The 113,790-nt window shown below is 36.1% G+C and overlaps 7 protein-coding genes and 1 long non-coding RNA gene across 15 annotated transcripts in view; 3 read left to right on the forward strand and 5 right to left on the reverse strand.

Annotated features, from left to right (window-relative positions):
- Positions 1–1,425, forward strand: part of rad21l1 (RAD21 cohesin complex component like 1) — a 16,175-nt gene extending 14,750 nt beyond the window's left edge. For 2 of the 3 annotated variants that reach the window (XM_058785604.1, XM_058785603.1), the window contains one exon: positions 674–1,425. In XM_058785604.1, coding sequence (XP_058641587.1) covers positions 674–862 — 189 coding nt within the window. In that variant the 3' untranslated portion in view covers positions 863–1,425. The remainder of the gene's footprint in view (positions 1–673) is intronic. The other variant, XM_058785606.1, reaches the window with a different exon arrangement.
- Positions 1,426–3,828: 2,403 nt separating this feature from the next.
- LOC131546247 (syntaphilin) lies at positions 3,829–16,292 on the forward strand. Of its 2 annotated transcripts, XM_058785690.1 has the most exons (5): positions 3,830–3,988; positions 10,414–10,516; positions 10,706–10,834; positions 11,928–12,077; positions 13,212–16,292. In XM_058785690.1, exons 2-5 carry the CDS (start codon positions 10,473–10,475, stop codon positions 14,512–14,514), a joined length of 1,626 nt encoding a protein of 541 aa, XP_058641673.1. In that variant the 5' UTR covers positions 3,830–3,988; positions 10,414–10,472; the 3' UTR covers positions 14,515–16,292. The 2 variants fall into 2 exon arrangements, with proteins under 2 accessions (XP_058641674.1, XP_058641673.1); XM_058785691.1 differs by lacking the exon at positions 11,928–12,077 and having other exon boundaries at positions 3,829–3,988.
- A 154-nt stretch (positions 16,293–16,446) lies between these two features.
- Positions 16,447–18,731, reverse strand: fkbp1aa (FKBP prolyl isomerase 1Aa). Its single transcript, XM_058785692.1, has 5 exons — positions 18,619–18,731; positions 18,373–18,420; positions 17,544–17,656; positions 17,086–17,260; positions 16,447–16,792 (listed from the first exon to the last, which is right to left on the reverse strand). The coding sequence occupies exons 1-4, from the start codon at positions 18,653–18,655 to the stop codon at positions 17,132–17,134; spliced, it is 327 nt and encodes a 108-aa protein (XP_058641675.1). The 5' UTR covers positions 18,656–18,731; the 3' UTR covers positions 16,447–16,792; positions 17,086–17,131.
- A 2,391-nt stretch (positions 18,732–21,122) lies between these two features.
- LOC131545477 (uncharacterized) lies at positions 21,123–50,147 on the forward strand. The gene is made up of 3 exons (XR_009272438.1): positions 21,123–21,195; positions 34,281–34,382; positions 50,026–50,147. It is a non-coding gene; the product is annotated as an uncharacterized LOC131545477 (long non-coding RNA).
- Positions 21,845–40,624, reverse strand: mfsd2al2 (major facilitator superfamily domain containing 2a-like 2). The gene is given in 16 exon segments (XM_058784317.1): positions 21,845–22,117; positions 22,315–22,488; positions 32,385–32,497; positions 32,688–32,771; positions 33,023–33,049; positions 34,011–34,073; positions 34,299–34,420; positions 35,598–35,688; positions 36,218–36,363; positions 38,694–38,772; positions 38,984–39,038; positions 39,040–39,084; positions 39,516–39,645; positions 40,233–40,267; positions 40,269–40,306; positions 40,431–40,624. Coding segments are annotated over 16 exon segments (1,476 nt in total). The 5' UTR covers positions 40,524–40,624; the 3' UTR covers positions 21,845–21,936.
- fam110a (family with sequence similarity 110 member A) lies at positions 41,460–46,803 on the reverse strand. Of its 2 annotated transcripts, XM_058784319.1 has the most exons (4): positions 46,765–46,803; positions 46,579–46,631; positions 46,397–46,440; positions 41,460–43,595 (listed from the first exon to the last, which is right to left on the reverse strand). In XM_058784319.1, exon 4 carries the CDS (start codon positions 43,463–43,465, stop codon positions 42,197–42,199), a length of 1,269 nt encoding a protein of 422 aa, XP_058640302.1. In that variant the 5' UTR covers positions 43,466–43,595; positions 46,397–46,440; positions 46,579–46,631; positions 46,765–46,803; the 3' UTR covers positions 41,460–42,196. The 2 variants fall into 2 exon arrangements, with proteins under 2 accessions (XP_058640302.1, XP_058640301.1); XM_058784318.1 differs by lacking the exon at positions 46,765–46,803 and having other exon boundaries at positions 46,579–46,753.
- Positions 47,387–95,561, reverse strand: prickle3 (prickle homolog 3). The gene is made up of 11 exons (XM_058784316.1): positions 95,305–95,561; positions 88,386–88,468; positions 66,186–66,369; positions 64,729–64,842; positions 63,788–63,925; positions 61,918–62,121; positions 60,814–61,000; positions 58,311–58,637; positions 53,888–54,166; positions 53,424–53,801; positions 47,387–50,383 (listed from the first exon to the last, which is right to left on the reverse strand). Exons 1-11 carry the CDS (start codon positions 95,344–95,346, stop codon positions 49,947–49,949), a joined length of 2,373 nt encoding a protein of 790 aa, XP_058640299.1. The 5' UTR covers positions 95,347–95,561; the 3' UTR covers positions 47,387–49,946.
- Positions 95,562–97,245: 1,684 nt separating this feature from the next.
- plp2b (proteolipid protein 2b) lies at positions 97,246–111,722 on the reverse strand. 4 transcript variants are annotated; one of them, XR_009272514.1, is made up of 6 exons: positions 111,335–111,721; positions 101,471–101,626; positions 101,280–101,378; positions 101,044–101,140; positions 100,707–100,779; positions 97,246–98,819 (listed from the first exon to the last, which is right to left on the reverse strand). XR_009272514.1 is itself a non-coding variant. In XM_058785065.1 (5 exons), the coding sequence occupies exons 1-5, from the start codon at positions 111,428–111,430 to the stop codon at positions 98,806–98,808; spliced, it is 462 nt and encodes a 153-aa protein (XP_058641048.1). In that variant the 5' UTR covers positions 111,431–111,710; the 3' UTR covers positions 97,246–98,805. The 4 variants fall into 4 exon arrangements, 2 of the variants coding, with proteins under 2 accessions (XP_058641048.1, XP_058641049.1); XR_009272515.1 differs by lacking the exon at positions 97,246–98,819 and adding an exon at positions 99,972–100,235 and having other exon boundaries at positions 111,335–111,722; XM_058785065.1 differs by lacking the exon at positions 100,707–100,779 and having other exon boundaries at positions 111,335–111,710.
- Between the last annotated feature and the right edge of the window lie 2,068 nt (positions 111,723–113,790).

Here is a 113,790-nt window from a genome sequence, read left to right on the forward strand (position 1 = left end):
AATGACATTAAAAATCTAAGTAATCACTTTGGTAATCTAAAATACTTTTCGGATGTAACTGTAATCTGATTACCACCCATTTAAAATGTAACTATAATGAAATACAGGTACTCATATTTTGTATTTTAAATACGTAACGACGTTACATGTATTTCGTTACTCCCCAGCCCTGCTTGTGGGTTTTGGGTGCACCAGTCTGCCTGGACAGTCATAATTACAAGATACCGGGTCGATACAGAGACAACTGAACTACTGTGGAAGAGATTTGCAGAAGTTTGACAGGATAGTGTTATTAATCTTTGAGTTTTTAGGATACATATCGCCATAAAGTAGATGTCTACAAACACAATTGAATATTTTGCTTTATTTTCTGATTGATCTCTTTTATGTTTTGTTGGCTAAAACCAAAGCAAACTGTGATTGGTCACATTTCATGTCAGCCAGACAGATTGAAGTGGGTGAAACTGTCAAAAACACAGTCAAATCATGTTATTCAATCATTATTTCTCAGTTTTTAAACTTGGATATCTCAAATATTTTTGAATAACAATGTTTAAGTTTCAGTATAAAAAGAGTCAAGAAACGATTTATGCTTTAGACTTGTTTTCTGGACACCTTTTGTTTGTTTTTTGTTTTTTTAACTAATTTGCACTAACTTCTTGTTTCTTTTCAGAGACAAGACTCATCCCCCAATGCCGTGTACAGTCTTCACGCTTTATGTGAGAGCAGCAGTCGTTCATACGTGGCAGCCATATTTTTCTGCCTGCTGGTCTTGAGGAAACAACAAATCCTCAATCTGCACCAGAGCGCCCCATACAGTGACGTCATTGCCACACCTGGGCCTCTCTTTTCTTCCCTTTAGAACAGGCAGCACTGGAGGGAAACCTTTAGAGACGTTACAGCTCATTAAAGGACTTTGCTGTTTCATGCATGTTCTTGTTTGGGAGCAAACTTGATGGATTTCTGTAAAAATTTAGACAATGTGTTATAAATTCCTATGGAGACCTCCTAAAAATGTGTCTAAGCTATGAAATGTGTCTGTATAGTGTTATACTGTTTCTAAAAAGCAAATATATATGTAGTACTCAGATCTCTTTGAGCTGGGCTATAGATGAAAAGTACCGTAGAGCAGCTCACAACACAGTGAATGGTCTGCATGTCAAATGATCATTCATATGATTGTTTCAGTTTAACCAATTTTATGAACTAAATGAACTAAATCCTTGTTCATTACTTGAACAGTGAGTTGGCATGGATTGAAATACTCAAGCCTGAATTGGTATTTGTCTTTATGTCCTACAGTTTAATGTAATAATTGTTATGTTCCAAAAACAGTTCTGCTCTGTTATTATGATCTGTATGTTCTTTTTACCCAATTCTTGAGACCATTAAATGTACAAGTCAAATAAATATTGCAAAACTTAAAAAATAATAATAATTTATTTTGTTCTTCCAAAATTTACTTTCATAAACTCTAAAGGAAAAGTTTAGCAGGATGCAGGGCTTAAAGTTCGTAAACAGCTCAGAGTAATCATGACATCTCCATAAGAACGATATGATTGCCAGAACAAATTTACAGAGCTTTTTTGAAAAGGTCCTGTTCACATATGATCTCTTAATGGTAATTTTTCCGGTAATTTACCAGTAAAGACTGTGTGTGTGAAAGGAGCTAAACTCTTCCTCTGTATGCTGTGAGAATTGCTTAAAGTTCATCTGGGAAAACAATGTGCATTATCTCACTAGATTTGTAACGTAAATCATTTAGAAACCTTTGCCAACACAGGAGAATAGGTCAACCTATGTCTAAATATGCCAAGTTGTTCAAAATAAAAGTTTCTGCATGTGATCATTAGTTACAGCCATAGATTAGTTAAAATATTTCAAAATAAAACTGTATTTTTACTTTTTGTAATTAAAAGACAAATATTTTGTCATTGAAAATTTCTTACAAATAGCATTAAAATTGTCTCATTCTCTTCACCAATTATCTGTGTTTTGTCTCATCTCGTGATCTAAGTATATTGCCACACCCCTAGCTAGCTCATAATTTTCCAAGTGTATGATATAGCTATAGTTTCAATAAGGAAAGCAATAACTTTGCCATAGTATCCTTTCAAATGTTTAAGTTGCAACAGTCATTGCATGCTTTGCATGTGCTTACCGCTCCACGATCCTGCCGTGTTTTAATCCACTACAGTCCGCTAAAAATCCCGCACACGAGCAAGCAGACGGACACGGCTCCGGTTCCGATCGATCCGAGCCTCCGAGAAAACCTGAAACACACACACACACACACACACACACACACACATATGTTGGTATTGGTGGTTTAAAGGGACTCTCCATAGGCGTAATGGTTTTTATACTGTACAAACTGTATTTTCAAACTGTAGCTACACCTAAACTTACCCCTTACAGAAAACTGCGCATCTTAAGATTTTCAAAAACACACACATATGCACGTACACATACATACGTTGTTTTCTTTTGTGTATTCTGACATCTCAAAGTGTTCAGTGGCCTCTTGTTCAATGAACATTGATAGCCTACTTGCTCCAGTAAAATCAGTGGTTCAAGCAATTTCCACACACTCCCATTAATGAACAGCAACGGGTCAAATATAATCATGAAAATCTGATTGCATTTTGGAGGAAGCTGTCTTAAAGCAGTCGCCACTGAGGTGAACCATTGCTTTAAAAGCTCAGAGTGCTGAAAAGAGATTCAGTAATCTGTGCTCATCATTTGCAGTGTTGGGCAGTAACTAGTTACTAGTCATTTAGTTACTGTAATAATATTACTTTTTGCAGTAACTAGCAGTGTAACGAATTATTAATAAGATTTCAGTAATAATATTACAGTTACTTTCCATAAAACAGCTTAGTTACATGATGCCTCAACCCCCGCTGCTTTCAAATCTAACAATCAAATAATTCCTAGATTTATTTTCATAATTTTCATGACTCGCTCATGCATGTCTCCAGTGCAGCAGGCAAGCTTGGAATATGGAAAAGCTTACATTCAGCAGATAGAAATATTGCATTATATTGATTTTGTCAGGAAAAAAGATCTGTTGTGTAAGTTGTGGCTTTACTTTGCTCTGGCGTTGCATCCCTCTGATAAGCAAGTGGTACATTATATTAATATAATTAAAAATAGTTTTGGAAAATTAAACAGTTTCTTACAAACTCATGTGATTTGATAAAATACATAACGAAATTTAATCGCATATGGGTAACGGAAAAATTACTTCACGCTACACATGACAATTAATGAGATGAATACAACACTTCTACTTGAATGCAACTAATAACAACTTCTGTGGGGCGTGAAGAAAAAGTAATTTAACTAGTAGTGTAACTAATTACTGTTGCCAGAAAGTAATAAGTAAAGTAGCAATATTACTTTTGAAAGGAGTAACTAGTAATGAGTAATATATTACATTCTTTGAGTAACTAGCTAAACACTGATCATTTGTAAACAGTACAAAAACATCACCCTTGACATCTGCGGCTCTAATGCCAACAATTACTATTTTGCCTCTCTATCTCAAAATATTTATCATTTTAATGTATTTTTTATGTATTTTTGTACTTCCATTGATTCCTGCTCCTTGTGTTGTGTTGTTGTTCTTCTTCTTCTTGTCACTTCACTGTTGCTGTTAGTGTTGTGAGTATAATAATATTTATGTTGATTATTTGTATTATTTATAGTGGATGTGCCTTATGTTGCTGGGTGTTCCCTGTCTTGTTGTGTACAATTTGCAATTTAAAAAAAAATTAATATTTTGAACATTTGGTGTCTGTCCCTTTAAGAAACGCCGTCGCAGCGTCACGCAAATGCGTCGTTTCTGCTCTCATCAGCAGCAGCATCCGTCCATCAGCGAAATGACGGCGCGCGCATCACTGGCCCGAGCGCAGGGCAGCGCCAACATCCATGAACAAACTTCACTGGGATCCTGCACAACAGCGTCGACGGAAGAGCAGAGGATGTAAGTGACATTCATCCCGGTTCACTCTTCTCTGTCATGAATTCTCTCGACTCACAGCTGTTTCAGAAACTATGACAGGTGCTTAATGTTCATCCTCATCCTCATCATAACGATCATGTGTAACTGCGTCTCTCAGCATCCTACAGTTTCTATGGACTATGCGTATTATGTCATTTAGTTTTATGCTGAACAAAGTCACCGACGCACTGTTGCAGCGCCGCGCTTCAGTCTCAGACAGGCGAATACGGTTCTGCTGATATCAGATGCTGTTACATAAGACGGCTCGTGCCCTTTACTACACAGGGACGATTTACCTGCAACATATGGGGGGTGGTGACGTCATGGCCCGCTCCCATCATGGGTCGTGTAACCGTGGAAGTTGTGCATCTATAAAAAGATCTGATTTTTGTAAACAAAAAATGTAGTCTTGTGCTATTACTGCAGTACAATCCTGCGAGGCAGAAATTAACCAGGGATATGTCCCAGATATTTAAAATGTGGGGGCAAAAATAATTATTTAATATTAAAATATGCATTTATTCAAATTCCAGAAATGTTGGGATGTTTTTTAAATCTGAATAAAATGAAAACTAAAAGAATTTCAAATCACATGAGCCAATATTTTATTCACAATAGAACATAACAAATGTTTAAACGGAGAAATCTTACAATTTTATGCACAAAATGAGCTCATTTCAAATTTGATGCCTGCTACAGGTCTCAAAATAGTTGGGATGGGGGCATGTTTACCATGGTGTAGCATCTCCTGTTCTTTTCGAAACGGTTTGAAGACGTCTGGGCATTGAAGTTATGAGTTTCTGGAGTTTTAATGTTGGAATTTGGTCCCATTCTTGCCTGATATAGGTTTCCATCTGCTGAAGAGGTCGTGGTCGTCTTTGACGTATTTTTCGTTTAATGATGTGCCAAATGTTCTCTATAGGTGAAAGATCTGGACCCGTATTCATGACAAATCTTAGCGCTAAGAGTTGCTCCTAGTAACAAAATTCTAAGAAAATTCTTAGAAATGTGGGTGTTTCCTCTTAAAATTAAAGAAAAGATCCTAGTAAAGAAAAAAGTCATTCAAAAAGCATCTTAACCCTTAAAAGAGGTCTTAAGGTCCAAAATTGTTAGGAGTACGGACGAGGACTTTTAAGAGGCTTAAGAGTTTCTTTAGCAGTGGAGAAAATGGACGAAACATTAAGAGGGAGAAGAAATGTGTTGCACATAATGCATAACAGTGAGTTAATAAGACGCTACACATTAGATGGTACAGGGATCATGTTTGTGACCGATCTTCTTAGAGACACGCTAACATCTCCGACATGCCATAGCGCCAGAAATGGACGTAATCGCTGCATTAACTGCATTAACATATTTGGCAACTGGAAAAATGCAACTATGCAGCAGCGATGATTTGGGTGAAGGCTGATAATAAACCCTAATCTTAAAAGCGCTCTTTTATTTCCTTCTTGGACAACCAACCAATCACAGTCTTCAAAAGACTTTGTCATAGCTATCAACGGGGTCAGCCCCGCCTCCTCACTGAGATAAAAGTTTTTGTCTTTTCCTCGCTCAGAGTTGCTCTCAGATTGGTCCTGAATCACTTTTAAGCTAAGACTCCTAGTTAGAAATTTTAAGCTAAATTAGGAGCTCTCTGAGTGGATTCCTAGAATCTTTAAGAATACGGGCCCTGGACTGCAGGCAGGCCAATTCAGCACCCAGACTCTTCTACTAAGAAGCCATGCTGTTGTAATAGCTGCAGTATGTGGTTTTGCACAAGCAGCAACCTCCCGCTCCCTCTCTTGAAACCAACACAGAAGTGACTAAAACTGCAATTCATTGCCAGGCCGCTAGAGACTGGTTCCAGAAGGGAATCAGTCCCATAGACTCCCCATGTTAAAATGCCCAACTTTACAGCAGAAAAATATATATTTACAGCCTGGTACAAAAATTGTTTTTGGTCTATATAGCTAATTTTGCCCTTTGTGATAACTGAGGGGGGTGAATTTTTTTATAACTCACCTGTTTAAATTATATTAAGCTTTAAAGTTCTGCATAATTAAGGGCGTGGCCACTTGAGTGACAGGTGGACTGCCGCTCTGCTCCAGAGTGTGAAACTCGCTAGAGTGTGAAACTTAGAAAAATTAAAGATTTAAAGATTTTTATTTGTACAGAAAAAAATATTATAGGTAGGACACTGATAATCTGGCAATTAGATGTTTTAATGAAAATGATTGGCAATTACATAAGTTTTCGCGATCTATCTAACTCATTTTCAACCAAAAACGAAGTTATGGTGTTTTGTCTTTGCACGGCAGCACTGCTGTCACTATAGAGGGGCGTGGTTTCAGCTCAGCTACACCCACGTCCCGCCTTTTTGCCCATTTTCGATTATCTGGGAGTGACGCGCTGCCAAGATGGTGGCGGTCGGCTCTGCCCACTTTAGGCTTCAAAAATGCTCTTCAGAAACCTACGAGTGACATCACGAACACTACGTCCATTTTTTTTTACAGTCTATGTGGTTTTGCATTGTCCTGCTGAAATACACAAGGCTTTCCCTGAAATAGACGTCGTCTGGAGGGGAGCATATGTTGCTCTAAAACCTTTATATACCTTTCAGCATTCATAGTGCCTTCCAAAACATGCAAGCTGCCCATACTTATCCACCCCCATACCATCAGAGATGCTGGCTTTTGAACTGAACGCTGATGACACACTGGAAGGTCTCCCTCCTCTTTAGCCCGGAGGACACGTCGTCCGAGATTTCCAACAAGAATGTCAAATTTGGACTCGTCTGACCAGAGAACACTTTTCCACTTTGAAACAGTCCATTTGAAATGAGCCTTGGCCCACAGGACACGACGGCGCTTCTGGACCATGTTCACATATGGCTTCCTTTTTGCATGATAGAGCTTTAGTTGGCATCTGCAGATGGCACAGCGGATTGTGTTTACTGACAGTGGTTTCTGGAAGTATTCCTGGGCCCATTTAGTAATGCCAATGACAGAATCATGCCGATGAGTGATGCAGTGTCGTCTGAGGGCCCGAAGACCACGGGCATCCAACAAAGGTCTTGAGTCTTGTCCCTTACGCACAGAGATTTCTCCAGTTTCTCTGAGTCTTTTGATGATGTTATGCACTGTAGATGATGAGATTTGACGTTGAGGAACGTTGTTTTTAAAGTATTCCTCAATCTTTTTACGCACTCTTTCACAGATTGGAGAGCCTGCGCCCATCTTTACTTCTGAGAGACTCTGCCTCTCTAAGACATCCCTTTTATAGCTAATCATGTTACAGACCTGATGTCAATTAACTTAATTAGTTGCTAGATGTTCTCCCAGCTGAATCTTTTCAAAATGTCTTGCTTTTTCAACCCTTTGTTGCCCCCGTGCCAACTTTTTTGAAATGAGCTCATTTAGTGGATAATAATGATTTTAATTTCACATAAAATGTTTGGTAACACTTTACCTACTAATGCATTACTAACATTAACAATGAGCAAGAGATATTTTATTGTATTTATTAATCTTTGTTAACATTAGTTAACATTAGTTAATAAAAATACAACTGTTCATTGTTAGTTCATGTTAGCTCAGGTCCATTAAATAATATTAACAGATACAACATTTGATTTTAATAATGCATTAGAAAAAGTTGAAAATAACATGAACTAAGATTAATAACTGCTTTAGCAGTATTTTTCATTGTTAGTTAACTAATGTAGTTAACACATTAAATTTGAAAAATGTAAAATGTGTCTATTTTACATTTTTCAAATTTAATGTGCATTTACATTACACCATATTATCATTAAAACAATTTAAGTTCAAATGCAAATTGTACATGAATTTATATTTGAGATGTTCCAAAGAACATCTGTCTTTATGATCAGCATCTAGAAGTAGTGCCGAAATATTTCATATTTCTTTGAGTTTACAGCAATTAAATGTAGATTTATTTTCAAAATTCTGAAATGTCCTCTTCATTTCCAGGTTCATAACATAAATGGTTCATCCATAGTAACATAAGAAGCGCTGCAATACATTGTTCCGAGATACAATACATTGTTCAGAGAAATACAGGCTAGAACAGAGATGAAAGTGAGCAACGAGGAGAGAATATCTTTTTAAGATGAAAAAATGTGTCTTAAAAGTTGCAATGATTTTGACTGTTCAGGCCAGCTTTGGAACACAAGGTTTCCTAGACTCAATGCTTATATAACACCAGCAGCTCCAGATATTGTGTGTGTCTCTGTTCATGTTACTTGTGGCGCAGACATTCTGTGATGTCCTGATCTGAACCCTGTTGTCTGACAGATGCTTTCGGGGGCTAAATATACAGCCAACTCTAATATCAATCATATACACTTTGCTTATTTATTGTGGAAGCAATGTTTGTTTGTTTTTACTGATGACAGTGCAGACTCAAATCAGAACTGGGTCATGCTCAAAAAAACCTTTTTTGAGGAGATTCTTAGACAGTTAGAATTGAATATGCTGAACACTTTCATTAAATATGCATTATAAACTAGAAAAATATAAATCCTGCACACGATCCACAAGTTTGCATAATAACAAAAATATTTAAATGTTTCGGTCAATTGACCTTCCTCGGGCTTACAAAATATGCAAAGTGCAAGCAGATTTGAGAACAAGATCTAGAGTGCAATCAGCTGTAGTAATAATAATCACCATGCATCCAATTAGAAAAAAATTATAATAATGCATTAAATATGCATTAAAATAATGTAGCAGCACATGAATCGATAGTTCACACTAGCTTTAGTGTTACGTCAATCACACCCACACACTCTTGTCACTCATGTCTCCATTTCATGGAGACAATCCATGTTTCTGTGAGTGTGTGAATAGCTCAGTTCAAAGTGTGAAAGAATCCATCAGCTGTACTGTATGTGTGTGTGTGTGTGTCTTTGTCTAGTTCATTTTGTTTATTGTTCTGAATGCTCGGTTTACATAAGCATTTATTTTCTTGTGCGTCATGTGGCATCCAGAATGAAATGCTCTCTGTTGGATTCTGTTCAGCATCTGATATTCTAATATTGTCTGACATGTGTCTTTTTTTATTTAGTATTTTAATGGGATGCAAGGTTACCATTTATTCTCCAAATAAACACACTTGTGTTTGTGGCTATCAAATGGCCAACCAGCAAATTATACTCACTCACCCTTGTGTTATTGTAAACTCTCATGACTTTTTTCCATCGAACACAAAAGGATTTTACTGGAATCTTCACGCTGCTCTTGAATGGGGACTAATGTGGTCAGGTTCCAAAAGTGATTAAAAGCACCATAAAAGTGATCCATGCACTATACTCCAACTCTTCTGAAGTCATGGCTTTGCTCAGTTTTAGTCTGTTCTTCACACAAAGCTATCATAAGACTTCAGAATGTCACATGACTTGGAATGTAGCACACAAATCATATGGACTACTTTTAAGATACTTTATTTTTTATTTTTTTCATTGTCTTTTAAGCTTTGCTGCCCATGTTCTTTACTTACATTGTTTGAAAAATAACAGTGTGAACATTCTTCTTTTGGGTAAATGAAAAATACCTAAACAATGCATATTCATATACACTGACCTGAATATACCTCTTCTATGCTGCACATATTTTTAGTTTATCAGTTGCAGTATTTTTTAATGAGGGGAACAAAGTTAACTGTCCTGATATGATAAGGAAATAAAACCTACAAGAAAACTTCATTCGTCAGTACTAGTCTGTCGTAATTTTTATTGTGTCTTAGAAAAATATACAATACAATTTAACAGTTTGAGTTTGATCAAAAGTGACAGTAAAGACATAAAATGTTACAAAAGATTTGTTTTAAATAAATGCTGTTCTTTTGAACTTTCTCTTCATCCAAGAATCTTGAAAAAAAAAACAGTTTCTGTAAAAAATACAAACTGTATTCAACATGTAATGATAAAGGTTTTTTGAGCAGTAAATCAACACATTTCTAAAGGACCATGTGACACTGAAGACTGGAGTAATGATGCTAAAAATTCAGCTTTGCATCACAGAAATAAATTGCATTTTAAAATATATAAAAATTGTAAACTTGAAAATAATATTTCACAATATTCCTTTTTTTTTTTACTGTATTTTTGATCCGATAAATGGTGATAAATTCTTGGTGAACATGAGACATTTAAAAATCTTACCAACCCCAAACTTTTGAACAACATACTGTATTTAAAAATTCTGATTCACTGCTTATTTGTATTTAAAAAACTTTTTTACATTAATCAAATTCATGTGGTGCAGCCAACATGCAGAAACACGCAGACCCTTTTGTGTTCTATTAAACAAGGTCCCTTTCCCTTTAAGTACCAACCAAGAGATTAATATTGTGTCATTCAAATATGCTTTTTTTTCTGACTATATTTCGTATGTGTGTCTTAGAGAGATCTGATCTGAGGAATCCTTGTAATTGTGCCGTTACAAGGTGTGAGTCCTCACCCATGTCCCTCTCAGTGAACCGAAGGCCATCTGCTGGTTCCCGCAGGTAATGCCGCCCTTCTCCTTTAACATACACAATCAGACACACTGAAGGTTTCTAATTATTATAATGTGATTTATTCATTCAGTGCCAGTTCCTTTAAAACACATCCAGTTTTCCAGTGTAAAAGTTTCACTGTGACATCCTGTTTGATAAGGACGTCAGCGCTCAGCTGTCACTGTGTGTGTGTCACAGAAGGCCTGCTGCCCCAAGCAGCACTCGACACTCGCATGGAGACTCGTCTGTCCGTAGCAGTTACTCAACAGCGTCCTGCAAGTGCACAGAGAGCAATACTGTACCACGCTCCAACCCAGCCACACCACGGTGAGCGACACACACACTCAAAGGTAGATTAGATTTGTCTTCCATCAGGGTCGCGTTCCAGATTTTGTATGGTGGCAGAAAGTACAGTACATAAATAGAATTAATGGAACAGACATGACACTATATGAATTTGAAAGTCTGGTTACTTTCTGTGAAGCTGCTTTGCAATAATGTGTATTGTGAAAAGCAATATACAAATAAACATGAAACATACTTGTGTCCTAATTGGATATTCAAAAGTTCTGAAATACAGAAATACTGAGATGGTTATGTGTATTGGAAGAGTTCCCACAAAAATATAAAATGATATTATTCACAAAGCCTGATGTTGTTCCAAAGCTGTTTTTCTTTCTCTGTGGTTCACAATGGGATATATTTTGTAAGAATGTGAATGGGGAGTAGGGCTATCATAAAAAGCACCATAGAAGTAGTTCATAGTATTATTAGTATCATTATTTATTTAAGTCTGCTATAAAAAAAAAGTCATACAAAAGCTGTTTTTCACTAAAAATCTTCCCTTTTGCTGTAGATCTCAATTGTATTTGTGTGATTGAATCAATGTAATTTTATCTGTAATTTTTGTGAGTGGTGTTGAATGCAAATGTCATTTATTGCCTGGCAAAAAAAAACAGAAAAAACCTGACCACATGTTCAGTGTTGCATTGTTGTCTTTGATAATTAATTTGTAGACCTGCCAGCTTCTGAAGTGTCAGACACTGATGTGGAAGTTGGCAGTCACTCACACGTGGAGCTATTTCAGCTTCATAGTTATTTTGTTATGTTGAGATCACAACAAAACAAGAAAGAAAAAAATGATAATGCATTGCCACGTAGGGCTTCTGTAATTTTCCCTTCAGCAGAAATATAGAATCTGTCGCTTTTTGTGCAAATGAGATGGGTAGACATCCCTGTTGCATAAATTTACACCATGGGTGTTGCACCAGTTGCCAGTCCTAATATTTGCACTTGGGCCTGTTATTTAGCTAGTTTTATTTTAACGTGCTAAATATGTTGTAATTATATGAGATAAATTGCAGTTATATATTATTATATTTATATACAAATATTATATATGTCTTGCTCTCTGACCCAGACGGCAGGCAAAATATGCAACCTGTAGTGAGAATCATGGGATCCGTCCGCCTGCTCCTGAGCAGTATCTCACCCCACTGCAGCAGAAGGAAGTGTGTATTCGCCACTTACGAGCTCGGCTGAAAGAAAACGTGGAGAAGCTTCAGGACCAGTCAGTAATGATTCTATCTCTCAACATCCTGTCAGTGGAGATTTATAGCTTTAGGACATCCTGAGTATTATACATGCGGATATATATAGCAGAACCAACCCTGCATCTGAATATACCTACTTCGCTACTATGTGTTATGTGGAACGATCATTTCATAAAGCGCAAAAGAAACTACGAGCATGCAGTGTCATCAGTTATATCATGAAGTTATCAAAAAGGCGAATAAAGCTGCCTTAAAACTGCATGCATTTGTTATATATGAGTCATATTTAAGAACTCCCTCATCTAACACCTGATTCAACTCAACCCCCATTAAAGTGGGTCAGAAAAGGTAAAGGGTTGTGAGAAAAACGATGCGTGTCAGATCCCCGTCACATTCAGCAGCGGCAGCTCTTAAAGTAATAGCAGACAAATAAGCTAATAACCAGCAGCTGTGATGTCTGTTAATCAAAAAAAAAAAAGAGGAAATCAATCACTTTTGTAGCTTTAAGGATTCATCTCTATTTAATTTACAATTTAAGGGTTTGATAACTTTATTCAATTTCTGTATATTTTCTACTTGCTGTAGGGTACAGGTAAATATGACATTTATTATAATAGGTTTATGTGGAGATTGATTTAAGTTCACTTGAATAATAAATGTTAATATTGATAGCTCTCAATTATACTGTAAAGTTGAATGGCTATAGTCAATGGTTAAATATTAGGGGGGGAAAATCATAGAGGCATCAGTATTATTGTTATCAGTGATACTGGTCTTCATTCATTAAAAAGATGTCGTTAAACAAATATTTAAAATATACTGTTTTTATGTTGTTTCTACATTGATTTGAAGATTAAATGTGACATTATTGCAATATAAAACTATACTTAATTTTAAACTTTAATGTTAGGTGGGATTTACAGCGATTATTTTCAGGAAAAAAAATGCGCGATTAAAATTAATTAAAGTTGATTTTTTTAATCGATTGACAGCACTAGTCTGAATTCATTACCACACACATTCATACCATATAGAACAAACTTTTTAATGGATGTGAAGTTCAAATGAAATGTAGTACCTATTACATAGTATGCTATTTTCGGACACAGCACTAGATTTATTGCTATACCTTTTTTTGTTTACCACGGCAGAGACTCTGAGATCGAGGAGTTACGGATGCAGCTGACTCGGATGCAGGAGGATTGGATCGAGGAGGAATGTCATCGCATAGAGGCCCAGCTGGCACTAAAAGAGGCCCGGAAGGAGATCCGGCAGCTTCAGCAGGCTGTGGAAACCGTTAGGTCCAATCTGGGGCCCCATGAGGCAGATCAACAGGACTGTAAGTCTGAAGGTCTGGGGGTCGGTAGGATAGGCCCACGATTTGGGGCATCCAGGTCTTGTGGATGCTCTCCGGCCCACACCATGAGTCGCAGCGCCACCTTCACCAGGCTGAGCAGTGACACGTCACCTGGCGCTACAGATCGCAACGGAAACGTACGTTCTGATCGCTACATTCCTGCCAACAGAGGGGCGATGACGTTACCAAGAGGGGACGGACGCACTCATCTACTTCTGGAAGCAGCTCTACTGTCCGAGCAAGTTCCTCACACGACACTATGCTCCACTTTGTCGCGATCCTCCACCTGCGAGAGATTGTGCAGTGGCGAGACGGTGTTGCCCGTTAGCCGATCCTGCCATGCTATTAACAACAACTGCAGCTGTGCTCCACATGCCTACCTCCCACACCACCATTTGTTTTTGCACCTCCCACAGGAGGAAGCACCACCTCCTCCTACGCCTCCTCCACCACCGCCACCACCAACAGCGCCCCCTTGTGCATCGGAGGTCAGTGACAGACCAGGGTACCGGTCACAGGCCTGCAGCCCCACCATAACCTGGATCTCCGAAGAGGGCGCAGGTGAGGAATTGAGCGTAATCACTTCGGCAACTTGCGCACCAGATGTTACTCTAGCTGAGCCGCAGGTGTTTTCGCCATCCTCTGCAACTACTTCCCCTGCTCAGATGTCATACGTCACAGAAACTTTGCCGCTAGACAACACAGTTGAATTTACATCATCAACAACGACGCCGACAGTGTTGACGAAGCCACAGGTTCAACAACCTTGTCCCAGAGTGTCACCACCTCTCGAGCCGCCACCACTGGAAGCAGCGGTAGTAAGGGTCAGTGGTGAAGATGGAGCGGGGGAGGACACAGAATCAGCTCCCCCTCAGAGGAGCCACTGGAGCCGTTATTTCCTGATTGACCTCTTAGCGGTGACCGTTCCTGTAGTTCCCACACTGGCGTGGCTTTGCCGGGGAACGCGCAATGAAGGCATGCCAGTGTACAACATGGGCTCCCTGTTGCGCGGCTGCTGTGCCGTTGCACTGCACTCTCTAAGACGGGTTGGCCGTGGCCGCGGTCCCTCGGGAACAGGAAGAGCAACACCTATCTGATAACTTTAGCATTACCGTACCATCAAAGACTTTTAACTGGATCTTGAGTGGAGTCTTTGTCCTTGATCTCCCAGTAGGTACTTTGTTTTGAACCAAGGAGGCCTCAATCCGTCATACCAATGCTTGTTTGGGACAAAGATCGAGGGAATGTGGCCCTAATTTGCACAGACACTCACAAGTTTCAAGGCTGTTGCTCATTTCCACCATTTGTTTTTCTTTTCCTTCTGGTTCTCTTATCTGCTTTATTTCCTCCCATTTCTGGCCGAAACTCAGCAGGCAGTACACAGTCATAAATAGCTGCAAACAAGAGTCCAAGCTGAGCAGAGAAGTCACAGTGTACAGAAATTTAGGCCTTAAGATTAAAAAAATTAATAAATATTAAACGCCTTGAAATTTCATTCTTATGTAAACTGTTCTATTTAACTGAATTCATTCTGCTATTGTTTCCTGAGTGAGGCCAGTTCACAACAAAATTTTGCATGCGACTTTAGGTAGGTTACATAGACATTGCTGAAAATTGTTCTTCATGAGAAGAGGAAATTTCAGGTCCATAGCTCAAACAAATTAGCAAGGCTAGGCTTTCAAATTTTAAACCTTTACATACCTGTTTCAAAGCAACCATTGTGCGAATCTTATTTCACAAGAAACATAACTTTTCACAATTATAGACAAAATTGCATTTGTTTAAAAGGGGAAAATAATATTAAATGGTAACTGCATAAGAATCAATAGGCACCCTGCAACTTTGATGTTTGGATCTCTAAAAAAAACCTTGCTTCTGTCATTACTTAAATAGAACTAAAACACTGATCCGATAACATGAAAATGCGGAGTGTTTTACGGATCAATATTCTGATGTCATTCTGCACTTTTCTACTAAAGTTTAGCGTTAGTTGTTTTATCAGTTATATACGTGCATTAATAATATGAGCAAAAAGAAACTGCTTTACTGTGCTTTTTTTGCTCATTACTGTAGAAAATAATTTTCAAAAATGCCAGATTTCATTGATAAAGCAATGGAAGGTGATGGCTTAAAATGAATTTACTAATCTGTCCTTTGGGTGGTGGATTTTTCTGCTCTTTTAAACTGTCTCAGGTGGAACTCAGGTGAACAGAACTAGAGAGGATGTAAACTTAGCGGAATCCAATGTCAAAACATTAATTCATTAAAAAAACAAAGGTTTATATAGAAGAACAATAGTTGTGAAAATATAGGTTTACCGTCACAATAGGCTTGTTTTTAATCTAAGGGTGTTTTGATGACCATCACTTCACAAAACAAATGGGTCTTTAACTGTTGCATGCAGATTTCAGTAAACTCTATTAGGGAAATACTTGCAATTAATTCATGCGTTTGTTAAGCAAAGGTTCTTTGAAGTAGCACAAAAGAAAAAAACTGGATAATCATGGAGTTCCAGTAGATTATTGTAAGGGCTTAGATTGCATGTTAGCACAATAATTCCTTGTAGTTAATTACCAGTAAACTTAAAGATTCTGTTTCAAATAGACATTCACATGAACAACTCATCCTAATTTGAAGAGTCTCATTGAAAAAAAAAATGATTGTGTGTTTAGACAGCGCCCATCAACATTCAGCCATAATTGTAAATTTGGATTATTTGATTAAGCCGCCCCTTGAAAATAAAAGTGTTCAATTAAAATGACAAAGCTTCTGTTGTGCTAACGACTGTTTTTTATTTATTTTTTTACACCCTGTGCTCACTTAAAAGCAAAACACTGATACAAAACAATTACAGGTAATCAGAACATAATTGATGTTTAATAATTAGTTATGCAGAATGGGATTTAGACCAATGAGATTTCACTGTGGGTGGGGCCACAAAATATACCACCATTCATCGTCGTATCTGTCATGATTATAATGACACACACACCATTTCAGTTTCTCAATCAACACAGAGACCAGCTTGATCTTTTTATAAACAATTTATTTTCAAGTAGTTTTGTTTTATACTTAACCAGATTTCCCCACCAGAGTACTTATTACCAGCTCAGCCACAACCCTGTTGCTGTGATCGCGTTTACAACACAGAAAACAAATATAAAACGAGAGAAGGGAATGGGAAAAAAAAGAAACTTGTGTCTTAATGAACATCCAATAATTGAGAGGATACCAGTGATTGTGTCAAGGAGAAAAGAAATAAAAAGGCAACAAAATATACAAATGCAAAACAGAGCTAAGCTAAGTGGTATCGCTATTAACACTAGCCCCTTTTGAGGATCACGTGCATGGAGCAATGTTCCTTAAAAGGTTGACCTGGAAGAAAACAAAAGAGAGAGGTTTGTTAAACAACTAAACAGTGTTCCTCAAAGGCCATAAATACGATTACGAGGGTTTAATCTAAGATCCTGTTAAATAAACTCTACAGGACGTCTAAGACCAAGACAAGAATAATCTCCTTTAAAGATTATCTGTTAGTTATTAAAGTGATCTGTGCAACTGGAAGAACTATCTACAATGATAAAATAAGTATTTTTTCAGGTGTCATACAGTCATAAAATGTACAAATCAACTCGGAAAAAGAAACATGTGAAAAACTTTGCACCTACCCTGAAAGAATGAATAGGGAATAACCTGAGTCCAATTGTGGGGGCTTTACTCCAAGCCCATCAGCTCCACATCAAATACGAGGGTTGCGTTGGCAGGAATGATGCCCGGGTGCCCCTTGCTCCCATAAGCAAAGTCCGGAGTGCAAGTCAGCTTGGCACGCTGCCCGACACTCATCTGTCACAAGGGGAAAGGTCATTTTACCAAATGAAGTACAGTAAGAAACAATGAATGGAGGTTCAAAGAAGTGACACCACTTGGCTATAGAACCACAATAGACAGCTTGTGTGCATTTGTACATTGAAGCGAAAGGGGAAATTTTCCAATTAGGCCGAGACCTAGTTTATGAACAGACGGTGTGCCTTTAGATAACCGCACAATGTAGGTCGGGCAGATTTATTATTGCAAATCAACCCCATTTTTCAGAGGATATTGAAAAGAATATGTTTTATAACATTACCTGGGCTACCCCCTCATCCCAACCACGAATCACTTCCTGTTTGCCAATTTTGAATTTGAAAGGCTTTCCTCGGTCCCGGGAGGAGTCAAACTTGCGTCCATCTGTCAGAGAGCCTGAGAAAAACAGGAATTAACAACACACAGATGAACGAAGCTGCGTCAACCAGCACATTACCGAGAAAACTAACATGTTTCATTCATTCATAAGCGTCAAATATTAAAACGGCCTTCCGTGACTGCACATCACAATAATTTGGATTCATCAAAACACTTTGGTAGGAAAACATAATGAGCGCCCAGACCGCTTGAATGTAAATATTTACGCATTATGGATGCCGGATGTTCGAATCAAACAGGTTTGGCGGTCGAGGGTAACGTACGTTCAAACCGAAGCATTATGAGAATCACGCCCACGGATTATTCGAATTGCAACATTTTAACTGTAGAACATTCGAATCTAAACATTCTGAGCATCATAAGCGCGGTAAAAACGTTCATACGCGCTTTGAATCTCCAAAATAACGATTAGTTTGGTGAGGCTGCCCGCTAACGTATATTTTTTCACCTCATCATTAACGACAGCGATACAATCACCGTACGTCCGCAAAAAAAGGCCACAGTTTCCAAATCCTGTGGTTTTAGACGCATTTATTATTTTTAAGCACAATGAAAGATCAAAAATGTAGCAAATATCAAGGGTAGATCAGATTTAAAGCCTCGATGAGCCGATCGCGGATGCGAAAGCGTCTATTGTGTCAATGCGGCTAATCAGCTAATGCTGGCTAACACCCTTCATGCGATTCATAAACACGATCACTTCTCAAACTTACCCACGTAGTGCACGACACACGTCTGTCCTTTTTTAGGGAAAGTACTTCCTAAAATTCAAAACAAGAAGAGAAAAATATTAAAAATGAACGGCAAATCCTGTGGGAAGATGTTAGTGTTTAGCTAGCAGGCTAACGCCCGAAACAGACAAGATGTGCCGATTTAAAATGCGGCTGATTTGATATATATATATATATAAGTATTGCGGTTTGTGAAATGTCGATGCGTCCATCTGTGGTGCATTTTACCATCTCCAGGAGTAATAGTTTCAACCTCGACTCCCATCCTGGCTGCTTGTTTTGACTCCTGACGCTCTGCACACAGAATGCGCTTCAGTAATTCAGTAATTGTGATTGAGGGCAGAAACCCCCTGTCTGCGCCACACTCGCGCTCGCAGCGCCCCCAGCGGACACACAGCGCTCTGCCTCTGAGCGGCCGTCCACCGCAAACCGTCTCAACTGTAAGAACAGTACAGTACGCTAACTAGGTATTAGCCATCGTGTTATAAATAGAATATTTGTATGTTGCATGATTGCTTTAATGCACCTGTTTTGTACTATGCACTGTAAAAATCATATCATAAATCACATCATATTTTGTACATTGTTAGTTATTTGCACTCACTGACTGGTATATCATCTGCATCTTAAAGTCACTTTAACATAGATTATATGATATTGAATCTAATCTAATTCAAAGTAGTGGCATGTAATTGTTTAAACCATTTTATATGAAATGGATACAGCAGCGCTTTATGACTCATACCTTGATCCACATCAGTGGAATGAAATTAAAATAAATTTACAGCTGTAAGTGTTTTTTTTTTTCAGTTTTCAATAATACTTTATTTCACAAGTGTACGCAAGAGAACTAATATTTAATCCAACTGCAATTAGACATAGGCCCAGTTTCACAGACAGGGTTTAGACTAAAACAGGATTAGGCCATTGTTCAATTAGGACATTTAAGTCGTTTTTATAAACATGCCTTAGAAAAAAACATTACTGGTGTGCATCTAAAGACAAAACAAAGGCACTGATATGTTTTAAGATCAGTCAGTGCAAGTTTCGGTAACTCTTTAGAATACTGTTCCTACTTACTGCATAACTAATAAGGAATTATTGAAGAACTAACAGGTAATTAACACCTAATTATCTACTGTTAACTACTAAGGAAGTATGTAATACAATTTTATGATTGTGTTAAGTAACAGTTAGCTAATCAGTAACTAATGTATTCTGTCATACCTCCTGAAGAACTATTAATTATCTACTTAAGATTCAAGAAAAATAACTATGAAGTAACTACTAATGAACAGTTATACACAATTACATTGAGATGTGACTATTGCATATAAATGTTATTAGCAGTAGTAGTAGTAGAATGAAAATGCAATACATTTTATAGAGGTTTTTGCCTGTGTAGTGAATTGTTTTGTGAGTGTGTTTTGTAAGAATGCAGCTTCCGATAGAAACCCCACCATCACTCCAGTGCCTTGAGATAACTTACCTTAGTTTTTATATTTTATTTACAGTACTGTATGTGTGCCTCCTCAGCATATACCACATTACCATTAGTTCAGTTCCTGTATGTAAGGCAAGAACTGAGTGAAAGTGAAAATACAGGTAACCAATTAGTAATTAAAAAAGAATTATCAAATAATTCTGCAGGACTTATTTCGAACCTGAAACAGTAGGCCTATTCTAAAGTGAAAATATTGGGAACCCATACTTGTCCTTTTACTCAAGTAATTTTGAAAATGAATAGGCCTACTTATAATTTCCCTAATATAAGGAGTAATATTTTATTGTGGTATCTGTACTTTTACTCAAGTACTTGAGTTGTGGGCCACAGTGACTATCTGCGTATAACTGTTCATTAGTAGTTATCTCATAGTTATTTTTCTTGAACCTTAACTAGTAGATAATTAATAGTTCTTCAGGAGGTATGACAGAATACAATACTGATTAGCTAACTGTTACTTAACACAGTCATAAAATTGTATTACATACTGATTAGTTAACACATCTTCCTTAGTAGTTAACAGTAGTGAGTTAAGTGTTAATGAATAATTACCTGCTGTTAGTTCTTCAGTAGTTCCTTATTAGTTATGCAGTAAGTAAGAAGCAGTATTCTAAAGTGTTACCCAAGTTTCTTTCAGTTGAAACAGCTCAGACTTACATTTTAGTCTAGGACTAGGCTTAAGCCTTGTTTGTGAAACTGGGGGTTACTAGTGTAAAATGATCACTTCTGTTCTTCTCAGTGTATCCGACTCTGCTCACAGTGCTACAAACCATGCCCCTATACGCAACACCCCGTGTTGTGCCGAATTCTGACCCCCACGAGATTATTACCCCCTTGTATTGGTAGTTTTAGGGTTAGTTCTTAGGGTTAGGGTTAGGTGTGGGGGAGGGGTTAGGATTAAGCAATCAGGTAACGATTTCAACGAGGGGGGTAATAATTTGAAAATGGGAACACCCACTCATTATCACGTTACACCCACTGCCGCCTAGTGACAAGGCATATGAATCATATTCCATATCACAGACAGTTTGGTTTCCCTACAGTTTTAAAGCATTTTAATTATGATGTTATACAGTAGCTGTGTTTGCGTGTTTCAAAAAATAAAAAAAATAAATAAATAAAAACTACATTAGAGGTGAGACATTTTGAATGACTCCTTTTTCAAGTTACATCGACTCTCCTTATGAGTGAGTCATTGAATCAATTTACTCAACCGATTCTTTCAAACGCTGAATAACGCAATTATTCTGTTTCTCGAAGAGCAGCTTGCTTCTGCTTTGCCTTTGTTTGCAACAGATGAAGTAAGTGGCAGTTTTGTGTCTGCAGTTACTCTATTAACGTGATGTTTATTTTATCAGCATTGTCGTGTTTTCCCACTCCATTATGCATGAAGCGAATCACAGCTGTGCTCATTGATATTCAGAAGCACGCTTGTTTGCATATTACTTTCAGTTTTTTATTTATATTTACAAAATTGTTAAAACAGTATCAAAAAATTCTAAAACAAAGTTTTATTTAGGGAGTTAATGGTGCAGACATGTTTGCTTGTGAAGTGCTTCACGCATTGAATGCACACTCTCCAGTTTTAAACATCTACACCCATGTAACTTTTGACCTCTCATCTGGAATGTCTTGACGCTTTAGTGCATGTTCATGTGTTTTACTCAACCTTGATTCATGACGTTTCACACTTGATTTATATTGTTGTGATGATGTTGGGTAAGTTCTTGATTTATGAAATTGGATTGCTGACTTGGAACTTGACATCCTGGTGTGTGAATCAGCACTTGTGTTGCAGTGTTTTTGAGAAGCTTGACAGGCAGATTTTTTTGTATTAAGATGAGAGATTATTCTAGTCTTTGATCTGAAAATGAAACTCTGACTGGAGTCATAGATTTTTTGAGTTATGGGAACATTTTGCTCTTCTAATCTGCTAAGTGCGGCACTGTTAGACCTAAAAAGGCAAAAGAAAATACAGAATACATTATTAATAACATTCATAAATCATATAAGATTTAGACATTGGCTGACACTCGTATACCTTACCTTGTGTTTCTGAGAGCTTGTTGAATCTGCTTCCGTCGTACTTCATTAATTGGGTACAGATAGAAAAACACTAAACCCACCAGCAAAAAGGCGATTGGGATGGGGGCCAAAAGCAATTGCAAGGCCAAGACAACTCAATCTGCATGACTACATGCACCTGCTTTATATCGTGTGAAGCTTCAACCAAACACATTGCTCAGTGTAAATATGTCAAGGTAAACATTTCAGACTTCCACAAAAAGGCTGAACTATTGCAAACATGAGCTCGGTTTTGTTTTGGCCAAACCTTCTCGCCTGACAGTATTTAAAAACTTGCAGGACACAGAGCTTGAACAATCGTGTTCCAATATTTTTTAAAACTGACCGACTGCCACTGTAAATCAGGCATATTTAGAGAGAGCGAGTGCTGACTCACAGTGGAGATGCCAGCTGACAGACCTCCTCCAAGCTTGTTGCAAAACCTTGAGCAGGAAAAAAACAGGGGCTCCAGGCCTCTGCAGAACGGGTTCTGAACAGTGAACTCATCCACTACATCTGGCAGCATTGATCTGAGCAAAACAAGACATTTTAGGTATTTAAACCAAATTTTTACATTTTGTGAAGAAATGTGAACGATGCTTCCCTATGTGCAAAAATGTGCAACCACCATGCTAGGGAGTAGGCTATGTGGTTGTAAAGATGTTCTGAGTGGTTTTTATATTGCTGTTGATTTGATTTCTAGGGTGTTGCTTACTGGCCCAATTTCAAACCTCTACTTTTGTGTAAATCAGTTAGATTTTGTCACCCATTTTATCATTTAGTAGGCAAAGTTGTGTTTGCTTATACAAGTAATATCACACCTGTCTCTAATAAGATTTAATGTGTAATTGCCCAGTTTGCACAAGTGATTCAGGATTAGTTATTTGCAGAAGTTTAATCAATAATTATAGCTAAATAAGAGCATGGGTTTCTCTAGGCCATTTTTAGGGGGCCTTTAGTGATAGACTGTTATAATATCTGCATCTGTGCAATTCTCTGTCATAAATACAGTTTACAAAATGTCATGGGGGAGCAGTGTTCACCCCTCATCACACCACAGTTGTTTCCTCCAGCGAAAATCTAGCCCTTAAAGGGTTACTCCACCCCAAAATGAAAATTTTGTCATTAATCACTTACCCCCATGTTTTTCCAAACCCATAAAAGCTTTGTTCATCTTCAGATCACAATTTAAGATATTTAAACCGGGAGGCTTGTGACTGTCCCATTGACTGCCAAACAATTAACATGTGGGAAAGTGATTAATGACAAAATTTTCATTTTGGGGTGGAGTAACCCTTTAACACATAGGAATGCTTTATAGAAAAGCTTTATATACTTTATAAAATGATCATTTTGCTATTTTCATTTGAAAATGTAACTTTCAATATAAAACATATTACAGTGCATGTGGCAAAGAGGTTTGTACTCTTGAGCTAAAGAAAGAGGTTTGTACAAGAAATGCAAATAGAATAGTGTTTGTACAGTAAATGGGTGTGTGTGATCAGGAAGACTTGTATTTGGCTTATTCAGTACTCAAATAATATACCTATGCATATTATACAATACAGTGGAATACTGTAATAAGTTAAGTATACCACCCTACCCTATTAGTCAAACATTAAGTTATCTATTTACTTACTTTGGTTGTGGTATACTAGTTTGTGTCTATGGGGGGTATTTTCATTACTCTTTACTTCAAAAACTAAGTCTAAAAAGGGTAATATTTTATGTATTTGAGGTCTGAGATGTCGTCCAGGATAATACCGGTATAATTTTTTACATGATAAAAAAGTGTCATATAGCGATATCAATGATACAGCGACTTGATGTGTATTTACTAGGGACGCACCGATTAAATACACTGCAGAACCTTATGTTTTCTACTACACGCATGAATTGCATTCAAACAGCGCTGCAGGAGCTAGCAGCGCTGTCTCGTTAGCCAGGGTTCAAACCGCGCGGGAAATCTGCGCTGAAACTGTATTACTAGTCAGTTGCTCAGTAACACTTTTATGATTTTTTTTTTTTTACAAGGCACGTGACAATGTGATACGTGCATTTTCCCAAATTAGTAATGAGAATAATTTATAAATCTGCTGCTGTCAACAAAAAGAAGCACTGAGGACCTCCTGCGGGTTTCTGTCAAAATAAAAGCTACATCAACATTCATAAATGTTATTATTGTAATATTACTGTTGTTCTGTTTAATAAAATTAAAAAGTAAGACGATAATAATGATAATAATTACAACATCTTTATTAATAGGTTACATTTATTATAACTTTCACACATAGTGTTCAAATTGGGATCTGTAATATTTTCTAATGTTTTAGAAGAATTCCCTTCTGCTCGGCAAGCCTGCATTTATTTGCGAGCCTGATTCAAGAAGGGGGTCTGAAAAATGACTTCAAAATATTATTTTACTAACTTATTAATTTTAAGTTAAATTGTACTTTGTTGGTATAATGTCTGCTAGAATGTTAAAAAATGATCAGTGTTAAATAAGTATTTTTAAATTGTTTTGCATTAGTGTACAATGTTTAAAAATAATAATTTATTCCATGTAGTGTCCATTTCATTCATTTCATATTTAATATTGGAGGCATCCAAGTTATTTGACATATTTGAACATTAAAAAAAAAAAAAAGAAAGAAAGAAACGTAATAGTTATTTTACCTGGTAATTGGTTACTTTTATAATGATGTAACTCATTTACTAACTCAGTTACTATTTGTGAGAAGTAACTAGTAACTATAACTAATTACTTTTTTAAAGTAACTTGCCCAACACTGGTCACTACTATTGGACTGTAATGCTGCTTCTGCCACCTTATGACAATAGATTTACACTTTGAATTAGGTAGTCTGTCGTCAATGACAGTAGCTCATTGGAAAAAGATGGAAAATGGCCTTCATTGTGTTTGCACTAATAAATGCTGATGCCTGCCAGCTGCAATCACCAATAAAACGTTGTTCCATATTTTTTTGTATATCGTCATAAATAACATTATCGCAAATATTCTTGAAATATCGTGATATAATTTTGAGGTTATATCGCCCACCCCTAGTCAAGTCAAGTCAAGTCACCTTTATTTATATAGCGCTTTTACAATACAGATTGTGTCAAAGCACTTAACAGTATCAAATTGGAGGATAGAGAGTCAGTAATGTATAATGATAAGATTAAACACTCAATTTTCAGTTAAAGGCATTTCATTATTGAATTCAGAGATGTCATTGTCTAGCTCAGTTTAGTTTAAATAGTATCTGTGCAATCAAATCGGCGATAATCGCTAGAAATGAAGTGTCCCCAACTGAGCAAGCCAGAGGCGACAGCGGCAAGGAACCAAAACTCCTCTGTGACAGAATGGAGAAAAACCTTGGGAGAAACCAGGCTCAGTCGGGGGGCCAGTTCTCCTCTGACCAGACGAAACCCGCAGTTCAAAAGTTTATATTTCTATTTTAATTTTGTTGCAATTTCTAACAATAGTAGTATTATGTAGTTAGGTATTTTATTATATTTTAGTTATTTTGTTATTTTTGGTTGATATATCTGGGGATATATCTCTGGGGTCATCTGGGTGTCCTGGTCTCCGCTGATGATCAGGGCTGTAGACATCATCTCTTGGTGCTGATCCACCATCTGATTGGATACGGACTGAGAAACAGAATAGGAAAGAAACAGACAAATATTAGCGTAGATGCCATTCAATTTACGATGTAACGAGTACATCGTGTGTTATGGGGAGTGTTCCCGGTTCCGGTTGATCTAATTAATGCAGCCTAACAATCCTTTAACGGATTTGAATAATAGAAGCGTATTAATGTGTTATGTGTAAGCCAGGCTAAAGAGATGGGTCTTTAATCTAGATTTAAACTGACAGAGTGTGTCTGCCTCCCGAACAGTGTTAGGTAGACTGTTCCAGAGTTTGGGTGCTAAATAGGAATAGGATCTGCCGCCCGCAGTCGATTTTAATTTTCTAGGTATTATCAAACGGCCAGAGTTTTGAGAACGCAGCAGACGTGGAGGACTATAATGTGATAAGAGCTCGCTCAAGTACTGAGGAGCTAAACCATTCAGGGCTTTATAAGTAATTAACAAGATTTTAAAATCTGTCCGATGCTTGATAGGGAGCCAGTGCAGTGTTGACAGAACCGGGCTAATATGGTCATATTTCCTGGTTCTAGTAAGGACTCTAGCTGCTGCATTTTGGACTAACTGTAGTTTGTTGATCAAGCGTGCAGAACAACCACCCAATAAAGCATTACAATAGTCTAACCTTGAGGTCATAACCGCATGAATTAACATTTCTGCATTTGACGTTGAGAGCATTGGTCGCAATTTAGATATGCTTTTGAGATGAAAAAATGCAGTTTTACAGATGCTAGAAACATGGCTTTCAAATGACAGATTGCTATCGAACAGCACACCTAGGTTCCTGACTGATGAAGAAGAATTGACAGAGCAGCCATCAAGTGTTAGATAATGTTCTAGGTTACATGTGGGGTTTTTAGGTCCGATAATTAACACCTCTGTTATTTCAGAATTTAGCAGTAAAAATTACTTGTCATCCAGTTTTTATATCGACTATGCATTCCGTTAGTTTCTCAATTTGGTGTGTTTCACCGGGCGCGAAGAAATATAGAGCTGAGTATCATCAGCATAACAGTGAAAGCTAACACCATGTCTCCTGATAATATCTCCCAAGGGTAACATATAGAGCGTGAAAAGTAACGGCCCTAGTACTGAGCCTTGAGGTACTCCATACTGCACTTGTGATCGATATGATACCTCTTCATTCACTGCTACGAACTGATGGCGGTCAGATAAGTACGATTTGAACCATGCTAAGGCACTTCCACTAATGCCAACAAAGTTTTGTAGTCTATTCAAAAGAATGTTGTGGTCGATAGTGTCGAACGCAGCGCTAAGATCCAGTAGAACTAATAAAGAGATACAACCACGATCAGATGATAGAAGCAGGTCATTTGTAACTCTAATGAGAGCAGTCTCAGTACTATGATACGATCTAAATATTGACTGGAATTCCTCACAGATATCATTTTTCTCTAGGAAGGAATATAATTGTGAGGATACTACCTTTTCTAGTATCTTTGACAGAAAAGGGAGATTTGAGATCGGTCTGTAATTAACTAGATCTTTGGGGTCAAGTTGTGGTTTTTAATGAGAGGCTTAATAACAGCCAATTTGAAGGTTTTGGGGACATATCCTAATGACAATGATGAATTAATAATAGCCAAAAGAGGATCTATGACTTCTGGAAGCAGCTCTTTTAGTAGTTTAGATGGAATCGGGTCTAACATACATGTTGTTGGTTTAGATGATTTAACAAGTTTATACAATTCTTCCTCTCCCACAGTAGAGAATGAATGAAATTGTTCCTCAGGGGGTCTATAGTGCGCTATCTCATGCGATACTGTAGCTGACGGCTGCAGGGATACAATTTTATCTCTGATAGTATCGATCTTGGAAGTGAAGTAGTTCATAAAGTCATTACTGCTATGCTCTTGGGAAATGCCAACACCTGTTGATGCTTGATTTTTCGTTAATTTAGTTACTGTATTGAATAAATAACGGGGGTTATGTTTGTTTTCTTCTAGAAGAGACGAAAAGTAATCAGATCTAGCAGTTTTAATGCTTTTCTGTAGGATAGGGTACTTTCCGCCAAGCTAAACGAAATACCTCTAATTTAGTTTTCCTCCAGCTGCGCTCCATTTTCCGGCTGCTCTCTTTAGGGTGCGAGTGTGCTCATTATACCACGGTGTTGGACTCTTATCCTTAATCTTCCTTAAGCGTAAAGGAGCAACCGCATCTAAAGTGCTAGAAAAGAGAGAGTCCATAGTTTCTGTTACATCATCAAGTTGTTCTGAGCTATTGGATATGCTGAGGAACTGAGATAAGTCAGGAAGATTATTTATAAAGCAGTCTTTTGTGGTAGAGGTAATGGTTCTACCATATTTGTAACAAGGAGTTGGCTTTACAGCTTTAGCTATATGGAATATACAGGAGACTAGATAATGATCTGAGATATCATCGCTCTGCTGCAAAATTTCAACGCCACTGACATCAATTCCATGTGACAGTATTAAATCTAGAGTATGATTTCGACAATGAGTAGGTCCTGACACATGTTGTTTAACACCAATTGAGTTTAGAATGTCTATAAATGCTGATCCCAACGAATCTCTGTCATTATCAACATGGATATTAAAATCACCAACGATTAGGACTTTATCTGCAGCCAGCACTAACTCCGATAGAAGATCAGAAAATTCTTTAATAAAGTCTGTATGGTGCCCTGGTGGCCTGTATACACTGTAAAAAATGATTGTGATTTTAACAGTAAAAAACTGTAAAATACCACAGTAATAACCTGTTAAATGATTAAGAGTAAGTTTCCTTACTATATACAGTGAATAACTGTAATAGATCTAACCTTTGTTTTCGAGAAAGTAGCCTCAGAGTCGACACTCATAGACTGTGTCTGAAACAACTCCCTACACCCTCATTCACTAGTCCTACATTACTGCACTATATAGTCCACTAGACAGAGTGATTGAGAACATATGAGTGAATTCAGACACTGATGAACACCTGCTGTTAACAAACACAATCACTGAAGGAAAGAACAAGAAACAAAACTACAACTGACATACAGCCACAGCCTTAAATGAAATCAACTGAAATAAAACAGCAGAGGATGATTAAACAACTCCACAAACAGCATTACCAGCTCCACTTGTTACTAACCAGTTTGACTTCATTTCTGTCATATATCTATGAATTAACAGAGGTTTATATTTTATTTCAAATGTTTTGTTTGACCTCACCATCTTGGTGATCGGTGTTTGCTTTAGTTATGCTCTTGACCCTTGACTCTTTAAAATTAGTTTTTTTTTGGCTGTTGTAACTGTGTTTGTAGAGCACATTTATTATGACAAGAAAAGCCAAGAGAAATTGTAATTAAGTAGTTTTGGTTAAAACTTAAACGCGGTGGTCATCGTCAGTTAGTGTCAAGCAATATGGGTGATTTGTAATTATTTTCACATTGTTTATGGTAGTAATATTACTCTACAAATTAAGCTGACAAACCATGAAAAAATTTAAAACCTTTATTCACAAAACCTTCAGAGTTACAGCACCATTTAGAAACACAGACATCAGGAATCAGCACATGAACCTCAACAATGGTGACTATTAATAATAAAAAAAACAATTCATGCAGCAAAGCAAGCTGGGTGCCAGTACAAAACTCCCAGCATGCACTGCAGCATGAATAAATTATGCAGCTGAATGTTCTTAATATTTTCTTTATTTGCTTTTATTTTGGTGTTGTTTTTGTTGTTACTTTTCAGTAGACTGATTTGTGATGTTCAGAGTTGAACCGTTTTTTAAAATTTTTTATATCATTTTTGATTGTCACCAATTTTGAGATTCATATGCCGATTGCTGATGTCTGTGTGTGTTTAAGTTCTGCCGTAGTTCAGTACATTCATTTGTGCATATTCTGGTTAGAGCTGTTTCACAACATTTGATTGCTGTAGTATCAGTGGAGCAATTAACATATTACATGTTTAATAAGAGACTTAACACGGGATAATCAATTAATTAAACTAGATCATGTTGGTGTTGACATCACAAAAATCAGTCTCCAGATGATGATAGATTTGTTTGGTGTTTTGCTTTAAAACTGTGCTTAATAAACACAGCTAATTAAAAGCAAGCAAACAAAAACCAATGTTAGGGAGTCACGATTCAAGATCCCAACTAAAGCACCCATTGATCGCCAATATGGTGACTTCAAATGAAAGTACAACAACTAAAATCTCAATAAGAGCTTTTGTACACATATGACATAAATAAAGTAAAAGTGGTTAGTAATAAGATGCTGGTGTGGAGTTGTTTAATCACCTCTTCTGAAATCTTGAGAGATTTCATGTGTTTTATTTCAGTTGATTTCATCTTGGCTTTAGCTGTAAGTTTTGTTTCTCTGCTCTTGTTTCTCATTCCTTCAATGATTCTACTTGTTAACAGCAGGTGTTCATCAATAAAGCTCAATCCTAATTTAATTAGTCACTTAATTCTCTCATTAATTCATCACTGCTTCAGTGTTACTTCAACACTCTGTAGTGTGGACACATAGAAGTGCTCTTTAAAACTGAGGATTTTGCTGTGGGATTAAAGGGGTTAAATGTGTGAGATGACAAAACATACTGTGAAACGTAATTTTAACAGAAATATACCATGAATTTAATTTACGGAAGCAAACTGAAAAAAACAGTAGATTACTGGCAACCACAGCTGCCGGTATTTCACCGTAAAATCAAGACAAAAAACAGCAAAATACTGTAAAACCTAACAGTCAACTTCCTGTTGTGTTTTGTGGGTCACCATTGTGCTGGAGAGTAGAGCCTGTGTTTAAGTCAAGGACGGACAGAGAGACACTGATGTTATGCTGCATGTTGCTTTATTTAAAGGCAGTAACTGTGTAGTTACTGATGTAATGAGAACGTTTTTGCTAGTTTTGATCATGTATGTGTGCTTCTGTTATTTGCAAGAGATTTGAATTGATGACTTTGCATAAATCAGTAAGATTTTCTTCATGGACTTAAACAAAATAGTTCTCAATACTCTTATACTCACATTACATAAACATTATAAATATTAGTCTATAAACAAATGGCAGTTGGATAATTTAAGCGTAGTCGGTTTCTGCAAATAAAATGAGTTAACTAAAAGGTTTGTGTATTAACATTGTATCAGTTAATGAGATACGGTTTTTCACTGTAAATTTAAACAGTTCTGTAAATCCTAAAATTTAGCTACCGTATTTTTCACGGTAAAATTCTGGCAACCACAGCTGCCGGTATTTTTCCGTAAATTTAACAGATTTTTTTTTACAGTGTACAGTAGCCAGTACAAACATCACAGGGGATTTATCATTAACACTTGTTTCTTTGGATAACGTTATATGAAGCACCATTACTTCGAACGAATTATACTTGAAACCCAACCTCTGAGAGATACTGAAAATATTTCTATAAATTGTAGCAACACCTCCCCCTTTACCTTTTGGACGCGGTTCATGTTTGTAACAGTAATCTTGGGGTGTAAACTCGTGTAAAGTAATGTAATCATCTTGTTTTAGCCAGGTTTCTGTCAGACAAAGCACATCTAGTTTATGGTCAGTGAAAATATCATTTACAAAAAGTGCTTTTGAAGAAAGGGATCTAATATTCAATAAGCCAAGCTTTATCATGTGTTTATCTGTATTATATCGGTTTTTTATTTGTTGAACATCAATTAAATTGTTACTATTACTTTGGTTTGGATGTTTTCTGTATTTTGTAGTTTGGGAGCAGACACAGTCTCTATAGAGTGATATCTAGGTGAAAAGTTTCTATGTGCTGAGAATTAACTGACTTCTGGTGACGTGAGGCGGCTAGTAGACGGTCGGTTTAGCCAGTCTGTCTGCTTCCTGACCTGGGCTCCAGTTAGTCAAGTACGAACTCTAAGACTATGTGCCATATTTCTAGAGAGAAGAGCGGCACCACCCCAGGAGGGATGAACACCATCTCTTTTCAACAGGTCAGGTCTACCCCAAAAATTCTTCCAATTGTCTATAAAGCCTATGTTATTCTATTGTGTGTGTGTGTGTGTGTGTGAAAATGACAGTTTTGGACGTATAAGGTAATACAAAAATATTTTTAAAATACCTTAAAGTAACCACAAATGAGCATGTAAAGCAAATATCTTTAAAAGAAATTATGTGTGGAGCATGTCCCCGATCCACGCAATGCTCTCACCGTTTTCCCCCCTTACCTGTTTGCATCTCTGTTACTTACTTAATTACCCACCCTCGTTGGGGGCTGAGCCCCCTAAAATGAAAATCCTAGAATCGCCCTTGAATAAGAGTGTCCAAGATGAAGAAAAGGACAAATCTTTAAAAAAAACTTGTTTAAAAGACATGTATATTCTTTGTATCTACACGGGTATTATATGGTTTTCAAAAGTCTGATTTCAAAAAATCATATATTTTTGGGAGGCTACACCACATGACATTTCACGACCTGAACTAACCATGTCATAAAAATTTGTTAGATTTTTTTTTTTTTTTTGGTGCACAATTGTACAACCCTGACATTTCTACTCCTAAGAAATACCACTAAATATATGAGCTCTCCATCAGAAAGTAATTTGACTGATAATGTAAAAAAAACAACTGCACAGTTTCCCTTCAAAATATAAATATTACCAAAAGTGATGGCAATGTTTTGCATAAAACTTGATGTGAAGATTTACTGATGGATCACCAAGTGCTAAACTCTCGATGCTGGAGAATGCTGGCCTGATTAGCAGAGATGAACAGCGGAAGCGGACAGATCTAGGTCTTACTGTTACTCACCATGGTAACAAGAACAGTGCCGCTAAACTAGATCCAGCCAAAACACACATAACCATGTACACCGGAAAGTTCTCTGGCATGGAACCTAGGACCACTAGAGCTGGAATGAGGAGCTATACGGAGAAACACATGAAAGAACATATTGATCACTTTGAAAATGTGAAGGTGTTTTACAGTGGGAACAAAATTGATGGCTCAAGTTTGAATCACCCTTCCAGCTACTAGCCCAGATCTATAACCACTAGAGTACATCACCAGAATCATTGTGTCTGGCCTCTTCACCATTGAACAAAGGGAACTTACAGGTAGACCTATAAAAAGTGCAGTTTTCTTGCCCAGCCTCACCAGCGTCATCTGCCACATTGGCACTGATATGGTAGCGGACACCTGTACACACATCAGGACATCCAAGGAATTAAACCATGCTAAAACATCTGTTCATCAGTGTAACTGATTCTGGTTTTGGCAAAATAAAGATACTAATTATAAAATAGACAATTCTAGTCCTGGATGTTGGTCTATGAAGTTCAATAAAGTGGTGCAAAAAGACATTATATAGTAGCATACAGTATGTTACTGTGCAGTACTGTTTTGAGTTTGATTATAAAACTACAGCATTTTTATGTCTATAGACTTACCAGTATAGCTAACATGAGATACTGGAACTGGGGCCTGTACCATGATGGCAGATGAACAAATTCAGAGTTATAGGATAAGTTTTGACTTGATAAATGCAAACCACTCCAATCTGGCTTTGTTGGTACCATGAAGCTGATCATCAACTTTCTCTGTCAACTCAGAGAGTTAATGGAGCACGTGCACATGAATGTGTGACATCAGTGGCGAACAGCCAATCACAACACGGATCAAGTGTGATTCACTTCTCGCGAGAGAGTCAGCGAGATACAAAACTCTTTTGTTAAAGGTTAAGAGATTAAAGAATATGAGGAATTTAAACGCATTTCCACTGAATTACTTGTCCATGAAAGAGGACAAATAAAGGAAATTATCTTGCTCTATCAGTGCAGTCACAAGTGAAACTTGTAAAGTTAGTTTATATAGTTGATAATATATAACGATAGAGACTCAAACATGTAAGGTCACATGTAGCCATTTTTAAAGTGTTATCTATTGATTCTACCACTTATTTATATTACATATGATCTGTATATATTAATATTCATTTAAAATAAATGCTTTATAATAATTGTTAAACTAAAAGTGCTTGTGTAATGGAGTAATAATAATATAAATCATATTAAAATGATATAAATCATATGTAAATTGTAATTATCATATAAAGCCAGACAATTTTGTTGTTGTTGTTGTTGTTGTTTTAAGGTACTTCATAGTGACCTTTAATTTGTAGGAAGAGAAACTGGGGGAGTGACTTTTGTTTGTGTCAGACGTGTGTCACTTTGCTCACATCCGATTGGTCCAATTTCAGTTTGCGATCTCTAACTCAGAACATAACCTACCCCGGTGCAGGTTAGCTGTGGAATGTAAGTTACTATGGTAAAGAACGCAGCTAAAAGCCAAGCCACTTTCATGGTACCTAAAACCCAGGATTGGTGCAAACTAAACTGAAACTTACCTGGCTAGCCAGCTAATCCGGCTTCATGGTACAGGCCCCTGAGCTCCTAAGCCAGCAACGTGAGTGCAAAACAGTGTGAAGTTCCCCAAAGACATCTGGAAATGAACCCAAAAAGGTTTCAGCAATTTCAGCAAGCACTAATGCACTCTCATATAAAAAATGAAATGATTTGCTGTATTAATCCCTAGCTTTCAAATACAACATGATGATTTTATATAGAATCTTTAATATTTACCACAATTTGTGATTGCATGTCAACGTAGTCTTTTTGGTCTAGTTTTAACTTTACACATACTTTACAGGTAAACCAGCGATCCGACCTGAAAAGCTAAAGTGGAGAAGAGGAAGCCGAGGACCAGACGCTGGTATGACACATGGCCAATCAGCTTCTTCACAGCATTCAGGTATGTAGTGTGCATGTGACTCTAACCACTGAGAGGCCCTACGGGAGCCAGAGAGAGAAACAACAATACATCTGCACAAAGCTATGAAATTTGACACTGAACTGGTGAAGAGTTAAGAGCTAGTTTGGTGGGATTTTATTCGTAAACAATGAATTCACTGTGGTTCAAAGACATATTGTTTCACTGCCTGATAAACGCCCCAAAATGTAGCCTACAGTAAAGTTATTATCAAGGGTCGTTAAGAGTGGTCAATAGTATATTCAGGGAATCTAGCAAAACAAAACACAAAAAGACTTTATTAGTAGTTCACTACAGTTCAAGCCTATAATGTTAAATGTTGTTAAGAGTCCTCATTAAAGCATCATACTCAATAACCAGGGAATCTAAAAACATACATACAAACAAAAACAAACAAACAACAACAATAACAAATAAGTTTTATGTGAATCAATTCACTACAATTTCAAAGCCATATCGTTGTTAAGAGTCCTCAGTAAAGCCTCATGCTCAATGGTACATTCAGGGAATCTGGCAAGACAAAACAAACAAAACAAAACAAAACAAAACAAACAAAAACAAGGTTTTATTTGTTAATCAATTCACTGCAGTTCAAAGCCGTATTGTTGTTAAATGTTCTTAAGAGTCATCAATAAAGCCTCTTGTTCAATGATATATTCATGAAATCTAACAAAACAAAACATAAAAGGTTTTATGTGTAAACAAGCTTCACTACAGTCCAAGCTCATATTTTTAGCTGATAAACATGTTCAAAATGTAGCCTTCCATCAAAATATCATTAAATATTGTTAAGAGTCCTTAATAAAGCCTCATGCTCAATAATGCACTCTGAGAATCTGGCCAAAAAAAAAAAAAGAGTAAACAATTCAAGCTCATAATGTTTCACTGATAAACATGTCTAAAATGTAACCTACCATAAAGTTGTTATTAAATATAGAGCTCAATAATATATTCAGCAAAACTGACAGAAAAAAACTAAACAAAAATTAAGATTTTATTAGCAAACAGTGAATTCACTACAGTTCAAGCCCATATTGTTTTGCTGATAAACATGCAAAATGTAGCCTACCATAAAGTTATTATTAAATGTTCATAAGAGTTCTCAACAAACCCTCATGCTCAATAATATATTCAGAGAATCAGACAAAACAAAACATTCTTTGAACTCTGAATTCTTTGAGCAAAAATGCGCTGCACCTCTTTGCTCTTTGACCCCCAGGAACAGCACCACACAGCAAACAAAGAAGAGAGCGCTCATGACCAGTGCTGATATCATAAAGGCACTTCTCTGAAGGGAAACAGACATATATATGCACAGTAAGTGTATATGCAAACAGTCTCAGATTGCAAATGATAGGGGCTTCAATAGACCTCTCTAAAGAAAGTGTGAGGGGTCTACGGCATACTAAACGGTCTACATATTAGGAACTTTTCAACTGTGTTTCCAAACAGTGTCTTAGCTAGATTACAAGAGTTAAAAGTTGGATTACATGTCAGACAGAGTGTGTAATATTTCATGACACCAGAGACTAACAGTCCCTAAAGCGCCAAAACAATCTGCAAATTACCCATAGAAAATGCTTTAAAAACGTTGAAAGGAATTGTATAATTGACACACTACACAGAACCAAAATTACACCCTTAGGTTAAATATGTTTTATGGCTTTGTTCAGATAGGCATGAGCAATATTACAACTAATGCTTTCCTCAGCAAACGGCAGTAATTATAAATAGTAAAATACCTGAGTAACATCAGAACAGTTGCATTATACAGTATTTTACAGTGTGCTGGTGGTGTGTAGGTGTTATCGTGTTACAGTTTCATGCAGCGCAGCGCTGTGTGGGAGATCTGGTGTTTGGTTCACGTTCAGACAGGCTTGATCTCTGTCTTTGTTATACACCCACAGCACCTGACCCTGAATCACAGCCGCCATCAGCATAGCAAACGCCTCCACACTCATTCCTGACAGAAAGAGGGTTAGAGAGATGTGCGTGCAGTCATACAGCAACTGATAATACCAACTACTGCTCAGAGAAACACCATCACACACATCCTGCCTGGAATTAGTTAGTTCCTCCCCCCTCCCCTCCCCTCAGTCTTGGCAGTGAAATAATAGGTTATAATGGCTCTGTTTCAAAACCTAGTGAGCTGTCTACTGCCTAAATGGGCAGCTGTCTTATAAGGCAGCATTCTAACCAAAAGGGAACATTGTAAGTGACTGATTTGGAACGATCTACGTAGGTGGAAAATTTTGCTCCACACAAAACTGGTGTAAACGATTGAGTGCTATTTGTAATTGTAGTATATAGGGCATCACTTCTCTTTGATATAGTGTGTTAACACTAGTGAGCTCTAACAGGTGATCATTCAAATATTTAGGGTCGTGTTTTAAAAAAAAAAAAGTATTATTGTTTTTGAAAGAAGTCTGTTGTTCTCAAGTTTGCATTTATATATACAGTATAAAAGAGTAACACTGTGAAATATTTTTCCTATTTAAAAAGCTGTTTTTAATTTAATACATTTTTTAAATGTAATGTATTCTTGTGATGCAAGGCTGAATTCCCAGCATCATTATTCTAGTTTTCAGAGTAACATGATCCTTCAGAATTTGAAATTGCCTTTTTTTAAACAATGTAAAAGTCATCAGACTTGTTACTGTCACTTTTGATCCATTTAATGCATCCTTGCTGAATGAAAGTATTCAGTAAGTAAACCTTACTGCTGCTAGACGTTTGAATGCATTGTATTGTATTATTTGCATTACCTTCTCATATTACCATTTGATCAAAGGTAATATGAGATGTAAGCTAACAGACTAACATGCTAGCAGTATGCTGACTAAATAATAATAAGAAATATTTAAATTCACATTCAATTGCTTTGTAATTATATATAATAGCATTTCATGTCAAAAGAAAATATAATTACATAGTTAAAATCATCATACATTGACTATGTAGTTTTTTTTTTTTCTGATCAGGCTCTATAGATAGAGAACCTATTAAAAGACCTTTCGACCGATGCAATTGCTAGATGGAGCAATTTGTTCATGACACCGGGTTAGGAGACTTGACAGTTGTTTCCAACAGATCAGTGGTGCCTTAGTATCATATATACAACTGCTGTATTTATTCATCATATTTTTTTTATTGTCATTTAAAATTTTAAAGGGTTAGTTCACCCAAAAAACGAAAATTCTGTTATAATTACTCACTCTGATGTCGTTCCAAACCCGTAAGACCTTTGTTCATCTTCTGAACACAAATTAAGATATTTTTGATGCATTCTGAGAGCTTTCTGACCCTCCATAGACAGCAAGGATCCTACCACGATCAAGATCCAGAAACGTAGCGAGGAGATCAGTGAAATAATCCATGTGTTTATTAGTGGTTCGACCGTAATTTTACAAAGCTACGTGAATATTTTTGTGTGAAGAAATAAAAAATAACGACTTTATTCAACAATTCGTCCCCTCCGCATCACCAGTGCCATTTTGGAGAGTATCACATACATAAACAACGTTTGCAACGTATGAACACGGATATGTGGTTTACCTTCAGATCAAAGCACAAACAACGTAAACAACGTAAACAGCATATCCGCGTGGTGCAGCTGACAAAGAACAACATACGTTGTGTTATTTTTGTTTTCTTTGCGCACAAAAAGTATTCTCGTAGCTTCGTAAAATTACGGTTGAACCGTAAATTTGAATTAATGACAGATTTTTTTTTTGAGTGAACTATCCCTTTAATTTATAATTTTGATATGCGTTTGACTTTTTTTTTATTATTAGTTTTTACTTTATTTAGCTTTGATTTATTTTATCTTAGTTTTTAGTTTTAGTAATCTTAGTACTTCAAATAATACTTATTTCAGTTAGTTTTTTTCGGAAAGTTTTTTTTTTTAATTGAACTTTTTCATCTAATATTTATATTTTAATTGATTTCAACTTTATCTCAATTAGTAAAATAAATTTTAAATACGTTTTGGTTAACAGTAACAATGCAACAATATTTTACATTCACTAAGCTAGCAACACAATATTCTAAGAGGCACAAATAAACATTGGATAAAATAATAAAATAGTAAAAAGACAACTCTCATGTTGTTTCAAACCTGTATGAGTTTCTGTAATTCTTCTGTGGAGCACAGAAGATGAATATGTGAAGCATGTTGTGACTGCTCTGTCCTCAGAATTTCTCCTTTTTTCCATGGAGAAACGCCAGGTTTGAAACAATGAGAGAATGATGACACAATTAGAAATTCAAAGCTGACGACTGAAGTGTTCTCACTGTAAGCTGTGGCAGAGTCTCTGTCTTGTTGATCTCCTCCCAGAAACATGTTGAGGGATGTGTATGGAACACTGTAGCACTGCAGGGAGCAGAACGTTCGTTTTGAAGGAGTCAGCACATGAAAGACGTGCGGGGGAGCTGTGTGATGTAACAGCCATTTGACCTCAATAATGAACACTAGAGTGCCGCTAATGGAAGCCGGCTAATTTGGCTATTACATAAAAAGCATCACATGGAGAAAGGACAGGGCATGTGTTAGTGACTGAGAGAATAAAAGAAGGAAGTCATACACTCATAAAGGTCTCAAAAAGACACCTGATGGCTAGATACCAGGGCACACTGAACGAGGAAGATGTAAGCGAGAATGGCCAATGGCATTGACAGCACAGCCCTGAGACAGGAACAACCAGATGAGTCATGGAAACTCGCAATTCACAACATGCACTTCACTTTAGAATCATCGTATGTTAGTGTGTAAAAACAAACAGGAAATGCACTTACAGTAATGCACTTATAGTGCAGAGGCTAGATGGTTTAAAAGCATAAATGGCAAGCTTGATTTTATTTATTTATTTATTTGTAAAGTTGTAAATGGATTCTCTTCACACTTGGAACACAAGTAAACTTTAACAGGGTAAACTTTTATAAAGGTGAATGGGACATTGAAGCAATTACTTTTGCATCTGTCAGAACAGATTTACACATTTACAATCAATTTGTTTAAAAGAGCAGTTCTTCTGGATCTCATTAAACAAAAAATATGATAAAAATGTAATGATATGATTTTAATAAGTACTATTTTATTTTAAAAATGCCACCCACCATGGAAGGAGCCTGCCGATTTGGGTCCAGCTACTCCTGCTCACTAGATACCCAACAACGGGATCAGTCACGGCATCCCAGGCATGACTGATGAACAGAATCAAAAATACTGAAAAAACCTCCATCTGCATACCAAACAAGAGCAAATCAGAGAAATGTGGGTAAATAAGGGAATGCATACAGGATATTTTCCACTTCAGAGATAAGATTGCTGAGATAAAATGCTTCTATGCAAAAAACAAATCTCAGGCATAACATTAGTAGTCAAGGCAGTTAAAGTTATCATGAAATCAAAATAGATTTGTTTGCATATAGTGCTCTTTTCTGGTCTTTAAGTGAAAAGTGCAACTACATTTCCTTGAAATATATAAATCCCAAAATAGATAGCCATTCAAAATAGCAATATTAATGACAATTTTAAACAAATGCTTCATTATATTAGTTGTAGATGTTTTGGCAATGCCCTGTTCTTTTTGGAGGCTCAAAAAAGTGTTACATTTTTCCATCTTTCTTAGCTTTTTCCAGGTATTATAAACCTTCTTGATTATTCCATATTACATAATATTTCATCAAAATGTAAGTTGCTCAGTCTCTGAAATGACCTTGTTTTTCTGGGCTGACGTCACTTTGGCTGCACTGGCTTTTTTGGATGCATTTGACTATATAAATTATTATTTATCCATACTTACGTAATTCCGGTTGAGAAAATGCAGATTACTACATCTAACAGAAAGATCTGTAGAGAAAAACCCTACTGCATAACACAGCTTTCTGGACAGGGGAAGCTTCACCTTATTGTGAAGACACAGAAAAAGCAACAAAGACAGAGATGTCGGCCTCTTAAAAATTAAAATGCATACAAAAGTTATGCTCTGTATGGATGTGTTACAAAACACTTTGTTAAGAAGAACTTACAGAGGTCTCTTGTCTTTCTCTGTTGCAGTGTTCATCACTGATACAGGTGAAAACACTCTGTTCTTTATCCGGCCGTGTTGTAGCAGTCGGCATATTGTGGTCAGTCAGCGTGATTGGTCTTTGGTGCTCTGTTTTCTCAGTCTTTAATCATAACCGAATCTACTGTAATTTGCTCATTCTGCTGGTTTCACCAGTGCCTGTTGAACACTAAGAGCAGTGAAAGCAGTGAAACTAGTTCAGCTGAATCCTGATTTCACTGATCCTCCCACAGGAACAGCACACTGTAACTAGAGCTGCTGTCAGTCAAATAGGGACTACTTTTACAGTGTAACCACGATTTATAGAACAACAGTGATTTATTTTTTTTTAACTATAAACTTTCCTTTGTTGGATTATAGATTCATTTGGAGAGAGTGTTTTAGATAGAGACAAAACCTTGTCAGAAATTTTAAAGTGTTGTGTTTTAAAGTGATTTATTCAAAATTTGAACACTTCAAAACGGCCGGCAACCATTATTGTGCACATTGCAGAGAGAGCGATTTACAGTAGGTTGGACACATGAATTACATAGTTCTATTCAATGTTGGAGAAGCAACTTTGATACTGTAGTTAGTCATGCTACAATTTAAAGTAATTTAGCTCTAGTCAGGTCTACAGGAACCAAAGCTTCTCAGTTTCTCTCCTGAGAAAGCGTGACCCATGAGCTGGATGCTTGTGCCATCCACAAAATATATATGGGTTGGGCACAAGAGAAGGCTATAGTGTTTCCACAACTTTGATGGAAATATACAGAAGCAAGGTTAAAACCGTGGTCTAAAACGGTAACTGCATCCACCGTAGTTTTCCTAGTCATAATAACAGGAAGTGATGATTAAGTGAAAACAGAAAAAACCTTGTGACCTTCAAATACTGTATTCTTTTAAATGCTATTTTTATGCCAGAGGAAACACCAGTTTTGACGCCACCCCAATTCAAGCAACTGTTCGTTTTGTTTTTTAACTGTCCAAACGGTTTCATAGTAAACAATGACAAAACTGAAGTGCTCTGGGGTAAATTTTTATTACCATTCTTTAAAATCAGTTTGCTAAAGCGGCATTTTTGTCAGTACAACACACCACTGGTTTTTGGACTGCCATTTGATGACAGACCCCTTACCAGATTAAATCTGCTCACTTCTGCACAAGTTATAAATGGAGCATGTTGTGTACAATTGCGTTCAATGTACCAAACATTACCAAAACATCAAAGTCTACCCCTTTCTGTCTAATAATAAAGATCTTATGCAACTGAGTGAACCAACGAGTTTTAACACATTGACAAACATTAAAAATATTCACATATTATTTTAGCCATTGCATGATACAAGATAGAAGATTTTAAAACAAGCATTAAAGCTTAGCTGCAATAAGGTAAACAACAATTTTTTAATTTTTTTGGATGACGCAAGTACCTTTGCATGCATTAAAAATCCTGCCATTGTTTGATTTGGTCCGTCAAGTATAGCCTATCATTGCTGAAAAGACAACAATGCAACAAATGCATTGTGTTTAAGAGTTTATTGGTGGTCATCATAACCATGCATGCTTAGTTATTGTTTGAGAACACAGGTGGCTACAAGCATAAGCTGTTATATATGACACACAGCAGTTTTAACAAGACAACTCTAAAAATATACAGATGAGAGACAAAATACTGAATGGGGAAGTAAGCAATTTGTATTTGATTTCAGTCTGAATAGTGGTTGTTTTTTAATCCCTTGTTGTCCGTTACATATTGGCAACTTTGGGACTCTCTTTGGCCTGGCGCATCCCATAAAGCCACTTGATCACTCGAGCATTTCTCTCAATGACCGACACACCGTAAAGAGGACGTTCATCTTCTGCTGCTGCTGCTTCTTCCTCATCTTCACCCTCAGCCGAACGCTCCGATGCCGGCGCACTGGCGCTACGTAGACGTGAAACAGACACAATGTCAGAACCCGGTCTCGCTAGCTCCTCTAAATCTGATGGGTCAAGGCCACAATAATTAAAGAAGCGCTCAAGTTCTGCTCCTGCTCGTGAAAAGCAGTCGCTGACGTCAGATTTTGAGCGCGTCAGGGAAGGACGCTTCCTGGAGCCTGTTGAGGAGTGGCGAGTGATGGCTGGAGATGGAGGGGACTGGAAGTCATGTTTGAGCAAAGCAATGGAGTTTGGAGTAGGTGGGGTTGGAGAGGGACACAATAATGGCTCTGTGATTGGTTTTATGGAGAGGGGTTGAGGTGGGCTAGTTGGGGATTTGGAAGAAGGTGAGGTTTGCGCAGCACAGTTTGGTGGTTTAATAGGCCCTCGGGTGACATTTGTTTGTGTGGCATTATGGAACCTTTTGAAATCAATTGGCTGATGACTTGTTTGTGTGTACGGTCTAAGCAAGCGCAGAAGTTGTATTGGGACCTGAGGTGTGGTCTTTTGCACCGGTGGGCGGGTCTGTAGCTGTGGTCTACCAGCCATCCTCATCTGAGGTAACTGCGGCCTGACGTCGACTCTCCGCACTGTCATGGTAGGACATCCACTCGCCCCTGAGGCTTCTACTGGAGCTTTTCCTTGACTTGCTGAAGTCAAGCCCAGAGAAGGTTCTTCCACTGCTGCCTTGCATGGATCTGTAGCATCTTTCTCTTTGTTGTTGGGTTGTGTAGATACGACTGGGACAGTGGCGTCGCTGACTCCATCAATCAGCTTGCAAAGATGTTCCAGGTTAAGAGGTGGCGTCTCAGGCTTTGTAGGTCTTGCAGGGATCTTCCTGGATGGCTGTTGAGCACCTTGTCCACTTTGGCTGTTGTTGGATGGACAAATAACTGGCTGCTGTTTCTTCAAAGCCACCTGTTGGCTCTTGACGTACTTGGCCTTGTCTGCTTCCAAACGTTCCACCGCGCTCGGTTTGCGTATGCCTGGAGATGATTTGACTGGACAACTGGACTCTAGGTTGCGACTTGGAGTGCCAGGAGTTACAGCCAGCCTTATTATTCTCCGTGAAGATGGCTGGAGAGTGTCAGTTGACATCCTTGGAAATTAAAAATTTCAGCTGTTTCTCTTTTTTGCTCTTGTTTGCTTGGAAGTAGATGAATGGACTTACAGGCGGAGTATACTTCCACATTAATGCATTGGAGACACTGGATTCACGTTTTAATACCTGGGGGAACAGAAATAATTATGAGAAACAGACAATTGCAGCTAGACAGTTTACTCTTCTATGCACTCACACTTTTAAAGACTTTGCTTTAATAAAGTAGTTTTTTTTTTTTTTCATTTGCTGAAGAAAAATGAGTGGTGCTCGCCTGCGCAAGTCACCAACCACAATTTTAGGGCGTTGTTTGTCGGCGGTTGCCAGTGCATTGCAATGAGTGTTGGGTTTTTAGAATGTGGCTGGGTTTGTTGTGGCTAAGTGTTGCTAAAGAAGATATTTTGAAGAATGTGGGTAACCAAACCTCCTCCTCATCGAATCCTCATCGATTTCCATATTGTTTTCCATATTCTTCAAAATATCTTCTTTTGTGCTCAACAGAAAAAAGAAAGTCATACAGGTTTGGAACAACTTGAGATTGCATGAATGATGACAGAATTTTCATTTTTGGGTGAACTATCCCTGTTGTGTGTCACAGTTTCGGGGTCCAAATGATCCTTCCGGTAAGTGCTAATATACACCCACCGTGTGCTGTAATACTACTGAAAAATCATGGTCCTACACTTTTTTTTTTTTAATCTCTATAGCGAAATACTTGTCCAGACAGTGATTTTTATTTTTATTTTTTATAATTTAAAATATTGGTGTCTGGGATGCTGTGAGCCCAAAGAATGTACACGGTGAGTTTTTAAACTCTTACCTTAAAGAAATAAGTCACTCAAAAAATAAAAATTACCCCTTGACCCTCAGGCCATCCTAGGTGTATGTGATTTTCTTCTTTCAGAAAATACAATCAGAGTTATATTAAAAAAAAAAATGTCCTGGCTCTTCCAAGCTTTATAATGAATGGGTGAATGGGTGTTGATATTCAATAGTCCAACTGAAGTCCAATAAAATGCATCCATCCATCATAAAATGTGCTCCACACAGCTCCAGGGAGTTAATAAAGGCCTCCTGAAGCGAATCAATGCGTTGTGTAAGAAAAATATCCATATTTAAAACTTTATAAACCGTAATCTCTAGCTTCTGCTAACTGTTTTTCGCACATTCACGAGAGAGTGGTGTTCCAGCGGATGATGTAGGACATAGACCTAGCGTAAACCTCTGGTGAGAAGTGACGAAACACAAACACCGATCATGAATAAGAAGTACTAAAACGAGGATTTGACTTCAAAATCTCAACAGCCATTCACTGACATTATAAAGCTTGGAAGTGCCAGGATGTTTCTTAATATAACTCCGATTGTATCTGAAAGAAGTCAGATACATGTCTGAAAGAAGAAAGTCATATACACATACAATGGCTTGAGGGTGAGAAAATCATGGGGAAATTAAAATTTTTGGGTGAACTAAAGCTTTAAAGGTGTGCAGTATATGAATAGTGGTCATAAACAGCTGTTGAGATACTATCCTCACTTGAAACGGACTAAAGTTTAGAACGAGATACAGGATATGCTACGTCACAAGCAGATAAGTGCTTTTCCAGCATTCGCCTGACAAGATACAGCATCAGTAGCATTCCGGTAAAATGCAATTTACTACGGTATGATTGTAAACTGTTTCACACACAGATTTCACAGGCCTTTCCTTAAATAAGTCTATGGGATTTTCTTTCGTCAGTTTCATTGTCTGCTACTTAAAATTATTTTAATGGCTTACAAACGTAATAGCACAACTCTCATCAGCAAGCTGCACAATTTGAGTCTTTCACGACCATAACAAAAATAGTGCAGGACATGTTATGCTCCCAAAAAAAATAAACACTTGGGGTTAGAGCAGGGGTGTCAAACTCAGTTCCTGGAGGGCCGCAGCCCTGCAGAGTTTAGTTCCAACCCTGCTCCAACTCACAAACCATGCAGTTTTCAAATAAGCCTAAATGACTTGATTAGCTGGATCAGGTGTGTTTAATTAGGGTTGCATCTAAACTCTGCAGGCCTCCAGGAACTGAGTTTGACACCCCCGGGTTAGAGGTTTGTTCCCAAGTATGAGCATTAATAATAGTGATACTTGCTTTAGCAAACACCACTTATGAGCTCTTTAGGCTGTTGATGCATGTTGCAGGATGGCTTGAAACCATTATGAAGCCATTCTCAGAAGACTCCATTAGCAGTGGCTAAAAAAGGCTACCACTTTCCTCTAGAATATCAATGAAACTAACATTCACTTAATTGATTTTTAAAGGAATTATTAATTGAACACTTCCTAAAATAACTCTAAATCACACTGAAAGCGTATTTCAGTGCCCTTCCATTTAGCAAACCATGCAACATGACTGATATGGAAACATTTGTTCAAGATTGTGACAATTACATGCCCACTTAGGAATGTGACCTTACTGAGAAATGTGACACTGGTTAACTCAAGGGACATTTTGATGTTTCATACTGGATTTTTGTCCAGTGTTGTTAATAAACGACAGCTGTGCTGCTTTTATCAATGGACTTAAGATACTTTCACTTAGCAAAGTACGGCCAATGATATACCAGCTCATTGTCTAAATGTTTATCATTCCTTTACCGTAACAGCCAGCACTCCACCTAAGGTTAAAGTGCGCCGTGGCATGTACTATCCTTTCCTGTCTTTTACAATCCGTACATTATTCCATCCTTTCTGCTCTCCAGTTGTCTCCATCAATCAATCAATCTTTCTAACCTCACTCTCCCTTTATATATATTTCTATATACCGGTTTTAAACACAACAATGAGGTTATAATTCAAGATGAAGTAAATATGAAACTGATCCCTTAAGGCACGAAAAAAAAAAAAAAATAAGGTCAACAAGAATAAATGGAACACAAGGTTTCACTTACAGATTCCAGCGACAGGCATGTCTCTACATGATCCAGGAATATGTCTAGAACCAAAACAACAGTTACGGGGGAATTAGAACGAGACAGAATGTAGTAAAGCACACTGTATGTTAGCCACATTGTTTAAGTGTATCAGATCACATTGAGACACAGACAATACACACACAGCCAGCCAAACATACCTGCGACTGTTTCAGGAAACTCCACAGCATTGGTCTCCCCTTTAACGCTAAAGCTTGATTCAGGTGAAACAGAGTCAGGATTCAGTCAGTAATGTCTTTTGTGTGTCAAGAGAGCAGAAAGCAAGCAAGCAAGGCAGATGGTACACGCGTGTGATTGTGTTAAGGAGAAAGTAAAACTTGCCAGACCGGTTTGACTCTCTCTTCAAACACTCCTCCTATGCTTTTTTGTTGTCCCATCCAATCAGAAACTCATTCACACTCCAGGAAGTATGTCCCATATGCCCTTTGAGTCACCTGATCACTGAAGAAAAAAAACTACTTTGGCCTTGAGAAAATTCTCATGCCACCTTTTGTCTGGAATCTCTAAGTGTCGCTGTATGCAGAGAGAGACGAGCTGTTTGACAGCAAATTAGCTGATAGTCAATTATCTTTGAGAAGACAATATATTTTTCTTTTTCATCTTGGAATTCTGTTTTATATATATATATATATATATATATATATTAATTTATTTATAGAAAAATTTGCATGATAAAAACAAGATGTGTCTGTAATTGTCATTTTTGCTTGGTGCCATAAATAATTTACTTTAACATACAAAAAAAAAAAAAAAAAAAAATTATATATATATATGAACAATGTTTAGGATCAAGTGTTTTATTTTTCTCATTCAAAAAGATAACTTTTTAAAGTTTCTAAAACTATATAAAGCCAGAAAGCATTTTGACAAGAATATAAAACCATCACCATGTTGTTTATAAAAATACAATTCTAACATCTTTTTATCTCTATTTTGCAAAACACAAAGTGAAAGTCACGTGTCTTTATTTAAACTCTCATTTACACACAGAGAGGTTTGAAATGCCAATATTTACATATAATACAGTTGACGAGGAGATAAAGACTATATTTTCCCACATTCTGTTCTGATATGACCTGTAGTAGACTTTTTGCTATACAGTTTGTTGACTTGCGTTTCTAGTACATGCTCAAATACAATAACTCCACAACATTGTGTTTGCATTTCAATAAGTTTCACATTTAGTTAAACCTTAAGCAAGTGCAAATTACACAGCTCTCTCAAAACCAGTCAAACAAGCAACAACTATTCACTTGTTAAAGTAGTTTGTTTTGGATTTAGCACTTTTTAACTTGTACTACGGCTTTAGCAGATGTGGAACTTAAGGGACTACACATTTTCGAAATATAACCAGAGTTGGAGGTAACGCGAGTTATGTAATCCGATTTCTTTTTTCAAATAACTACTAAAGTAATGCATTACTTTTTAATTTACATGAACATATTCTAGTTACTTTTTTCAAATAAATATTGTTTTCCCATGTTGCATGTTGATTGAAATCAGGAGTAAGTGCGGAGGTGTTGTCTGCGCTGTGTGAATGTGACGTTACTGTAGTTCTAAACTAAATGTGTTCCTCAAAAACACATAAACACAGTTAAATACAAACTCAGAATATGACAAACCTGCAATAATTAAATTATTTTCTTCAGCCTGAGGCTTATTCATTTCACTTTTGGTGTGAAAGGGCTTTTACATTTGCCAAAAATATAACTTTTGTATATTAAAAACAAACAAGCAAACCCAGGCCAGATGAGAAAAAGTGATGCAATTAGTTACTTTTTTAAAGGAGTAATGCAATATTGTAATACATTACTTTTAAAAGTAACTTTCCCCAACACTGAATATAACATCTCATTTCTATGATTTTTAACTGGTTTTGTATACTTTTCAACTGTATACTGTTAATACAATTAATGTTTTCCTTAGGCATGGGATATTTGTCATACATTTGTCTAAATTTGACAAAACGTGCATTATTTAGTAGGGCAAACACTGGGTAATCCATCCCACAATGCAATGTGCTTGATTTGACCACACACTTTCCATGGAATTGCACATCTGTGATTTTTAATGCCTTATTTCATTATTTGACCGCCAAAGATATTTTAACACACAATTAGATTTAAAAACATAAGATGACTATTTTTATGAAGGCATATGACAACAGTGTCACGTTACTGTTGCAAACATTTAGTGTTGCATTCATGAAACATGATGCATACTGCGCCGCTTATATGCTTATATTCCTTATATGCATTCAAACGTTTTTGTCACATGCCCAAAGTCGCTGCTGTTACATGAAGCTAAAATTTGGTGGCGCTCACGAATATACTAAGCAGCTTTTTCTAAGCAACAGTGAATAACGGAGGAAGAATCCAGAAGCGGCTTTCTTGTCTGTGTGTTTGGTGTTGTTTGATAAACAATATAAATACAAAAATCTGAACTGCTGTTAGAAAACTTAATTCGTAATTCTGCTTACTTGTAAGCGCCACGTACTAGGAGTGAAATTGCATTTCCATACATCCATCTGACGTATTGTTCTAACCTATGAAAGCCTGTTTCCACCACTGAATAAAAAATTGAAAACAGGTAATTGTGACTTTATCGCACAATTCTGCCTTTTTTCTCAGAATTGCGAGATAAGTCGTTATAAAGTCAGAATTGCAGGATATAAACTCACAATACTGACTTTTTCCACAATTGCAAGTTTATATTGCACAAATGACTTTTTTCCAAAAAAATGGTAATTGCGACTTTTTTCTCTCAATTCTGACTTAACACGCAACTATGACTTTGTATCATGTAATTTTGACTTTATAACTTGCAATTGCGAGTTTATCTCTCGTAATTCTGAGAAAGTAGTCACAATTGCTTTTGTCACTATTTGAGCTTTCCTTTAGCTCAAATAGTAGCGCATGGCGCTAGAAACGCCAGGATCTTGGGTTCGATTCCCAGGGAAAGCAAGAGCTGATAAAAATGTAAAAAAAAACTGTAACTTGAATGCAATGTAAGTCGCTTTGGATAAAAGCTCTGCTAAATGCATAAATGTAAATGTAAATTGCAAAAACGCAAACTCGCAATTGCGAGATAAAAAGTCAGAATTGTGAGAAAAAAGTTGCGATTACTATTTTTATGTATTTTTTCTTCAGTGGTGGAAACAAGCTTCCATACGGAACAGCATGCCAAAATTGGAGTGAATTTATTGTGTGAAACACAAATATTCGGCACAATAACTTTTCCCGTAACAAACAAAATTTGAATTAGAAATGTTCCTCGGCCTGAATTATAATGCCAGTAAATTTGACTGAGCACCCTGATACTGAAACTGATATTGGATAATATATCATCACCTCTATAAAAATACTGTTACACAGATGCATAGAATGTAAAAGAGTTTCTATTTTTATCACACAAAATGTCACTCATCAACTTTGATCTTGACTGAGCAGCTTGCTGGTTCAGAGAGTCTTGACCGCATTCTTTAGTTTTTAACACACACGTCTTGGTCTCAGGACAGTATGCAGCTCTTGTCCTTGTCCTTGTCTTTGTCTTTTGTACTGAGACTCTGTGTCCTTCTTCTCCTGAAGCTTCCTCTTCGGCTCTTGTCCTCGTCCTCTGGCTGTGCTTCTGCTGCTCTCTCTTCACCCGTCAGCTGTGGCGGCAGAGGAATGCGCTGGCCCAGAAAGAAGCCTTCCTCCCCAGAGTCTGAGGAAGAGGAGCAGGTGGAGCAGGAGTCTTCGTGCCGGTAGCGGGTGGAGTGCAGGGTAAGGCTGCCGTTCCTGCTGCTGTCCAGGACGCTGTTGGATCGCCTGCGGTCTCCTACCCTGCATTCCAGGGTTTCCAGACGAGGTCTGTCGCTTCGTGAACCTCGGGAGCGTCTGAGCCGCTTCTCCGTGGGATGGTGGCCACCGCTTCCCCGGCGGAAACTGCGCTGGTACGACCCATCTGAAGGAAACATGATCGATGTAAGTCACAACATTCACTCTTATAAAAAAAAAAGAAGTGCTAAATAGCACTAAAAGTGGTTTTTAAAGGGGAACACTTTAAGTGCTACATAGAACCTATATCTTTAAAGATGGTGCTATATAGCAGTTTTTGTGTGTGTGTGTGTGTGTGTGTGTGTGTGTGTGTGTGTGTATAACTTGTGAATACTTCACCCAAAAATGAAAGTTTGTCATCATTTACAAATTTCAGGACTTTTTCATGATTCATGAAGAAATCATTATTTTGAGTCAGATCTTTGCTGTGAATCTGCTGATCCAGTTCACAAAACCAGTCTCGAGTGATCATGAAACAGGCTGATCCAGTTCTTTAGCTCGCTGGTTTAAATGATTATCAGTGAATACTGACTTAAATATTAGTCTTCACAACTTGTGAGAAACTTTTATAGTGTTTTTGAATCGTTTTTTTTAAAGCTTGACAACCCGAGTCCCACAGTTAGGGCTGCACGATAAATCTTATTTTAATCATGATCGGGATTTCTGCTTCTCACAATTTACTAGGCATAATCGTCTGCAATATTTGCCTGCAGGATATTTATCCCAAAAATGTTTCATCCACTTGACTGTTCCATTATCTTAGATTGGTAACAAGCCCCCGCAAGCTTTCATGGTCATGGTTGCCAGATGTCAGGAGTTCTGCCCGGTGTTTTACTTAATCTTCCCAACCTGGCAAGCATGCACACGTTCTCTCTACATTATGGAAATAGTGCTGATGAGCTGAAAACACTGGCAAACTTGCAGACTCTATTAAGATATTCCACTCAGATAAAAGTGTCTGTTTTGTTTCACACTGTTTGCTGTGATTAAATCTGTGAGCACACCACGTTAAGTTGACATTCTCTTGATTTATGCTTATGTGAAAGTGTATTAATTCTGATGAGTTTAACGATTATTGTGCAGCCCTAGTCCTGGTTCACTCATTATATTGAAAATCTGTAAGAATATTCCTCTGACATTCACCTTATGTTCTACAGAAGAAAGTCAGTCATACATGTTTGTAGGGTGAGTGAATGCTGACAGAATTGGTATTGTTTGGGAGAAGCAATAATGACATGATAAACTACTTGAATTTCTTGTTTTGGCTCACTGGTTTCAGTCTGGCCTCATTACTACTCAATCCATCTGTCCAAACCAGAATTTGAATTAAAAAAAAAAAAAAAATCAAACACTGAAATGTGTGACTAAAACTGCATCAGGTACAGATTCGAAACACCAACAGCTTCGTTGTAATGTTAAATAAAAGTGTCTTTCCTAAAATAACACATGACTGTATAAGCACAGCATGATAAGACTGTACAGCCCCATTGGTTTATTTTAAAATTATGGGTCCCACTTTATATTAAGTGGCCTTAACTACTATGTACTTACATTTGAATTAATCATTTGGTGCAATGCACTTATTGTGTACATGCATGTTTTTACATTGTACTTGTATTTTTAAAAATACCTATATGTAATTACATCTGTAATTAAATTCTGTAATGACATTTATAATTACACTGTTGACCCATCCCTTACACCTTAACCCACCCTTAAACCCACCCATACCACCAAACCTGCCCCAAACCTTACCCGTATCCACCTCAATAGCAGCAAAAGTGTTTTGAAATACAGTATGAACACAATAAGTACATTGTACTTATTTTTTGATGTAAGTACATAGTAGTTAAGGCCACCTAATATAAAGTGGGACCAAATTATGTTCTACTGAATTAATTATTCACTTTTTGTGAATTTATAAATCCTGTGCCGTTCCCTCACAAACCCCCGTTTGGGAAACCCAGTCTTTAAACATTTCCAACACAAACTCATCAGGTATTTTTTTTATCCTGGTATTTTTTTTATTTTTATTTTTATTTTTTGGCTTTCCTGTAGCTCAAATAGTAGAGCATGGCGCTAGCAACGCCAAGATCATGGGTTCGATTCCCAGGGAAAGCAAGAGCTGATCAAATGTAAAAACTGTAACTTGAATGCAATGTAAGTCGCTTTGGATAAAAGCGTCTGCTAAATGCATAAATGTAAATGTATCCATAAATAAGGTAGAAAATATTCAGACCACTTTGTTGGGTATGATGAATGAAATGGCTATGAATTGTTGTGCTTTTCTAACAAATGTGAAGATGCTAAACCTTCAGAAACACCTTCAGAAAGGTGATCAGATTGGGACCAAATGTTGGTTTGAAGTTATTTGTATTTGTTTTCTCTATTTCTTAAATCATTTTTCTTACATAAAAGTTTGATTCAAATCTTATACAAATCTTATTTTCTCTAGCTGTGCACACATAGGAGTATATATATTCTGAAAGAAGCATTTTATGCTCACCAAGGCTGCATTTATCTGAACAAAAATACAGTAATATTGTGAAATATTTTTCCCAAGATTTTATATTGTAAATTGTAATTTTATTCCTGTGATCAAAGCTGGATTTTCAGCATTATTACACCAGTCTTCAGTGTCACATGATCCTTCAGCAATCATTCTATGACACCCTTTTATGATTTGGTGCTCAATTATTAATAATGATAAGAATCATTTTTTTTCCTGCCCAATATTTTTTGTGGAAACCGTGATGCTGTGAGACTTCAGAAACATTAAATAAGCTGGTAAAATGTTAGTTTAAGAACAATTATTACTGCTAACTAGTTGCAATAACTAGCATGCAATAGTACTAGCATATTGGCTGTTTATTAATACTTATCAAGCACATATTAATGCTTTTTTTCCTGCATGGCCATATTCTACATCTCTTAACCAACTACCTTTCTTGCTACCAATAAGCAGCAGCTAGGAATGAATTAAGGGAATAATCTTAGTTAATATTGAATGTGTTACCAAAAATCATAATGATTCAAAACTTTTGACCCTTTTCCATTTGTGCCATTGTTGTTTATTTCATTACTATTTTAATGCTCGAATGCTGCTGAAAAGCCATTAAATAGCCTATAATAATAGCACATTGTTTTAGTGGACATTATGATCTTACCCAGCAGGTCCATTTGAGATGGCACTTCAGTGCAGAAGCGCAACCTGTGTCCCAAACTTCCTTCAACTTCCTCTCCATCTTCCTCCTGCTCCTCATCCTCTCCCTCTCTTCTCTCCGTCTCCACCCGTTCCTCTTCCTCCCACTCTTCCTCTTCCACTGAATAACTGCAGCTGATTGGCTCTCTGAAGCTGACCCTGGCGGTGCTGCTGCGGACTGGTGCCGCAGGGACGTCCTCGGCTTCAGTGACAGCGGCCGCGGAATCCGAAGGGGTCGGCGAATCAGACGGATCGAAGAAAACAGGGGGCGGAGGAGGCGGGAAGGAGTCGGAGTCATTTAGATCGTCAAACGCATCTGAAGACTCCAGTTGAGAGGAAATTCCTATGAAAGAGGAAGCCAGGAAAGAAATACAGCTTCAGATATGATAAATAGCTTTACTGAATCGGACTCCGTAAAATCAAGCATACCTGTACAACTGACGTTCCCACAATCCTTTGCAGTGGAAGTCCCTCTAGACGTGCAGCTCGTGGGGAAAGGGCCAAATTCTGCATATCCATTCAGCTCCACTGTAAACTCCAGACTGTCTGGCCGGTGATCCACTTGCTGTGTGCTGATGCCCGATTGGTCCTTGCAAACGATTGCTGTCCTGTCATTGGCTGCTGGACAGAGTTGTGAGTGTTGTGTGTGTGTGTGTTCATACAGCGGAGGTTGGCCATTCGGTATAGGATGGAAAGAGGTGTGAACACCTGCAAAATGAACAAGCGGATAATTAGAGATTCTTCTGAATACGAACAGTGTCAATTACATGCATGGAGGACATTTTTACAACTGCTGATCGCATAGGTGAATCTCACAAAGAATTGTCCTTGCTGTGTTTTGGTAATATGTTTTTTTTTTTTGAAGAAGAAGAATCCAAACCCTTAAAGTGGAGTATGAGGAACTTTCCACATTAAAAGCTGAAAATAGTATATTAAGATTGAAGCAAACTTATTATGATCAGGGCGAAAAACCCACCAAATTGTTAGCTTGGCAGCTTAAGAAATTAATTTCAGAAAGATCCATTAATGAAATTAGGAGTGAAAAAGGGTAATTACAACAGATCCTGGTGAGATTAATGACACTTTTGTCATTTTGACACCCTCATCACTCTTATTTTAAAGCCAGGAAAGTCACCTGTGGAGTAGAGGTCTGTGCGGGACTGTTTTTTAGTTCCGCTCCCGCGAGGTTTTATCCCGCACCCACCCGCTCCCGCCATTTATTCACTCTTTGTTCACCCGCTGTCCGCATAGAATAATTTTCTTCCCGACCCGACCGTTCCCGCTAAATTTAGATCTCGTTTCCAGAATCTCACATTTAAATTTCCTCTAGCCTACTAAATGAAAGAGAGATAGGCTAACAAATAAACGTGTAGTCTGCACAAAATTGTATTTGTTATTTTATTCCTCTTGTCAAGAGTCTTGAATTTATTGACAGCAAAATGTTAAACGAATTTTGTGTCTTAAGACACAGTAGCAAAAAAAGTGTATTTTTATTCGTCTTGTCAGGATACAATTCGTTTAACATTTACAACACAATAGGAAAAAGTGTCACAGAGAAAAAAAAAAAAAATGTAGGTTGTACAAAAATAACCTATTAGTTATTTTATTCGTCAAAATACGTAAGGGATAATCAACGGCTAGCTGTGCATTAAACGATTTGAATGCACGACGTGGAGGCGAAGAACCACCCGACGCGCAGCTAACCTTTTCTCTGCGATGCTTTTTCCTATTGTGTTGTAAATGTTAAACGAATTGTATCCTGACAAGATGTTTATGCCATGGTCATTTGCCAGCATTCACATATTAAAGATGTTAAAGGGATAGTTCACCCAAAAATGAAAATTCTGTCATCATTTACTCATCCTCAAGTAGTTCCAAACCTGTATGAATGTCTTTGTTGTGCTGAACACAAAGGAAGATATTCTGAAGAATGTGGGAAACAGAGCAGTTCTGGGGCACCATTGACTTCCATAGTATTTTGTTTCCTACTATGGAAGTCAATGGTGCCCCAAAACAGCCTGGTTACAAACTTTCTTAAAAATATTTTCCTTTGTGTTCGGCAGAACAAAGAAATTCATGCAGGTTTGGAACTACTTGAGGATGAGTAAATGATGACAGAATTTTCATTTTTGGGTGAACTATCCCTTTAATAATAATGCAATATTTGACCGGAACGAAAAAAAATGACGGTTATTTTCGTCTGTATTACTATTCAACTGTAACTGTATGTTACTATGGTTACCAATGTTTATAGGAAGCGCATTAATATAGAACGTGATTAAACTGACCTGGAACTACACTGCAAAAAATGTTTTTCTTACTTAGATTTTGTGTCTTGTTTCCAGCCAAAATATCTAGAAATTCTTAAATCAAGAAGCATTTTCTAGTGAAGTAAAAATTGTCTTGTTTTCAGTAAAAACAACTCAAAAATAATCTTATTTCAAGCAAAAACTCACTTAATTTTCTTACCCCATTGGCAGATTATTTTGCTTGTTCTAAGCTAAAACTCATTCTTAAAAACATTCTTTAATGGGAAGAATAAACATGATTAAGATGAATATATTACCTAAAATTGGAGGGCTCCAACTACCTAATGTCTTATCGTATTAATGGGCTGCTCAGTTGAGGGCTGCATTGTTCTGGTTCTCTAGCGAAGCCGCTGTCTTGGTTACATGTTGAAAAATTGGCCGCAAAAGGCTTGACACTTGACAGCTCTTTATATTCAGCACCGCTTAAAGAACTAAAAAAAAGGACAAATAATTCATTTGTAAAAAATACCATTGTAATCTGGAACGAAGCCCATAAATATCTTGGAGACAGTGCTTTCCCGTTTTTCTCCTATCTGGGGAAATGATCATTTCAGCCCAGCTAAAAAGGATATGGGCTTCAAATTGTGGATGAATAAGGGCATGATTAGATTGAATGATTTTTATGAAGACAATATATTAATGCCATTTGATAATCTTGCAGCGAAATTTCACATACCTCAGAAACACTAAGTATTTGCAACTCAGAAGTTTTATTTTTACGTGTTTCAAAAATTCTACACAACTCCCCCCAATGTCGATATTGAAAACAATTACATTGCAAGATTGCTACATTAAAGGGCGGATTACCCAGTTATATAACATACTAAGAGAAAATCATAAAGAAAGCTCTGAAAATAAAAGACAAGCATGGATCCAAGATCTAAATATGGATATTTCATTAGATGACTGGAATACAATTTGTTTAAATGCACAAACACAAACTTTGAACTCTCGGTTGAGACTCTTACAATATAATTGGGTAATGAGAACTTATATAACCCCTGCAAGATTAAATATATTTAACCTTTATATCTCTGATCTGTGTTTTAAATGCAATAAGCTTCAAGGTACATTTTCCCATGTATGGGAATGTGAGGAGGTGCAGAAGTTTTGGGTTGGGGTGACTCAATATGTCTCTCAATTTACTTACTCTCCAATTCCTCCAAGTCCTGTATCATGTATATCGAGTATGTATGAAGATGATTGCTCTTTGTCCACTAAAAAAAGAAAGTTGGCGGATTTGTGTCTATTACAAGCAAGACGTTCTATTGCCCTGTGCTGGAAAAATACCAATTGCCCTTCCATTGGACTATGGCTGAAAAACTTAACATGTTTGGCTCTTGTAAAACTGACATATGTAATAAGAAAGAGACCCTTTGAAATTTTTTATATCTGGGAGGTGTTTTTAGACTTTGTTAAAATGGAGATATTGAAGATGCTTTAGATGTGTGAAGTTATGGGATGTAAGAAGTGTATGATATTTTTTATTTTATTGATTGATTTTTTATTTATTTATTTAACCTGTCTGGGGTAAGTATATATATATATATTTTTTTTTTTTTTGAGAGAAGTCTAAATATATATATATATATATATATATATATATATATAATAAAATTGCAATTTATTATAATCGTTTTCCATTTAATTTTATTATATTTTATGTAATTTATTTTCAGCATCATTCAGTGTCACATGATCCTTCAGAAATCATTCTAATATGCTGATTTGCTGCTCAAGAAAAATTTCTTATATTATCAATGTTTTGCTACTTCATATTTTGTGGAAATACTGTGATACTTTTTTCAGGATTCTTTGATAAAGTTTTTTACTTGAAATAGAAATCTTTTGTAACATAATAAATGTCTCTACTGACACTTTTGATAAATGTAATCCATCCTTGCTGAATAAAAGTAACAAAAGTATTAATAATAATAATAATAATAATGTTGAAAATCAAAGCTATTTTAGGACCTAAACACTGATCATCTTGTCTGGAAACTTTTTTGAAACTATATATACATACAGTTACACTTTTCAATTAAAATAACATTTTTTTAATTAATTTATTTATTTAACTGTAATGATAATTTTGGGAGGAGATTTTTTTTTTTTTTCAAGTTAACATGAAGAGAAAAAAAATACTACTGTTATGTATATTCACAAATGCACTTTCTAATTTGAAGAATATCTCTTTTCTTTCATTTTTTAAAAATTAAAAATAAGAATTCTGTGAGAAAAAGTGCTTAATCATTAAGATTAATGATAATTATTTAAAAACAAACCTAAATAAAACATTAAGACATATTACAACAATGAAAATATTTGGGAAAATATTATTACTTGTCATTAAAAGAACGTCACATTTCTTAAAATTACTAAAAATAGTATTTTTCTTTATGCAAAATATTTTTTTTTTTACTTTTGACTTTGGGGTAAAATTATATTCTTGCTAGCTTTTGTGAGATGCACCTGAATAGTTTTTTTTGTGAAAATAATGCATATGTGTGAAGTATCATAGAAAAACACATAACAACATGTACCTTTGCTGTCCAGTGTAAAATGACCCTCGTTGGCTGCTGTTGTGCTAGCTGCTCTGACGTTGGTTCCCCCTTGTGGCTGTGGTGTGGAAGTGCGCGGCTGGTTTTGAATGCTCTTGTGTGACACTGGTTTGCTCTGCAGGGCAGAATCGCAGGAGTCGGAGTTGTCTGGGTCCTCCCCGAGCGAGCAGGAGCGGGAGCAGAAGATGAGTCCGCCGCGAGGCAGGAAGGGTCTGCCCAGCAGAGGGAGCCGACAGCAGGCGCAGCAGAAACACGCCTCGGATGCGTGCCAGTGCTGGCCCTCGTACGTCATCTGACCCTGGTCTATACCTGCAGACGGAGAGAGTGAGCAATCCGAACAGTCAAACCCTTCAGTCATGTAACATCTCAATCAGGAAGCACAGCATTTCTCTGTAATGACTGAGCTTTTTACTGCCATCACTGAATGGAATGCAAGTTAAGCTTCTGCATCTGTAGCAATGCTGTCATTTACACAGAAACAACTTCAGCTTGTAAAAATGATCAAGAAATGTGTTCATGGTATGGCAAATAAATGTTTTATATATGCAACTAGTGCATCCTTTTAAAAGTATAACACCTAAGTCTATGAAGTAGTATTGTAGAAAATAATAATAATAGTAATATTAATAAATGGCAGTTTATTTACAGTACCATTCAAATGTTTGATGCCATTTTTTAAATTTATATCTTTTTTATATTTATATCTGTTTATATCTTAAACTTATATTCATCAAGGCTGGATTTGTTTGATCAAAAATACAGTAAAACCGTGAAATATTATTCCAATAAAATTAAAAAAAAAAAAGATTTCTATTTGAATATATTTTAAAATGTAATTTATTCCTGTGATGTCAAAACTGAATGTTCAGCATCATTACTCCAGTCTTCAGTGTCACATGATCTTTCAGAAATCACTCTAATATGCTGATTTGCTGCTCAAGAAACATTTCTGATTATTATTAGTGTTGAAAACGGTTGTACTGCATCATACTTTTGTGCATCATATTTTTTTTTCCAGGATTCTTTGAATAAAAAGCTCAAAAGAACAATTTATTTGGAATAGAAGCAACTTCTGACAAATTTAATGCATCCTTACTGAATAAAAATAATTTATTTAAAAAACCTTGCTGATCCCAAACTTTTAAATGATAGTAGCTTCTGATGTTCTGGTGGCATTACATAATACAGATTATTATAATGTTGAGGCTTTAATATGAGACTTAAATTTCATGATAAATTTCATAATAAGTTCATGATAAATAATAAGATTACCCCTAAATTCTCGATATTGTAATGCAAAAATGTACAATGCCCTCCACTAATATTGGCACTCTTGGTCAATATGAGCAAAGGTGGCTGTGAAAATAAATCTGCATTGTTTAACCTTTTAATCCTTCGTTCAAAAAATTCACAAAATTCTAACCTATCGTTGAAGTAAAACAATTGAAAGTGGGGTTAAAATCTCATTGAGAAATAAATGCTTTCTCTAGCTCATGTTGGCACCCAATTATTGCAACATCCTTTTCCCAAGATAACAGCTCTGAGTTTTCTCCTATAATGCCTGAAGAGTTTGGAGAACACCTGATAGGAGATCAGAGACCATTCCTTCATCCAGAATCACTCCAGATCCTTCAGTTCACTCCACTCATCTTCTATAGGGTTCAGGTCAGAGGACTGGGACGGTCATGGCATTTTGTGCTCAGTGACCCATTTTTGTGTTTATTTTGATGTTTGTTTTGGATCATTGTCCTGATGGAAGATCCAACCACGGCCCATTATAAGATTTCTAACAGAGGTTTAGATTTTTTTTATCAGATAGCATTCATAATCCTGTGGAACAGGAAGTCATGGCTGGACAATTTCATGCTCCTAGTCACCCTGGTGTGCTAAAAAAGGTAAATATAAATGGGAAAATACTTTAGAGATCTTTTACTTATAAGAATGTCTAGGGCTGCCAATAATTGTGGCCAACATGCATTGGAGAAAAACATTTATTTCATCATGAGGTTTTCTCCTCACTTTCAATTGTTTTACTTCAATGATAGGTTAGAATTTTGTGATTTCTTTTAATAAAAGATCAAAGGGATAAACAATGCAGATTTATTTTCACAGCCGCCTTTTTCTCATATTTACCAAGGGTGCCAATATTAGTGGAGGGCATTGTATATTATGCATGTTATTTAAATTATATTTATACATAATGGTAGTATTTGTTGCATTGCCTTTAATTTAAATGGTTGTAAAAAAAAATATTATTATTTATAGTGATGTGATATTATGATAAAAAGTGGGAGATAAAATATCCAAAAATATGCTAAATTCAATGTAATTTTTTTCCCTTTGATGAAATGTTTTTGTTCAGCTTCAGAAATTCTGCTATATATTTATTCTAAATATTCTTTTGATCTTTTTTTCCCACTCTCTCACTGTGTGTCATGTTCATGTAATCTAGTGCTGGTATGCAGTGTTGTCTGCCTGCTCTCACCGATATGTTCTCCGCAGGTGTCGCAGTATTCAGCGTACAGAGACTCATAGCAGTGGCAGCAGTACGGCCGGCTCTCTCTCATGATGTAGCGCTGGCCGCCCAGCGCCGTCTCACACTCGAAACAGCAGAAGTGCTTCATGTGCCAGTGCCGGCCCTCCGCCTCCGTACACTCGTCCGCGAAGATGATCTGATCACCACAGGAGGAGCAAACAGTGTGTTTGAATCATGCAGGGCTAGACTGAACTCTATTAGTTTGTTTAATAAATAGTATAGGATTGTATAGTATTATTAGTACAGCAGTAATATTAGTGAACTAAAAATAAAACATTGTTATGTAAATAAAAGAAACATTAACTGAAAACAAAAACCATATAAACAAAAATTCCCAGTTAGTTGCCAAGGCAACAATTTTTGCTCAGAACAAAACAAAATTACTAAAATTTAAACAGAAAAATAAATAATAATGATAATAAAAAAGGTCTAATAGTGAGACCAAAATAACTTATTTATTATTATTTTTTTAACTTTGTAATTTTTATAGATACATTTTATAATTATAAATAGTGTTTAAATAATAATAATAATAATTATTATCGTTGTTAAATACTCATTGATGCACAGCTGAGATCAAATTTCGGTTTTGGTTATTTAAAAAACATAGTATGAGATTGTATAGTAGTATTAGTATAACAGAGTTATTATAGTTACTTAAAATCAAAACCATATAAAAACCTTTTTTTCCCTTGAAATAAAATAAACATTAAATGAAATAAAATATAAAAAAAAAATCTCATTTTTAGTTTGTTGAAATAATACAATTAAAAAAGTATAATAAAAATGACTAAAACGTAAAAATGCGAAAACAAAAAATATCAAAATAAAATCTAATTTAAAACACTAACAGAAACTATAATAATGCCACTAAAATAACACTGTTCTATAGACATTTTATTTAATTTTCTAATTAAATAATTAATAATCAGCGTGTCTGGCACATGTGTGATAAGCACGCCTGCAACAAATTGAGATATTTAATACCAACAAATTGATCTAAATATGAAGTGTGTGATAACTGTAGGGACGGAGAGGACGTCCGGCGGTCACCTCGTCGCAGGCCTGGCAGCGGGGTTTGATGTGCTCGGCGTGGTGCCGGCCGCAGTAGATGTGTCCGTCCTGATAGAAGTAAATGAGATCCACCAGCAGCTCGTTACAGGAAGCGCACTGGAAGCACTGAGGATGCCAGCAGGAGCCGTGACCCGCTCGTGACGCAAACACCGCTATGTCACCGCCGCAGATCTGCCTGCCACACTGATCAACACACAGCGAGGAAGAGAGATTTAGAAAGTTTCCAAACTCATAATTACACGGTGGAAACTCAGCATTTTCTGAAAGCACTGGCGGCTCCCACATGACCGCTGGGATGAGACGGAAACAAGCAGAACAGTGAAAGATCCCATGAAATCTCCTCATCACTGCAGTTTTACTTATTTATTTATTTTTTTACTGATATAATAATATAACAAAAGCTATTAGGTTTAACATTTGAAGCATAGAAATTAAAACAGCCATAAATATTAGTATTGTCATTTTACTGTTGTACTGTACAAAAAAAAATTGTTATTAAATACAGGTTTTTGAGTACAATAGTATTATTTCTATAATAATAATTGTATAACTTAAAAATATTTAAACAATAAGAATAATTTATTATTATTATTATCATTGTACTGTAAAATAAAACAATTATTAATATTATCATTAAATAATTGTTTATTTTATTTCACAAGACCATGTTATTATTACTATAGTAATATTTATGTTTTATCTATTTTAAAATAATAATAATAATAATAGTTGTTTGTTATTATTAAATACAATTTAAATAAAATAAATATCACTATAGTACAATTATTGATAATAATAATAATAATTGTACTATAAAATACTATTATTATTATTATTATTAAATAGTTTTTTATTTATAGTACAAAATTAGTTTATTTAATTTAAATAAAATAATAAAAATATTATTAATTGCATTTTAAAATTATTTATTATTATTATTATTATTATTATATTTAAACACTCCATACTTTTTGTTTTTACAATACAATAGTATTATTACTACAGTAATATATCTCTTTATTTGACTTAATTTTTATAATTTAGTTACATTAAAATAATTAAATATAATATTATTATTAAACAAAGTGCAGGATGAGTAATAAATATTTTTTTTATTTAAAGGTTTATCCTGATTTTAATCACCAATAAATGTAATTATTCATTGAACATTGAAAAAATCATTAAGCCATTCTAGTTTGTTACAGTGATTTTACCACAAGTCTGCTTCACATCAAGTCTAGCACTCTTTAACAGCACTGTCTTGTTATTTAGCAGAGCAAAGCATCTATAATAAACAGCTATAATAAAGCCAAAATTAAAAACTTTCCAAGTAGAAATATCAAAGAAAGATTATGTACTACTAATTCTGTTACTTCTGTGTTTGATGACATAAAAAGACTGAGTATTCACACAGATCAACACAACATGACACAAACTGCCTCTCCTCAACCCAGTCACACCCTCCTGGCAGCTACTCATCAGCTGGAGTGCATTATGGGTGTTGAAATGTGGCAAACCCTTGAAATATCGCAGGGGGTGGATGGAAAGTATGTGCTTTTATCTAGTACATATGATATCTGTCCTGGCTCTGCTCAGGCTGGAGTTTGAATTGATCACAGCATATCAAAAAGTTTCCTGAAGCCACATGCCAGACGAGAGCTTCTTCAGCTCAAGTAGCTCAATGCACACTCCATACTTCAGCTGAAGTGATACTCAGATAAGTATGCACTCTTTTTCCAGGGCAGTGAAGCAGGGAGTTGTGAGTTCAAGGTGACGTAACAGATGAGAAGAAGCATCAGGGCTGATGTGATCAGCAGACTGTCACACTGTGGTGTCTCTGTTTCTCTACCTGTTGACAGATGGCTCCGGTCATGGTGACGGGAAAAAGTCGTACGATGCCACGGCCCAGATTCTCCCTCTTCCTCTGCTGGCTGAATAACCTCAATTCTTTCTTCTCTTCTTCATCCAGAGAGTTACAGTACTGAGGCTGTATACACACATTTACAGAACTGTTACAACTCACGCAAGACCAACACACACTGGCAACATAACGTTATCAACGAAATTAATGAATTCAGGTGAATATGGATGGTGAAATCCATGAAAACATGTCGAACATGAAAAAACAAAACAAACACTGCACCCTAAGAAATTATATTTTGCATAATGAAAACGAAGCCTATTTTTATGTCAATTATTGTATTTTATTTTACTTTATTGTATTTTATTTTTTACTACCATAATATACAATATAATTGCATTTGGATAAGTTTTTTTTTTTTCCTCTTCTGCTCATCATGAAAAATATAAAAAGTAATATTACAAAACATTACATTTAAAAAAAAAAACTGCTTTGTATTTTAATATATTTTAAAATGTAATTTTTTCCTGTGATCAAAGCTGGATTTTCTGCTTCATTACTCCAGTCTTCAGTGTCACATGATCCTTCACAAATAATTCTAATATGATTGTATACTAAAAAAAAAAAAAAAATAGTTCTTGTTATTTTCAATGTTGAAAACAGTCGTGCTGCTTTTTTGATGAATAGCATAGTTCAATAAGTGATAACAAGTGACAGTAATGTACACCTGACAACATGTAGTGTACTGTACTGTTGTTTTTAATCAGTTTTAAAAATGAACAATGCATACTGCTCACTACTATAAAAATAAGTACTCATAAGCTAGTATTCATCTCTGATTTCAGATCAGAATCTAAGACCAGGCTGTAGGGTTCATAGATTCAGGATTCACAGCTGTGGGTTTGGGATCTGGATGTAAGCAGTTTTACCTCACTGTCATGGGCCGGCAGCTGGTGTAGAAGCTGTTTAATTCGATATCGTTCTCCTGGACTGTTGACGTATGGAACCTTGTCCTCTGGAATACAGCTGAAGTACTGATACACCTGCAGATACATGAACACAGATAATTAACTGTCACCCGCCTTTTCTGAACGTAGACGTGAAAATGCATATGAAATGAAATTCATGAATGCTTTGGAATACAGAGCTAAGGTTGCTCCTTCTTAAAGAAGACAATCAGCAGATTATTGAAAGTGAAAAGAATTTTAAAAAATTAAAGTGTAAAAAAAGTTATAGAAGTTTGTTTACTGTAAAGAAAATGTGTTGTACTGGTTTTTTATGTAAAATATATACATTACAAAATATTTTGGAATCTAAAATTGCTTTAAAATCAAAGCAATACATCAATTTAAGTTATGTTCCAAATTTGAAGTTGATATCACAAAAATTGAGGTTCAAGTGAGATTTTGTTTAGGCTTCATACCAAAAATAGCCCCCAGGTATAAATTTCTGTCAAATTTCTGCGATTTTAATAGTCCTTTACGATTGTTTCTTGTCAAGTCAAGTCAAGTCACCTTTATTTATATAGCGCTTTTAACAATACAGATTGTGTCAAAGCACATAACAGTATCAAATTAGAGGATAGAGTGTCAGTAATGTATAATGATAAGATTAAACACTCAATTTTCAGTTAAAGGCATTTCATTATTGAATTCAGAGATGTCATTGTCTAGCTCAGTTTAGTTTAAATAGTATCTGTCATTAGCAGATTATTAGAACATTAGCTTGTCAGACTACGAACATGATGGTCATGTCAAACTGTGGGATATCAGTTGTCATTAATGTCAGACTATACGACAGTCAAGATGATCGCAACAGCCATTAATCGGCTGTCAGTGAACATGTCAAACCAGCAATCAAAGACTACAGATTTTAGCCTAGGATTATAGGAATATTATCAGGATTGGATTGGTCTCAGACGACCAATTCGTGGCCAAAATCGCACAGTGTGAACTGGACTTAAGGTTTCGATTGATATCTACTTAAATATGTGATAGGGAAAAAAATGCAATAAAAAAAGAAAAAAAAATTCACACTTATAATACAATTTCACATTGGCTTAGAAAACTACAAACAAACTGTGACTGGTCGCTTTTCAAATGAGTACAGTCTCTTCCGGTGGTTACTGGGCAGAATAAAATAAAATGTGGAAAAGACAATGTTAAATATCAAAACTACACAAGGCAACCAACATTATGTTTTGTCCTTAGTGAAGCTTGACGTGTGAACCACCATTATGTCTCATTGTATGGAAAAGAGCATCCGCTTTGATGACTGAGTGCAAGAGAAGCTGTGATTGTTCACTGATTGGAGAGTTTGCTCTGAATCAGCCACTTTACTAAAATGCCTTTGTATTTATAGATTCTTCTGAATGCTGCCTGCTCACCTGTTCAGGCTTGATCCCGGGCGGCACCCAGGCGTATTCTTCTGAGGCGCAGCCCGAGTCGTCGTCGGATATGGAGTGCCTCTGGAAGTCTGACACCAGCTTCATCATCATCCTCTCCAGCTGTCCGGGCACAGTGCGCACCACATGCTCCTCCCGCACACACTTACAGTGCACACAGATCTTCCTGTGGAAACAGGTCAGCAGAGCGGCGCTGAGTGAACACAGCCAAAACAACTGACTCAATCTCAAACTAGGCCTATACAGAACTGTTCATGATTTAGGATCTGTTAAAAAAAATAAATAGGGAATTAAAACAATTTTGTGAAACAGACAACCAGGAAAACAAAATGATATATTCATGATTAAATTAAAGCAGTTAAAAAAAGACTTTATAAACATGAGAAAGAAGGAGACGGCACTGCCCATGGTACATTTGTGCAACTTCAGCATTTCCTCAAAAAGACAGTTCACACAAAATAAAAAAAATGCTGTCTACTCGCCGCCATGTAGCAAAACAATATTCTTGAAACGTTTTTCATGAAACACAATAGGACATATCCACTCATTTCCACAGTCAAAGTGGAAAACATTCACAAAAGTATAGGCCTACTTTTATATACTAGTATATTTTTTACATGTACACTAGTGTAAGCGTACAATGCACGCGACACAAATTTCATTATCAGAACAGTACGCACATATATATATATATATATATATATATATATATGATTTAGGCTAACTGAGGCTTCTCATAGCACTTGCATATCATTGCTCTTTTATTGATTTTGATTGCTTCCATTGTCCTCATTTGTAAGTCGCTTTGGCTAAAAGCGTCTGCTAAATGTAATTCCGTCACCAGAATAGTATGCATGTACTGTACGTGCACCATTCAATTTTTGTAATTGATTTGGGTCGTACGTGTACAATACATTGAATTTGTCTTGCACTAATCAGTTGTTCCACAAGGTGGCAGCACTGCCATTGTTTCACAGTAGAAAATAAAACTAAAGAGACAGGACAACAACAACAAAATAGCAGAGACTGCACCAACAACAGACAGCTGCATTGACAAGTGCATGTGTGAGAGTCATGAGATTGCCACAACTTTAGTTTAAAAGAGTACAAAGGCATTTTTATCATAACTTATGTAGAAAAAAAATTGCGCAGACACTGGACAAACATGAAGCTTTCTAGAGTGCATGTGTCGACCACCTGTGTTTGCGCACACTACCAAATGGAGTATACTTTGAAAGGCTACACATTTGACTGTATGCATATGGTAGTGTATGCGTACAAAAACAAAGCATACCTTGGGCTTGACCGTGCATACAAAGTTTGCCATATCTCTCCTGGTGTTGTCACTCAATTTAAAAGCAGGGTAGGTGATTTCGCAGATGTTAGCAATAGCAAGCAAGTTTTGAAAGCATAACATCTCACCCTCCTTGCAAATCACTCTCCAAAGCCATGCCTCCTTCAAAACACATGAATGCACACAACCGACCTGAGGCTAATCAGCAACAAGATGAGAGACTGTTGAATGCAACGCTGTCAGATTACCTCATGTCTCGCTCACCGGTGAGAAAACATTACAGTACAAAGTGTATAATATTACAATAATAACGCCTACCATTCTCGCTCGTTCTGCAGTAGCAAAGACTTGTTTCGTCCAAAATTTTCTGAACTAACTTCTTGAATGAATGATTCAGACATCAAATACATTTTAACAGTCACTGGTCGCCACTTAATGGCATAATGTTACATAACATTTGAAGCATGACATTAGGCTAGTTCCAAAGGTCAGTTACTTATTTTGTTCGTGGCTGCCACAACATCATCAGGGCCTTTCGCACTGCTTTAGTTCCAGAACTAAAAGTACAGTACTAAAGTACTGGAACGATTTTGCGCAAACTATTTCCCAGTACCATTTAAAGGGTTGCATTCGCACCGACAGTGGGTACTAAGAAGTGACGTAAGCCGGACGATAGCAAAGTCATTTGTTTGCCGCGTTCAACAACATAAACAAAGAAGAACAACGTTAACAGGAGGATGGAGGATGCTGTGATCGGAGCTGTGTTTTTGTTATGTCACGCGGGTTTCACAATAATTCGACATGTACGTCAAGCGACTGAAAGAACGGAAAGGAGGACGTCGAATCTCCAACGACAACTTGCAGTGCTACACTTCATTGAGGCTGATAGAAGCACAAAAAACGCTGTAGACGAAGTCTTCATGTAAATGCCGTTTATAAATGCTCTCAGTATGATACAATGTTTACACAGTATATGTTTACACAGTGTTTTAAATCATGGCGGGTGAGGGCGTTTTCGTACGCGTTTAGCCAATCAGCGTACACTTACGTCACGGATAGTTCCTAGAACTGTTTTAGACCCTACTCTGAAGTAGGAGCTAATTTAGTTACTCCAAACGGAGTTCCTGGAACTAAAACTGTTCCTAGTTCCCACGGTGCGAACACGCCAAAAAGTGGGTAGTTCCACAATTAGTTCGGGTACTATAAAAAGGTTCCTGCGGTGCGAAAGGCCCTAGAGTCTATATCCGGACTATACAATTTTATTCCAATACTTTTGTTATTATCTAGTTAATGTGTGCAAAACAGAAATGTAGCCTACTGTGTAGACTGTTTCAAACATAAAGCTTGCATGATGAGCACTGCTATCTCTAAATAAGCGGCTGCGTGAAAGCAGGTTTAAATATTCCAATGTGATTGTGATTTCAAAGGTTTAATTAACATAGCAAAATCGTCATTTAGGAATAAGATTGCGTGTGTTTGAATCGAGATTGCGATCTTTCAATGATTTCTTACATATATATATAGCCTATGTATTTTTGTAGCCTGTGTCATATTTGTACCAGACCTCAAATATAACCTGGGCCCAGGCCCGGGCAGCCCCCCCGCTTCCACAACCCATGGTTATATATGGATATATATGCTTATATAAAGAATATACTTTTAAAGACCATGCATTCGACTGTATGCATACAGTGTCTCATAAAAGTGAGTACACCCCTCACATTTTTGTAAATATTTTATTATATCTTTTCATGTGACAACACTGAAGAAATGACACTTTGCTACAATGTAAAGCAGTGAGTGTACAGCTTGTATATCATTGTAAATTTGCTGTCCCCTCAAAATAACTCAACACACAGCCATTAATGTCTAAACTGCTGGCCACAAAAGTGAGTACACCCCTAAGTGAAAATGTCCAAATTGGGCCCAAAGTGTCAATATTTTGTGTGGCCACCATTATTTTCCAGCACTGCCTTAACCCTCTTGGACATGGAGTTCACCGGAGCTTCACAGGTTGCCACTGGAGACCTCTTCCACTCCTCCATGACGACATCATGGAGCTGGTGGATGTTAGAGACCTTGCGCTCCTCCACCTTCTGTTTGAGGATGCCCCACAGATGCTCAATAGGGTTTAGGTCTGGAGACATGCCTGGCCAGTCCATCACCTTTAACCTCAGCAAGTCTTGGAGGTGTGTTTGGGGTCATTATCATGTTGGAATACTGCCCTGTGGCCCAATCTCCGAGGGGAGGGGATCATGCTCTGCTTCAGTATGTCACAGTACATGTTGGCATTCATGGTTCCCTCAATGAACTGTAGCTCCCCAGTGCCGGCAGCACTCATGCAGCCCCAGACCATGACACTCCCACCACCATGCTTGACTGTAGGCAAGACACACTTGTCTTTGTACTCCTCACCTGGTTGCCGCCACACACGCTTGACACCATCTGAACCAAATAAGTTTATCTTGGTTTCATCAGACCACAGGACATGGTTCCAGTAATCCATGTCCTTAGTCTGCTTGTCTTCAGCAAACTGTTTGCGGGCTTTCTTGTACATCATCTTTAGAAGAGGCTTCCTTCTGGGACAATAGCCATGCAGACCAATTTGATGCAGTGTGCGGCGTATGGTCTGAGCACTGACAGGCTGACCCCCCACCCCTTCAACAATGCTGGCAGCACTCATACGTCTATTTCCCAAACACAACCTCTGGATATGATGCTGAGCACGTGCACTCAACTTCTTTGGTCGACCATGGCGAGGCCTGTTCTGAGTGGAACCTGTCCTGTTAAACTGCTGTATGGTCTTGGCCACCGTGCTGCAGCTCAGTTTCAGGGTCTTGGCAATCTTCTTATAGCCTACGCCATCTTTATGTAGAGCAACAGTTCTTTTTTTCAGATCCTCAGAGAGTTCTTTGTCATGAGGTGCCATGTTGAACTTCCAGTGACCAGTATGAGAGAGTGAGAGCTATAACACCAAATTTAACACACCTGCACCCCATTCACACCTGAGACCTTGTGACACTAACGAGTCACATGACACCGGGGAGAGAAAATGGCTAATTGGGCCCAATTTGGACATTTTCACTTAGGGGTGTACTCACTTTTGTGGCCAGCGGTTTAGACATTAATGGCTGTGTGTTGAGTTATTTTGAGGGAACAGCAAATTTACACTGTTATACAAGTGTTACGTCTAATGACGTATTTATTTTTGTATCTATTATTGATACAAAGAATGTTATTGGCGTTTGTATTTCTGCCCTCTTTCTCTCCCGTTCTCTCTTTCTGTGCTTGATGATCATCTGCGGTCATCCACCTGTGTGCGCTGTCCATGCCCTAATTGGTGCGTGTTTGCCGGCTTCTAGTACAAAAGGGCAGAGGGAGCGTGGAGGAAGAAGAGAGACATCGCGGCGTTTGAGGTTGTTCTGCTCTCCAAGCCCATGAGCACTTATTGTGCTCTTTGTTAGCTTGTCACAATGTTTCCTGAGTTGATGATTCAATTAAGAATTAGTTAAGTGATTGGGTAAGGTAGGGTGGAGAATACTCATATGTTTTCTCCTGTTTAATGGTTAGTTAGGGAGTGAGGAAGTTATATGTTGTTTTGTTTATTTTCTTTAATGTATAGGTAATTTAATATTTTCCCCTTCTTAGGTAGAGGTATTGTTTTTGGATTTTCTTTTGTTTGGGCCCTCCTCCCGAGGTAATGTTTCTTTGATCGTATTCTTTTCTGTTTTTGAATCCTTTGATTTGAGTTCAAATTAAAAGGCACCCAAGCCATTTTTCAAACTTAAATTTGTGGTTGGTTGTGATTTTTGGGCCTGGAGAGCTGGAGATCCTCAAAGTCTCTCCACTATTTATTGTTTGTCGTTCCCTCACCCCTAGACGAGAAAGGGGAGGATGTAACACAAGCTGTACACTCACTACTTTACATTGTAGCAAAGTGTCATCTTCAGTGTTGTCACATGAAAAGATATAATACAATATTTACAAAAATGTGAGGGGTATACTCACTTCTGTGAGATACTGTATGTTATTATACACGTCAAAAATATATACTTTGGGCTTAATAATATGATGTGCACATCATGGTCGATGTTAAACACCCGCTAGCCACTTTATTTTCACTTTTTTATTTTTTATTCTTAATGTGAAATAAACAACCCTCAGAGTTGATATGTGAAAGGCTGATATGAGAAAAGGGAAGAATTTAATCAAAAGAGGGTGGATTCGATTGAATTTATCTTTTGGCACGACTGACCCAATCAAGTCTTTACTCACCACACCACGGTTTCTGTTACCATAATGCTTCTGTCTTCATTTTGTCTGGCTTGAACAGTCAGTGGTGGGTGGAGCTAGTGTAAATAGCTTTCAATGATCATAGACACTCTGTAATTAATTAATTATGCATTTATTCAATTCTGAATGTGGTCAAACCCCATCACTTACATTCTTGAGCGCTAGCTGACGTGACTGATGTTCACGATACCTATTATTACTCCTCAAAACACACCATAATTTCAGGCCGGTGATTCATGACTTACACCACACACTCGCATAAAATGTGTTACATCAACTCTTGTTGACATTCCTCTGATATCAAATGTCAAAACTGACCCTGAGTTCAAATTTGAATTTTTACTGGTCTTACTGTGAACAATTCATCATTTAGCACAGAAAGAAAAAAAAATGTTTGCCTTCATCAACATCAAATCAAAATGTTATGACTTGTTTCACCTTTCTATGACTTATTTTAAGCTGATGTTATGAAGCCCTCTTATTTTTCAGGCTCTCCACTCTGTCATAAAGACATTTTCACAATCTCACATTTTCACAATCCAATCAATTCCTCAATGATAAAGTCAAGCCCTGACCTCATTTTTTTTTCCTCACTGACTATCCTCTTTCACTCAAAAGTATGTCATATTACGGGGGAAAAAATAAATAAATAAAAAAGACTGGGTTGCAAATAGCTTTCATGTTGGTTTCCTAAACATCCATAAAATAAGTACGGCTAAGAATACATCTAACTATACACAAATAAAAACATCAAGAAATGATGTGCATTAAATGGATGCACAAATAAAGACAATAATATTTAACAGAAAAAAATGAAAGTAGCATGTGTGTACAGACCAGCCTGTCCCACAGCATTGGTTTGACACCTCACCCTGATTTAATTCACCTGCTGTTGGCACAACAATTTAATTAATGACATCTAGTACATCTATTAAGGACAACATGATCTAATGTTTCTGATTAGGATGGGCACTGCAGGTTCATCCATGGCAACATCAGAAACAATGACTAGAGTCATGGCAGCATATTCAGATCTTACAATTCACTACACAGTCAAACCCATGCCAACAAAAAACACCAATATACACAAACACAATTATAATCAGAGCCAAACTAATCGTTGCATTAATTCATAAAGAACCAAGACCAAAAAAATTAATTCTGTCATCATTTGAAAAATGAAAGTTCAGTACAGTTCCACTGTAGTTTTGGATCCCGTTGACTTTCATTGTACTGACAAACATGAAAAACTTTCATCTAAATATCTGTTTTTGAAGAATAATAAAGTCATACAGATTTGAAACAACATGAGCAGTAAATGATGACAGAATGTACAAAGCCTGACAAAGTTTTAAAAAAATATATAATCTAAAAAAAAAAGTTTGGGTATTTTTTTTTTTTTTAGTTGAGTGTCATTTGATGCATCTTATTTATATATATTACATTTTTCTACATGATACATTTATTGCTCATGTAGTGTGGAGCTCATACTTGAGGAAAACAAGTCAACTTTACTTAGAGGCACAAACTGAACAAATGCAATTTGTTGCAGCTGCTGATATACATATAATCTGTTACTCTATATCTCTCAGTACTATGTTTTTGTAAGATGATATTAAAATGCTTAGTTTTATGATCAAATCTCCATAGTTTCAAAACATAGAATTAGGGCTGAAACGATTAGTCGACATTATCGACAACGTCGACAATAAAAATTGTCGACAAATATTTTTGTTGTCGAGTAATCGTTTGATCTCACATGACCTAATGTAAGAGCCTGCAATACTGCAATTCAGCCCTCCTGGATGCAATTCAAGAGAAGACGACACACCAGAACCTGAGCGGCGTTTGATGAATATGTAAATATATATTGCACGCTTTCCTCTCAGTAACAAAATAAACACGACAAAAACTGACAGCAGTGTGAAAGCAGCAGTTAAAAATGCATTTGATTACAACGATGTGGATGTTTGCATGAGCTCTGCAGTTAAGTACTCAAGTAAAGTCCGTTCACATCATGTTTATTTATATAGTAACTTACTTTATGCAATAGATAGCCTTAAATCAAGCAGCTTTACGGTATTAAACATGAAAACAGTGTCGCTTTCAGTTAGAATTACAACTTGATTTTCTGAAATAAAGCAGCTCTCCAGTGTGGAGCTAGCTAATGATAAAATGTTTTTATTAGTGGAGAAAAAATATTTAATTAAAGTTATAGTTTGTTTTACAGAGATCAAAGCTTGATCTAGCTCAGGACTGTTTTGGTTATCATAACCATATACGGTAGGCTATTTTAAGACATTATGTTGTGAATAGTTTATCCAAAGCATCTCATCACTTACCTTTATTTTGATTCTCATCACTGACAAAAGGAGATGTTAGGCAGAATGATGCGTTACTTTTCCATGTAGCTAATTAAATGGTGAGAGAGTGTCTCTGTCTGTCATCTCATTTTGTGTGCCAAATACATCCATTTGTATAATGAATTGGTAACAGTTTAACTAATGTTAACAAATGATACCTTACTGTAATGTATTAATTAACATGAATGAACAATACATTTATTAAATTCATGTATTAATCTTTGCTAATGTTGGTTAATAAAAATACAGTTGTTCATTGTTTGTTCGTGTTAGTTCACAGTGCATTTACCAATGTTAAAAAACACAACTTGTGATTTTTATAAATGCATTAATAAATGCTGAAATTAACATTAACCAAGATTAATAAATGCTGTAGAAGTATTGTTCATTCTTAATTCATGTTAACTAATGTTAACCAATGAACCTTATTGTAAAGTGTTACCAATTAATTGTATAATAATTGTAATGCCATAATATGCTTTTCTAAAGCTGAAGTGACCTTTATTTATGTTAGAATATGTATAACAATATTTTAACTAATTGCAAAAGCTGAATAATCAAAGTCTACTGATTAATCAGTGGAATAATCGACGATTAGTCGATTAATCGTTCTAATAATCGTTAGATTAATCGATTATCAAAATAATCGTTTGTTGCAGCCCTACATTGAATGCAATGCAATGATATTTCTTAAATATTATATACGGATAATCAAGTAGGCCTATATCTAAGTTGCTTTAGTCCAGCAAGTGTTCATCTTGAAATATTACTAACAATATACAAGTTATTCTTACATTTATTAAAATCAGTAAAGACAGCAGAAAGACACAAACCACAACATGAAGAGTTTTATAATAATAAAAGGCTTTTTACTTGCTAAAAAAGTATAAACTATTAATCAGATGACAGAAGGCATGTAGTAGATTGTGTACAACAGGGTTTTCAGTAATATTTTGATTTAGAGGTCTTAGAAATTTACATAAATATGATACAGCATGCTTCATAGGATTACAAGTAAACTGACAAAAGGTGATGTTGAAACTGATGTTGTTGAATTACCTGTTACAATTTGAATTTTTGAATGCACTTAAATCAAAGAACACTAAAGTCATTTATTTAAATGCAGCAGCTGTTTTTAAAATCCTAAACTAATGTAATGTAAACTAACAATAATCCTTAAAACATTAGATTAAAAGAGAATGAACAAATACGTACTGAATACGGTTCAAGAATCAGCCAGGAAACGTCCAGGTGTGACACACTTTCCAAAGAAACTAATCCTCTGTCCTGACTTTGAACCAAAACACAACACAACAAACATCCTCCTCAGACGGAGCGCTGCTGAGACGGACGAGCGACCCAGCCACACCGCTTCATCTCAGCTTTCTCTCGGTGTCATGCTGAAAATGAGGTCAGAGCCGGGTCTCCACGTCCAGACGGAGGTGAAGCGGGAATACTGTGGCGGTATGGATGGGATGGGGGTTTAATCCTTCTCAGTACAGTTATGAGATAAGCGCTGCTGTTCTCTTAAAGTCAGACATCAGTTCATTTTAATGGACAACTACAGCCACGATGTCTAATAGGGAAATAGAAAGCAGATGGATAAAAATCCTCTGTGTGTATTTCTCGCTATTGTGTAACACTTCAGACTGGTTTTGGTGGCAGGGGAAGAATGGACGCTCACGAGCACAGATGGAAGACAAAAGCAGCTTTTCGCTGATTTTACTCTCTTCTCTCACCTATCCATCACTCCATTCTACCAATCCCTTCTTCTCTGGATAAGCCGCCACTCCACATCCTCAGCCAAACTAGTACATATGTACAGTGTATATATATATATATATATAAGTCTCTTATGCTCAATAAGGCTGTATTTGTATTTCTGTGTGAATGCATGTGTACAGTAAAAAACAGTAATATTGTAAAAATGTATTCTAGTTCTAAAATGGTTTCTAGTTGAATATATTTTAAAATGTAATTTATTCTTGTGATGCAAAGCTGAATTTTCAGCATCATTACTTCTTCAGTGTCACATGATTCTTCAGAAATCATTCTAATATGCTGATTTGCTGCTCAAGAAACATTTCTGATTATTGTAAATATTGAAGAGTTGTGCTGCTTATATATATATATATATATAAAACAAATTTCAGGATTCTTTGATATAGAACGTTCAAAAGAACATCATTTATTTGAAAGATTTGTGTTTTTTTGTAACATTCTAAAATGTCTTTACTGACACTTTACTTACTAAATAAAAGTATCAATTTATTTAAAAAACAAATCTCACTGACCATAAACTTTTGAAAAGTGTACAGTATGTTATGTCTTTTGTATATCAAAGATAATGAATATAATTTATTAGCACATGATATGATAATTAATTCAAGAACTGTAATTATCATCAATACTTTGCAAAAAACAAACAAAGATCATTTAAACACATGCCTTCCATTCCATTTTTCAATAAAGTTTGTCAATAGACTTTTAAGACTGTTTTTCTATCATGTTTTTAATAGGCAGTCAAGTAAAAAAGTAGCTCAATTTTGAAAAGAAAACATTCTCAAGATCTGAAATACAGCACCTGTAATGTCAAGAAAATGTATTCTTAGTCTAATTCAAAAGGTGTTCAACTTTCACACATTCATGTTGAGAGTGCTGCACACAAATCTTCCAGAATAATAACTAATATTCATACAACTCCACACAATCTCTGAATAAAAGCTTACAGGAAAGCTTACATAAACGGGACATTTTGTCCTATTGTTCCCAGAAAGGGACAAACACAGATTAACACACTACAAAAACGGTGTGGAAACGTTAAAGCTCAGGCATTGGTCAACAGGTTCACCCGTGCTGGTTAAGCTCTGCTGCTGGCAAAAGCCATCCTGACCAAAGATCAACATACAATCTGCAGCCAGATGTGTCGTCAAGACACGCTGCATGTGCAGATGCTACACATAATAATGTCACATTCCTCGTATGCACACGCATTCAAACAGAAATGATTTGTGTCCTGGTATACCCAACTTTATGGGGATCAATGTCCCCAAAAGGATAGTAATACCAGTAATTTTTGACCTAATGGGGACATATTTTTAGTCCCCGTGAGGAAACAAGCTTATAAATCATACAGAATGAAGCGTTTTGAAAATCTAGAATAGCTGAACGTTTTGTGTGAGGGGTAGGTCTAGAGTAAGCAGATAGAAAATACAGTTTGTACAGTATAAAAACCATTATGTCTACAGAATGTCCCCGTAAAACCTGGAAACCCAACACGTGTGTGTGTGTGTGTGTGTGTGTGCGCGCGTATTGGCTTAAGGGTGTGAGGTGGTTAAGTGAATCATTTCAAAACACTGATTCACCATGTTTTTCATGTCATTGCTCAAAACGCTCACAAAGTATCACAGAGCATTATACAAGCTTTATTTGAATAAAAATACATGTATTGTTATATTGGGTCATATAAATAATAATTAAAAAAATATACTTTATATAATTCTCTCTGCATTTATTTAGTAAAGAAAAACTGCAGAAAATACACATTAAACCATTTTTTTTATTTTAAACAGATCACTTTTTATTTATTACATTAAACAATTTAAATATAGGGTCCAGTAGCTGTACAATACCCTCAGTTTTGGGGGGGATTCTAAAAGCCTAAACATACAAAAAACTATTGAGAATGAGATTATACTAAGACCCTTATACAAGACTATTAAGAAATTAAGGCTAAATGTATAAAACAATTGCACTGTACCAAAACCATTGCTAATAAATCATGTAGAAATCAGATACACTGTCAAATCTGTCTGGCAATAATAATTTTTACCTTTTACCTCATTCAGTTTGACACTCTGGGCATGCTGTAGCCACCACTGAATACAATTTATTGAAATAACGGCTTACTTGCTGCCCTAGGCAAGACTTAGTCCCAGAAAAAAAAAAAAGTAATCAATCGATTTAACATTTTAATGACACAATGGTTTTGGTTTTCATGTTTAAGATATGCTATATCACTTTGTTTAGCAAACTTACAGAGGTTCAAACCCTAACCTCCAATTTTTTTTTTTTTTTAATAAACGCAGCAAAATTGCAATTGAACTTGGCAGAAAATAACCATCACTCATTGTATAGAGAAGCTCCAGGAAAAGGCAGCATTTTCATAATAACTCCTTTTCCATAATTTCAGTTTAAAGCAAATCATCTGGAGAAAATTTTAAATGACAAGAATTACAATAACTGCCACTTTCGGACAATTTTTCCCTACAGTACAGTAATGATGCAAACTAATTATCAAATAAAAATACTGGAATGAGAATATCTTAAAGTGAAGGATTATATCTGCCATGTTTAGAACCCCCCCCCCCCTAAATAATTTAAGACATTATTTAAAACTGAATAAATACTCAGTTATTCAACAATGAAAGTTAAAGAAAACTCCCACAAACTACATCATCATCGCTGCCGCTGTTATAACTGAACGAACTTCCTGTCAGACGAGTTCAAACAAAACTAATTGAGACGCTTGACAAGATCATATTAAAAGGTAACCAAACACCAAGTCATCGGTATCCAGAGTATATTACCTTGATCACAGTGCAGTCCATGACACGGCAAAATCCATTTCCAGCTTGCTTTTTAAGAGCAGTAATATGTCGAATTGTTCAAACTTAAGGTGTTTTAAGCAAGTTCCCCATTCTTCAGTGACCTCGTAGTGAACAAAACGTCATCCGCTTGAGCCGAGTCAAATGACAGTCCTCTCCGCTTCTCCGTTTCTCCCCCCTCAGGCCGCTGAAGCCAACACTGGACCCAAACAATAGGTGGCTTCCTTCACAATCCCTCCCCTCTGCCTCCTCCCTCACCAACAACATGTTTCAGATTTCATTTTCAAACACGTTCTCATCTGTAACAGCTCATGTGATAATGAGGATGTGCGGTATGAAATCTCTTTTGCCTCTTTCATCTTAAAAGAATATTCTGTCTTTAATGGACTCAATGGACAGCATTGGTGGTGCAATGGTGATTACTACAAAAATAAATAAATAAAATAATAATAATTTCCACTCGTGTTGCAGTGAGGCTAATTCATAAACATTAAAATGCTAAATTGTCCCAAGGTGTAAACTATATGCATGTTAACATGATTTTAGAGTAACTTACTAACCATTTCTGTGTAAAGTTAACTTCACAAACCATAAAATTGCTGTACATTGGATTATTTAAAGATCTTTAGAGCTTGAATGTCACAGATTTACAAAACTATAAGCTTCAATTTCTGCTTTTAAATCCTCCAAAAATCCACTCACTTTCATTGTGACTCACTGTAACCTTGCCATCTTGGGGTTAAAAGTCCAAATCTGCCATAAACATAGCATTATAATGAGAACTTTATTAGACAATTTAGAGCTCTCTTGCTACAGTGTGTAACTTAAAGGGTTAGGTCACCCAAAAAATGAAAATTATATCATTAATTACTCACCCTGATGTCATTCCAAACCCGTGAGACGTCCGTTCATCTTCAAAACACAAATTATGATATTTTTGATGGAATCTGAGAGCTCTCTGATCCTCCCATAGACAGCAAGGATCCTAACACGATCAAAGTCCAGAAACATAGCAAGAACATCGGTAAAATAATCCATGTGACATCAGGGGTTCAACCATAATTTATGAGAATACTTTGTGTGCAAAAAATAAAAAAAAAATAATTCAAATTCGTTGTCTCCGTGTCACCGGTAGCGCCATTTTGGAGAGCATCTCCGCTGGACGTAAACAACGTATGCCGTGTGGCGCAGCTGACACAGAACAGCATACGTTGTCATATTTTTATTTTTAACATTCATTTTCATGCCCTGCCCGAAATGAGAAATTGCCAAAAATGCCCATCCTTACTAGCAATGCAATGGAAACCTTAGCCGGCCAACTTCAAAAGACCTTAACAGACACCATACTGAACTTTACACGGATGAAAATGAGGCTTACTATAGTTACAATGGCATAAGATATAAATGTTTAAAAGTCCTAAATCACATATAATTTTCAAAACTCAACTTTCAAAGCTGTCTTATGAGTTTTTGTCTAGTGAAAGCCTTTTGCAAAGTTGTTTTGTCAGCTGAACAGTGGGTTTGTGGTTAAACAACAGTACAATCCATTAGACACACTGTACTTCTATGTTTCACTGCATCACTATCATTTCTGTCAAAAAATAAATAAATATGGTGCCCTCCTGACAAAGACCTATATTGCTGCGGCACTCATAGTATCTTTAAGAAAATGCCAAAAATCTGGTTTGATTTACTATTCCAACCACTAAGACTGCTGCTGAAACCAAATGAATGAGGTTATGTTTCAATAAGCATGTCAATCAATGGAGAAATATCCGTCAGCCAGAATGTTTTAACAAGGTCTCTGTCAGCATGTTTGTCAGTCTCTTCATTCTTGTCAGTCTTTGAATCTTTGATGTGGTCCAGTCATGTCAAAACATGCCAAGTATAAAGATCTATGTTTTTTCTAACCGTGAGTATACATCGCTCATATACGTGCAATTCACAATTTTTCTGCACTACGCTTAATTTTAAGGCTATAAAAAATGAGTATTTTGATAACCGATTGAGATGTTTGGTAACGGTGAAGCATTGCTTGCGTATTTTGAACTTCTCTCGTCCTAACTGAAGAAAGAAAAAGAAAAAGACTTCCACGTTGTTTTAGCAGATACACACAACTGTAGTTTAAACGAGTACATTTTATTGTAACTTCTGGAGAGAAATAGCGCAGACTCTGAACAAGGATGAACTTTGCTAGTGAGCATGTATTGAGCACCTGTGTTCGTGCACGCTATCAAATGGAGTATCTTTTGAAAGGCTACACATTGGGCTGCATGTATGCCAAAGTCACTTTAAGACAAGTGCTGTCACTCGGCGGCCATCTTTGAAACACCTCTTGGGCATGCAAGTGCAGCTCCTATCTCTTTGAATGGGGAAACATGAAATGATCAAAACTGTTCACTACACTTACAATTAAATTTCATATTTGAAATCACCAAAGAAATCTGACCACCACAGTGTCATAAATGTTGTTTCTTTTGTTCAAATAGCGTTATAAAAAGCTTATTTTTTGGGCTAGATCAGCCAGTGCACGTGTGCAGACCTGAGCGCACGTCTCAGAACGCCGACTGTTTCTATAGCAACCGGGACGCTTCTAACGGCAGCTGCAGTGATGCGCTGACTTTACAAATTAGTGATTGGCTCTGTGGCTCAGAAGGCGGGGCTTCGTTCAATAGAGCGGCCATATTGAGCGTTGCATTTTTCCCCATTCAAAACTATAGGAGTGACACATCTTGGGTATTCTATAGTCTTTGATGTATGCACTAAAAAAGCCAATAAACACACACAGACAGTGCACATCAGTTCATATCTATACATCGCAACAGTCAGTTTCCGCAAGAAAAAAAAAACAAAACTATTAATTTCCTCCATAGGGAAAAAGCGAAAAACAACTGATAGACAGACCTGTTGTGAGCTACGAGTTCACATTAATTCAAATTATTTTTCAAATAATCATGTTTAATAGAGGAAATCGTGGTGAAAATCTAAATTACCCATGATGCTGTGCAGAAATTTCCACCAAAGAGTGGCAGCGAGCAAAGCATGGCAAAACTGATCTTTAGCCCCGCCCACTTCCACAAAGCACCGCGCAAATTACATAACAAAATAGTTAAGTATTAGTATATATACACAAGCAACAACTTAAATTAATAGTTTTATATTTCTCCATTGTTTTTCATTTGATTATGTCATTTGCAGTGCTTCATGGGATTGTATTTCTTTCATTAAAGCTTCTAGGTACACAAAGGTCTTGTACCTTTGTGTTTTTTTGTCTGATTTTCATGTACTTTTTTTACTTCAAATTAAAGCATAGCTTTGGTTCATGGCTTATATACCACTTTAAAGAAGACATTTTTAAAAACCCCTATAAAAGGAGAAAATACTTCCAGAACCACTGCAGTTGAAAAAAAGTGGGCGGGCACCAATGTACTGATAATGCAAATTTCCTGTTACCTACAGTCAGGCTTTTGAAGTACAAAAAAGAAGAAAAAATAAATAAATAATTCAATGCAGTATAAATAGTGCTCTGCACTAAAGAGTTTCAGACTTGAAGATGAGTAATAGAGGGATATGGTTTCAGTAGCAGATGGACACTTTTTGGTGCAGGTGTCATGATGGCAGCAATTAGTGGTTGAGTAATAGCTGCCTGACTCTCCGCGGCCAGACTCTCTTATCATGACCAGGAGCTCACTAGTAATCCAATCAGATTCTCACAAGAGCTGGACAACCTCCATGACAACTGCCTCGGACAACATCTAAATTTGCACTCCAGAAGACATGCGTGACATGATGGATGTCCTCTCCAGCTCTCTCTCTCTCTCGCTCCCTCTCCTCAGCTGTGAGTGCTTTCTGGGACCAGTCTATTCACAGACATTTCATCATCCTGGCACGCATAATCACCTTCTAGCTAAATCACACCTAATTACATCACACAAATATGGAGTTTTAGTGTGTTTTTAAATTAAATGTGGCCCTGTATGTAATCCAATGAAGTTAATGCCAGTTCATGCTACTAAATTCAGGGTTAGAAATCTTTTGATTATCAGCACTGGATGAAACGTTTTTCTGTTTGGCCGATAAGTGTGGGAAGTAGCATTTTTGTTTTGACAACACTGAGACTTACCTGATTACAGATGGCAAAGTTGGTATGGTTAGTGTTTCTTCCTATTTAATGTCAACAGTTTCTTAACTTTGAAAATACTATATTAAGACTACAAAATCAAGAAGTTGCTATATAAAGTACACATCTTTTTTTTTTTTTTTTTTTTTTTAAACTTAAATAGTCTGATATCATATAAATTGGTTTTATGTTGCCAATAACCACTGGCCACTAAAACATCCATACTGGTCAACCAACACGTATAAGTATTTCATGTTTCAGCTGTCTGATTCGTTAATTTTGTATGTAAAAAAACCCCCAACAACAACAACAAAAAAAATTGAAAATTCAATGAACAATTATAAATGTACCCGCACCTTTAGCCAACTGAAATGTTGCAACCATAAACAACCCTGGACGTGTCAATTTTTGGAAATTGAGATTCATACATCATCAAGCTGAATAAATAATCTTTCCATTGATGTATGGTTTGTTAGGATCAGATAATATTTGGCTGAGATACAACTATTTGAAAATCTGGAATCTGAGGGTGCAAAAAAATCCAAATATTAAGAAAATCACCTTTAAATTTGTCCAAATGAAGTTCTTAGCAATGCATATTACTAATCAAACATTAAGTTGATACATTTACTGTAAGAAATTTGCAAAATATCTTCATGGAACATGATCTTTACTTAATATCCTAATGATTTTTGGCATAAAAGAAAAATCGATAATTTTGGCTATTGCTACAAATATACCCCAGCGACTTAAGACTGGTTTTGTGGTCCAGGGTCACAAATAGCAATAATTAACTAAGAAGTATATATTTCTTAAATAGTTTCCCACTTTTTTGAGTGATCTCGGTGAATTATTCACTTCTACCAGTTCAGCTAAACAAATCAAACAAACAGTTTGTTCAAATGCATCCTGTCTGCTAGATAATATCTTTAAAGGGCAAATAAACAGCACGAACACATCGCCTCTGGCTCTAGTGTCAAAAAAATGTGCATTGGCTGTCTCAGAAATGCATTTCTTGTCAGCATGTGATGTTATCTTGTCATCCAGTGAGTGTTGTGTTTGGCCTGAAGCGCTGAATCTGTGTGCATGTGCACTGGTGAATTAATAAAGCTATAAACATCAGATTTTATACATGAATAGCTGTTGAGGTGCTTCCTTGACACTGTACTTTGCTCAGCTACAGTCAAGCCACCTTATAAAGAAGTTAGCTAGACTCAATGCATTGAAGCTATTATTTGATCAGTGCTGTATTTCCCTGGCCTTAAACCTTCTGTTTCAATGAAGGTGACCACATAAATACATACAACATAAAATACATTTAGCAACTAAAAAACCAGAATACACTATTTTTAAATCAAAAACTGCATTTGGGAACACAACAAAAGCAGCAGCAGCTTTAAACACTCCCTGTGTTTGTTTTTTCTCGTCAAAATAAAAGTTAGATGGTTTGAAACATTCAGAAATTAAGATAGACACAAATATAAGTAATGTCATTTTACAGTTGTAATATTAAAAATATAAGTATTATCAAAATAAAAATGATCAAACTTGAATTATTATAAAATAACATTATTCATTTTCGTATATATATATATATATATATATATATTATTTTATATTCTCATTTATTATTTTACAGTAAAATATTACTATTGTGATTTCATATTTTGTTTATTATTATTATTATTATTATTATTATTATATAGCCATACTGACATATAATCACCAAATTTTGGTCAAATTGTGCAGCCCTACAAACATGGCGGGGAAAAATGCATTTTAAAATCAAAATTATAATTTTTCATGAAATCTTGCATCCCTACACTTTGATATAATTAACAATCAAAAACATAATAAACAGCAGCATTTAAATGATTTCTGAAGGATCACATGACCGTGAAGACTGCAGTAATGACGCTGAAAATTCAGCTTTACGTCACAGCAATAAACTACATTTTAACACATATTCAAATGTATGCAAAAAAGTGCTGCTGGGGTATAAAAAGTCCATTAATTGGTAACAAATGTGTTGTTTTTTTAAATTCTAAAGCCATGTGAATAAAGGCTTTTTAATTTTTTCACACTATTCGAGTGCCTTGGATTTATGAGTTTTTTGACGATACATTTTAACATATTCACATAGAAAACATTCGCAATAATATTTCATAATATTACTGTTTTTCGATAAAATAAATGCAAATCTTACCAACCAAGAACAGTTGAAATACAGTGTATAAAAATAAACACACTCTGGAATTTGAATCTGAATAACCTTAAAAAAAAAAAATATATATATATATATTTTTTTTTTTTTTACTACTGATAAATATTACTAGTACAGTAAGTAGCATTGTTACTCGCCCACACTGATCTAAACCCAAAGAATAAAAGAAAGTGTGACATAACGAAGGGAAATGAGAGCGGGTGAATGAGTCAATGACTAAATGAAGCAGCAGTGAGACAGGAGAAGGAAACTCTTGAGAGAGGAGGGGAAGTGTGGGAGTCTGATGGCTCTATTCCTGCAGTCTGGCAGCAGAAGGACCTGAAAGGACTAATCTTATTAGTCTGACAGCAGGGATTAGGACACAAAATAGGGGGCCAGACGGGTAGAGTCTGTGAAGAAAAGAAACAAGGCACAACGGGTAGAATATGAAAAAAGAAACGTTGCAGTGATGGACAGTAACATCACTGCAACAAATGCTGATTTTTACACAACGCTTAAGAGCTTGTTGAGCACTGCACACAGATTAAAGCCATGTTGTTGCAGATCTAGATGTGATTGTTTCTGTTCTCTGGATTAGTTTGTAGTATGTGAAGAGTGAAGAATGGACAACAGATTAGATTTCGCCTGATGTTGATGTATGACTCTGGTCAGAACCGCAGGCGTGAGATTGAAGAGCGCTGTAACATGATTTATGGCTACTTTCTGCTCTGTTAATTTAGACACACACATGGGAGTAAAACAGACCAATGATGCCAAATGCTAGTGCCGTCCCACTAATTTAAAGTGAGAACAGAACTCATGCACACTCGTTCATTTACCTAGCAGTATAAGGTCCTGATACAGCCCTAAAAAGAGGAATGCGTGTTTGTTTATATAGTTGGCGAATATTTATTTACTATGGCATCCTAATACTTAAAAATGTAGTGGAATGTTTGAGTTCAGTAAAAAAATTAAATAAAAAGGGCTATTATTTACATATTAAAGACATTCCAGCACAGTTTCTTCTCAAAAGGAAACCTGAATTTCAACCCCCAAATTACTGACTTCACTGTAGTTCAGCATTGATGCACAATCAAATTACATCTGAAATTATATATTCATTAAACTAACTTGCAATTTTATTTTTCGTGCTTCAGAATGATACAATCCCCAAAAGACAATCATTAAGATACGCATGCTATCAAGTTTGCATGGGTTTGCAAACCTTTAGTAAATCAGGGCCTAAAGGAGAACATACCATAGACTTCGTGCTATATTATGGAAATATAAAGAATTCAGACAATACTGCTACTCCAAATCAGTGTTATTTTAATATTATTTATGTACATTATTAGTTTTTTATTATTTATTTTTACATGTTCTTAGGTTTTCATAATAATTTTAGTTTAAGTGATTTTGCTATGTACTTTTGTCATTTTTATTCATTTTTTAATATATTTCAATTTAGCTTTCATTTATTTTTATTTCAGTTTTAGTCATTTTAATACTTAAACTTATTTTAGTTGGTTATTATGGCAACATATCTCATGTACATTTTATTTCAGATTTATTTCAATTGCTGAAAATTATTATTTTTTTTAACAGTTTTCATATTATTTACTTTATTCATTAACCATTTATAACATTAATTTTAGCAGATTTTTCAAACTTATTGTAACAATTTTCCCTCCAACATGTAGCTATGTATAAAACACACACACACACACACACACATACACACACACACACCTTTGAACTCACTGGAATGCCTCATGTCCTTTAGCATTTGTTCCAGGTCATTGTCTGGCTTCTTCACACACCGGCTGCCAGTTGAAGGTAAGTGTTTCTGAGGCGTGTGTGTGTGTGTGTGTGTGTGTTTAAACAAGTGGTCAAAATATGACCCTAAACTGTGAGGACATATATTTGTGCTTTTAGTCAAATATATATTTTAACCCTTATGTGCCCTTATACAACAGTGGTCATATACTGCATACTGACACCTATTAGTGTGGATGTAGTGTTGCACAAAAGAAAAAACCTCTCAGGTTTTTTTCTTTTTACAGCGGTGTGTACAAACAAAACAGATTAAATTATTGCAGTAGCTGATGAAGAAATCGGCATGTGATTCTGAAAAAGAGAGACTTCTACGACAGCTAAACTACAACAGTCACATGGTCCATTTGTGATATTTAAAAAAATGCCCACAAAAAGAAGGATCAACAGATGGCATGCATTAACGTCACAAACTGCCCTTTGGATTCTTATTCCTGACATATAAAATTAATCTGATGGAAACATAATCTATAGCTCTGAACAGCCTCGGATATAAATATGAATATTTCCAAATCATCATGATTTCAGAAGTATAGTGTCTGCTCATTATTAACATATTAAAGACATTCCAGCGCAGTTTCTTCTCAAAAGGAAATCTGATCTATAGGATTTCTTTTTCGATGGCGAATACACAAGGCCAGAAATTAACAATTAAGTCAAGTGCTTATGTATATTATACATACATATAGCTAAAAAAAATTGTACAGTGAAGTGTGCTCAGTGTAAACACTGCGCGGCTCTCATTACCTGCTCTGGAAATATGATTAGACGTCTCACATTACACACAATAATCCCAGGTCTCACTCCACACACACACACACACACACATGTCTGGTTTGCTATCCTTGTGGGGACTCTCCATAGGCGTAATGGTTTTTCTACTGTACAGACCGTATATTCTATTGCCCTACACCAACCCTACACCTAAACCTACCCCTTACAGGAAACTTTCTGCAGTTTTAGATTTTCAAAAAACTTAATTCTGTGCGATTTATTAGCTGGTTTACCCTTGGAGACCCTCAATTTAGGTCCCCACCGTGACACTAGTCCCCAAGAGTCTGTGTGTATTCAGGTTTAAGTCCCCACCTGAATAGAAAAACAGGTACACACACACACACACACACACACGTATCTGGTCCTGACAGAATGCCGTTTATCAGCACCACGTTCCCTCCTTTCCTTTTCCACAACTTAAATTTCAAAACAAACGCATAACTAAAACAATAATCTAAGATGTTATGTCTGAGGATGTTACGTTTCCGTCTGCACATTGCCAGGCCTGGGATGAATGTCCTTCAAAAGTAAGTAAAGGGTCGGATCCCATAGTACATATTCTGAATGTGTTGCTTTGAATCTGTCTTGCATCATTTTAATTTCAAGTGACAAAAATACAGTAAAAAGGGAGGACAAGGAAGTTTTGATAGCCTTCATTCTGGGTCTTTCCTCAAGTTTTAGCGCCGCAGTCTTACCTCCATCCATGCATGCGGAAGCCAGGACACTGTTCTCCACAGCGCATACACGGCTGCCCCCGGTCCGGATCCTCAGCGTCTATCTGCAGGACACAATTACACACACCGTCAATACTACCTCATAACTTACATCCCATTTACAGCCAGTTGTATTAAAGAGAACTTCTGAATAAATTGATAATAAATGAGATCTGATCTGAAGGCGTTTACACAAAACTGTTTAAAAAAACTTTTTAAAAAGCATTTTTGGTCCAAGCGGCCCACCACTACGATCAGAATCGGTCCAGTTGGACACCACCGATAAATATACATTGTCATTCAAAATACACACACATTAACACTGTGTGTGTTTGTGTGTGTATACTCACTTGTGAGTACTCACTTGCTCTTAATAGTCAGTTAAAGTTATGACTATAGGTCGTAGGCTATAAGTATTTTGCCATTTTTCATGGCAATTTTTTTTACAAGCATATTGGCCGATACTGATACAGATTGCTTCATTTTCTTGAACAGACACCCATTAGAGGCAACCACAGAGGAGACCAAAGTGCAGTAAAGGGTAAAACCGTTTGCTCTACACACCAGTGTGTTCATAATTAAGATCATACATTAAAATAACATGGTAAGACACACCAGTTTGCAATATCAAGCAGCAAAACAAGCTGTTTTGTACAGCTTAAAATAGCTTGAAATGACACTGGAAGCCAGTCCCATAAAATGTACAAACGGCTGCGCCTGTTGAAAAGTGAAAAGAAAATCTGAAATTTTCTGAAAACAATCAGTTCCCTTCAGTTCAGCAATACCTCCACCCTTTGCAAAGAGCTTGATTGACAGGTGATCTGACCAATCATAACGCCGAATCCACAATTTTGTCTGACAAACAAATCAGACAGGAGAGTAGATTACCTTTGGTAGACTTAAACTTGAAAAATTGGGTGTATTGACATCTTTCCGTGACTGAAACAAAATACGTTCTGATGTTCATTCATGTTTATTTTGTGCTTTAAGTAAATATGAAAAGACGATCGGTTCACGCTTGAACTGAGGCAATACAGCGATCTGTCACGACACATTAAAGAGCCTCAAAACGCTATTTATTGTTTGAATTTCTTTGAAAGCTGAGACCTTGATTCATATCAGAAGTAACCTGCTCTGTCTGGTCTGTCGCGTGTTGTCAGTGTCCTCTTTGCTCCGCGATGTTTTTGTGACTGCATCAGAACATGATGTGTAGTGTGAGAGCGGCATTGTTTGTCGGACATAGCAACAGTAACTAAGGAGGGTGGGTTTTTGCGAAGCTTCAATTCAATATTTTGAACTTTCTTTGAATATTTCAAGCATCAGTGACCTTAATCTGTCTGGTCCAATATACAGAAAACATTACCCAAAAGGTTTCTCATCGAATCTACACGAATCTCGTGTATTTTGATCTCAAAAAGGTGAATTTTGAACAAAAGGTGCGGGGATTGCATCTATAAGTGTTTCTTTACAAAGGCATACATCGCCAACTTCTGTCTTTGCATGAATAATACAGCATTTATTGTTGTACAAAGTGTACAGAGATTAACTTCAATGAACTTAATGAATTAAATATGTTGTTTAGGTATGCAGGTGTGTAGTATATACATTCCTGGACTCGCTACATCCACCCAGCTGACACTGTCCTTTGACCTGTAACGTACTAACAATCTGGAAAATAATTCACTCAGGCCTTATAAAAGGGATAGTTCACCCCCAAATGAGCATTCTGTCATCATTTACTCGTTCATCTTGTTCTAAACCTGCATGACTTTCCTTTTAATCTGTAAAACACAAAAGAAGATATTTTGAAGAATGTAACCAAAAAGTTTTTTTGGCTTAAAATGTATTTATTTATTTATTTGTACCTGATGACTTCTCAGCTCCCGTGGCATTATGGGATTGCAAAGTGTCCACTAGCTGTGCACTTGAGAATCTTAGCAAATGAAGAGTGTCATTCGTATATTTTTAGTAAAAACAAATTACAATTGCATTTAGTAATTTTAGTATGTAGTTATTTTGTTGTTGTCGCAGATAAGTTGCTCTAAGTTGTTTTGAATGGTCTTGCCGGTGACGCAATTAATATCCTAAATAAGATTTCTAGATCTGCGACACGAATTTCTCCAACAAAACACACAGCACCAAAATGTTGAAGAGCAACTCTGCGTTAGGTACAAATCGAGATGTTTCTACTGTACAGCTCCATGTCAGGCTTAGTATAGCCTCAAGGTCTTCTGCTTGTTTGTGGGAACAAATAAAGCAATAAAACTGAGAACTTGTTCTTCAAAACCTGCAAGTGACGTAGTTAGGGTGTTTGAAATCTTTGACATGCCTATATACGGCAACACAACAGCCGTAAAACTACAACACCTGGTTTGCTCTCGCACACAGACACTGAGGGGGAACCCAGGAGAAAGTGTGTGAAAGTCCGAGAATCATTTGGAAAACAAGACAAAGGAAAAAAAAAAAAAAAAAAAAGTCTGATTTTGTTTTTCAGCTAGGCTACATAAAGACAGAAATTAAACTGGTAAAGATGTCTTGTATTAAAACGTTGGATTTTATTTTTATATTATAGTTTATAGTATATATCATACCATCACAGTACCATAATACAATTCGCCGAGTACTCAAAAACAGACATTTCCTTTCAGGAGAAAATATGGGTTTGCACAAAAATAGACAATGCACTTCACTTGACAAAAAACAAGCTTTTTAACATTTTAAAGCTAACGCAGCAATACACTTTCTTAGTCAAGATTTGTGCAGACAAGAAGCAATAATAAGCTTTGCGTACTATGAGAGAACATCAGTACAAAGCCCAGTCAGGATGAGCGAGTGTGAGAGAGACACCACGGCCGGACGGCGGCCTCTTGTCGCCAGGAACGAGAGATCTATGGAAACACGCGTGCTAAAACAAACACTGCCTGTAAGATCAGTGAACTCTAACACTTCACTGAACCAAGACCAGAGCACTGCTATTCACTACTGAGAGAGAGAGAGAGAGAGAGAGAGAGAGAGAGTGGACAGGATCTTTGAGTGTTTTTTCTTCACTGAATAGTTAATTGCATTAGCCTGTTTAAAAGAATGAATAGGAAAGAAGGGGGGAGGTATGAGAAAAAAAAAAAACTGTTTTTCCTGTGTCGCCTTGTACAGACACAACTGTAGATAGTCCAAGAGTTCTGTGAGAAACAAAACTGCTATTTTCACAGGCATTAAACTGGTGTGGTTATAAAAAGGAAAACCTGCCATACAGGTCCAAAGCTGCTAATGTTCATGGATTTGATTTAATGTACTATTGTGCATTTAAAAACAAAACTGAAGGCTGCATCAGTGCATGTGATATTGATAAATGTATACAAGTAAGTTTGAAAGAGACAAGAACGCATTTGTTTTGTTTGTTCGTTTTCTTTTGTATTTGTGTTTTATTTATAACATTTATTTTGTTAAACACATTTGTCAATAACATTTACTGTATCCCAGTCCAGAACACTTCATCTATAGCAAGATTCAGTTATATAAGGATTTACAAAATGCAAAGTTTGAACATTCTCGAACACCCAAAGTAATGCAAATGAGGAAAGTAACAAATGTACTCAAAGTAACATAAGCAAGGAAAGTAATAAATTGTTTGAAAAATTAATTTGTTTGATTTTGTCTAATCAGGGCTACACAGACTTGCTCAAACGTCCATAAACAAAACACAAAGTTTGTAAGTTTTCAAGTACAAAAAGTGACAGGTAAGGTAAGCAACAAAAGTAACAGTAGTAATGCAAGCAAGTAATAATGTAACAACAAAAGCGCTAAAAGTGCCACAAGTAAGTGAAACTAATATAAAGGAAAGTAAAGCAAGTAACAGCAGTGTCAAAAATAATTCAAGTAACACAAGTAACCTGAGTATGTAACGTAAGGAAAGTAACAAAAAAGTAATATGTGACCCTGGACAACAAAACCAGTCTTAAGTGTCAATTTTTCGAAATTGAGATTTATACATCATATGAAAGCTGAATAAACAAGCTTTCCATTGATGTATGGTTTGTTAGGATCAGAAAATATTTGGCTGAGATACAACTATTTGAACATCTGGAATCTGAGGGTGCAAAAAAATCTAAATATTGAGAAAATCACCTTTAAAGTTGTTCAAATGAAGTTCTTAGCAATGCATATTACTAATCAAAAATGAAGTTTTTATATATTTACGGTAAGAAATTTACAAAATATCTTCATGGAACATGATCTTAACTTAATATCCTAATGATTTTTGGCATAAAAGAAAAATTTATCATTTTGACCCATACAGTGTATTTTTGGCTATTGCTACAAATATACCCCAGCGACTTAAGACTGGTTTTGTGCTCCAGGGTCACATATAATAATGTAAGTAATAAAAGTGCTAAAACTAACACAAGTAAGTTAAGTAATATAAAGGAAAGTAAAGCAAGCAACAACAGAGTTAAAAATAATGCAAGTAACAAGAGTAACGCGATTATATGTAAAATAAGTAGTGCTGTCAAATGATTAATCACGATTAATCGCATCCAAAATAAGCGTTTTTGTTTACATAGTATGTGTACGGAGTATATTTATTATGCATGTTTATATAAATACACACACATGCATGTATGCATTTAAGAAACATATGTTAATTTTATATATTAAATATATTTATATATGACATTACTTATATAAATATGTACATGCAAATACATTATTTTCAAAATATATGCTGTATGTGTGGGTCTTTATATACATAATAAATATACACAGTACACACATATATACTATGTAAACAAAAACTTTTATTTTGGATGCGATTAATTTCAATTAATTGTTTGACAGCACTAAAAATAAGGAATGTAACGCAAGTATTATAAATAATGTAAGTAATAAAAATGCTAAACTAACACAAGTAATGTAAGTAAAGTAAAGCAAGTAACAACAGTGTTAAAAATAACAAGTAATTCAAGAATATAAAGGAAAGTAGTATAAGAGATGTAAAGCAAATAACAAAAGTGCTAAAAGTGACACTAGTAACGCAAGTATGTAACGCAAGAAGAGTAACAAAAGTAATTTAAGGAAATTAAAGTAATAAAAGTAACAAGTGACGCAAACAAGTAAAGAAAGGCAAGTAATGCAAATAATAAAAGTGCTAAAAGTAATGCAATTAGCAAAAGTACAAAAATGAATATACCTGAGAAAGGAAAGCAGTGAAAGTGAGACAGGTCATGTAAGGTAGGCCGAAATGACAAAAAAGGTGCAGAAAGTAATGTAAATAATAATACAATTAAAGGAAGTACAGAATGTACTTTAATGAAGACAAAACAATGACTTGATAAGCAGTGATCATTTTAGCAGAGTTATCTCTCACGGGTTATCGTGCAGATTACTATGTGGATGTGTGTGCGTAGTAAAGATAGTGTGAAAGAGAGCATAAATCAAATTAATTTATGACATGTACAGTTTATGTGAATAAACAACTATGACTCGAAGGTTTTATGTTTGAGTCACCTTTGTGTCCCGTCTGTGACGGTGAGACAGGATGCCCTCGCGGTGTCTTCCTGTCCACACCCTCGGGGGAAATTTCCTCTCGATTGTGACCATGACAACGGCTACGAGAGGTCAGAAGCTCAAAAACACTTTTTAAACGTTTTATGAGGCCCACCATCATCGTTTACTCGTGCTGAGGTACAGTAGAGTCGGACAGAGTAGGGCTTTCTGGGTAATAGTTTGTACGGCACATACAAGGAGGTTCTCGACAAACTCTGAATGTCAAAAGGGCACGTGTCCGTTCTCATCTGTCAAGACACTTGCCTGTGACTCCTGGTCAAAATTAAAAGGACAATATCAAATGATCTCCACTCATTTCATTTTAATACGCATGACTGCAAGATTCAGAGCATCTGGTAAACATCTGAATCAACACATTGCATAGAGCCTCTTCGGGAAACAAAGAGTTTCCTTCTGCATTCAAAATAATCTAATCTTCAGTGAATATAACCTCGTCCTGATGTTTAAATTGTGTTTACTTTCTGTCCACTTGCATCCCTGGCTTCCCTTTCCAGATATTTAAGGAACATTTCCTCAATAGAAAGCACTTCCTTCAGGAAGGAAAATACATAGAAGACGAAACATAATATGAAGCATTCAGTTGGAATGATAACTGATGCAGATGCACTGTGCATTTCAGGGCTAACTGTATAAATTAAAACGTGTTTTATATATATATATATATATATTCTTAACACTGTAGAATATGACAGTTTAAAAAAATAAAAAAATAAATAAATTATGTTGCTATTTTTTAAAACTGACATATTCTTTTTGGTTTGTACTTTAACCAAAATTAATTATTTTACATTAGTCCTTATTTATTATTTTAGATTTAAACTATGCATTTTTTATTTTTGTAAAATGAATTCATTGCAACCAATTGACATCATAATAATCTTTAATATATTTAATATGAAATGCTATCCTTTAACGATGGCGTCACCTGTACAGGTAAGTGTGACGTAGGCTCACATAAGCCACGCCTCCTCAATGCAATAATTATCAAGATCACGAAAAATACTTCATTAACGTTTAGGTGCAAAATAATGATTTGCTAACTATACGTGTTGCACCCAAAACGCACTACAGATACGAGTAAAACTGAATTTAGGAGTGTAAGGTTTAATATGTCTATTCCGTGCCTTTAGCTTGAGATGAAAACAGCTCCTCAGGTAAAAGAAGTGCGAGACACAAAAGTAACTTTCGATCATCAACACAACATGATAGGTTTAAAATGACCTTTAAGACTTCAATCCACGCTGTGTTCATTCAAAGAACCGAGGACAGACTTTAGTAAAGGATCAAATGCCTTTAGATTGTGATAAAAGCGGGATGCCACGACATGAGAGCAACTTACCGAGCGATTGGAGCGTCGCTTCTTCGATCCGCGCGTGAACATGTCGGCGGCGGTAATGTGTCTGGACTCACGCGAATACTCTCATATGTCCGCTGAAGTTTACTTCAGTCCAACTTAACCTCTCCTCGCTCGTCTCCGCGGTCTGGTTTTTGGCCTGTAGTCCTCCGAGCTGGAAACAACTCCGCGAGAAGTTGCCCGTAGAGCGCCTAACCACACGGGCTACACCTACAGGACAAGTGCTTAACTGTAGAGGATCTGGACCACCCCCTGTTCACCAATACTGGACCTTATGCGCTCATCAAATAAATAAAAATAAACCGACACAACCTGTTTGTGAACAAAATCACCCTTAAAAATATTTTTTTTTATTATGTGTAAATTTATGTGTACCATATTCAATATCAATTGTGTATTGTGTAGGCCTATGAAGCGATTACTTTTTGTTACTCAGTTGTATTCATGCTTATCTATCTATCTATCTATCTATCTATCTATCTATCTATCTATCTATCTGTCTGTCTGTCTGTCTATCTATCTATCTATCTATCTATCTATCTATCTATCTATCTATCTATCTATCTATCTATCTATCTATCTATCTATCTATCTATCTGTCTGTCTGTCTGTCTGTCTATCTATTTTTCTGTCTGTCTACTTATCTATCTATCTATCTATCTATCTATCTATCTATCTATCTATCTATCTATCTATCTATCTATCTATCTATCTATCTGTCTATTTATCTATCTATCTATCTATCTATCTATCTATCTATCTATCTATCTATCTATCTATCTATCTGTCTATTTATCTATCTATCTATCTATCTATCTATCTATCTATCTATCTATCTATCTATCTATCTATCTATCTATCTATCTATCTATTTATCTGTCTATCTATCTATTTATCTATCTGTTAAACGGTTGGAATCACTAAGACATTTTGTTGTATTAAATTGCTGCTTCACAATTAAATGTAGCATCTAATTTATTTTAAAAGAAAATGTTAAAATTGTTTACATTTTCATTATAAACATTCATTAGCCTATCACATTTCTATTGCATGTAGCCTATAAAAATGTGTTAGACCTACCTGCAATGTCAGAGCCAAATTTCCATCAGCCATTACAGTCTACTAAGAAAACTGTAATATGATCCTTTAGAAATTCATAATTCATTCATTCACTCTTAACCCCCCAAAAATAAAAATGATTAATTGATTGATTTCTGAACGGTAGTGTAGCGTATATTTTTAAGAAACATATTTAAGGTAATAAAGGTAATATTGCCTATTTATTTACTTTCATTCATTTATTCAATTTCATTCCAAAACTGCTAAGACATAAATGCATTTTCATAAAAGCAAAGTCTTCTTAACCTGTTAAAAAAATAAAAAATGCAAAAGGTTTCATTGTCACTCTGAATTAATGTAGATGCTGCCATCTAGTGACAAATATTCATGTCACCTGGACTCATCTCCATTGGATATAGTGAAATTATAGAAAGTCCTTTATTTCTTTGATTTAAAATATTTGTAATATTAATAAATCTGTATAAAAACAAATACATTTGTATATAACGTCATATTGGCAGTCGAAATCATTCGTATCATTCCAGCAGGGTTAAGGCTAGAAGGGATACGTACGGCGCTACTGGGCATGCGCACATCAACACAGCGTCATTTTTGTCACACTGTACAATAATAATTACAATTTTTTCATTCTTGTAAGGGGTAGGTTTAGTGTTGGGATAGGTGTAGATGTTAATAAAACAATCTAATAGGTAGAAGATTAATTTCATTGTTCATTTCCGGTCGGAGCTGTATCCCCTCTAGCCACAACCTTCCAGCAGGTGGCGCCGCGCGCACAGTATCCTTCACTCTCTCTCTCTCACTCACACACACACACACACACACACACACACACACGTAAAAGTTGGACACGTTATAACAGCCTTTTATTAAATGTTATCGAAATACCAGCAACACCAATTAGAGACATAAATCCTACAGAATTACATCTTGTGCTGTACTTCTAAAACAACAACAACAAAAAGCATGCAAGGAAGTGTTTCTTTAAAAGCGTCTGTTTTAATGAGTTAATCATTTTTACACAAGTGATGCCATTTCTGACCATCTCACAAATAAATGCTTTCAGGAAACCACTGGGGTCGAGGTGAGGTCGCGAAAAACAACAACAAAAAAAAACAGACATGAGCGGAAAAACTGGCAAACTGTCTTCAACTAATTGGAATATATAATTTATAAATGGTTAAAACAATTTATACATGTTATAAATGGTTTCCAAGCAGAAAAAAAATAAAATAAATAAAATAAACACGTGTCTAAACAAAACAGGCCAAATTATTGTGTCCTCCTAAAACCTTGGACAAGCTTATGCACGCGAGAAGATGACCAACAGCACTTTGAATAACTGGAGGGCCAAATACTACTGAATTATATATTTCAAGGCAATACAACTGAGTAAACAGATATTTATTCATAATATTTCCTTGGGAAATCTTGAATAAGCAAATGTTGATAACTGTGAGTGCTGCTTTAGTATTTCTTACTCTACTCACGAGGGCTGAACAGAACAGAGGCTGTAAATGAAGATGTGTCTAATATATGTGATCAGTTTATTATTAGAATAAAACAAAATACTTGTGGCATCAAGATAATGAGCAACCTTTGAGGTAACAGGTTTAATGGCAATAAGTAAGAAAAGATGAGAGAAAATGAACATGCACCAACACGTGGACATCTGAACTTTTTAATAGTACAAATGTGTGCCACCATGGAAGATATTATGGCTGAGATTCATTCCTTTTCAGTTTAAATAAAGAGAAAATCCCTTTAGATTCACTGAAAACTGGCTTTTTCTTGACTGCTCCTGAGTTGAATATATCCGACTTCAAATCCTTAGTTTAAAAAAACTTAGTTTAAACAAAACACAAGAACAATCAATAGTTATTAGAATTTAGTTACAGTTACGAAGTATGGTGAAATTTTACACCATAAAAAACTTAAGCAACCTTAATGTTTTATCATAAAAAAACAGCACCAGACTGAATGAAATCAAGTTTTCCAACAGAACTTGCTAATAATGACTTGGTCAAAACGTGTCTTTCTCTAGTAAAGAATGGGAAGACAGACTTTGAAACCCTTCTGAACACTGTATTCATGTCGTCAGATTTATCTGATGTTACTAAATGTTGTGATTTAGTGCTTTTCCAACAAAAAAATTGTGGTAATGAAAGCCGCCTGACTAAGATGACGGAATGAATCTTTGGATGCCGACAGCTTTCTGTTCCTTCATTTTCAATCCCTTTTGTACATGAACCTCTTTTGTTGTGTAATGTTTTGTCCCTTCTGCATTCCTCTGGTCTTCATCTCTCACGGTAACTTTGCGATAACTCTGAGGAATTCACTCCTTTTGCCATTTTTAGACTTGTTCTCCAGGTTTTGGTTGCTGTTAATGTTGTAGCGAGGAAAGTAGTTTCAAACTGTGTCATCTGTTAAAAAACAAAGAGAGAAAACAAAAAAGGGAGACGCAAAATAAATAACCGGGGAACAGTTAGTCAGGTTAAGTTGTTATAGTTACACAGCATTAAGAGCGGACATGTGAAGCGGCATAGCTTTCGCTGAGATGCCAGTGTTGCCACTGGCATCTCTGAATAACTGTTTGGCTCAAATGCCAAATGTCAGTCGTAAACATCCCGCAGACGGCCTTCAGCGACCTGTTCAAAGAGAGTTACAACACGTGTCACCTCCAGTTCAAATCAAACCCCTGTCTTTATCGTCAAACAACTGGCGTAATGTTGCAGGATATTAGTGGAGAGTTTCTACATAACCATTTGTCCATCTTTATATGCGAGTAAAGGCCTAAGTGAAATCTGCTCATTTTATGTCTCATGGTTTTGGTGTAATGGGACAGAAATCTCTCAGGTTTCATTAAAAATATATCTTCATTTCATTGAACTCAATTCTCAATTTTTATGGAAAAGCATTATAGAGGAGATACAATACCACCTCTGAATGTGGCATTGCAAAAAACCCCCCAAAAAAACAATCCACAGTGTGTTAAAAGAACAAACGGACAGCATCTGGTGACGTGTTGACAGTTACCACATCCCTCAGTTTGTAAAAACAAACAAAAATCTAACGTAAGTGCTTTACTGTACACATGGTTTTTGTTTATGCAAACTGAAGTACTCGAGTATTAACTTGTACTGAACCCAGAATGTTACTGTAAGATAAGACTCTTTTTCATATTTAAATATCTCAAAAATGTAATACCAGAAATTTAAACATATGAGATTTTTTTGAATATGCTGGTTAGCAGCAGCAATTTTCCAACTCCAAGGAAAAACATCTTGGATTTCAATGCAATTTAACAAAATAATAAAAAGCAATAAATCTAGTAAGTAAACTATTTATTAGATGTGTATCTACCTATAAATAAAAATCTGACTTGTACACTAATTCTTTATAGGGCCACTGTATGTACAGTGTGTACTGAAGGAACATGATATTTCATGAAGCACATTATTGAGACCTAAAAAATATTTTGTTATACCCCAATCAACCATCCTAAAAGAGAGGGGATGTTTTAAGATGAACATGTGGATGAATTAGGATACATAAATATACGAAATGTCACTGCATTAGACAAAATATTTTACTTTTATTTTATAGAGAGATTTCACAACAAGACATTTTTTTGATGAGGAATTGAGTTAGACAAACTGAACATGAGAAAAGTATTCTGACACTTTGTGGATTTCAGACTTCAGTGGATCATCTGGACCTGTAATGTCTGACACCTGTGGCCACTCTTAAAGGAATAGTTCACCCAAATGCTCATCTTCTGCCTACAATCCTCTATCTACAATATTACTTTTTTTTTTCCAGTGAAAGAGTCATTTCATCTGAATCAGGAGAGAAATATGCACAGATCAAGCACTGTTTACAAGTGAAAACAGTCCAAAACAGTTATAAAGAAATCTGTTGGTTGATTTTAATATGAAAGGATAACAAGGAATAGACATTTTTTATTGGAGGAAGCATTATTATGGATTATGGACTTATGGATTTTGGGCCACAAGCAATGGTTTAAAGTTAAAATGCTTTGAAGGTCCACTGAAGTGCCTTGAAACACGCACTGTTATTCTATGTGTTGATGTCAGTTTAACTGAAACAGGAAGACAGGGCAGGACATATCAAGCAGCCCCGCCCCCTTTTTAAATAGCCAATAGCGTTCGTTTATATCACAGCTTGGGCTAGAGCCACTGAGCTCGGTAAAGCCACGTTTGACAGGGTATGACTTTCTTGATGTATTTGTACAAACAGTTTTTGGCTTCACTAGACATTAATTGATGGACTGGAGTGGTGTGGATTACTTGTGGTTTATTGAGATGTTTTTATCAGCTGTTTGGACTCCCATTCTGATGGCACCCATTCACTGCAGAGCATCTATTGGTGATTAAAAACAAAGGAAACTCATCTACATCTTGGATGGCCAGAGGGTGAGTACATTTTCAGCAAATTTTCATTTTTGGGTGAACTATTCCTTTAAGGAGAACTGGCACAGTAAATCCACAAAAAATCTGTAGACACTTATTTTGATATTTGATGTCTAATGCAATGACATTTAAATGAGGTTTAAGTGTCCAAATACCTTTTAAAGGCCAGTGAACTTTCTAACATGTTTTAATAAATGAATGAGTGCTCATGCACCTGTGGGAGCAGCTGTATGCTGTCTGTTGCTCTTGATGTCCATGAAAATAGTGTAGGAATCATAAGCAAACAAGATCCCAGCCAGCAGACCAAACACCTGGGGGAGAAGATGAGCATTATTATAAACAGATGCTAGTTGAGTGATAATCAGAGGAGGATATAAAGCACTAACAGATCAGATTTGATCTTAAAGAAATAAGTATGGCATGTGTTGATGCTGAAGTTGGATGTCTCACCCCACCAGCGATGCGAGCCCCGTCTCCAGCCCCGCCGATCACACAGATCAGAGAGGTTATGAGATAAAGCGCTGCACCGATTGCAGCGCGGATGAAATCCTGAAGAGACAAACAGAGAAACTGTAAGCAGCGTTCGCTCATGTAAGCTATAGGCTGGACCATGCTGCAAGTGTGAGTGAATTCATACTCACGCTCCAGAGCCAGTTCACCACCAGAAACTGTTTGTCCAGCTCCATCATGAAGACAACGAAGAAGATGATGGCAAAGACCATCTCGCAGATGGCGACCGCTGAATACCCGCCATACATAGATGCGGCGTAACAGATAAGGATGATGAAACTGAGGATCTACAGAAAACAGACAGAGATGCAGTTCAATAACTTGATCACATCAGTGTACAAAAGCATGCAAGGATGTGAATGTGGTTTTGATTTAGCTGGGTAGTTAGCCCTTGCAGACAGATGCCGTATTTATACAATTCTGCAGATAGCCTGTTTCTTTATTGCAGTATTATTATTGTTAAAGTCACGATAAAAAGGAAGCAGTGACGATACTGGTAACACTTTCTCACTATTAACTAGTTGCTTATTAGCATGCATATTACAAGCATTGGCTGTTTAATAGTACTCATAAAGCACATATGAATGCCTTATTCTGCATGACTATATTTTAGATCCCTTACCCAATACCTAAACTTAGCAACTACCTATTAACTATTAATAAGCAGAAAACTAGGAGTATATTGAAGGAAAAGTCATAGTGAATAGTTAGCCAGTGAGAACTGGTCCCCAAACTAAAATGTGACCCAGATCTTTTTCTGTATTCGAATCTTCTGTCGATTGTGGAGGAATGAGTTTAAGATGATTTATTGAAGAAGTTTGTCATTTTTAGCAGAAGATCCTTTTAAACATTAAAAGGAAAATACAAGTTGAAACATACATGGATGCATTGTTCATAATAACATCTATAACATGCATATACAAAATAGATACACATTTCTGCAATTTCATTTCATGCTAACAAAAACTAAATGGCTAAATTTTCCATCAACTGAAAGAAACATAACTGTGAAAAACAAACTAGAGTACATCTTACACATGTATTTTAAACTGGAACTAAATTAAAATGACAAGATTCCCAAATGTATTAAAATAAAATAAAATGGCCACAAATAAATTTGTAATTTTATATACACATATACACACATACACATATATATATATATATATATATATATATATATATATATATATATATATATATATATATATATATATATATATAAATAAATATATTAGATCCCTAATGTGTATATGTATATACATACATACACTGCCACTCAAACGTTTGGGATCAGTAAGATTTTTAATGTTTTTAAAGTTTCTTCTGCTCATCAAGCTTGTATCTATTTGATCAAAAATACAGGGAAAAACTGTTATTCTTGTGAGTCAAAGCTGAATTTTCAGCATCATTACTCCAGTCTTCAGTGTCATATGATCCTTCAGAAATCATTCTGATATGCTGACTTATAATCAATGTTGGAAACCGTTGTGCTGCTTCATATTTTTGGGGGGACCTGTGATTTTTTTTTTTTTAGGATTCTTTGATTAAAAAAAGTTAAAAAGAACAGCATTTATTTAAAAAAGAAATTGTGTGTTACAATATACAATGCTTCAAAAGTTTGGGGTCAGTAATTTTTTCTTTCTTCTCTTTTTTTTTTTAAAGAAATTAATACTTTTATTCAGGAGGGATGTGTTAAATAAATAAATGTCATAGTAAATACTTATATTTAAAGATTATACTTGCATATAAAGATTTCTATTTTGAACAAATGCTGTCCTTTAAACTTTGTATTCATCAAAGAATCAAAGAAAAAAAGCAGCACAACAGTTAACACTCATAATAAATCAGCATATTAGGATGATTTCTGAAGGATCATGTGACACTGAAGACTGGCGTAATGATGCTGAAAATTCAGCGCTGCATCACAGAAATAAATTCTATTTTAAAGTATATTCAAATAGGAAATCAATATTAGAAATTGCAATAAGATTTCACAATATTAGTTTTTTATGTATTTTTGATACAGAATACAGCCTTGATGAGCAGAAGAGACTCCCTTAAAAAACATTAAAAATCTTACTGATCCCAAACTTTTGAGCGGCAGTGTACATGTGTGTATATATTATTATTATTATATTTAATTTTTTTGATACACGGTAATTTGATACATCCTAAAACTGAAATCCCGCTAGACAGCAATAACAATAGACTGTCCTTTTAATAAAACCAATTAACTTTGGCAGCCTTACAATACTAAAACTCTGAAATAACTAAACTAAAACTAACAATGATAGAATGAAAACTAACAACTAATATAAATTTAAATTAAAATAAAAACTAACTTTAAAATGCAAATCTATAATGGCCCTGCTTCACTGACAGTCATTCAAAACTAATTTTATATTTTATAAACTATACCGTTTTGGTTTTCTGTCCATATGCCTCCACTAGTTGTAATTTGCAATTCATATACTCATATTATATTAAACAATCTGTAACTTGTTCAGTTGTATCTTGTATCTAGTGTCTAATGCAATGACATTTAAATGTGGTTTCTATTCCTAACATGTTTTAATAAAACAGGCATTCAAAAGCAGTTTCATATTTTATCAAATATACTGTTTTAATTTTCTGTCAATATGCCTTTAACTTTTTCAGTTGTATAAGTCTGTGTAAACTGTCAGGTTTTATTATTTTCCAAAATGTCTTTGGCCTTTTAGTGTGGAAATTCTCCCTCTCCAGTACGTCACCCATGTTTTCTCCTGTTCACGACCCACAATTCATCTGAACGTGCCATCTGCTCTAGGTGTCAGTTAACAGTGCAGCTCCGAATCTCTCACATCCTGAGGATTTGTGAACCTTTTCCTAGTTTGATTACTAAAACATCTGTTGAGGACTAAAGAGAGGAACACAGCGTGGATGTAAACACAGCACAATGCACGGCTTTAGAAGAGGTTGAAGCTCCTTATTTGGTTATAAACAGAGAACTATTATAAGAATACTTTTGGGAGTATATGACTATTATGAACGTCTAATCAAATCAGCCCATAAACTCAAACACTGCGCCGCTGGGATCTAAATAATCACTGCCGGCAACAACTAGGATGAGTTAGTGGACATTATTTAGACTTCAGAAACGGACCGTGGTATATCATCTATGACTCATGGTTTATTTTTAAAGAATGACAAGTATGTAGATTGAAATAAGATTACAGAGTTTTCAACATGCTTACATTTTTAAATCTACTGACAAGCCTAATCAAACATGCAATCAATTTAAACGGGGATAACCAGATTTCAGATTTCGCTGCTTGCCTTGGCAAACACTTCTATTTCTTTCAAGTTTGTTGGAAGGACAGTACAGGTGTTCTTGCATGGTTCCTCTTGAAGTGTTATTTATGTTGCCATGGTGTTAATGATTTGTCCACATGCCACTGTGAAACACCTGTGCCTTGTGTTTGCGATGATCTGCTGCCACAGTAACAGCTGATAAAACACTGCAAGTGTGAAGATGAAGACAGGAAGATTCTCAATGTGTTAGGAGGCAAGTTTCCTGTTTTCTGTCACTTGGGGAAATGACAAAGTTGTGCTACCAGGCAATATCTACAGTATCATAAACATTAAATGAAACATTAGTTTCTAAATGCATGTTACTGATCTTACTGTGAACGATTCACGGATTGTGACCGCAACATTTTTAAATTGACATGTCCTAACTCAACCTTAAATGGCAGACTTTTCTCTGGTGACGCGTGCAGGACTTAAACACTTTATCACAATCCACTGCATGCTGACATTCAGCCGATCTGCCTCCATCAAATCCACAATCGATGCATTGTCCCCATCGTATTTTTTCTTTTTTCTTTTCACTAAACCATTTCACTTGGATTTACACCACAACACAGAAGAAAAGATCTGTGGCTGCTTTGTTTGATAGGGACTTTAGTCGAGATTGAATCAGATTTCACCGTTTACTTTCTCTACACACATTCCTGCTGTTATTGTGAATGATTCATTGGTGCATGTTATTCTGAAGGGAAAAATTTTTTGGTAACACTTTAGAATAGGGAACACTTATTCACTATTAACTACGACTTTTCCCTCAATAAATTCCTAATTTGCTGCTTATTAATAGTTAGTGTGGTAGTTGTTAAGTTTAGGTATTGGGTAGGATTAGGGATGTAGAATAAGGTCATGTAGAATAAGGCATTAATATGTGCTTAATTACTACTAATAAATGGCTAATATTCTAGAAATATGCATGCTAATAAGCAACTAATTAAGAGACCCTAAAATAAAGTGTTACCAAAAATTTCATCAAAAAGCAATAAATCTGAAACCATTTTCCTTTTTATCTAAAGTTATTTTTCAATCCTTCCCTTCTAACCTATTTATCAGCTTCCCACATCAACAAATGCTGATAAAAAGAACAAAACATAAAACATAATGGATTCAATTACGGTGTTGTCACAACAGGCAACCACAATTCCAGGTTCTTCTGCATTATAAACAGGACTGCAGCTCGAATGATCTGTTAAAGGGTTACTCCACCCCAAAATGAAAGTTTTGTCATTAAATCACTTACCCCCATGTCGTTCCAAACCCGAAAAAGCTTCATTCGTCTTCAGAACACAATTTAAGATATTTTGGATGAAAACCAGGAGGCTTGTGACTGTCCCATTGACTGCCAAACAATTAGCACCGTCAAGGCCCAGAAAAGTATGAAAGACATCGTCAGAATAGACCATCTGCCATCAGTGGTTCAATCTGAATAAAAATAACGACAATTCGTCTCATCTCACTGTAGCGCCATTTTGGAGAATATCCACTATGTCACCTGCGCCACACTAATACGTCTTCTGCTTGTATTTACACTTTGATTTGAACAAAAACTGCGTATCCGTGTGGCGCGGCTGACACAGAACAGCATACGCTATTTGCCTCCACACTTTTCTAGGCCTTGACAGTGTTAATTGTTTGGCAGTCAATAGGACAGTCACAAACCTCCAAAATCATCCAAAATATCTGGTCTGGAACGACATGGGGGTAAGTGATTAATGACAAAATTTTCATTTTGGGGTGGAGTATCCATTTAAGCATTCTGTATGTATTCAAACAATTCTGGTTTACATTTATGCATTTGGCAGATGCTTTTATCCAAAGCAACCTACATTGCATTCGAGGTAAATTCAAGGTTTATCAATTCTTGCTTTCCCTGGAAATCGAACCCATGACCCTGGTGTTGCTAGTGCCATGTTTTACTGTTGGAGCTACAATAAGATGATTGAGAAGAAATACACTCACTACCATTCAAAAATCTGGGATCACTATGTTTTTTTTTTTTTAATGAACTGATATTTTTATTCAGCAAATATGCATTTAATTGATCAAAAATTACAGTAAAGACATTTAAAATGTTAAATGTAAAAGAGACAACACAACTGCTGCAGTGATCTTATCATAGCCAAAAAAAGTGTAAAAAGTCAAAAATTTGTCAAAAGTGCAACTGGCCTAAGGTTAACAAGTCAAATGCTGGCCTAATACTACCCAGAACACCACTTAAACTGTAAACATAAACCATTTTTAGCACAGACTGTTTTCATTTTCAGCTAAGCTAAAATACCAGAAAGGGCTGAGAAAGGCATTTTTCCATCAGGGTAGCCAGTTTAAAACACAGAGCCTTATCTCTCCATGGCTTTGAAATGAAGCCAGCATGAGGGCACATAAATACACCGCTGCCAGCAGAACGACTGCTGTTTGGCTTCAACCTACTCACTTTGACAAACGTGCAACACTGCATTCACAGTTCTTCACATAGCTACATAACAACCTGGTATTCAATCGGTCTCAAACTTGTAAAAGCAGTTTTCATAAATAAATAAATAAATAAGGTAACCCTTTAGGTAACACTTTAGAATAGGGAACACTTATTCACTATTAACTACGACTTTTCTATCAATAAATTCCTAATTTGCTGCTTATTAATAGTTAGTGAGGTAGTTGTTAAGTTTAGGTATTGGGAAGGATTAGGGATGTAGAATAAGGTCATGTAGAATAATGCATTAATATGTGCTTAATTACTACTAATAAATGGCTAATATTCTAGTAATATGCATGTTAATAAGCAACTAGTTAAGAGACCCTAAAATAAAGTGTTCAGAATAAGGTCGTGCAGAATATGTGCTTTATGAATACTAATAAACAGCCAATATGTTAATAAATAGGCATACGACTAGTTAATAGTGAGAACTGGTCCCTATACTAAAGTGTTACTGTTACCTTTTTTTTTTTTTTTTTTTTTTTTTTTATGTAATAGGGTTAAAAAGTTGCTGCACAAAAACACAGGTTACTTACTTATCTATTTATTTATTTATTTTTAAATGTATGATTTATTACAAGGCACACACAAACTAAATGACACTACAAATTCCTAACTTACTGCGGCGGGGTGTTGGAATTTGACTGCGATCAGCCAGTGACAAATCCATATTTGTTGATCAATAATCTGAATATTGGAAGGACGCATAACGTAAGGACGCCATGATTGTTCCCCAGTTATGGCCTTGAAACTTTGGGTCTGAGGTGATTTTCGGAATTCAGGGAGAAGTTATGAATGAACTTTTAGAAGATTCTAAATTAAATTCTAAAAATCTATAAAAATGATAGATGTACTAACTTTGTTTAATTGAAGCAAACACAAATTGTATATTTATAATTCATTTCTTTATGAACATTATTATATTTTAAAGTATGCATGAACATGCCTAAAACTCACTGTGGCTTTATAAACCTCATTATATTGCCTCATTTAAATAACTGCAAAGCTAAGAAAATACATTTTTAATTTTGACGTTTAATCTTACGCTAAAACATTTTTCCAGAGCCCCACAGTAATTTAACAATCATTAAATCTACATCCCTGACCTACCCCAGAGTCATTATGTGGGCAGCGAGGAGCGCATGATGTCACCAAGCACCCCTCCTTCATGCACATATGTATCGGAGCTTTATGAGTTGTGGGGACTGGCACAAACTGCCTCTATGAGCCTCACAGGCAGACTGAACTCCAGCCAGCGCACAATGAAGCTCTATTCAAGGATGCAGCGCTGCCCCTTTAAGAACACCCACTACTGAGGGCTCCGGGCTGCACTGGGTCACAAGGGTGAACGGATAAATAAGGAAACACCAGAAATAAAGAATACCTAATACGCAAAAAAACATTCACTGTAACGCTATTACAATACAGCATATGCACAAAACACGGTAAATATGCAGCCTACTTAGTATAAATTACAAGAAATATTCAACACCCATACACTGATCATTTGGCAAAGAGTCAAGACCCACTAAGCAATGGCAAGGCGCCCACTGCTTGATACTACAGCAAGCATTTTTGCATGCGTTTACATTTGTTTTTGTTCAAATCAACAAAGCATAATAGAGCTATGCATCACTCATCTACTGTAAGTACCAGTAAAAGTGCCAGCATGCATGGCTACGTACTGTAAGCCACTAGGCGTGTCGTTTTAGTTGCCTGTGACTCAACATGTTTGGATGTGGGTGTGCCTGAACGACAAAACTGAACTCTTGAAAATGAGCGCTTGATGTCCAATGTCCATGACTTTAACCAGCAATTAGTTATATAACATGCTATTATTCCTCACAGCAACGCAGTATTCTGGGTTATTGGGTAGTTGTTCCATCAGAAGTCATGATAGGCCAATGCAAGCAATGCAGATTATTTTGTTAAGGACACAATATGCTGCTGGTGTGCACATTTGAAATGTGGAGAACTAGGAAAGCTTCATTGAGGCATCATAAATGACAGAGCTGGGCTGGTTTATCATTCTGGCATTTATCGGTGTTTTCTCTGATGGTTTATGTCTTGTATGCAAAGACATGGTGAGTTTATGGTTCTACAAAAGTCCCTCTGTCAGATCCGGTTTGAATTATTTACTCTAAGCAAATTAATATGGGTTTTTACAAAACGGAGAGCTGCAGTGAACACAAAAGCAGAAGTTTTGCAGAACAGTTTTGAAGTGGAAGCATGCAAATAGTAAGGTCTGTCAAGCTCCATAAAAGAATGAATGTCATCTGATGACTCAGCAGACAAGTTTTAAGTAAGAATGAGATACGAGAAGGAGCTGTGACAGAGGAGAAGGAATTTCAGTAATTCGTTACAGTATTGTGCGTCATTTAGAACAGAATTGAGAATGTTTTTAAATTGACATTAGATATCTTCATTTGAATTAATGTGTCTAATCGGGGTAACAAACAGAGTTGCCGTTTGAATTTGAATGTAAGGAAGTTGAACGAAACCGAAAGAAACCCATTTACATAACTAACTCCGAACTAGAAAACATGCTTTCCTGAATGCAGTGTAAGTCGCTTTGGATAAAAGCGTCTGCTAAATGCATAAATGTAAAATGTAAAAGCAAAGTTTGTCAAAACAAAGTGAAAGTTCATAGGCCTTAGAGACTAAAACAGACTGGAAGACAAACGGATAGAAAAATAGCTAGAACAGACAGACAGCTAAACAAACAATCAACAGACAAACAGACAGACTGATAGATAGAATGAGCGGCAGACAGAATAAATGAATGCACAAACAAACGTAAAACGAACAGACAGACCGAACAAACAATCGATAGATAGAATGGCAGAACGAAAGAACCACAGACAGACAGACAGAAATATATGCAGACAAAACAAACAAACAAGCATATGAACGTACGACAGACACACATGTGTGACCCTGGAGCACAAAACCAGTCTTAAGTCGCTGGGGTATATTTGTAGCAATATCCAAAAATACTTTGTATGGGTGAAAATGATCAATTTTTCTTTTATGCCAAAAATCATTAGGATATTAAGTAAAGATCATGTTTCATGAAGATATTTTGTAAATTTCTTACCGTAAATATATCAAAACCTAATTTTTGATTAGTAATATGCATTGCTAAGAACTTCATTTGGACAACTTTAAAGGCGATTTTCTCAATATTTAGATTTTTTTGCACCCTCAGATTCCAGATTTGCAAATAGTTGTATCTCAGCCAAATATTGTCCGATCCTAACAAACCATACATCGATGGAAAGCTTATTTATTTTGAAAAATTGACACTTAAGACTGGTTTTGTTGTTCAGGGTCACATATAGATAGATAGACATTCATATTAGCTTGTTATGTTACAGTCCTTAAACATTTTTCCAGGTTTCAATATCTTAAAAGATATATCACCCACAACTGAGAGACAGATAAGAGAGAACAGCAGCCGGGTGTCTATGGATCCAGCAGACGGGTGACGCCTCACGAACTCTGACCTCACACACACACACACACACACTCACACCATCAAGCACATGGTCTGCATGCCATGCCACCTCCTCCTCCCAAAAGCACACACTAGTGTGTCAGTGTGAAGTTTCAGATGCCTCTGCGATGGGAGCTATTTCATTCAACAGCACTATTAATACTCTTTTCACCCACTTCTGTTACTAGCCACAGGCTTAAAACAAGACATAACTGAATATGTACCAATGCAGTTTTATAACTGTATTTGCAACCATACTTTATCTTAGTCAAGCTAAGCTGGTATTTTGAAACAGTTGCTACTGTATGACATTTCTGGCACTTTCTTTAAATCTATTTTTAGCTCTTAAAGTGAAAAGTGTGTGGTTTACAGACAGACACAGACACTTTTAGACATTTTAAACACGATTAGACTAAATGTTTACCACATATGTTGTGGTATGTATGAACTTGTTTCGCTCCCTACACTTCTACTCAAGTGCGTGAATCAACAGGTGAATTATTTTTATTCAGCGAGTGGGAGCGTCTCCATGACAACGGTTCATATTAATCCACACCGATATTTTGTTTATTAGGAGATGAAGCAAAATTAAGAACTGACGTTATATTTCTAAGCGTTTTGAAAGCATATTATGAAATGAAATGTAAAGTTAAAATCGCATTGATTTTAATAACTTACTATTTCAGCGGCCAGGATGGTTCCTTTCCGAGTTCGCACATAGCTCTTCAGTTTCTCCAAACAGCCTACAAACGGACTTCCCTCGGTTTCTGCCATTCTGCAGATGTTTCCCTGTGAAGTAACGCTTTCTTATGAAGCCTAGCGTCTGTATCAGCAAACGTTCACAAACACGATTCTGTGAAAAGACACCGTGACTAAAGATTTAAACGTAGTTTATATCTGACGCAGCTTCCAACTTCTTCGTGAACTTCCTGAGTGTGGAGTCTGCGGACTGGAAAGCGTGAGTGTGCGGGGCGTTGGCTAAGACTTTAGTGCACTTACACTGTGGTGTCTTGAGGGTAAATCACGGAGAGAGAGCGAAACCACTAGAGGGAGAACAACCCTGCTCTGTGTTCATGTTCACTGAGCTGCCTGCCTACCTAGACAGAGTTTGAAAGCGTTTAGCCACAGCAACTAAATGCCTGCAAATGCTAAGTAGGCAGCGCGCTAGATTTTGAAACGCAGCCCGAATAATCATCGCCGCGAGCGGTGGAAATGTCCAATCAGACATTCATAACAAGTCTTCAAAAAGTAAACCACAGTTGCCACTGTTTAAATCTGCAGTGGAAAACTAAACCTATAAAATTTCATGTGATACGCTACCTTAAAAATACAAAACTGTGTAAATAAATAAAACCATCAGTTTTTCTTTGCAATACTACTTCCATGAAATTGCTCATTATTGTCATTGTTTTACTTTCTTTTGAGCTTTTGAGAGTGTGTGTGTGTGTGTGTGTGTCATCATTGCGATATGTATTTTTACTGTTTTAAAATAAAAATGACCTTAAAATCAGTAGAACTGTTTTTTTTTCTTTTCAGATAAATAAAATCATTATTATTATTAACAATAAATTTGCATCATAGTAAATGGTAATGTGTTTTTTTTTTTCAATTACAGTACTGATAATTACACAAAAACACAACAAATAAATAAACGAATGAATATATATATACTAGTAACATTAAAAAAAAAAACAGTTTCTTAAGAAAAACATATGATTTGTTCTTGACAGGCTTCATCAATAATTCAATACTATGACCATAGTGTTATATTTGATACAATCACTGCCACAATATGTTTTTGGGGACTGAAGTTATTTCTATGAATTCTGTTATTTTCCCCCTTTTTCCTTCCTATGATTTCTTTCCTATAGTTACAGTTTTAAAATAAGACCAGAAGGAGCTGTGAAAAGTTGAGATAAATGGTTTCGAATGGGGAACATATTGTAAATGCTTTCCATCTGGAATGTGTTTCTTTCTCCTGATTTTCATGGAGTGTAACACTGACAGAGAGAGACAGAGAGAGAGAGAGATTTCATGGAAACTATAGTTTATAGGTAACAATTTGATTTAAAGTGACATTGTGGAAATACTCTGTGCCATAAGTAGTTTGGGTTGGGTTTGACGGTTCTCCTAAGGGCACACACACACACACACACACACACACACACACAGGGCCTTGTTTTGGCAACAGTGAGTGATCATAATAAATGTGCTGCCACAAGCAGGGAGGATACAACAGGAAACCTCACTTTTCTGGCTTACAGCCTATTTCAGAACACCAATAAAACACTTGTCTTGCAAAGATGAGAAGAAACCATCAATTATTGTTCCATCACTGTATTAATAATAATTGTGATATTTATGCAGCAGCACTTGAAACATTAATGAAGGCTATTATTAGAAAGATGCTAATTAATACACTTATCTAAAAGAATGAATAATTCAGGTTTACAGTGAATTTCAAGTTGTATAGTAAAACTACCATTCAAAAGTTTGGGGCCAGTACATTTTTTTTTAAATGTGTTTAAAATATGTTATTAATACCAAGACTGATTTTTAATTTGATAAAAATATAGTAAACACAGTAATATTGTGAAATATGATTACAATTTCAAATGAATGTTTTCTTTTGTGATATATTTTAAATTGTAATTTATTCTTGTGATCAAAGCTGATTTTTCAGCATCATTAACACAATCTTCAGAAATTATTCTAATATGCTGATTTGCTGCTCAAGACACATTTATCATCAGTGATGAAAACAGTTTTGCAGATTAATGTTGATGTGAAAATTTTCTTTACTGTCACGTTTGCCCAGTTGAATTTGTGCTTGCTGAAATAAAAGCATTGATTTCTTTAAATAGAAATATATAAAATAGAAATAACAATAATAATTTAAATATAAATAAATAAAATAACTGACCCCAAACTTCTAAACGGTAGTGTACTTTACAACAAAAACACTTCATTTTATTTTAATTTTATTTATTTACTTACAGGGGCAATGCACATTAATAAACATAACTGTAAATGTGCCAGAATTAGCCCAAAAGGCTATTTTACATCTTAATAACAAGATTTATTTACTTTTATTAAGTTTCTAGATTCTAAATGATTCTGTAAATGTAGATTTA

Source organism: Onychostoma macrolepis, chromosome 08 (assembly GCF_012432095.1).
Source record: "Onychostoma macrolepis isolate SWU-2019 chromosome 08, ASM1243209v1, whole genome shotgun sequence".
Taxonomy (NCBI): Eukaryota; Metazoa; Chordata; class Actinopteri; order Cypriniformes; family Cyprinidae; genus Onychostoma; species Onychostoma macrolepis.

What these genes read in the sequence shown, in the direction of transcription:
- prickle3 (XM_058784316.1), bottom strand. Translation starts at nt 95,346, where the DNA reads ATGTTCACGCGCGGATCGAAGAAGCGACGCTCCAATCGCTCG. An exon ending in TGCCGGCCCATGACAGTGAG is followed by an intron (nt 63,926 to 64,728) that starts GTAAAACTGCTT and finishes GTGTGTATACAG; the next exon opens with CCTCAGTACTGTAACTCTCT. An exon ending in GCTGCCAGGCCTGCGACGAG is followed by an intron (nt 61,001 to 61,917) that starts GTGACCGCCGGA and finishes TGTGGTGATCAG; the next exon opens with ATCATCTTCGCGGACGAGTG.
- fam110a (XM_058784319.1), bottom strand. Translation starts at nt 43,465, where the DNA reads ATGTCAACTGACACTCTCCAGCCATCTTCACGGAGAATAATAAGGCTG.
- fkbp1aa (XM_058785692.1), bottom strand. Translation starts at nt 18,655, where the DNA reads ATGGGAGTCGAGGTTGAAACTATTACTCCTGGAGATG. An exon ending in AACTATTACTCCTGGAGATG is followed by an intron (nt 18,421 to 18,618) that starts GTAAAATGCACC and finishes TTTGAATTTTAG; the next exon opens with GAAGTACTTTCCCTAAAAAA. An exon ending in GGGATGAGGGGGTAGCCCAG is followed by an intron (nt 17,261 to 17,543) that starts GTAATGTTATAA and finishes CCCTTGTGACAG; the next exon opens with ATGAGTGTCGGGCAGCGTGC.
- LOC131546247 (XM_058785690.1), top strand. Translation starts at nt 10,473, where the DNA reads ATGTCCCTCTCAGTGAACCGAAGGCCATCTGCTGGTTCCCGCAG. An exon ending in CCATCTGCTGGTTCCCGCAG is followed by an intron (nt 10,517 to 10,705) that starts GTAATGCCGCCC and finishes TGTGTGTCACAG; the next exon opens with AAGGCCTGCTGCCCCAAGCA. An exon ending in GTGGAGAAGCTTCAGGACCA is followed by an intron (nt 12,078 to 13,211) that starts GTCAGTAATGAT and finishes TTACCACGGCAG; the next exon opens with AGACTCTGAGATCGAGGAGT.
- plp2b (XM_058785065.1), bottom strand. Translation starts at nt 111,430, where the DNA reads ATGGCAGAAACCGAGGGAAGTCCGTTTGTAGGCTGTTTGGAGAAACTG. An exon ending in TGGTGAACTGGCTCTGGAGC is followed by an intron (nt 101,379 to 101,470) that starts GTGAGTATGAAT and finishes TTGTCTCTTCAG; the next exon opens with GATTTCATCCGCGCTGCAAT. An exon ending in GGGCTCGCATCGCTGGTGGG is followed by an intron (nt 101,141 to 101,279) that starts GTGAGACATCCA and finishes CTTCTCCCCCAG; the next exon opens with GTGTTTGGTCTGCTGGCTGG.